The sequence below is a fragment of the Macrotis lagotis genome, chromosome 4 (genome assembly GCF_037893015.1).
Source record: "Macrotis lagotis isolate mMagLag1 chromosome 4, bilby.v1.9.chrom.fasta, whole genome shotgun sequence".
In the NCBI taxonomy this organism is placed as follows: Eukaryota; Metazoa; Chordata; class Mammalia; order Peramelemorphia; family Peramelidae; genus Macrotis; species Macrotis lagotis.
The window spans coordinates 90,696,055-90,840,233 of record NC_133661.1 but is presented as its reverse complement, the minus strand read 5'-3'; the positions used below and the strand labels follow the sequence as shown (position 1 = coordinate 90,840,233).

The 144,179-nt window shown below is 36.0% G+C and overlaps 1 long non-coding RNA gene across 1 annotated transcript; it reads left to right on the top strand.

Moving 5' to 3' along the window:
- The first annotated feature begins 49,766 nt into the window (after nt 1-49,766).
- On the top strand, nt 49,767-105,961 carry LOC141521205 (uncharacterized). Its single transcript, XR_012477866.1, has 3 exons — nt 49,767-50,160; nt 97,464-97,650; nt 101,089-105,961. It is a non-coding gene; the product is annotated as an uncharacterized LOC141521205 (long non-coding RNA).
- The last annotated feature ends 38,218 nt before the right edge of the window (nt 105,962-144,179 follow it).

Sequence of the window (144,179 nt, the reverse complement as noted above, 5' to 3'; positions counted from 1 at the left end):
TCTTCATTGGTCTTTATCTATTTCTCCAAATAGTTTATATAGAATTGGTTTTAATTGTTCCTTGAATGTTTGATAGAATTTACTTGTGAATCCATCTGGCCATGAGATTTTTTCCTTAGGGAGTTCATTAATGTCTTGTTGAAATTCTTTTTCTGAGATAGAGTTATTTAGGTATTTAATTTCCTCTTCTTTTAACCTGGGCAACTTATATTTTGTAAATATTCATCCATTTCACTTAGATTATCAAATTAATTGGCATTCAATTGGGCAAAATAATTCCTGAATTATTACTTTAATTTTCTTCTCATTGGTGGTGAGTTCACCTTTTTTTTCATTTATGATACTAGTAATTTGGTTTTCTTTTTTCTTTTTTTTTAAATCAAATTTCCCAAAGGTTTATCAATTTTATTGTTTTTTCCTAAAAGCAGCTCTTAGTTTTATTTATTAGTTCAATAATTTTCTTGCTTTTGATTTTATTAATTTCTCTTTTAATTTTCAGAATTCCTAATTTGGTATTTAAGTGAGGAATTTTAAATTGTTCTTTCTCTAACCTTTTTAGTTGCATGCTTAGTTCATTGATTTCCTCTTTCTCTATTTTATTCATGTAAACATTCAGTAATATAATATAATCCCCTAATAACTGCTTAGGCTGTATCCCATAAATTTTGGTATGTTGTCTCTTTATTGTCATTGTATCAGGTATCAGTTCAATATTGGTGTCATTTATTTGGTTGAAATAATTCTTTCTATGATTTATTTGACTAACTCATTCTTTAAAATTTGGTTATTTAGTTTCCAATTAGTTTTAGGGCTATCTCTCCATTGCACTTTATTGCATGTTATTGCATTGTGTCATGGTCTGAAAAGGATGTTTTCAATATTTCTGCCTTTCTGTACTTGATAATGATGTTTTATCATGGTCAATTTTCATGTAGGTGCCATGTACTGCAAGAAAAAGGTATATTCCTTTCTATTCCCATTCAAATTTCTCCAAAAGTCTATCATATCTAAGTTTTCTAACATTCTATTTACCTCCATAACTTCCTTCTTGTTTATTTTATGGTTAGATTTATCTAACTCTGAGAGAGGAAGGTTGGAGTCTCCTACTAGTAGACTTTTGCTATCTATGTTTTCCTTCATTGTCTATGATACTTTTTAGAAAGATATAGTTTCCTTCTTTATCAAGATCTAGTTTTGCAGCTGCTTTGTCTGAGATAAGGATTGCTACTCCTGCCTTTTTCACTTCAGATGAAATATAATATATTCTGCTCCAGCCTTTTGCCTTTACTTTGTATGTATCTCTCTGTAAACAGCATATTGTAGGATTCTCCTTTTTAATCCACTCTTCTATCCATTTATCTTTTAGGGGAGAGTTCATCCCATTCACATTCAAAATTGTAATTACTAACGCTTTATTGCCCTCCATGCTATCTTTCCTCTGCTTGTATCCCCCCCCTTTTTCACCTTATTGCTGTTCCACAATGTGTTGCTTCTGAATACCACTTCCTTCAGTGTGTTTATCCCATTCTATCCAACACCTTCCCTTTTCTTTTCCCTTTCCCTTTACCCCTTCTTCTTTCCCTTCCTCCTGTCAGTTCCACCTTTCCTCTCTCCCCTTTCTTCTCTTAATACTTGAAAGGTAAGATAAGTTTCTAAACTCAACTGAGTTTGTGTGTAAATCCCTCTATGAGCCAAATCTGATGAGAGTAAGATTCAGGTAGTTCTCACCTTCTTTCTTCCCCTCTATTGTAATAGGTCTTTTGCACTTCTTCATGGGATATAATTTACCCCATTCAATCTTTACCTTTTTCCTTTCTCTTTACTGCCTCCCTTTTTAATGAGATATTATTTTAAAATCATTCCATCAAGGTTATGAGTATGTCATGAATGTCCATTATTTCTGGTTAAGTATATTCCCTCTAATGGAGTTACAATTATCAAGAGATATGAGAATCTTCCTCCCAGGTGGGGATACCGCCAATTTCATCTTATTGGATAACAGTTTCTTTCCTTGTTTACCTTTTCATGTATCTCTTGTATTTCCCATTTGAAGATTAAATTTTCTGTTTAGGTCTGGTCTTTTCATCAGGAAAAGTTGAAAGTCTCGTATTTTGTTATTTGTTCATCTTTTCCCCTGAAAAAGAAGACTCAGTTTTGCTGAATGGTAAATTCTTCATTGTAATCTAAGCTCCCTTGCCCTCTGGAAGATTCCAGGCCATTTGATCCCTTAATATTGATGTAGCAAGGTCCTGTGTAATCATGACTGCAGTTCTTTGTATTTGAATTGTTTCTTTCTAGTCACTTGCAGGATTTTCTCTTTGATATGATAGTTCTAAAATTTGGCCATAATATTCCTTGGTGTTTTCATTTTGGGATCCCTTTCAGGAAGGTATTGACGTATTCTTTCAATGACTATCTTGTCCTTTGATTCCAGGATATCAGGGCAGTTCTTCACTATATCCTGAAGTATGGAGTCTAGGCTTTTTTTTCTTCAAGGTTTCCAAGTGGTTCTATGATTCTTAAATAGTCTCTCCTGTATCTATTTTCCAGGTCAGTTCTTTTGCCAATGACTTATTTTATATTTTCTTCTATTTTTTTCATCTTTTTGATTTTGTTTAACAGATTCTTGGTGGCTCATGAAGTCATTAGTTTCCACAGATGCCAATCTTTTTCAGAGAATAATTTCCTTCATTTTCCTTTTGCATTTCTTTTTCCAATTGGTCAACTCTATTTTTGAAGTTTTTTTTATCTTTTTTCCATTTGCCTAATTGTGTTTTCAATGGATTTCTTTTCTTGGAGTAAGATTTTAATTTTCTCTTGCATATTGTGCATTTTTTCTTCTGTTTCTTTTCCCAATTTTTCCATTTTTATATTTAATATTTATTTATTCTCATTTTGTACAAATAATGTTTTTATACATTAATAAAATATTCTTGTTTAAGAGCAAACTAAATACCCCCTCCCCCAAAAAATATAGACTCACTTGAGTGATAAAGTAAAGGGGAGAGAAAAAAATTGAAATTAAAAAGAAAAAAATAATAGTAACAATTGTAGGTATGACCAGGTGGTGCAATGGATGGAGCACCAGCCCTGGGAGCCAGAAGCACCCAAGCCCATATCGGGCACCATACACCCAACAGTCACTCAGCTGTGTGACATGCAAGCCACCCCAACCCCACTGCCCTGCAAAAACCAAAAAAAGAAAATAAAGACCCAAAATATAATAAAATAATAATAAGAGTAGGGGTGGCTGGGTGGGGGTCAGAGCATTGGCCCTTGAGCCAGGAGCACCCAGGTCCAAATCTGGCCTCAGACACCCAATGATCACCCTGTTATGTGGCCCCAGGCAGGCCACCCAGCCCCATTCGCCCTGCACCGGACCCAAAATGATAATAATAATAATAACAATAATAATAATGAAAAATGTGCTTCAGTCTTTGTTCCAACACCAACAACTCTGTTGCAGGTGGATCACATTCTTTATGATAAGTCCATCACAAAAGTTACTTCCAGATTTTTCTACTGTTGCCATTGCTGATCGCAACTCCCTCTTTTCATCTCTCTCCACTACCATGTTTTACATTTTTCTCTCCTTTCACTCTGACTCTGCTGTAGGGTAGCTGAGTGGTGCAGCAGACAGATCCCTGGCCCTGGGGCCATGAGGCCCCGAGCCCCCATACCACCCCTTAGGCCCAGCATCCACCTGGCCCTATGGTCTCATACAGGCTATCCACTCCCAGCCCCTTGAAAGAAGTAAAAATGAAAATGTGTTATATCTGACCACTCTCCCCCCGTGGTCCATCCTCTCCTCCATCACTTACATCCTACCCTTCCCCCATCCCCTCTTTTGTTCTTACTCCAGATGCCCATACCCCATTGAGTATATATGCTGTTTCCTCTCCTAGCCACCTCTGATGAGAGTGAAGATTCCCTCATCCCCCCTTGCCTTCCCCCTTCCATATCATTGCAATAGCTCATTGTAATAAAGAAAAATATTATATGAAATATCTTGGCCTACTCCCTCTCTCCTTTTTCTTTCTCCCATTACATTTCCCTTTTTTTCTATTAACTCCATTTTTACACCATATTTTATTTTCAAATTCAGCTTTCTCCTGTGCTTCAACTATAAAAGCTCCCTCTACCTGCTCTATTAACTGAGAAGGTTCATATGAGTATTATCAGTGTCATTTTTTTATGTAGGAATACATGAAGTTCATCATCATTAATTCCCTCATATTTTCCCCTTCTCCTCCAATTTCTGTGCTTCACCTGAGTCCTGTATTTGAAGATCAAACCTTCTGTTCAGCTCTGGCGATTCCAAAAGGAACATTTGAAAATCCCCTGGTTCATTGAAAGTCCTTCTTTTTTTCCCTGGAAGAGGACATTCATTTTTGCTGGGTAGTTGATTCTCAGTTGCATTCTAAGCTCTTTTGCCTTCTGGTATATTATATTCCAAGCCCTACGAACTTCCAATGTAGTTGCTGCTAAGTCCTGTGTGATCCTGACTGCAGCTCTACAATATTTTAATTGAGTCCTTCTGGCTGCTTACAATATTTTCTCTTTGATTTGGGAGTTCTGGAACTTGGCTATAATATTACTAGGGGTTGTTTTTTTTGGGATCTCTTTCTCGGAGGGATAGGTGGATTCTCTCCATTTCTATTTTGCCCTCTGCTTCTAGGATATCAGGGCAATTTTCCTGTAGTAATTCTTTGAAAATGATGTCAAGTCTCTTTTCCTGATCATGACTTTCAGGTATTCCAATAATTTTTAAATTATCTTTGCTAAATCTGTTTTCCATATCAATTGTTTTTTGAATGAGATGCTTAACAATTTCTTCTAATTTTTCATTGTTTTGGTTTTGAAGATTGATTCCTGATTTCTTGTAAATTCATCAGTTTCTCTGAGTTCTATTCTTTGTCTGAAGGATTTGTTTTACTCAGAGAGTTTTCTTATCTCTTCTTTCATCTGGCCAATTCTTCTTTTTAAAGCATTCTTCTCCTCAATAACTTTTTGAACTGTTTTATCCATTTGACTTAAGCTGGTTTTTTAGCATGCTATTTTCTTCAGCATTTTTTTTTTGTATTTCCTTGAATAAGCTTCTGACTTCATTTTCATGTTTTTCCTGCATCTCTCTCATTTCTTTTCCCAGTTTTTCTTCTTACTCCCTTATTTGATTTTCAAAGTCATTTTTTAGCTCCATCATAGCCTGAGCCCAATTTCTGTTTTTCTTGGAGTCTTTAGATGCAGGAGCTTGTGCTTCTTCATCTTCAGATTGAGTGTTTTGATCCTTCTTAGGCTCACAGGCAAAATATTTCACAATGGTGTTCCTCTTGTTTCTCTGCTTGCTCATTTTCCCAGCCTGAGCCTGGTTTTGGGGTGTTTCCTGAGCTTTTGGGACATTCCCACAAGGATCTCAGTGTGTGAGGCTCTATCCTCCCTCCTGGTTTGTGAATGACTATATTCACTCCCCTCTGCCACAGGGCTGAGGTGGGGTTGGGGCTGCTGTTCTATTGGAGGCCTAGACTGTGATCAGGATCTGAATGCGGTCAGTGCCCCAGAGTTCTCTTGCAGGGACAGAGGACAGAGCTTTGCAGTCTCTCTTCACTCCCTTCCCTAGGTTCAATGGGCTCATGCCCTGGGGGCTCCTGCTTGCTAGCTCCCCTTGCTTCTTTTTCCTGGATCTGCCCTGCTGTGTGCCCTGAGGGCTGGGCTTCATGTGCTCACTCTGGAATAGGTCCCCTACTGTTCCCCCAATTTGTGCCTGGTACTCCCAGGAGTGTAGCTCAGGAAACTGCCCTGTTGTTGTGAGCAGTGGCTCCCAGTGCCCTGGGGCTGCCTCTAGGAGGCTGAAGTTCTTTTGCTCTTGCAGGCCACCACTCTGGCAGGCAGCCCCTCCTACCCCAGTGAGCAGAGCCTTTCTTCTCTTTTCCAGGTTACCTTGAGTAGGAGAACAGCCTCACTGGGTCCCTCTGTGGGTTCTGTCTCTCAAAAATTTAGTTAGAGTCCTTTGTTTATCTCCATTTGACTTTTAAACTCCTTTCTGATCTCTTCTAAGAAAACTTTTTGGGCCAGAAACCAATTCATATTCTCCTCTGAAGCTCCATCCCTTTTTGAGCTATGATTCTTTTCTTCAAGATAGCATTCATGGACCCTGTTTTGCACTGGCCCTTCTTCATTTTGGGCCCTTTTCCCAGTGTCTCATTTTTGGGGGGGATTGAGTCACACACCCTAGTGGTTGAGGTCCCTAGAGGCTTTGCCCACTCCATGGGGTTACTCAGTGGGCTGATCTGTAAGGGATACCAGAAGCTTTCTCTAGATTGTCTATGATGTTGATTAGTGGCCCACTCCCTAGGCCTGGGGCAGGATCTGGGTTATCCTTGAACAATCTGGGCTGGACCTTCAGGCTAGAATAGTCACAGGCTCTTTCTGGGTAATCAGCTAAATCAACAATCAGCTGGGGGAGATCTACTACCCATACTCCTGCCTTGGGGCAACATAGGAACACCTTTGGGGCTGTTACTGTGTTTATTCTCAAGAAAATCAGGTCCTCTCACAGGAACAAGGGTGGGGGCCTCAGCTGAGAACATGGGTCTCTGTTGAAGACATGGGGGATTGTTGTCGGGCCTTCCAGACCAGCCAGTCTGATGGGATAGTTGTCTGACTGTCATGTTGGAGGTCTCTTGCCCACCATGTACATACCAAATGCTTCTGTCCCATTATCAGGTTAGTTCCCACCACCCCTGTTCTGGGTCTCTGGTATCTTCCCTGGGTATCCTAGACTCCCCATGATAGAACTTGTTGCCCTTGACTCTTCTTTGGGTTCTGTGGTTCTAAAATCTGTTAAGAGTCTTGGTTCATCTTAGTTCTGAGGGAAAGCCAGGAGAGTTTAAATAACAGTGCTTCATTTTTCTCCACCATCTTGGCTGAAAGTCCCATGACCAAACTCTAAGTGCTCTACAATGCCTTCTCCCTTTGCCTTCATGTCCATTGGAACAAATTATTCTCATCTGCCCTTTCCATCAGGGGAAGTCTTCACAAACGTGGTTTGATCCATCTGTCTAGACAGTTTTACCTGAATGTGACTGCTGCACATTCAACAAGTCTCTTGCAGCCACAAGTGAGATATGGTTGGCAGGTAGGCACAACAGATGGATGGGCTGCCCTGAAAAGAGCTCAATAAGTCTCATACCAAAGATGCTAGTCCTCCTTAAATACACTATTCACTTCTATGGACAAAGAATCATTTGCTTAAATGATGCTGAAATTTCTATCCACCAGCCAATATAACATCATTTGAGATATGATATCATGTTATTTTTCAGATACTTGGTTTATAAACTGAAATCTCTAGTGAATAATTGGTCATCCTACTCAGATATTTTATGAGGAGATAATTCAATCTTGCCAGTTCTCATAAAAATTCTTTGCCACAAAGTCATTATGTATAGTAAGCCCATATAGTCATTTTGTATTTTGTTATCAGAACTTTCAGTTTTCTGGATTCAGCCAGATAAACTTTAACATCATATACACACCTACAATGGTTGAAGATTTATGGTAGCAGATTCCAACATCTTGGCCCTGAGCCCATTCAAGTCATGCTACTTAGCACTATGGAATATTTCCCGGCATTACCTGCTTTTGGAGCAAGGTGTCTTGAATAATGTTGAGAAACTTCATTGTTGAAACACAAGTGGGATAAAGAGAGCTCACAAACTGTAGCTATGGTTTTGTTTCTGTATTTACTAGCATGTGAACCAAAGTGAAGAAATCTTTCTTGGCCCTGTGGAGCTCATGCCATTTTATCCTTATGAGGAGGAGAGGGACCTGGCATGCCAACCTTCAAGGAGTTGGCTTTTTAAGCTGATAAAAGCTGTATGATGAGAGGCAAAGAGTTTTGCCAGTCCTAAGGTGATATAAGGTGATATAGATTCACTGAGACATACTCTCTGTGGGACTCACAATTATCTCAGAGTGAAACCCCTTTTCTTTTTCTATATGGAAATCTTTTACTAGTCTAGATTGAAGCTGATACTCTTCCCTCTCAACCCCCATGTAAACCTGAAAAGGTTTAGCCTTGTTGATTAAACATCTGGAACTACTCAGGTGGTTTATCTTTGCTACCTTTAGGAACAGTAAAATCTAACCCCTAAATGATTCCTGGGTATTTAAACTTGTGGCATAGGCAACCCTCTTCTTGTTATAGACTCACATGAGATTTCATTTTCCCAGGCAGAGACAAAGGTAACACATGTGACTGCATATAGATGGCTAAGATAGATGTCTCCAGGAGCTGGGTACTCCCACATGATACCATTGGGAAGCAGTGGGAGATAGTCTTTACAGTTTTTGCAGTGTCTGTAAATCTCAGGACTGGCTGTGAAAATAAATACAATCCCACGAAGTTCAAAGATCTTATCTTGAGATTTTCTTTGGTTCTACTTTAAAGAACTGGGATGCAGCTGATCACCTCTTTTTATATATTTTTTCCAAAAACGGAGAGACATTAAACTGTTGCTGTGCAGACACCAATATCAGACATAATATTGTATTTGTAGATTTGTGGGGAAAGCTCTAGATTGATCCCTAAACTGGTAGCAAGTAGGTTTGGGGTTTTGTAAAAGAACACAGGATTATAGGAAGGATCTATGACTTTGGTAGGGTGGGACACTACAAGTGTGAGAACTCTTTCCACTGATTCTTTCTCCTGTGCTGCTTCTGTCCTTAACTGGTTGATCCCTCCTTAGGTAGTCTGTCAGTCCCCTGTTCTTGGAAGCTTGCTATAATGTGACTAGACTTAATGCAGGATTTTGATCAATATTAGCTCTACTGCATCTCAGAGCCTCCACAGTAGTAGGGATTAAAGGCATGTACCCCAAACTCATTTGACTAAAGTTTAAAATATTATTAGCTTCATCTAATGGTCACAGTGGATTGCACCTGACCAATTTTGCATAACTTCAAAGTAAAGTAGACAAATTTCTTATGAGTTGAAGATCTTGGTTTGTTTAACTCAGAGGGAAAAAAAGACAAGGGTAAACATAATAGGTCTCTTCATATATTTGAAGGACTGTCACTGAGAAGAGCTTAGCCTTGTTCTGTTTGGTCTCAGAGGACAGGACCAAGAACAATGAATAGAGGTTACAAAGAGGTGCATTTAGGATTGATCCCAGGAAATATTTTCAAAACTTTAAAATAATTCATAAGTAGAATGGACTACCTTAAGAGTTAGAGGATTCTCCTTCCTTAACAGGTCTTTAAACAGAACCTGGATGATCACTTGTCAGATATGTTATGTTAGGGATTTTTTTCCATTTGTGGCTTAGACAAGATGGCAAACAAAAGCAATCAATCAAACAATAAGAATTTACAAAGCGTACTTTCCTTACTAGGAGCCAAAAGACAACAGAGACAGAGAGAGACAAAGAGAAGCAGAGAGAAAAGGAGAGAGAGAAGAAAAAGAGAGAGAGAAAAAGAAGAGGGAGGATGAGAGAGAGGAAAAAAAGAGACACATGGAGACAGAGAGACAGAGAGATATTCCTTACCCTCAAGAAGTTTACATTCTAATACAGGAAAAAAGTACTTACAGAATGCATATAGAGACACTAAACAAAAATAAATATAAAGTAGTTAAGTTTAAGGTTGTTAGAAAGGGAAAATATTAGCAGCTGTTGAATGAGGATGCTGATGATGTTTCAGCTTGAATTCCACTTGAACTGAAAAATAAACTATGAAGAGGAAGTAAGGAAGGAGTTCATTTCAGACAGCCATTTCAAAGGCACTAAGATGGAATATGGAATGTTATATGAGAAGGTCGGTTATAAGTGTAGGATTGATATACAGGATAGTTGTTGGTAAAATAGATTGGGGCTAGGTTTTGAAGGTTCTGTAAATTTAAATAGAGAAGTTTACATTTTATAGTAATCACTAGAGTTTATTGAATTGGGGTAATGACATTGTCAGCTCTACACTTAAGGAAAATTACCTTAGTAGTGGTGTGGAGGACAAAGTGGAGTAGAAAGAGACTTGAGATACAGGAATATTGATAGAATACTGTAATAATCTACTTGACAGGTAATGAGTACATGAATTAAAGTCTATATGAAATGTCTATAGAAAAAAAGGATTGGTTGCAAAATATGATATGGAAATAGAAATGGCAAAATTTGGTACCTGTTGGGGGTGAGAGAGAGGAAGGTTATGAATTGGAGAGACTAGAAAAGGTGGGAACCTCAACCAAAATAGAAAAGTTAGGAAAAATTGTGAGATAATTCATTTCTAAATGGCTAATAGGATGGTACTGCAATACTAAAGCTCAGAAGAGAGAAGAAAACTCAGAGTGGTAGAAGGAGAATAACTCTGAAATTCCATAATTTGAAAGGAGGAAATGCTAGTGTTTAAAGGATGCATTGCTGAGTCTTTAAGCTTTGGGTTTGTTGACTCAGATTTTGCTGGTCATGTGACAGAAATTCAAACTAGCCTGGGACTATTTTTCTCTGCCTAAAGCCCCAGGCTGTTCAACCAAAAGTGGTCTAGATGGGTAAGACTTTAAATAGAGAGAATAGACATAAGATAAATATTCCTAGATTCCTTCTCAGCAGAGGTATATGCTATTGAGATCCAGTCAAGACACAGGAGGGCACACCTGCAAATTTCCTGATTGACCCCAGACCCATGACAATGCTGTGTTGGGGTTCCTTACTCCTTATCTCACTAGTTCCATTCACTCTTCTCCAGCAACTGCCCAATAGTAGGGGCTAGTGTTCAGATCAAAGCACCAACCGCGGAGATATGGATTGATCCTGCAGTTTAAATGTGAGAGCTGATTGCAACCATCCCTGAACAGAATTTCCCAGTATAGTCACACCTGGGACTTCGCACCTTTCTTTCTGCAAGGTTGCCTTTCTTTTCATGGAACAATTCATTAACATAAAAATTTAAGCTGCCCTTTCACAGTTCCCATCAGTAGAACAGGAGATGATTCTTGGAGAAGAGAAGATAACTCTCCATGGAATAAAACAAATCAGGAGAATGAAAACTTTTTGTAAACAACTCACATTTGTATAATTTAATTTTTTTTCTAAAATTTTGTTTAAAAATCACTTTCACCTGAAGGAGTAAAAATTATGAGGTAAAACAACTTCTTAAATGATTTACCCATTTAAAAAACTACTTGCTACAAGCAACATATATAAGGGAAGGAATGGGACATACATTGAAATTATTCCTCTTTGCAGTTTATTGTTAAATCTTCCTAAATTAGGAATTCCTACTACTTAGCACTTTTATCTCTTTATGAAGTTGCAATGGAGAGTATGCAGAAGAACATTGCTCTTGGAATTAGACTTATCCCTTATCAATTGTTAATTCATCATAAAATTTTGAAGAGGTTCTAATCTACTAATTGGCTATGGAAATGATGAGAGTCCTCTAAATATCTCTATTCTTCAAAGTCACTCACTGAATCAATCAACTGTCGGGGGTCGGCCCTGACCGCCTGGGTGGATAGGACCTCCCCGGGAGTGAGGTCAGACCAACCCAGAGAAGACACGGCTCCTTAAGGGGAGCAGTGGCTTCGCCTGGTTGGCCTGTGTCGCTTGCTCCAATCGGGTGGTAGGTTCTGCCCTCGGGGCGGATTGGGGTGGCAGCCCAGGACTAACTCCCTATATTAACCAGAGCCCTGAGCTATTGGGGGATCCCTCTGCACCTAATAAAACATATGCCTCCTGAAGACGTGTCTGCCCGAGTCCCTCCTCGCTGATCCCCAGGGGAGGGAAAAACCGGGGACGCCCGATGCAGTGCCCACTGAGGAGCTCACTCGGGGGTCCGGGGAAGAAGACCCCGGACAATCAACAAACATTAAGAGTGTCCTATGTGCCTCTGGGAAAACAGAGAAGTAATAGTTCTTGCCCTCAAGGAACCTATCTTCTAATGAGGGAGACAGTATGTAATTAATTTTTATACATATATGTATATAAATATTGTATATATATATATAAAATACACACCTATCTCTATATTTTATACATATATATATAAAATACACACACACACACACACACACACACATATATATATATATATATATTATGTATGTTTAAAGGATAGTCCAGATATTCTGAGGAGGATGGGATTTAGAATGTTTTCTTTGAGAGGAGGAAAATGATTATGAAAAAATACTGCAAAAGTCTCAGAAAGAAAATCAGAAATTGGAGTCTTAGCCTAGCCCCTTAACAATATTCAAGATGGAATGTGACTGAGGCAAAGCAAAGAACCATCACCTTCTCATTCCCTAATGCTCTTCCTCTTGCTGCTGTTTGTGGAGCTTGTGGTCCATTCTTTTAAATATTTTTCAGATTTGTCTAACCATGTCACCCCCCCGCAATAATAGTTATGGTGTTAGTTTTGTGAACCCAAGTAGATTCAATTTCATCCAAACTCTAGTTTTTTTAATCCCAACTGGGTCAAAACATTTTTGAATGTGTTAGCCACTCATCCCAGTTTTGTTTCATTTGCAAACTTTCAAAACCTACTGTCTCTGCCTCTATGGAAATCCTTGACAAAAAAAGTTAAACAGCATAAGCAGAAACATAAAATATTACTACTATAGTAGGTGTTCAATAAAAACTGTCTGATGGCTGATAGATTAAACTTACTTTAAACAGAAGTGTTTCAGGGAAAACCCACTGAACCCTGACATTCCTCAATTCAATTTACTTTGAGATGATTTTGTATAGCTAAAGTATTCCTATATGTAATATCAGATAAGCTGTTCCTGAAGAAATTTGCTTTCCTGTGAATGGTTCCTGTTTTTTAGTTATTACTAGCCTTTGGCCATTTCATTAATACATAATTTAGAACTCAAAGTTTAACTATTTTATTTTCAATGAAGGTTTTGTTTTTCTACTTTTTTTTATAGGAATATGACCAAACTATACTAGGCAGAGAACAGTATCAGGCAGGTTGATTGGATCATTCTAACAGGATTATAGGGTGAGCCTGATGAGGGGGTTGAATGTCAAACCTATTAAAGGACTCTCAAAAACCTCTATTGTTTCTAAGGTTTAAACCCCTTATTTCTAGTTTCCAGCTGCCTGAATTTGATGTAGTATTTTTAAAAATGGAAAAATTATCACAAAAGCATTCACTTCATTAAATAATTATGGGAATTGTAACTTAAGGGATAGATTAAGTCAATGCTTCAGCAGATGGCAAATAAAAGGTAATACAGAAAAGGCAGCAAAGTAAATATCTTTATAGATAATGAATGCGTGTGTACAACAGAAGAGTAGCCAAAAGTTACTATGTAGACTACAGTGGACAGTTTGCCAACTCTTTTCCACAGGCTGCACTTAAATTAACCCTTGATACTCTTGAAGGAAATTTAGAGCTCTTTTGGAAGAAAATTTCTGAAGTTTCAGACATACAATTTCAGACTCAATTGTTAATTGTATTTCATCATCTCAAAAACATTCTTGTCAACAGAATTTCAACCTTGAGACCACTGTGGGTAGACTCTAGTTAGCCAAGGAAATCAGACCTGAGCAATTAAATAATTTCCCTGACCCGGTGTTGACTAACTCCTTGCCCCCAGTCTTTGGTTTACTATATGACACTATTTCAACAACTAAGAGTTTTAATTTATGGGGTTAAAAAAGCATTGTAGTGTTTAGGGATAAAAATGAACTACCTGGTTAAACCTGGCAATGATTTTCTTCAGTGAAACATTCTTGGTGGCAGTGTTTCTAAAAATATCTTCCAGTTCCATTCTTTTCAAAGACAAGAGGGAGACAATTTCCAAAGGTTTTGGAAAGATTTCCTCTTAATTATTTTAAGAGGTTAGAAGCAAATCTTTGGTTTAGAAGTCAGAACGGTTAGAGCTGTGAAGGGGCTCTGAAATCAAGATTCTTATTTTAAAGTGAGGAAAATGACATTCAGTTTAGTTGTGACTTCTCTAAAGACACTTGGCAGAATCAGGGATAGGACCCAGATTACTTCTCTTCAGGATGTCACTTTTTTCCCTCTACACCAGGAACTCTCTGAAGTCCATGAATTTAGCTTTAAAAATGTTGTAATAATTGTATTGTCATAATTTAATCCTTTGTATCATGCATTAAAGCAGTATTCCTTTTTTTAAGGTTTTTTCAAGGCAAACAGGGTTAAGTGGCTTGCCCAAGGCCACACAGCTAGGTAATTATCAGGTATCTGAGGCTGGATTTGAATTCAGGTCCTCCTGCCTCCAGGGCTCTATCCACTGCACCACCTAGCTGTCCCTTAAAGCATTATTTTTAGAAAAGGTTCTTAGGCTTCCCCAAGATTGCCAGAGGGTTCCATGAGCTACAACAGAGAAGCTAAGAACTCCTGTTCTACATTATTATTAAGATATACTAAGAATGAGGTTCAAAAAACAGCAACAACAGCAGTAGCAAACTTTAATGGATTTGATTACAGAAACCAAAATCAATTGGATAACTATTTTACAGTTTTTGGTAGATAGAGGGAACTGGGCTAGCTTCAGATAGAGGGAACCGGGTATGTAGAAACAAACTTTATATTATATGAGGGTCAGACAAAATGTGCTCAGATAAAAGCAACAAATGTTCAATCACTTTGAAGATATCATGCATATAGCATTGAAGTCAAACTTTTGTTTAATTAGTTGAGGATGATGATCTTTGAATCAAATGGATATTTGTAGCTAAAGCTATTTTAAGAAAAAGAAAGATACCTTTTTCAAGATTTTTTTGGGAAATAGTGCAGTGGGATGAAAAATGCATAATGCTGTAAGTCATACATAGTATGCAGAACTTAAAATAAAAAGAATATCACATGAAACACCATCAAAAATTCATAAATTCAGTTGGGTTTGCCAGCTGGATTTCAGGTATTAATAATCATCCTGTTATTTTTTCCTTGAATATTCTACATTGACTCACTTTATAGTAATTTATATTCTCATCTTAAAATATCATTTATTTTAGACTTCTCTATCATTATCTATTTACCATTTATAATTATCTGTTAATTCATCATTATCATTTGTTTCTATCGTTATTTATCTTTTTAACTGTCCATCTGCAATTATGTATCTATTCACCTATCATGTCTGTATCTATCATTTCTTTCTGTCTTTTTGTCACCTACAATTATCTGCTTATTATTGTCTATCATTATTGATATATCATCTATCATTGAACTATCATTTTTCTAACTGTCCTAGCTTATATCTATATCTATATCTATCTTTCTATCTGTTCATCTATTATTATCTTTATATCAATCTGTCTGTCCATCATTATCTATTTATCTGTCTTTGTGGGTCTCTATATTCATAAGTAATATATATATATATATATATATATATATAAAAACATATATAAGCACTGTACCAAAAAGTCTGTAAAAAAATTCTACAATAAAGTGTTAATTCAAGATAAGAATGTAATCCACTGAATATTTATCAACATGCATTTGTTAAGTATATATACTTTGTTCCAGATACTCCATTTGATGATGAGAATACTTAGAATGTGACTAGAGGAAAGCAGGAAGGATGTTGAAGGCCTTTTAATTCTTGCCAGGTGATGACTTGTTGAAGTAATTAGGCATGTTTAACCTGGAGAAGTGAAGATTTCAGAGGGCATGCTAACTGCCTTTAAGTTTTTGGAGCATTTTATTTGAATGGAAGATTCAATTTATTCTTCTTGGATTCATGGGGCAGATATAGGAGCAAAGGGGAAAGTTTTGAAGAGTCATATTTAGACAATATCAGGGGAAAATTCTTAATGATAAAAGTTTTCCATTAGAGAAAGAGGTAGTGTGTTTTCTCTTTCTGGAAGTCCTAAAGTAAAGCTTAGATGACCGCATGTTGGGCATTTAATGGGAAAAAAATTCTGGTTAGCTACAAGTATGAGTCAAAGACCCTTGAGATACTTAGCAGTTAAAGTTTGTGATTCTGGTTTCTTAACTAAAACTATTCCACTGTTTGTCAATGTCAAAAGAACATTCAGATTACTTATTTATGGAGATATTATTGGAGATAATTGACCAATATGGACAAGTTGGTCCCCTTTTTGATTCTGACTTGAATTCCTATAACAATTTCTATCCGCTTTTGTGACTTTGTTGAAACACAGCTTTGATGTTTTTAAAATGTTAAAAAAATGGAAAAAATTCATTTTAATGGGTTATTTTTGAAAACTTGTTTTTCTCTTAAAAGGATTTGCTAATGACAGGGTTTATTTTTGTTTTTAAATACACTAATGTCCTATTTTATATAGAATATACAGTTTAATTCCCCTTGGCAAGTCAAAACAAATGACAATTAATGGTCAGAGAAATATTATTTAAACTACCATGGAAACCTAATGGATGGGTTGTCAGATTGATTGGGTTCCAATTCTTTGTTGTGGCACAATTTTGTTGCTTGAAGATTGTTAGCATAATTAAAAGTACATGAACACCTGGGTCCTTCTACTTTTGTCATTAGCTGTCTTAGACAAGATTTACCTCTCTGAGTCTTCATTTCTAGAATGGAAGGATTGTCTCTCTAAAATGTCTTCTCTCTCTCTCTCTCTCTCTCTCTCTCTCTCTCTCTCTCTCTCTCTCTCTCTCTCTGAAATACTTTGACTTATTACCAAAAATATTTCAATAAATTTTATTGGGAGACAATACATTAGGGAAAAATATATTTCTGGTATTCATTCAGAGTTAGCACTTTAATGGAATTAAGGCTATATTCACAATAACCATAAACAAATGCTTTGAAGTTGTGGCAACTTCTGCAACTACATTTAAGTTCAGGTTTTCTTGAATTAAAAAATTTTTATTTATTTATTTTTCTAATTATGTGTAATGATAATTTTCAATATCCATTTTGTTTTTTCCCTTCCACTTTCCCTCCCCCCACCTTAGGATGTAAGTAATTTTAGATAGGTTATACACATGTAATCATGCTGCACATATTTCTACAATAGTCACATTGTGAAAGAAGAATCAGGACAAAAGGGAAAGAATCACATGAAGGATAAAAAGATCAAATGGAAAAATTGAAAATAGTATGTTTTGATCTGTATTTAAATTCCATAATTCTTTCTCTGGATATGGATGGCATTTTCCATTGCAGGTCTTTTAGAATTTTCTTTAATTACTGTACTGCTGAGAAGAACTAGGTCTATCATAGTTGATCATCACGCAAATATAATTTGTGTGAGGTTCTGCTCACTTCACTCAGCATAAGTTCAAATAAGTCTTTCTAGGTTTTTCTGAAATTTGCCTGCTCATCATTTCTTGCAAAACAATTGCATTCATAAACCACAATTGGTTCAGCTATTGCCAATTAATGGGCATCCTCTCAATTTCAAATTTTTTTACAACCACAAAAAGAGCTATTGTGAATATTGTACTTGAGCATCTTTTTGCCTTTTTTATGATATCTTTGGGATACAGACCTAGAAATAGTATTGCTGGATCAAAGGATATGTATAGTTTTATAACCCTTTGACATAATTCCAAATTGCTTTCCAGAATAGTTGGATCAGTTCACAACTTCCACAAAGAATTTGTGTCCCAATTTTCCCACCATTTATATGCTTCTGATGGTGGAAGTAGCCCATGTAGGAATAATATTTAGGAAAGGGAGTTATGATCTGGTAGGTCCAAAGATACTGGGTAGACCATAAGGCTATCTATTAATGCACCATTTCCCTAGGCAAGTATAGTGGTGATTTGATACAGTTCTCAAAGAAGAATATAGAAAAGGAAGGGACTATGGAGACTATTGGATAACACTGAAGTGAACATGAGGAGGTATAGGTTTTGCTTCTCTAAGGCTTCCTTTGCCTCTGGTGTTATGGTTTGGAGGGTGGAACCATGCCAGATGAAATTCATCATTAAGATCTTCCTATACGTAGGAAATTGTGGACTCAATCAAAGGGATAATGATGATGATGATGATGATTATATGGATGAGAAGAATAGTTCCTCTTTTCAATTCTAATTTGAACATCAATTTCTGGAGACAACAATGGAACACTCCTGCCCACCCCTCCAAAAAAACAATAACATGAGAGAGGTTTTTTTCTCTATCATGCCTATGTTTTCAGTTACTCACTGAAGTCATTGCTTCATAAAAAAGCTTTTAGAAGGAGATAGGTCATAGAGTTAAAATTTTATGACAGTCCTTACTTCTGGAAAACATGCACAAGAAAAGGAAATGGTGGGGCTTTTACCCTTCCTTTGCCTCCTATTTGCAAAGATTAAACTTTACACTTCAGTTTGGAAATGTCCCCAGCTTAGGGTTTCCAAATGACCCATGCGGTCATTCAGATTTGCAAGAAAAACCTAGCAATATAAGTTGAAAAAGGATTGTATAATGTTCTTCCCACACTTTCTACATATAGATTTAGTGACCGGCTCAAATAAACATGTGAATCATCAAATCTGAACTATATAAGCATGCTTAGAGTGTTGGCTGACTGGAGACACCTTTTTTCTTTCTAGCAATCGTATCACACTTAGCAGGAAAACTGTCCTTGAAATTTCATTTTGCCCAGCTGTCCCAGAAGATCTACCACCTAAACCTCAAACAACAGAACAAATTTAATAAGCTCATCCTTCAGAAAATAATGGAATCTTTCTACGACTTTGCCAGGAGCACTGATCCATAGTCAATGTGTTTCTTTTTTTTTTTAAATATATAAGACAACCTTTAAAAATTGAAGGCAGTAAGCTTTGGTCTTTATTCAAACTCTACAATTCCTTCTCTGGGCATGAATAGCATTCTCCATCACGAAACTTAGAATTGTCTTTGATTATTTTGCTTCTGCAACAAACAAATTCATCATAACTGATTATCACTCCAGGTTGCTGTTGGTGTGTACAATGTTCTTCTGTTCCTGCTCATCTCACTCAGAATCAAGTCATGCAAGTCTTTCCAGGCTATTCTGAAATCCTTTACCTCATGATTTCTTATAGAAAATAGTGCTCCATCACATTCATATAACATAATTTGTTCAGTCATTCCCTAATTAATGGGTATTCCCTCAATTTCCATTTTTTGCCACTATGAAAAGAGCTGCTTTGAATAGATTTTTTTTTTAGGTTTTCACAAGGCAAATGGGGTTAAGTGGCTTGCCCAAGGCCACACAGCTAGGTAATAAGTGTCTGAGGTCAGATTTGAACTCAGGTACTCTTGACTCCAGGGCAGGTGCTCTATCCATTGCACTACCTAGCCGCCCCCTTTGAATAGATTTTTAACCCTTTTTCATGATCTCTTTGGGATACAGACCAAGTAGTGGTTCAATGTGTTTCTAAAAAAGAAAAGATAAGGGCAGAAGTCACTCCCTGTTCACATGGTGACATAGTCTCTACAATACATAGCACCTCACCTCCAAGATGGGAAAGTATTCAGCTTTGATTTACTTAAAGTAAAATGTTTTATATGTATACATGCACAAATTCACATACAGATACACACACATATATACTATACATGCACACACTTATATATAGATATAGAAATATAGAATATATATTTCTCTTAAAAATGATGGCAGGAAGAAGCATTCCAATGAGATCAGGGGTGAAACAAGGATGCCCACAATCACCAAGTACTATTCAGTTTTGTATTAGAAATGAGATTTTTAGCAGTAAGAAAAGAAAAAGAAATTAAAGGACTTAGAATAGGCAATAAGGAAACAAAACTCGCACTTTGGTGATATGATGGTATAATAATGAACTCTAGAAAATCAAGTAAAAAAACTTGAGACTAACAACTTTAGCAAGGTTGTAGAATACAAAATAAATCCACATAAATCATCAGCATTTATATATATATATATATATATATATATGTATACATATATATATATATAAAACCAACAAAGCAATGCAACAAGAAAAATTCTGTAAGTAACTGCAGACAACATAAAATGCATGAGAATTTACCTTGCAAGACAAGCACCAAAACTATATGAACACAATTACAATACACTTTTCACACAGGTAAAGTCAGATCTAAACAACTGGGGAAATGTCGATTGCTCATGGGTAGAACAAGCTAATGTAATAAAAAATTATAATTCTTCCCAAATTAAATTACTTATTTAGTGCCATACCAATAAAACTACCAAAAATTATTTTACAGAACTAGAGAACCAGTAACAAAATTCATCTGGAGAAGCAAAAGATCAAGAATATCCAGGGGAATTAATAAAAATTGCAAAGTAAGGTGGTATTGTTGTACCAGATCTAAAAATATTTTATAAAGTGGCACCCATCAAAACTACCCGGTAGGGGCAGAACCAAGATGGTGACAGAAGAGTCTCTCTTAGGTGCTCTCTCTATAATATTTCAAAAATCATAAAATTATGACTAAATTTTCAAGAGACAGAACCCACAGAAAGATCCAGTGAGGCAATTCTCCAGACCAAGGTAACCTGGAAAATTGTGGAAAGGCTCTGCTCCATGGGGTTAGAGGGGTGGCCCGCAAGAGTGAAGAAACTTCAGCTTCCCAGAGGCAGCCCCAGGACGCCTGGGAACCACGGTTCATGGCAGCAGGGGCAGTTTCCTGACCTATATCCTGGGGAGCACTGGTTACAGCTTGGAAGATCAGCAGGGGGACCTCTGCCAGAGCGAGCATAGGAAGTCCAGATCTCAGGGCACTCAGTGAGCAGTGGTGGTGGTGGTGGTGGCGGCAGCCCAGATCCAGGAAATGGAAGCAGGCAGGGCCGGTAAGCAGGAGCTCCCAGGCAACTGAGCCTTTAGTGGTCAGCCTACCAAAGGTAGGGGAGTGGAGAGAGACTTCCAAGGTCAGTTCTCTGTACCTGGAACAGGACTCTGGGGCTCTGATCACATTCAGATCCTGATGGCAGACTAGACCCCCCATAGAACAGCATGGCCACTCCCACCTCAACACTTGTGGTCATTCACAGACCAGGAGGGAAGACAGAGCTTCATACACTGAGATCCTTGTGGGGGGTGTGTCCCAATAACACTCAAAAGCTCCGGAAGCACCCCAAAACCAGACATAGGCTGGGGAAATGAATAAACAGAGAAAAAAGAGGAACACTATTGAGAAATACATTGTCTGTGATCTCAAGAAGGATCAAAATACTCAGTCTGAAGATGAAGAAGTCCAAAGACTCCATCTAAAGACTCCAAGAAAAATGGAAATTGGGCTCAGGCTATGACAGAGCTCAAAAAAGATTTTGAAAATCAAATGAGGGAGATAGAAGGAAAAATTGGGAAAAGAAATTAGAGAAATGCAGGAAAATCATGAAAAGGAAGTCAGCAGCTTAGTCAAGGAGATTCAAAAAAATGCTGAAGAAAATATTGTTAAAAGCCAGCATAAGTCAAATGGATAAAACAGTTCAAAACATTATGGAGGAGAAGAATGCTTTAAAAAGCAGAATTGGCCAGATGAGAAAGAGATAAGAAAGCTCTCTGAGGAAAACAAATCCTTCAGGAGGAGAATGGAACTAAAGGAAGCTGCTGACTTTATGAGAAGTCAAGATACAATACTTCAACACCAAATGAATGAAAAATTAGAAGAAAATGTGAAATATCTCATTGAAAAAAACAACTGATCTGGAAAACAGATTCAGGAAAGATAATTGAAAAATTATTGAAATACCTGAAAATCATGATCAGGAAAAGAGCCTTGACATCATTTTTAAAGAACTCTTACAGGAAAATTGCACAGATATCCTAGAAGCAGAGGGCAAAATAGAAACTGAGAAAATCCACCAACCTCCCTCGGAAAGAGATTCCAAAAAAAGTCCAACCCCCATGAATATTATAGCCAAGTTCCAGAACTTCCAAGTCAAAGTGAAAAATATTACAAGCAGTCAGAAGGACAAATTTCAAATATCATGGAGCTGCAGTCAGGACCACAGAAGAATTAGCAGCAACTACATTAAGGGCTCATAGGGCTTGGAATATAATATTCCAGAAGGCAACAGAGCTTGGAATGCAACTGAGAATCACCTACCCAGAAAAACTGAACATCCTCTTCCAGGGGGGAAAGATGGACTTTCAATGAACCAGGGGAATTTCAATTGTTCCTGCTGAAACAACCAGAGCTGAACAGAAAGTTTGATCTTCAAATATAGGACTCACTTGAAGCATAGAGAGTGGAGGAGAAGGGTAAAATATGAGGGACTTAATGATGATGAACTGTATGTATTCCTGCATAGAAAAATGATACTGAAAATACTGATATGAAACTTCTCATTTAATAGAGCAGGTAGAAGGATCTTTTACAGATGAAGCACAGGAGAGAGCTGAATTTGAAGATATAACATATTGTAAAAATTGAGTCAATGGCTGAAAGGGAAATGTAATGGGAGTAAGAGAAAGGAGAGGTGGAATAGGCTAAGATATTGCATATAGTAAGTTTTTTTATTGCAATGAGACATTGTAATGATATGGAAGGGAGGAAGGTGAGGGGGAATGAGGGAACTCTCATTAGAGGTGACTCGGAGAGGAAAAAGCATATATACTCAATGGGATATAGACATCTAGAGTAAAAAGGAAAGAAGGGAGGATGGGGAGGGGGGTACATGAGTGATGGAGGAGAGGGTGGAGCATGGGGGAGAGTGGTCAGATACAACACATTTTCTTTTTTACTTCTTGCAAGGGGCTGAGATTGGATGGCTTGTCTGGGACCACAGGGTCAGGTAGTATATGGGCTCGGGGCTTCTTGGCCCCAGGGCCAGTGATCAGTCTGCTGCACTTCTCAGCTACCCTACAGCACATTTAAAAGGAAGGACAGAGTGAAAGAAGTGAGAAAATATAGTATATGGTAGTGGGGAGGTATGAATGAAGGGCATTGCGATCAGCAATGACAATGGAAGTAGCTTTTGTGATGGACTTATCACAAAGAATATGATCCACTTGTGACAGAGCTGGTGGTGTTGGAACACAGACTGAAGCACATTTTTAAAATTTTTTTCCTCTTTCCTTTATTGCTCATGAAGTTCTATATTTTTTGGGGGGCAGGGGTATTATGTTTACTCTTAAGGATATTTTAGTAATATATTAAAAACATCATTTGTACAACAAAATAAACTTCAAACAACTATAAAAAAAGAAAACAAAACTAGCTGGTACTGGCTAAGAAATAGAGAAGTGAATCAATGGACTAGATTAGGTACAAAAGAAACAGCAGTAAATGACTATAGTAATCTACTAAGACTAACTTTTGGGACAAGAACTCACTATTTGACAAAAGAACTACTAGAAAAATTGGACAATAATATAGCAAAAATTAGGCATAGACTCACATCTCATACCTTACATCATGATAAGGTCAAAATGGGTACAGGACTTACACATAAAGGGAAATACTATAAGCCAATTAGGAAAAGAAAGAATAGTTTATCTGTCAGATCTATGAAATAGGGAGGAGTTTATGATCAAAGAAGAGATATAGATCATTATAAATTGCAAAATGGATGATTTCGACTTCCTTAAATTAACAAGTTTTTGCAAAGAGAGAGAAGACTGTGGGCGACAGTAACCAGAAGCAGCATACTTTTGAGGAGGGACAAAGTAAAAGAAGAGAGAGAACAAATGGGAGTGGGAGGCAATTGGATGGAGGGAAATAGAACAAGCAATAGCTACTGTGGGAAAAAAATATTGAAGTAATTTCTCTGATGGACTTATGAAAAAGAATCCTCTTCATCCCCACCCCCAAGTTTTTGCATAAATATACCAATGCAACCAAGAATAGAAGGAATGCAGAAAGCTGGGGAAACAATTTTCACAGATAGTATTTCTGATAAAGGACTCATTTCTAAAATAGTGAACTGAGTCAAATTTATAGGAATATAAAATTCCAATTGATAAATGGTCAAAGAATATGAACAGGGTGTTTTCAGAAAAAATTAAAGATCTTTATAGTCCTATAAAAATATGTTCCAAATAATTGCTGATTCAAGAAATCCAAATGAAAATAACTATGAAGTACCACCTCACACCTATCAGAATGGCTAAAATAGCAAAAAAGGAAAATGATTAATGTTGGAGGGGATGTGGGAAAACTGGTGGTGGAGTTGTGAACTGATCTAAGCATTCTGGAGAACAATTTGGAACTATGCCCGAAGAACAATAAAAGTATGTATACCCTTTGATGTAGCAATATAACTACTAGATCTAAATCCCAAAGAGATCATAATAAAGGGGGAAAGACCCGCATGTATAAAAATGTTTATAGCAGTTCTTTTTGTAATGGCAAGAATTAGACATTGAGGGGATGCCCATTAATTGGGAATGGTTAATAAGTGATGGTTTATTAATGTGATGAGTATTATTGGTCTGTAAGAAATTATGAGCAGTCAGGATTTTAGAGAAGCCAGACTTGTATGAACTGACACCAAGTGAAGTGAGCAGAACCAGGAGAACATTGGAGACTTTTTTTTTAACAGCATTGTGAGATAATCAACTATGATGGATGCAGTTCCTTTCAGCAGTTCAGTGATCAAAGACAACTCTGAGGGATCTGTTATGGAAAATGCTATCCACAACCAGAGGAAAAAAAAAACTATGAGTCTGAATGTAGAGCAAACATACTATGTTCACTTTTTAAGACCTCTTTTATATTTATTTTTTATTTCTTTCTCATGTTTTTTCTCCTTAGTTCTAATTTTTCTTTTTACAGCAAGACTAATATGAAAATATATGAAAAATGATTGTACATGCACAACCTATATTAAATTGTTCGCTGCCATGGGACTTGGGGAAGAGATGGGAGGGTGACAGAAAAATGCAGAACTCAAAAACCTGCAAAAGGATGAATGCTGAAACCTATCTTTGCAAGAAATTGGGAAAAAAATGTTAGCTAGAATTTATAGAGGGCAGCAAAGTGACATTTTGGACCTGAATTCAAAACCGGTCTCAAACACTTACTAGCTGTGTTACCCTGGGCAAGGCACTTAATTTAGATTGCTCATCTGTAAAGTGAGCTGTATGAGGAAATGACAAGCTATTACATTATTTCTGCCAAGAAAACTCCCAATGGGGGACCCTGACTAAAAATAATAAGGAACTTACATAACTCTTTAGGGTTTGCAAAGTGCTTTACAAAAATTTTACCTTATTTAATCCTTGCAACTCTTGGAGGTAGGCACTATTATTATCCCCATTGTAAAGATGATGACATTGAGGCAGAGAGAGATTAAGTGAATTACCAAGAATTATTCAGAGTCAAAAAGCTAATGAGTCTGAAATCTAGGATTTCGTTTCATCTGTAAATTGGGAATACAATAGAACCTACCTCCCAGAATCATTTGAAGGATAAAAATGGGATAATATTTTAGAAGCACTTTTCAAACTTAAAATATTTTACAAATGCTAGCTATTTGAAGGGTCTGGAAGTGCTATGGACCATGGGGTCACTGAGAGTCATACACAACTGAATGACTGAATAACTCTAATAGCAAACATTATTTTCACAGATAACTGACCAAAGATCTATGCATCTCATGGAGATACACTGGGTCCAACACTGGACAAAAAACACCAACCAAAGAGTCAGAAGCTTGGTGTTCCAGTTCCCCTTTGATGAGAACTATTTTTGTAATTGTGGCCAAATTACTTGACCTCCCTGGATCTCAATTTACTCATCTCTAAAATAAGACTGTTGAACTAGCTGTCTTCTATGGTTATTTCCAACTCTAGAGTTATTATCTTTTGAAATTCTTGCTATAGTGGAATGTAGAAAATGGTTTTGCAGGTCCCCTTCCTGCTTTCAGTTTGGAATATTCACCTCTTTCTGAGAATCTCAGCAGCAAAGTAAATAGATTCCTTTGTATAGAACTTCAGAAAAATAATTCTGTCTTCGTTGCTCTCTGTGCTATGGTAAATGAAAGTGTAATTTGTTAAAAAAAAAACAAACCCAACAAACTTCCTTTCCCAATGACATGTTCAGAGTAACAAATTGCAGAAAAGTATCCTAAGCAGATGCTACAGGTAAATGTTTTACAGTTTACCATTTTTACCTTTGTTGATTTTTCTATTCATCTACAATCACATTAAGAACAGATCTTACAAAGGTGGAAGAGAAACTTGGAAGTTCCTGGAACTTTCCCCTAACCAAAGCCTCTAAATAGACCTGAAAGCTACAGAACCTACAAAACCAAAAGTAAAATAATTTCTCAAATCAAGATATCATGAAGGAACTTCATTAAAGGTCTATATCACATGAATAAGAGGGGACATATAACTGTCCATAGATGGCTGGGAAGTCAGTGGGAGGGTCTTAGCCCAACAGTGCAGTTCAGGTGTGGTCTCAGCAAGCCAGCAAGCCAGTGCAAAGGGACAGCAACAGCAGTGAGGGTTGCAATACCAGCTTGGAAGATAGTTTGAGCCCCAGGAATGCCAGTGCAGCAGGTGGGACTGGGTTGGGCTACCCTATTGCAGGGAACAAACCACTAACTGAAACATAGATAACACCCTAGGCAAGCCATAAACCAGGGACCAAACTCTGGCCCCTCAGCACAAAAAAAACTTGGAACTATACTTCCTATGCCCCAGGAACAGAGATCAACTATCAAAATGAGCAAAGCCAGAAAACTAACCATAAAAAGCTACTATTCTGTTAGGGATCTTGGAAGAGGAGAAATATTGACAAAATGCCTTCATTTGAAGCCTCAAAGTGGTCTATAAATTGTTCTCAAATCTAAATAGACCTCTTGGTAAAACTCAAAAAGGATTTTAAAAACAAATCAAAAGATTAAGAAGAAAAAATTAAGAAAAGAAATGAGAGTCATGCAGGAGAATTAAAAAATGAAGAAAATGATACTTTTAAAAGTAAAATGAACAAATGTGAAAATAAATCAAATTTACTTTTAAATAAATTCTATTATAAATAAAATAAATTTTACTTTTAAAAGTAAAAATAGCCACCCAGGAAAACAATTAACTCATCAAAAAGAAAGCCATGATCAGAAAAAGAACTTGGGTAATATGTTGGAGGAAATTATCATGGAAAACTTCCATAATAGCTGAGAACAAGACAATAAAATAGTCCTTGAAAAAAAATCTACTGATCATCCCAGAAAGAAACTCCAAAATAAAAACTGCAAGGAATATTGTAGTCAAACTTCAGAATTCTCAACTAAAGGAGAAAATACTGCAAACAGCTAAAAGTAAAAAATTTAAATATCAGGGAATCACAATCAGGATTATGTAGGATTTATCAGTTTCAACATTAAAGGATCAGAGGGCCTAGAATAAACTGCCCGGTAAAATTCAACATATTCTTTCATGAGAAAAGATGGTCTTTCAACACAATAGAGGAATTTCAGACTTACCTGATAAAAAGACCAGAACTGAAAAGAAAATTTGATTTTCAAATACAAGGCTCAAGAAATGCATTCAAAAGTGAACTGAAAGAGGAAAAAAAGTTAGTCAATAAGACTATATTGTCTAAATTCCCACTTGGGAAGACAATACTTGTAACTCTTGAGAATTGTATTTCTCTTAGGACAGTTGAAAGGAGGATACTTAGACAGAGGATGTGGGTAGAAATTGACTGTGATATGATCAAAATTGTAACTTTAAAGGTTATATTTTTATTGAGCCATTTAAAGGGAGGAAACTTAGAAAGAAGGTATGGGTATAAATTGATTATATTTTGATGAAGTTAAGGATCTTGAGCATTGTATATCTAATAGGACAGTTGAAGAGAGGGTAGTCAGAGGATGTCAGTTTGAAATGATTATGATATGATGAAGCTTATAAATAAATCAACCAACCCCTGAGAATTGTACTTCTATCAAGACAAATTAAAGGAGAACACTTTGACAGAGACTAGGAGTACAAGATAGGTATAAAACAATTAAGTCTGATAAAAGGGGAATATACTAAGAGAAGAAGACTTTATAAGATAAATAGTATCACATAATGAGGCACAAAGGACCTATTATAATAAAATGAAAGAAGAGAAGGTGTGAGTATTGAGTAAATCTTACTCAATAGATTTGTTTCACAGAAGGAATAACATACATTCCCAGTTGGGCTTTGAAATTTATTCTAGTCTACAAGTAAGTGGAGGTGGGGGAGGGAAAAATAGGGAAAGTTGAAGCTGATAAAAGGGAAGGGAAAAGCAGAAATAAAGACAATGTTAAAGTTAAGTAAACATAAAAAAGTAAAGTAAATAGGGAAATGGAGAAGAAAAGGGAAGAGGACTAATAGAAGGATGGACAGAATGAGAGAAGCAGCAGTTAGAAGCAAAATATTGTTGAGGAGGGTTGAGGAAAAAAGGAGAAAGAAAAGTACAAAGAAAGAGAAAATAGGATGGAGAGAAATCAGAATTCATAATCTTAACTGTAAATATGAATGGGATGAACTATCCCACAAAATGGAAGCAGATAGCTGACTGGATTAAAAAACAGAATTCTATAATATGTTGTTTAAAAGAATAATAATGTTTGTCCTTCATTTTCAAAGAAGACCATGACATCAGGGAGGTGATGCCATGACAAGCATGTGAATTAGATTTGAGTGAGGGGGGTGCTGGGCTAAATCACCAACCTCATTTTTTCCTCCAGAGCCAACTGAGTCCAATGACCAGATATAAATCAAGATGACTGGAGATGGCCCTGAATGCAATGCAATAAGGGTTAAGTGACTTACCCAAGATCACACACACAGCTAGTTGGTTGTTTCTTGTCCTTTGTTATCAAAGATGACAAAAATGACATCATTATGTTTGAGACAACTTACAGTATGTCCCACTGTGACTGATCAGAACAACATGAGCCTGGAAATGCTCTTCCACAGGTCAGGCACAAATAGTCTATGTGAACACCTGAATGTGTATGCTAAATTTATGGATGTCACATGTCCTTTGATCTGCCTCAACTCTGCATTCATCATAGAGTGCAGCCCCCCTCACTGATGCGGTCATGCCATGCTAGGTGGTCCTATGCCAGTGTCTCCCAAACTGTACAATCAATTCTAAAATTATTCAATGAGTCTTCCAGAGTGCCTTGGTCTCATTTTTTTCTGATGCCTTTGTGAGCACTTGCCCTTTGTGAGTTGTCCATAAAATAGCTTTTTTGGCAGTATACATCTGGAATTCTAACAACATGACCAGTTATCATAGCTGCACTCTCTGTAGTAATCTTAGAATGCTGGGAAGTTTAGCTTGAGAAAGGACCTAAGTGCCTGGTATCTTCTGCCAGGTGATCTTCAGAATCTTTCTAAGACCATTTAAATGGAAACTATTCAGTTTTCTGACATGGCACTGGTAGACATACAGCAATGAGGTCAGCACAATAGCTTTGTAGACCCTCGTTCACTTTGTAGACCCTCACCAACTTTCTTTCAGAACCTCCCAAATACTGAGCTAGCTCTGACAATGCAACTTCATTGTCAATGTTACCTCCTTGGAAAGGACACTGCCAAGGTAAGTGGACTTGTCCACAAAACTCAAAACTTCTCCATTTGCTGTAATCAATGGTTCCACACATGGATGCTGTGATGCTGGTTGATGGAGCACTTGCATTTTCTTGCTGTTAATTGTTAAATCAAAATTAGCACAAGCAGCAGAGAATTGATCCATACTTAGTGGCATCTCAGCATCAGAGGTTGTATTGAACACATAATCATTTGTAAACAGAAGATGCTTCACTAACACTCCTTCAACTTTGGTTTTGGCTTGTAGCCTTTTCAAGTTGAAGAATTTGTCATCAGTGCAGTAGCTGACCTTGAGGCCATGTTCAACCTCATTGAAGGCATTTGAGAAGTTTCATTGTCATTAGGCTCCTTTCAAGTGTCAAACCAGGTGCTGATTCTATTCCAACTGTGATCTAGAAGATGGGGGATCTATTGCTTATCCCAAAACTGACTGAAATATTCCAGTTAATATGGCATGAAGAAGTTATCTCCCACAAAAAGACAAGGATGCCTCCATCATCAATTTCTATAAAAGTAAAGGGAATAGATTGTCCTGTGACAATTACAGGGTATTTATCTTTTAGTCATTGCTGGTAATAATCTTGCCAGAGTCCTTCTCAATAGACTGATACTTCACCTGAATTTGGTCACCTTCCTGAGATCCTGTGTGGTTTCAGAAAGAGTAGAGGAACAGTCAATATGGTGTTTGCTGACTGACTACTCCAGGAAAATGCCAGGAACAGAACAAGAGCTTTGTATACAACATTTATAGATCTGACCAAGACCTTTGATACCATCAATCATGAGGGTTTAATGGAAAACTATGTCAAATTTTGTTGCCCAGAAAAGTTCATCAGTATTGTACATCAGTCTCATGATGGCATACTTATTCAGGTTCTAGATAGTAGATGATATTCTCAAGATTTCCTAGGGACCAATGGAGTAAAACAAGAATGTATCCTTGCTCCCAACACAGTCAGTAAGAGTCAAGTGTCTGAGATCAGATTGGAATTCCTGTCTTCCTGACTCCAAGGCCATTGCTCTATTCATTGCACCACCTAGCTGCCCCTGTTTACAAGAAACACATTTGAAGCAGAGAGATCCCCTGAAGTAAAAAAAAAACAAAAAGGGGTAGCAATCCTGATCTCAGACAAAGCAAAAGCAAAAATAGATCTAATTAAAAGGAGTAATGGGGAAAAGACATTGTAAGACTAAGGCTAACTAATATATGTATATATACATATATGAAATTTTGTGAAATATTTCTTATGATGCTCATCAATAGCTAAACAAACTATGGTATATGAATGTTGTGGAGTACTATTTTTTTTATAAGAAATCATCGGTTGTCATACTTTAGAAAATCTTGGAAAGACTTGTGTGAACAGATACTGATTGAAGTGAGTAGAAGTAGAAAAATATTGAACACATTAATGACATTGTGAGTTGATTAACTATGATGGAAGCAATTTCTCCCAGCAGTTCAGTGATCAAGGTCAATCCTGAGAGACCTGTTAAGGAAAATGTCATTGATATCCAAGAAAAAAAAAACAACTATGGATTCTGAATTCAGAATAAAGCATACTATGTTTTTTTTTTCTTTCTCGTGGTTTTTCCTCCTTAGTTCTAATTCTTCTTTCACAATATGACTAATACGGAAATATGTTAAATATGATTGTACAAGTACAATCTAGATCAAATTGTTTGCTGTCATGGGGAGAGGGAAAGGAGGGAGAGTGGTAAAAAATGTGAAACGCTAAAGTTTGCGAAAGGATTAATGCTTAAAACTATCTTTGCATGTAATTGAAAAATAAAAACAGGGGGTGGAGCCAGATGGCAACAAGAAGGGATACAGTCTTAGACGCTCTCTGATAAAACTCATAAGCTAAGGACTCTAACTAAACTTTCCAGAGACAGAACCCACAGAGGGACCCAGTGAGGCAGTTCTCCTACTCAAGGTAACCTGGACAAGAGCAGAAAGGCTCTGCTCCCTGAGGTTGGAGGGGCAGCCCACCAGAAAGTGGTGGGACAGAGCCAAAGAACTTCAGCCTCCCTGAGGCAGCCCCAGGGCGCTGGGGGTCTCAGCTCACAGCAACGGGGGAGTCTCCTGAGCTGCACCCCGAGGAGCACCAAGCACAAAGTGGGGGAACAGCGGGGACCTCTGCCAGAGTGAGCATGTGGAGCCCAGCCCTCAGGGCACACAGAGAGCAGCACTGCCACCCCAGTCCAGATCTGGAAACAGAAGCTGGCTGAGCAGGAGCCTCCAGGGCATGAGCCCATTGAGCTGAGGGAGGGGAGTGAAGAGAGACTGCAGAGTTCTGTCCTCTGCCCCTGGAAGAGGACTCTGGGGCTCTGGCTACATTCAGATCCTGATCGAAGTCTAGGACCCCCCATGGAACAGCAGCACCCCCCCCCACCTCAGCCCTGTGGGAGGGGGGGTGCTTATAGTCATTCACAGACCAGGAGGGAGGACAGAGCCTCACACACTGAGACCCTTGTGGGAGTGTCCCAGAAGCTCAGGAAGCACCCCAAAACCAGGCCCAGGCTGGGAAAATGAGCAAGCAGAGAGAAGTAAGAGGAAGACTATTGATAAATATTTTGCAAATGAGCCCAAGAAGGATCAAAATACTTGGTCTGAAGATGAGGAAGCACAAGCTCCTGCATCTAAAGACTCCAAGAAAAACAGAAATTGGGCTCAGGCTATGACAGAGCTCAAAAAAGCCTTTGAAAATCAAATGAGGGAGTTGAAAGAAAAACTGGGAAAAGAAAGGAGAGAGATGCAGGAAAAACATGAAAATGAAGTCAGCAGCTTAGTCAAGGAAATCCAAAAAAATGCTGAAGAAAATAGCATGCTAAAAACCAGCTTAGGTCAAATGGATAAAACAGTTCAAAAAGTTATTGAGGAGAAGAATGCTTTAAAAAGCAAAATTGGCCAGATGGAAAAAGAGATAAGAAAACTCTCTGAGGAGAACAAATTCTTCAGACAAAGAATAGAATTCTGGGAGATTGATGAATTTACCAGAAATCAGGAATCAATACTTCAAAATCAAAAAAATGAAAAATTAAAAGAAAATGTGAAATATCTCATTGAAGAAACAACTGATATGGAAAACAGACTTAGGAAAGATAATTTAAAAATTATTGGAATACCTGAAAGTCATGATCAGGAAAAAGAGCCTTGACATCATTTTCAAAGAATTACTACAGGAAAATTGCCCTGATATTCTAGAAGCAGAGGGAAAAATAGAAATGGAGAGAATCCACCAATCCCCCCAAGAAAGAGATCCCCAAAAAACCAACCCCCTAGGAATATTATAGCCAAGTTCCAGAACACCCAAGTCAAAGAGAAAATAGTACAAGCAGCCAGGACACAGTTCAAATATCATGGAGCTACAGTCAGGATCACACAGGACTTAGCAGCAACTACATTGGAAGCTCATAGGGCTTGGAATACAATATACTGGAAGGCAAAAGAGCTTAGAATGCAGCCAAGAAGGAACTACCCAGCAAGGCTGAATGTCCTCTTCCAGGGAAAAAGATGGACTTTCAATGAACCAGGGGAATTTCAAATGTTCCTTTTGGAATGGCCAGAGCTGAACAGAAGGTTTGATCTTCAGAAACAGGACTCAGGGGAAGCATGGAGATTGGAGGAGAGGGGGGAAATATGAAGGACTTAATGAGGATGAACTGCATGTATTCCTGAAGAGAAAAATGACACTGATAATACTCATATGAACCTTCTCAGTTAATAGAGCAGGTAGAGGGAGCTTTTATAGTTGAATCACAGGAGAAAGCTGAATTGGAAGATAAAATATGGTGTAAAAATGGAGTCAATAGAAAAAAAGGGAAATGGAATGGGAGAAAGAAAAAGGAGAGGGGGAATAGGCCAAGATGTTTCACACAATAAGATTTATTTTATTACAATGAGCTATTGCAATGATATGGAAGGGGGGAGGCAAGGGGGAATGAGGGAACCTTTGCTCTCATCAGAGATGGCTAGGAGAGGAAACAGCATATATATACTCAATGGGGTTTAGGCATCTAGAGTAAGAAGGAGGGGGGAGCAGGGGGAAGGGGTGGGGTTGTAAATAAAGGAGGAGAGGATGGAGCATGGGGGGAGAGTGGTCAGATATAATACATTTTCTTTTTTACTTCTTGCAAGGGGCTGGGATTGGAAGGCTTGCCCAGGTCCATGGGGCCAGGTGGATTCTGGGCCTAAGGGGTGGTATGGGGGCTCAGGGCTTCTTGGCCACAGGACCAGGGATATGTCTTCTGTGCCACTCAGCGACCCTACAGCGGAGTCAGAGTGAAAGGAGAGAGAAAATATAGTACATGGTAGTGGAAAAATAAGAAAGGAGGGAGTTCCAATCAGCAATGGCAACGTTTGAAAAATATGGAAGTAACTTTTGTGATGGACTTATCATAAAGAATGTGATCCACCCGTGACAGAGTTGTTGGTGTTGGAACAAAGACTGAAGAACATTTTTTGTTATTATTATTTGGGGGAGGATGCAGGGCAAGTGTGGCTGGGTGGCCTGCCTGGGTCCACATAGCAGGGTGATCTTTGGGTGTCTGGGGCCAGATTTGGACCCAGGTGCTCCTGGCTCAAGGGCCAATGCTCTGTCCACCACCCAGCCACCCCTACTATTATTACTATTTTATTTTATTTTGGGTCTTTTTTATCTTTTCTTTTTTCTTCTTCTTTTTTTCTTTTTTCTTTTTTTTTTTCTTCTTCTTTTTGGTTTTTGCAGGGCAGTGGGAATCGGGTGGCTTGCATGTCACACAGCTGGGTGATTGTTGGGTCTATGAGGCTAGATATGGGCTTGGGTGCTCGTGGCTCCAGGGCTGGTGCTTCGTCCATTGCACCACCTGGCCATACCTACAATTATTACTATTATTTTTTTTAATGTTATTTTTTCTCTCCCCTTTACTTTTTTCACCCAAGCAAGTCTATCTATATTAATGGGGGGTAGGGGCATTTTGTTTACTTGTAAAGAAGATAATTTTATTAATGTAAAAAAACCATATGTACAAAATGAGAATAAAAAAATAAATTTCATCCAAAAAAAAAACATTCAAGAAAAGAATAGATGTTAAGTGAGTTATCATGAGGGAAATAGGCAGTTTGTGTTAAATTCAAATTAGCTTTAAATGAATTGTCTTAATTATCATGGACAAGAGATAAACTTCATATTGTACAAATTCTCATGGAATGGTTTGGACTTTTAATGCTTGAAAAATTTATATATTAAACATGAAATTCAATAATTAATTGTAACTAGGGTAGCATATTATGGGCTGTCTTAATAGGACACTAAAATCTAGAGATATAAACATTACTGAAACTTCAGTAACTTAGATATAACCATTCCATAGGAAGAACAATTTACAAAAATATTTTATCCCCAGATGAGTTCTTCAGGGTGTCTTTTTTGCTTCTCCTTATGTCCTTCCCAATAACTATGTCCTATTAATCAGAAACAACCTCCACAGCAGTAACCTTGTAATAATTGGTTCACTACCTTATCTTGCAACTGCATTTATCTAAAATAGTCCATTTAAGACATTATATTTTCTACCTCTTGCCCTTGGAGAGACTTTAAAAAATTTTGTTTGTTATTATGAACATGACAGACATCAACAAATATAAATGTATTCATTGAAAGAGCAGAAATAGAGGATTTTATATAGCACTAAGGAATTCTAGCTTTTTATCAAAGTATATATAAAAAGTAAGAAGATTGTTCCAATACTATCCTGTTTGTCTGTGTGTCCTTGGTATATTTTGTGAAGCCTAGTTGCTTGTCCTGGGCATCCAAACTGCTAGTAATGGCTATAATTAATTGTTAGTATGGAATATTCTTATAAGAAATTTTTAGGAGGTAGTTAAAATGGCAGCATGAGGACAGGATTTCCCAGGAGCTCTTTTCCAAAATGTTCCAAAAAACCTTAAAATTTTGACTCTAAGTAAATTTTCTAGAGGCAGAACTCACAGAAAGATCCAGTGAGTCAATTATCCAGCCCCAAGGCAACCTGGAAGATCATGGGAAGGCTCTGTTCCACAGGGTTGGAGGAGGCGGCAACACAGCCAGGATCACCATATGGGAACAAAGGAGATCCAACCTTCTGGGAACAGACTGTGGGGTGCCTGGGTCCCTGGGAGTACCAGCTTCTGGCAGCAGAAGCAGTTTCCTGACCTGCCAACCCAAGGAACACCAAGCACAACCTGGAAGTTCAGCAGGGATGTTTCTGCCACAGTGAGTGCAGGGCCAAGGCCAGCATTACCCTCAGCACAGCTCAGATCCCAGGAAACAGAAGCAGGTCTACAGAGCTGCCCGGCAGGGAGTCACCCTAGCAGCTGCTTCCAGATTGCTTAGCCCATAGACAGTAAGGGGTTAGGGGGAGACTGTCAAGGTCTCTCCTCTATCCTTGGGACAGGACTCTGGTGCTTTGTCTATATTCAGACCCTGGTTGCCATAGCTGATCATACTGCCACAGTAGAGCATACTGCCATGACAGATCAGGGACCCTCCTCACAGCTCCAGGGAAGAGGGGTGTGCTTGTTGTAATTCACAGACTAGAGCATAGGCCAAGAGAGCAGTAGAGCCTTTCATAAGACCTTGAACTAAATTCCTTGAAAGGGTGTCCCACTAACACTCAAAAGCTTGGGAAACACCTCAAAACCAGGGCACAGGCTGGGAAAATGAGTAAACAGAAAAAAAGGAACTTAACCACAGACAATTGCTTTGGTCCCATGGAGGAACAAAACACACACTCAGAAGATGAGAAAGTCCCAACTTCTGCATCCAAAATCTCCAAGAAAAATAGGAATTGGTCTCAAGTAATGGACGAACTCAAAAAAGACTTGGAAAAGCAAATAAGGAAGATAGAGGAAAATTTGGGATGAGAAATGAGAGCAATGCAGGAAAAACATGAAAAATAAGTCAATAGCTTGGTGAAAGAAATCCAAAAAATGCCAAAGAAAACAAAATGTTAAAAATCAGTTTGGGTGAAATGGAAAAAAGCAGTCCAAAAAAAGTTAATGAGGAGAAGAATGCCTTAAAAAGGAGAATTGGCCGAATGAAAAAGGAGGTAAGAAAACTCTCTGAAGAAAACAACTCCTTCAAAAGTAGAATGGAGCTAAAGGAAGCTGATGATTTTGAGGGGAATCAAGAAAAATAAAACAAAACCAAAAGAATGAAAAACTAGAAGAGAACATGAAATATCTAATTGTAAAAAACAACTGACCCAGAGAACAGATCCAGGAGAGATAATTTAAAATTATTGGGCTACCTGAAAGTCATGACCAGTAAAATAGACTTGACTTCATTTTTTAAAGAATTTCTACAGGAAAATTTCCCTGAGATCCCAGAAGCAGAGGCCAAAATAGAAATTCAAATAATTGATGGATCTCCTCTTGAAAGAGATACAAAATAACACCCAAAACTAACCTCCAGGAATATTATAGCCAAATTCCAGAACTCCCAAGTCAAAGAGAAAATTGCAAGCAGCCAGAAACAATTCAAATATTAAGGAGCTACAATCAGGATTACACAGGACTTAGCAGCATCCACATTAAGGGTGTGTAGGGCTTGGAATATGATATTCCAGAAGGCAAAAGAACTTGGAATGCAACCAAGAATCAAACACACTGAACATCCTCATCCAGGGAAAAGATGGACTTTCAATGAACTGGTAATTTCAAATGTTCCTCTTGAAACAGTCAGAGATGAACAGAAAGTCTGATCTTCAAGTACAGGACTCAGGTGAAGCATTGAGAGGCTGGATGGGAAGGGCTAATTATGAGAAATTTAATGACTGCATGTATTCCTGCACAAGAAGATGATACTCATATGAAGCTTCTCATTTAATAGAGCACTTGGGGAGGGATATTTAGACAAGGCACAGTAGAGAGCTGAATATGAAGGTATAATATATTGTAAAAATGGAGTCTGGGTGAAAAAGAAAATGTTCTAAGAGAAAGGGAAAAGAGTAGCAAAACAGGCTAAGACATCTCATGAAAAAGAGTTAAGAAAAAACTTTTGTAATAGAGTGAAAGGGGGGAAGGAAAGAGGGGGGGAAATGAGTGAGCCCTCATTCTCATCAGAAATGGCTCAGTGAAGAAATAACATACACACTCAATATGGGATAGAAATTTATCTCACCCTAGAGAAAAATGAGGGGAAAAGGATGGGATAAGTGGGAGGAGGGGAAGGAGAGTGTAGGTACCAGAGAAGAGGGTAGATTGTGGGAGAGGGTAATTAGATATAACAAATTTTTTTTTGTTCTTTGCAAGGTGGTGGAATTGGATGGCCTGTCTAGGACCACGGGGCTGGGTGGTTCCTGGGTGTCTGGGGTAGAACATGGGCTCAGGACCTCCTGTCCCCAGGGCCAATGCTCTGCCTGCTGTGCCACTCAGCTGTCCCCCAGCACATTTTTGAAGAGGGACAGAGTGAAAGGAGAGAGAAATATAATAAATTGGAGTGCAGAGGAATGGATGGAGGGAATTTCCACAACAATAACAACTGTGGAAAAAAATATGGAAATAACTTCTCTGATGGTCTTACAATAAAGATGTGACCCACCCCAAGAGAGAGAGAGAGTTCGTGGTATCTGAACACAGACTGAAGCACATTTTTTTTCTCTTTCTTTCACTTCACTTTATTTTGTGAGGTTCTTTTTTTTTGTGGGAGGGGAGTGATAATGTTAATGTTTATTCTTACAACAGTACCATTTTAGTCATGTGTAAATAAAAATGTTAATTTTCAAAAAATAAGTAAAATCCCTAAATAAAACCCCCTCAAATTAAAAAATAAAGAATATTTTAGAATATGTGTCCAAAGCCAAAAATAGAGAATAATATGGTTAACCCTACTTCCTCAATGGTACTGCTTTTCCTTGGGTTATCTTTATGATTTGCATGGATTTATTTTAAGTCATAAATTGCATATGTAATATAAAGTCAAGGATGACCAACAGAAAGGTGAATTAGAAAGGTGAGAATTTTAGTAATTCAGACAAAGAGAATATGAAAACACACTGGATGTCTGGCCTTCTTGTTGAGAACTTACCTGTTGCTTAATATATGCAAAGTTCATGGTAGCTGCTTTTGTTTATAATTAAGTGCAACATCTTTGAAGACTCTAAAGAAGGATTCTGGCTTGTAGTCATCAATTTGAAGTCATCAAATGGAAAAATATAAGAAATTTTGACTTAAAGACCTAGAATAGTCATTCTAGGTCTTTAAGTCAAAATTTCTTATATTTTGTTTGTATGTTATATTGAAAAACAAGTCACAACATAAATAAATCTCTTCTAGCTTTTTATAGCATGTCACTGGGGTTTATAGAGCTTCCACCACATCTAAATACTAACACTAATTGGGATAACATTCATGAAAAATAATAATATACTGGAATGTTCACATAAAATTAACCATTATTTTTACCAGGAAAAACCAAAAACATGGAGTAGGTAGGAGTTGGGTAGCATCATGGTGCAATGGAAAGAGTGCTGGCTCCAGAGTCAGAAGATTCAAATCTTATTTCTGATGTCTATTTCCTATGTGACCTTGGTCAATTTATAACCTCCTTGGACTTCAGTTTCTTTATCAGTGAAATGAGGGAGCTGGATTAGATATCTTCTGAGGTCTCTTCCAGGTTTGGGTTAATTATCCTGAGTAGTACCTTAAATGGATAAAATGCCTATCTCCAAGGAGAACATAGAATAAAATGCAAAAATATAAAACAATCCCTAGATCTTTGCAGTTCCTCCTTCTGTTTCCCCAGGGGTAGAAGAGAGAGTGGATGGTGGTGGAAAAGAGAGCAGATGGTACTAGGAATCACCTAATTCTGAGACCATCTATAAACATCATTGTAAATGCAAGTATTCTTGAATGTGTGATCTTTGTCAAATGGTCCACCAGTTGTCAGACTCCTGGAGCAACTGAACCACACTAAGGGATTCTCCTTAGACAACATTTATATGAAACTTGATCATCTTTCCATGACACACTCATGAAAGGTTTTAAAAAGAGATCACTGCAAAGATAATTTCAGTTGATGTACTAACATCTATGGCAGAGAATGAAGGGGAGAAAATCTTTGAAATCTTTGTCAAGATTTTCCAAAACAAGAATGCCTTGATAGTCAGTGACTTCAATGAGAAAATAAGCAGAATAGGAGAGCTTGGTTTGGCCTTTCTTTTTATCCCCAAGGCACAGTGCTTTATACATAATGAGTATCCAATAAATCCTTGTTGGTTGACTGATTGATAGCAAAAACTATTTTGAAAAATATGATCTTCAAATAGATGAAGGAATGGAATCTATTCACAAACTTTACATCTACATATTATGAATACTCTCTGTAAGAAGTCACCAGACATTGGGCTGCAAACATAATAAAAAAAGAAAGAAAAAATGACTATAGCTTAAGGGACAGGAAATGACTGGTTTCAGATGCGACAGTCTTATATGCAGCTGTCTGTGTGTAGTCAAATAATTGCTAGTTAGAGCAAAGGTCAAAGGAAATACCAAATTAGAAAAAAGGATAAAGATGAGAAGACACACTAGGTGTGATTGCAGCAGCTCCATCAGGACCTGTTTAAACAAGCCAACAGTTCAAAAATGGGAGGAGGGTGGGAAGGCTTTTTTTTTTGGCAATTCTTAGAAAAACTTGATTTATGTAAAAATAACCATCAAGCCCAAATAGGGGAAGGAAAACCATGCGGACAGCAAGTTTGGGCAGGCATCTCAGATGTTCTTAGAAAAATGACTTAGAAAAGAATATATCAAGGTGTATTGCATTGGATAAACTGCTTAGTTTTTTACGGAACCCGACTTGCCCATTGTTGTAGCAGTCCATCTCTTTAATGACAATATTCTTCCATTGATTTTGGGTCTGAAAATCATGAACTATCACAATTTCAGAAGAATCAAAATTGCAGGTAGACAAAGAATAATAAAAGACCATTGGTAAGTAGATTGAGACATATGAAAAGAAAAATTATGATGATGCATTTAATTAGCAATACAAGGGATGAAGCACCCTGGAGAAATAGTTTTAAAAAATAAGCAAACAAGTAATACCTAATTTTATCTTTTACAACAACACTGGGAAGTAGGTGCTATTATTATTTTCTTCTTTATAGTTGAGGAAATTGAGGCAAAAAGAGGTGAAGTGACTTGTCCAATGCCACAAGTTAGGAACTACCAAGTCTTCCTCACTCTAGTTTCAACACTCTGTCTACTCTATGATCTAGCTGTCACAATGATGGCTCATAATACAAGAGTGTTCTAAATGATATGATCAAAGACATATATGACATGGAAAAAGTTATTTATTAGTAGGCAGCATAAAAGCTTAATTGGTTACTGTAAAGTAATATAAGAACCAGAGGAAAACTTTACCGTATTTTGGATAATATTCTCTATGAATTTACAGAATGATAATAAGAAACATCATTTCATGGTACTTTTGTTCAACTCCATTTGTTTTTAAAAAGAGACCACCATAATGAAAATTGCACTTAATATGCCAACATCTGTTACAGAGGATGAAGAGGAAGAAAAATTTTATGAAGAACTTGATAAGATTTCCCCCTCAGAAATAAATCAATATATGCTTTAATATTCAGTGAGTTAATTTACAGGTTATCATGGGGGAAGATGGTGAAAAACATAGTTAAGGAAAGGAAATAAAGGAAATAAAAAGACCAAAGGCTTTAGAACCCTTACTCATATATCATGAATATGTTCCTCAAGAGATTTTCAAAGGCACTAATTTTCATGAGTTCAGAATAAATGTCACTAACTAGCTAGTAACATGAAGGGAACAATAAGATAATAACTAGTTATATGAAATTAATTTCTGAATTGATTGACTGTAAAGTCAGAACTTTGACTTGTTTGAGCAAAGATCAAAATTAATACCAAATTAGAATAAGGAAAAAAATGAGAAGACATAGCAAACAATTTAAACATCTCCAGCTTGTCCTATTTAAACAAGCTATTGATGTTTTCTTGATCATCTTTTCTTTGGTAACTTTATTCATATTTTCTCTCAAGAATGAACTATCTTTCTTCTTTCAGATATCTTTAGAATCAATCCTTGAATATCCTTATATGTCTCTTCCCCTACATGAAATGGTCCCCCTATTTGTATCTTCTTGGCCTAGCCCAGCTGCTTTTCCCATTTTTATCTTTTGTTAAAGCATTATACATTTCTTAATCCAGTACACATTGGAGTATGTGGTGTAACAGACCACTTTAGGTGGTTATATTGCTATTGCTATTTATTTTTATTTTTGATGATTTCTTTGTCCTGTTATTGATAGAATACTGGTTTTGTTCATCTTAACAGGCCTTTCCAATTTGTCATCTATTTATTGTTCTTCATATTCTTTATTTAAAATCTATTGGAATGATCTGACTTAATTGTCTTTCAATTCAAGGTTTTTGTGAAGTAGTTTTCCCCCTAACATTCTGCTTCTCACTTTTTTGAGACATATTATTCAAAATTGTTAACCAATTAGTTCATATTCTAAATAGGTTTTGCCTTTAGCTACCATATTTTTATACTTGCAGCAGACAATATATTTTGTAAGCCTTTCATTCAAAATTATTTAAATAAATTGTTGAAAGAAGTGTGGCACTCTGGACAGATACGGGAAAATTCAGAAGGGAGAATTTTGGGAGGAAAATGAATGGACGTGTTGAGAATCTCATGGGAAATCTGGTTGAAAATGTTCAATAGGCAGTTCATGAAGCATAAATGAAACTTAGCAGAGAGGCCAAGGCTAGGTGTATAGATCTATAAAACATCTGAATAGAAATAATACTTGAGTGCATGAGATCTAATGAGTTCAATAAGAAAGAATATAGGGGAAAAAGGTCTCAAGGTAGAACCTTGCAGTATGTCCAAGGTTGAGGGTGAATATTTGAATAATGATCCAACAAAGGATACTGAGAAAGAATGGTTAGATAGATATAAAGGAAAAAAGAGAGCAATATCTTTAAAGTCTAAAATGTAGAGCAGGGTGGTAATTGTTATAAAGAGCACTTGAAGGATGAAGAGGGATGGGACTTCAGCTGTTATTTAATTGTTACCCATGAATTTCCTAGATAAGGAAAATACTATTTCCAGATTGGTGCCTTTCTTCTTCTTTTTTAAAATTTTATTTATTAAAGTAATGGGATTAAATGACATGCCCAAGGTCATACAGCTAGGTAATTATTAAGTGTCTGAGGCAGGATTTGAACTCAGTTCCTCCTGACCACAGGGCTAGTCTCTACTATGCCACCTAGCTACCCCCACTGCACCACCCTGCTACCTCTAGCCTTTTTTTTTCAATTTAGAGCCTTAAAGAATTGCCTACAGCACTAAGAAACACAATAGCTTGCAAAAAGTCACATAAGCCAAGATGTATGAGAAGCAAAACTTAAGCCCTTATTTTTCCTGGCTTCAAAGCCAACTTTGTTTTTACTTTTGCCTCTTAATTGAAGGATGAGACGTGAGGAAAACCTTTAGATTTAGCAAGAGATCACTGGCAACTAGTAAAGAACAATTTTCATTGAGTGAGGAAGCAAGGCTCAGGGGATGAAAAAGTGAATGAAAAGAGGAATAAAAGAGAGATGGAAGATATCTTAAGGGGGTGGTAAGGACAAGTGATAGAATTTTGTAAAGATCTGGAAGACTTTATCATGTTTTTAAGTATCAGGTAAAAAACCAGCATATAAGAAAAGACTGATAATTAGAGGGAGGGGCAATTGTGAGAGCCATCTGCTGGAGAAGATAGTAAGGAACATTTCATATAAGGGCACAAGTAGAGAGGCTGTTCTAGGTAGGGGGGAACTTCCTCTTCACTTGAAACTAGAGAAAAGGAGAGGTAAATTTGTGATAATATTAAGGATTTTGAACTGCAGAAGAGAGAGAGAGAGATGTTCAAAGGGATAATCATCTATTCTCTGAATAAAGGTGAGGTCTTCTAATGAATGGGTTGATGGGGGAATGATGAAGAAAACTTGAGGAGAAAAGAGAGAAGAGAAGGTTTAGAACAGCTTTTGTGGGGAGTAAAATGAAAAATCATTTAGTAAGGGTTTGCCTTGTGGTAGTGATGACATTGTTGAGATTAGATAATTTGTTGTGAATCTAATTCAGTTCAATGTCATGAAATTCTTCAGCATATGAGAAGACTAGGAGACAGACTGGGGGAGCAATCCACGGTTGGATTTGTAAAGGGATGAGCAATAATAGGAAAAAAGGCTAAGGAATTTAACAAAACTGGATAATGTAACAAGGAGCTAATCAACCATAGCTAGTATAGCTAATTAACATTCAACTGGTATAACCACAAGTGTGACTATAATGATAGTTTCAGATTGAAAAGGGAGAGATGTAATTCCAGAGCAGGGAACTAGGTAAGCACTGGATGGACAGAGAAACTAGATATCATAGATAGGCATAAAAAAAGTCATTAGGAGGAGTGAAACACAGAAGGATGGGAAGGAATTTCACGATATTTGTTCCTAATTTTGGAATGTTTGTGAGTGAGGTCAAGGATATCAGCTTCTCTGTGTGTAGCTGAGGTGATGTCAAAGAGCAGACCTTTAGAATTAAGGAGATGAATGACCTGGGAGACCAAATTGTCCATAATCCAAGACATAATTATTTTCCTTCAGATACTATACAGTAAACCAAACTATTTTTCTTGCTATCTGTCATATAAGTTAATTTCCTGAATCTTGCTATTATTTTGGTTGTACCAACTTTGTTCTCTTCCTCACCTCTGCAACTTGGAATGCCCAGTTTCTATCAAAATTTAGTTCTAAGACCATTATTTACATGGTTTTCCTGATTTCTCAGTTGCTAGTGCCTCGCCCACTTCCAAATTGCCTTGATTTTCTTTTTATGCATTTTCTATATACATTTGTTTTGTATATACTTATATGTGCACATATTATCTCATCTGATAAAATGTTAACTCGACTTTTCCAATTTTTATCTTTCTTTCCCCAATGCCTAGGACACATGGTAGACATTAATAAATTCTTGTTGATTGATTGATAAATGCAATCTGAATTTATGTAGAGACAATATACAAGACTATTATCCATGATTGTGAAGTTTCATTATCATTTATTCCATGTATTCCACCAGTAACTTAAATTTAACAGGTCCCAGTTGAGCTCAACAATTTTTTTCATCTTTCCTCTGAATCTCTTCATTTCTGTCAAAAAATTCTGCCACCTTTCCAGTTCCATAAGATAAAGAATTATCTTGTACTCTTTTCTCTCCCTCAATCCTATACCTAATTAATGACCAATTAATTCTACTCTGCAGCATGTGCTGATGAGTATCCTTCTATCTATACAATAGGCATAATCCTAGTCCAGACTGTTTTCCACTCTTTTTCAGGTTTATCATAACCTTTTCCTAATAGGTCTTCTTTCCCTCTAGTATATTACCCATTGATTGTGTCCTCTACACGGCTGCCTGAGCAATCTTCTCAAAGCATGTCTTATTTTCTTATTCAAAGGATTTGATTAACTCTTTATTGCTTTCATGGATTTTCAGTCTGAGGTCTGAGAACTTTAAAAAACCTGATAACCATGTTTCAATGTATTTGGTTTCTTTTGCAATATTGTGTATTGTATTTGATTCATTTAAAACCATTATTTTCAGAAGCAGTCCCTAGACTTCACTAGATTATCTTCAAGGCACTAATGATATAAAAAAGATTAAGAACCCCTGCTTTAAGTTTTTAAAAAATAGACTTTCTCAGCTTAATGTTTGTCTTAGATAATCTTATTTTTTCACATTATTTCCAGCCTAGCATTGTACATTCCAGGCAAAGGGTAGTACTAACTGTTCTGTGAACACTGTATTCTATTTCCCATATCTGCCCCAAACCTGGAAGGTATATTCTCCTTATTTCTATTTCACAAACTATTTTCTTTCTAATCCAATACCAGAATCAGCTACCTAGTACTAACTTTGAACAAGGCATCGTCTTTGCTGATTGCTCAGGACAGAGATAAAAACTGAAAACATTCTGTCCTCAAGTAGCTTACATTCTACTTAACATTTTCCCCTGGAGGTTTAGTTTCACCTTGTCTGTGAAACCTTCCTTAATCCTCCACTTATCAATACATTATCTCCCATTAAATTATCTCTGATTTATTTACTGACATATAAATTCTCCCCCTCTCTTAGTAGAATGTAGGATCCTCAACAGCAGGCAAGATCTTATCTTCTTTGTATCTCTTTTGGCTAGCAGAGTTTCTTGTACAAAGTACAATTTTATAAATGCTTATTGTCTTAACTTGTAAATGGTGTCTAAGGTGCCTGCATTTTGATATACCATATCTGAGTTATTTTCTTCCACAGTCTTTGTGTGGCATCCTTCTATTGATAAATCAAAAAGTATTGAAGAAAAAGTTCCTCTGTGCCAATCATTAGTGCTATAAAGGAAAAGCACAAAACGGTCCTTACCCTCAAAGTGCTTCCATTCTGATGGGGATGACGATGTATTACATGAGTAGGTATATATAAGTTATCTGGAGAGTCTAAGGAAAGTAACCTTAGAGTAGATCTCTAACAGTTGGAAAGACCTAGAAAGGCCCCTTATAAAAGGTACTGTTTAAGATGAACTTTGTAGGAAGTCACAAAGTTAATAATAATTAAGCTAACTGATATCTATAAAGCATGTTAAGGTTTATAAAGTGCTTTAGATTCATTATTTCACTTGATAGTATCTCCAACTGGACCTTACCCAGAATACTAATCATTTTGCCTAGGAGAAGACAAGCTTCCAAGAGGGCAGAAAAAGAATTGATAATAACATGAATAAAAAAGTGAGGTGCTAAGACAATATGTGAGAGTTTGAGGAATTGAAGGGAAAAGAAGGAGCAATTTTCTAAAACCTACTTTGTGGCAGGCATTTCATATTATACACGCTTCTCACAAGAGTCCTGAAAGGCAGACTCTAATATTATTCTTTATACAGTTAAGGAAATTGAGACAGGCAGGGGTTAAATGACTTGCCCAGGATCACATAGATGGTAAGTGTCTGAGTTTGGATTTGCACTCAGGTCTTCCTGACTCTAGACCAAGCACTTTTTCTATAGCTCCCACCTAGCTGCCTCTGGGAAGCTGGAGCAGTCATGATATAATCATCAGACCATCGGTCTAGAGAGGAAAAGGTCTAGTATGAAGGAGGAAGCTATACTGGTGGCTGACACAAAACAGGTGTTTAAAAATGCTTATTCACTTATCCATTTATTCATTGACATTGGCCATTGTTGTTTCAATCAAGTAGGTCTTGAAACTCCACAACTCTGATTTTTTGATCTAGAAATCTCCCTTCTCCTCAACTATGGGTTCAGAAGTTGAATTCTCTTTTCTATCTCCCTGAAGCATGGATATGAGAAATTGTAGTGTAAGAGTCGGTGCAAGACACTACCACTGGAACCAAAAAAAGCCGTTGGCCATGCATGTGCTAATCAGAGTACTGTCTGTGCCCTGAGAAACACGGTGTATTTATTATCGCAAGGAATTTTTTAAAACATTAACTCAGCCACCCACACCCCCCCCTTTAGCAATGAACTTATTTTTCTGTTGAGTATATTAAGACACCAAGGGGAAAAAAAAGCTTTTCCAGGCCAAAGGTACTCTCATAAAAGCACTCAGATTAAACCTTGGGAACTACCATTCCTTTGTAGATATCTAGTTGTTTAAAAACAAAATGTAATTTTATAAATTCTTGTTGAGCTCCTTAAGTCTCAAAAAGTATCAAAACTAGATTTTACTTCTAATAGTCACAAGTTTTTCTAGTACTCTCCACATTTCTGCTTTGCCAGAGAATACTGTACTATTATTTTACTACTTTGATATACTTCAACTCCAGTTAGGGGAATATTGGATGCCCTGGAGTATGTGCAGCAGACATTCTTTCTATCTATCTATCTATCTATCTATCTATCTATCTATCTATCTATCTATCTATCCATCCATCCATCCATCCATCCATCCATCCATCCATCCATCCATCCATCCATCTATCTATCTATCTATCTATCTATCTATCTATCTATCTATCTATCTATCTATCTATCTATCATCTATTTATCCATCTGTTTTTTTAATCTAGACCAGATCTCACTGTCTCACTCAAGTTGAAAGCATAAAGACTCCTCAGAGGCAGTTTGATTTTCCTCATCTGAGTCAATTTACCCCTCCTTAGGCAATTTATAGACCTCCCTGATACCTGAATGTAGTGAGAAAAATCTGATTGTAGCTTAAAACTCCAGAGTTTAAAATATTACCATCCTCAGCAGATACTACAAGAATGACCATGACATCCTACTTTTTGAATGTTTCAAAGGCTCTATTGGATTTAAAATCAATTTATTTCTCCTAAACATTTCTTCTTAAATGAAGCCCCATGCCCTTTGATCCCCTTATGAACCACACAGGTTGTTCAGTCTTTCAGTTATTTCTGACTTTTTATGGCCCCATTTGAGATTTTCTTGACAAAAATATTGGAATGGTCTGCCATTTTCCTCTCCAGTTCATTTTACAGATGAGAAAACTGAGACAAACAGGGTTAAGTGACTTGCCCAGGACTGCACAGTAGGTGAGTGTCTGAGGTTAGATTTGAAGTCAGTAAGATAAGCTTCCTTGAATCCATGCCTGGTACTCTATTGACTGTGTCACGTAGCTGGTCTTTATAGGAACCATCTATTTCTTCTACAATACATTTTATTTCTGTTGACATTTATATGGATTGTAAGATATGTAAAATAATTCACATTCATTCTCTCATTTGAACATCACAACAACCCTGTGAAGCAGAAGCTACATGAATTATTATTATTATTTCTTTTTTTTTGCAAGGCAGTGGGGTTAAGTAGCTTGCCCAAGGCCACACAGCTAGGAAATTATTAAGTGTCTGAGGCCTCATTTGAACTCAGGTACTCCTGACTCCAGGGCCAGTGTATCCACTGCACCACCTAGCCACCCCACCACCACCTAGCCACCCCCCCCATGAATTATTATTATGCTTATTTTACAGATGAGAAATCTTAGGCTAAGTTGAGTTGACTTTCCCAGAAGGTCAGTGATTTGCCAATAGTAGTATATTAAAGAGTCAATATTTTAGCTTCAGTATTCCTGATTCCTGGCCCACTGCTCTATCTACAAGGCCACCAGAGAACACAAGAGATATACCAGAAATGAGGTTTCCCTGTGCTGCAGAGCTCAGTTCCAGAAGAGTGACCTCTAGACAGCAAGGGAATTTTCTGCATTTGGTTTGGCTAATGATGAGGGTTATGTTGCTTCATTCCTCAATTTACCTAGATTCTGAGATAGAATATTTTCATAAACATTTCCCCTAGATTTGCTGTCTTCTTTGTCACTGGATGATTGATTAATAATTTCCAGAAATATTAACAATTTACAATCATCCTAAACCCTCAGGCTTGAATTTGTGTATGTCAGTATTGTATTCTGCTCAGTAAAATTTGCTGAACACCTGGCTAAAACAGATATGTTGCCTCTGCAATAATTCTTCCTAACCATTAGAAGACAATAGTAATTTTCATTAGGATTTGGAAAACTTCATCTCAGTTGAATCTCATTTTGACCAATTACCCTTTAATGAAGTTTTAAACTTTGAATGAGGAAAAACATCATTATCGTTTAACTTTGATAGTGGTTGTAAGCAGAGTACTGAGCATATCATAAAAATCAACAAATACTTTATTATTATTATTATTATATTGCCTATAATATGCAAACCCCAGGTCATTGCTCAAAATGGACTCATATGAACTCATTTCAGTTGTGGGGGCTTCATACTATGTAATTATGTGTTCCAATCTAATTTCCAACTGGGGATAGCTTGGGAACATAAGATTTGGATTTCTAAAAGCCTCCACAAAAAAGGAAAGATATCCCACTTAGCCAACAGGACACCAACTATAAAATAAGCTTTACTTAATATTTTATTTAGTATGACAAAAACCTGTCACCTTACACTTGAACCCACATACAGCTAAGGCACTTCTGTATGTTGCTGCCATCTCTAGGAACCCCTATATTTCTCTAGAATTATAATATTGCCTTGGATTGTTCTTTCCAGGTCACAAAAGAGTTTCCTCTTGTCAAGCAAACCTCCCACATGGTGAACTCTACCATTCTTGGAGACTTATACCTTTGAGTGGTTTTTGTTGTTGTTCAGTCATTTTTCAATCATATATGACTCTTCCTTTCTGGTATTCTTGGCAAACATAAGAAGGTGTTTTTGCCATTTCATTCTTCAGTTCCTTTTATAGATGAGCAAAGTGAGGCAAACGGTTACCTAGGGTCATACAGCTAGGAAGTTTCTGAAGTCACATTTGAATTTTTCTTCATGACTCGATGCCCAGCCTTCTATCTGCTCTTTTGCCTTCTTGCCTACCATAGAATGGAATCATTGATCTCCGGCTTTGAAAGAGATCTTTCAAACCATCAAGCATGACCCAAACCTACGATACTTAGCAAGTAACCATCCAATATTTATCTGAAGATTTCTAAATGGAGAGGAGCTCCCAATTTTTCCAGGAAACTGGTTTTACTTCAACAGTGTTTTGTTGATTAGCAAGTTTTTCCTTATATCAAGTCTAAATTTGCTTCTTTTAAATTTTCACCATTATTTCAAGTTCTGCGCTAGAGGGTCAAACAAAGTAAGTTGAACCATCAAACTTGACTTCTACAGGTAAGGCACCCTTAGTTTTTTAATAAATCCCCCTATTGCGTAAACCCAAGGCTCTTCTCCAACTTGACTGTCTTCCTCTGGTGACTCTCAAGTTTATTAATTTCCTTCCTAAAATATGGTACCTAGCACCTAGCACAATAATACAGATGTATTTGAACCAGAGCAAGGTAATGCAGGAATCTATGCCTTTGGAAACTATGATGTATCCTTAATGTAACTCTTAATGTAACCTAAAATCACTGCTGCTTCATAATGAACTTTCTTTCTACTAAAACTCTCCAAACTTTTTTTTCAGATGAACTGTTGTCTTTCCACACCCTCTTGTTTTGTACTTGTGAAATTGATTTTTTGAGCATAAGTATAAAACTTCCAATTTGTTATTTTTAAAGAAAAGCTTTTAGTGATTACTTCTATAACTTACATTATCATATTTATCCTGAGTCATTACCCAATCTTTTCCTAGAGAATCATTGCATATAGTAATCATTTGTTTTTAGAAAAAAATCAGCATAATTGAACAATATTTTGAAAAAGCATGAAAATTTGTGCAATGTATAATACCTTTAGATCTTTCATCTCTATGAAAGAGAGATTGGGGGTAGCTTCTTATAACTCTATATTTAAGGCCAGCTTGATCTTTTTAATTTTGTTACTTTTACTTTTGGTTTTACTGTATCGTATGTTTTTCTATCTATATTGCTGTAGTCACTGCATGTATTTTTTTGCCTTGTTCCTTTCACACTGAATTAGTTCAAAAAGATCTTAATCTCTGTATTCATCACATACATAATTTCTCATAGCACATTAATATTCTATTACATTAATTTATCATAATTTGTTTGAATATTATCCAGTTGATGGGCATTTATTTTATTTCCAATTCTTAGCTATTACAAAAGTGCTTCTACAAATTTTTTGGTCTATAAAAGAACTTTTTTTTATTAATGATATTTTGTGGCATAACCCCAGTAAGGGGGTTTTTGGTTAAAAGAATATAAAAAACATTATGTATATATTTATATGTGTGTGTGTGCGTGTATGTGTATGTGTATCTATGTACAAAATTTATACAAACACATCCACATCCACATATATTATTTATATTTACTTTCATTATCCTACACCCTGGAGATAGCTGCAGCTGTTTTCTCTTTGGTGCATAATTTCCACTTTGATAAATTTGAGAGGTCATGGGGGAATCATAAAAAATGCCTAGACTGCCAACTTGTTGCTCACATCATTTGAAACTCATATTTATTCTTATTAAATTTCATTTCATTCAATTCAACTCTATTTCCAGTCTTCCCAAGATTTTTTTTTATTTTTGCTATCAATCAATATACTAATTATTCTTTCTAGTTTTATGCCATCTTCACAATTTACAAACCATGTAGGAGTATGCTAGAATCAGCTCATACCAGCTCCTAAGAACTGATAGCTAAATTTTCAATGTGAGCATTTACACTTTGGAACCCAGCAAACTCTGCAAATCAGGCTTTATTGATTTATTGACTATCTAGACTTAAAAATGTGATGGGGAAAATGTTAAAATATTGATTAGGATGGAGAGCCAATTATTGAAAATTTCCCAACATACTTCTACATCTATGTCTTTATTCAAGTCAATAACAAATTATTAAATAAGACAAGGTTTAATGTAGATCTCTGGAACATTCACTCCAATTAGTAACCCCTTCCAAATTAACATTAAACAATTTAATTCACTAAATCTAAGATTTGGAAGGGACTTCAGTTCTAATCTAACGCTTATCTGAAATGACTACTCTTTTCCCATTCAACTGGTTTCAAATATAACTAATATTCTTATCATCTAACCTATATCTGCCTTATTTTCCACATAGTAGGGGACAGGAGAGGGTAAGGCATTGCCTTTTTTTTAATATTTTATTTTTTCCAACTACATGCAATAGTATTTTTCAACAGTCAGTTTTTGTGAGTTTTTTTTAATTTAATATTTGTTTATTCACATTGTGTACAAATAATGTGTTTTTATACATTAATAAAATATTCTGATTTAAGAGTAAACAAAATTCCCCCTCCCCCCAAAAAATATAGACTTGCTTGAGTGATGAAGTAAAAGGGAGAGAAAAAATTAAAATTAAAATTAAAAAAATAATAGTAATAATTGTAGGTATGGCCAGGTGGTGCAGTGGACAGAGCACCAACCCTGGAGCCAGGAGCACCTGAGCCCATATCTGGCCCTGTACACCCAACAATCATCCAGCTGTGTGACATACAAGCCACCCCATTTCCACTGCCCTGCAAAAAAAAAAAATAAGGGAAAAAAGACCCAAAATAAAATAAAATAGTAATAATAGTGAGTGTGACTGGATGGCGGACAGAGCACTGGCCCTTGAGCCAGGAGCACCTGGGTCCAAATCCAGCCTCAGACACCCAATGATAACCCTGCTATGTGGCCCCAGGCAGGCCACCCAACCCTATTTGCCCTGCACCCCCCAAATAATAATAATGATAATAATAATAATAATAATAATAATAATAATAATAATAATGATAATGATAATAATAATGATAAATAATAAATGTGCTATAGTCTATGTTCCAACACCGCCAACTCTCTCATGGGTGGATCACATTCTTTATGGTAAGTCCATCCCAAAAACTTTCATATTTTTCCACCATTGCCATTACTACTCGCAACTCCCTCCTTTTGTTTTTCTCCACTACCACGTACTATATTTTCTCTCTCCTTTCACTCTAACTCTGCTGTAGGGTAGATGAGTAGTGCAGCAGACAGATCTCCGGCCCTGGGGCCAAGAGGACCTGAGCCCTCATACCACTGCTTAGGCCCAGCATCCACCTGACCCTATGGTCCTGGATAGGCTGTCCAATCCCAGCCCCTTGCAAGAAGTAAAAAAAAGAATGTATTATATCTGACCACTCTCCCCCCCATGGTCCATCCTCTCCTCCATCACTCAAATCGCCCCCTTCCCCCCTGTACCCCTTCTCTCCTTCCTACTACCGATGTCTATACTCCATTGAGTATATATGCCGTTTCCTCTCCTAGCCACCTCTGGTGAGAGCAAAGATTCCCTCATTCCCCCTTGCTTTCCCCCTTCCATATCATTGCAATAGATCATTGTAATAAAGAAAAGTCTTATTATATGAAATATCTTGGCCTATTCCCCCTCTCCTTTTTCTTTCTCCCATTACATTTCCCTTTTGTCTATTGACTCCATTTTTACACCATATTTTATCTTCCAATTCAGCTTTCTCCTGTGATTCATCTATAAAACCTCCTTCTACCTGCTCTGTTAATTGAGAAGGTTCATATGAGTATTATAAGTGTCATTTTTCTATACAAGAATACATGCAGTTCATCATCATTAAGTCCCTCATATTTTTCCGCTCTCCTCCAATTTCCATGCTTCACCTGAGTCTTGTATCTGAAGATCAAACCTTCTGTTCAGCTCTGGCCATTCCAAAAAGGAACATTTGAAATTCCCCTGTTTCATTGAAAGTCCATCTTTTTCCCTGGAAGAGGACATTCAACCTTGCTGGGTAGTTCATTCTTGGCTGCATTCTAAGCTCTTTTGCCTTCCGGTATATTATATTCCAAGCCCTATGAGCTTTTAATGTAGTTGCTGCTAAGTCCTGTGAGATCCTGATTGCAGCTCCAGGTATTTGAATTGTGGTCTTCTGGCTCCTTGTAATATTTTCTCTTTGACTTCGGAGTTCTGGAACTTGGCTATATTATACCTGGGGGTTGGTTTTTTTGGATCTCTTTCTCAGGGGGCTCGGTGGATTCTCTCCATTTCTATTTTGCCCTCTGCTTCTAGGATATCAGGGCAATTTTCCTGTAGTAATTCTTTGAAAATGATGTCAAGTCTCTTTTCCTGATCATGACTTTCAGGTATTCCAATAATTTTTAAATTATCTTTCCTCAATCTGTTTTCCATATCAGTTGTTTTTTCAATGAGATAGTTCACATTTTCTTCTAATTTTTCTTTCTTTTGGTGTTGAAGTATTGTGTCTTGCCTTCTCATAAAGTCAGTAGCTTCATTTCCATTCTACACCTGAAGAATTTGTTTTCATCAGAGAGATTTTTAATCTCTTTTTCTATCTGGCCAATTCTGCTTTTTAAAGCATTCTTCTCCTCCATAACTTTTTGAACTGTTTTATCCATTTGATCCAGGCTGGTTTTTAGCATGCTATTTTCTTCAGCATTTTTTTGGATTTCCTTGACTAAGCTGCTGACTTCATTTTCATGTTTTTCCTGCATCTCTCTCTTTTCTTTTCCCATTTTTTTCTTCTAACTCCCTCATTTGATTTTCAAAGTCTTTTTTGAGCTCTGTCGTAGCCTGAACTCAATTTCTCTTTTTCTTGGAGCCTTTAGATGCAGGAGCTTGTGCTTCTTCATCTTCAGACTGAGTGTTTTGATCCTTCTTGGGCTCATTTGCAAAATATTTCTCAATGGTGTCCCTCTTATTTCTCTGCTTGCTCATTTTCCCAGCCTGGGCCTGGTTTGGGGGTGCTTCCTGAGCTTTTGGGACACTCCCACAAGGGTCTTAGTGTGTGAGTCTCTTACCTCCCTCCTGGTCTGTGAATAACCATATGAGCCCCCCTCTACCACGGGTCTGAGGGTGTGGGGGGCCCTGCTCTTCTATGGGGGGCCTAGACTGGGATCAGGATCTGAATGTGGTCAGAGCCCCAGAGTCCTGTTCCGGGGCAGAGGACAGAGCTTGGTAGTCTCTCTTCACTCCCCATCCTGGGCTCAGCACTCACCCCTGGGGGCTCCTGTTTATTGGCTCTGGCTCCGCCTGCTTCTGTTTCCTGGATCTGGACTGCCTTGGCCATGATGCTGGCTGTGTGCCCTGGGGGCTGGGCTTCAGGTGCTTTATCTGGCAGAGGTCCCCCTCTGTTCCCCCCAGTGGAGCATGGTGCTCCCTGGGGTGTAGCTCAGGAAACTGCCCCCCTGCTGTGATCCAGGGCTCCCAGCGCCCTGGGGCTGCCTCTGGGAGGCTGAAGTTCTTTCACTCTGTCAGGCCACCCCTCTGGTGGGCAGCCCCTCTAACCCCGGGGAGCAGAGCCTTTCTGCTCTTTTCCAGGTTACCTTGAGTAGGAGAACTGCCTCACTGGGTCCCTCTGTGGGTTCTGTCTCTCGAAAATTTAGTTAGAGTCCTTAGTTTGTAAGTTTTATAAGAGAGTGCATAAGACACAATCCTCTCTTGTCACCATCTTGGCTCCGCCCTCAGGTAAGGCATTGTCAGATCTTTAGCTGACATCTAGACCTAGCATATTTACAGCCTGCCTTAAAATCCCAGGTTAAATACCATGTCCCTATCAAAAATTGAAATAAAGTAATCAAACTATTACTTATTCTTGATGAAACAAGGACAACTCTTTGAAACCATCACTTTCTTTTTAAACATTTTTTACTAATATATTCTAGAATTTTTTTCCACAAGAAAACCTCTCAAACTCAGTAGCCTATTATAGTGCACAAAAGGGACAATATTTGCCCTTCTCTGATCTAATTACACTTCTGTTCTCTATGATCCTCCATAGATTGTTCACAAGGTTTCAGCTGCACATTTTTGATTTCTTTTAGGGGGCCAGAGGATATTATAGTTCTACTGAGTCAGATGAATAGAACTCATCGAGGGAAGCTTGGAGCTGTCTGATGATACCTTTGTTTGTCTTGGGTACCAACTCCTTAGGCATATTTGCTTTATCCTTTCCAGTCCAAAGATCATTCTACTTGGCAGAGAAAATAGAAATAAAAATAACACATAGCAGCAATGCCTTCTCTGTCTGCTTAGCAGTCTATCATCAGAACTTCCTGCCACAGTAGTAGTCCTGTTGTCATTGATTCCTCCCTTTATCTGCCTTTTCTTCAGGATTACTTCAAGTCAAATGAATATGCCCTTTTCTTTGATCATCAGTAGTTTTCCTTAACATCCTCAGCTATTTTGATCTTTATCAGGTCTTATACTATTCTTACAAGACCATGCCATAGTTTATATTCTTTCCTAATAAATGCTTCTTCCTCATCCTTTTGTTCCCTTTTAGACTGGCTCTCTACCTGTTCAGACACATTGCCTCTTGGGTCTTTGAAACCCATTGTATTCCTTTGCTTATGAGGTAAAAACTACTTACAAGATCTAAATACAAATAACTGACCCAGGAGGACTTTTGGACTGGTCTCCAAAAAAGGCGTGTCAACACACACACCTGCCATGATCCATGGATCAGCATAATTGTGCCAGCTTTTAGGAGTTCTTTGTCTCCTGATTCCCTGGCTTGGCTTTTTACCCTTTAGAATGATGTCTCACATTTGCTCCTCGAGGAAGAAATGAGGGCAATAATTCAAAAGGGTGCTCTTGTATGAAAAGAACCTTGACATACCTGTCATCAAGGTATGGGCAAACTCAGCCTGGTAAATAATGAGCTTTATCCCTACAGCAAATCCCCAGTCACAACATCCTGGGTGCTGCCCGGACATTTCCAATACAAGAACAAATTCTGAAAAAAAAGTCAAAGTAAATATTGTAAAAATAAGTTAAAGAACCTAGCAACCAAACCCAAAGAAAAGTTGAAGGAGTGCAGTTATAGCATGAAAGGTCACTGTGTGTGCTTTACACTAAAGATTTTCCCGGAATGAAAAATGCATGCTCAAGTGTGAAATACATAAATAGCTTCTGGGAGACTGAGGCTGAGACCTAGGAGAGAGCATTGTATAGTCAAGAAGAACCATGACAGAAGACATCAAGGTCAAAGAATTAAGTTACAAACTGAATTCGTCCAAACTTTTTTGAGACTCCAAGTGACACAGTAACTGAAAATCCTGAACTTGGGATCAGCAAGACTTCAGTTCATATTTTGCTACAGACAGGATCCTTTGTGACCACAGGAAAGTTACTTAACATCCCCAATTTCCTCATCAATATAATAGTGATAATAAATAGTACCAAAATAGGTCATTTTAAAATATTTTATATATTTGTTTTTCCAACTACATGCAAAAGTAGTTTTTACAATCACTTTTTTTGACAAGGTTTTGGGTTTTCCATTTTTTTCCCTTTCCTCTCCCCCAACAGAAAGCAGTCTGAATTAGATGCTACATTTACAACCATACTAAACATAGATCCACAGCATAGTTTATTGTGGAAATTAAATGAGAAGATAGCTAAAGTACTTTTGCGAACCTAAGCTATATATACTCTAAATATCACTATTCCTTCTGATATCCAATAATAAGCAATTGGAACTACCTTCATTACATAACTAAGCTCTATGTTATATGGGTATAAGAGACGTTTTTGTCAGTTTTAAGAGATGGCATAAGTAAAGGCATTTTCAGTGGTCTGCCATAAGTAGTCAAATCCTCAGTAATCTCTGGATTTGCCTAACTTACTTTTGTGAGGCTTCTTTGACCTTCATTGGAGATTGTATGTGTATAACTTACAACAGATTGCTTACTGTCTCAGAGAGAGAGGGATAGAATTTGGGACTCAAAACTTAAAAAAAACAACCCCAAAAATTTTTTAAAAAATTGTTTTAACATGTAATTGAGGAAAAAGGTAAAATATATTAAATAAATAAATAATTCTCTATCAAAAATGAACTGTACTAGTAGGGATTCCCTGAGAGAGAAGTGAGATGCTGCAGAGATCAAAATCAAAATCAAAATAAAATCCTGGAGTTACAAGAACTACTGAAGACTTCATTTGGCTAAACACTCATTTGAAATGAATCTTGAAGGGTTTTTTTGAGGAGCTTCTTTTGAAATTAATAAACGGATGGTTTGAAGAGAAAAGTGAAGAAAGGAAAGTGCAAATCCAACTGGGCCAGACAGTTTTAGAAAATTCAATTAAGATTAAAAAAATCATGAAGAAGGAAAGGGAAGAAATCAAAGATTTATAAGGTCTAAGCAATTCTCTAATAACTACTTGGCATAGGCATATTAACTGGATGGGCTGAAGCCAAAAATGTCACTGGACAAAACCTGGCTTCTGTTTTCTGTAAGAGCATACTTAAGAATATGATTTTACTATTTTATTTTTTGTTTGGCTTTTGATAGTATGTGAATAAATCAGGACATTGAGAAAGAGATATAAACAAAATGTTATTAAAAGGATGCTCAATCATATAACAACCTTGAATCAAGGTGCACACATGTCCAGGGTATTTTAAGTGCTTGAATAAGGAGTTTTGCAAGGAAAAAAATGCTGACAAAGATGGGTTGCATTCAAGTCAGAACTACCTTCTCTGCATGACTTGAAAAGAAAAATGTCCAGTTTTACAATGGTAAGTACCAGTCAGCGGGCAAAGTTTAAAAAGCCAGGATCCTTTCAGGGGAAAAATATACTCCACATCTATAAAAATGACTGATTGCATTGTCAACTATGGAAACAATGCTATCCCAGTGTGTTGTGGAGGTCTGGACTGGCTGTATTTGCAATGGCAAATTCTTCCTGGCAGTAAAAAGGAAAAGGTCCCGAGAGTCTTTCCTCATTTCTTTTGCCTTTAATACTTTTCAAATAGAGAGCAAAATGATGATACATGACAGAAACCAGTACTGGCATTTCAGATTGCTGCATAACAACTCAAGATTCAGTTATCTTAGAGAGTACATTAGCCTATAATTCTCATCCAGCTAAATCTCAATTAATTAGAGAGGGACGGAGATACCCTGTGAATGTTCAAGTTCTTTGATTTTCTTTCTTTTCCCTTTGGTTTCTTGTCTTTGGCCATTTAGCATTTAATAGAATATCTTGCACTTAGGAGGTGATTAATATAAAATTTTAGAGTAGTCTAAAAGCTATTTAACTACTGGAAAAGGTTTGTGAGGGGAGAAATTCAATTTAATTCAATAAAATTCTATTTATAAACATTTATAAGAAATGCTTATTTTTCTAGCCAAGTAGAGAGGTCAAATATGCAAATAGCTAGAGGAGGAGGAGGAGGAGGAGGAGGAGGAGGAGGAGGAGGAGAGAGAGAGAGAGAGAGAGAGAGAGAGAGAGAGAGAGAGAGAGAGAGAAGCATTCTTTAAGAGCAGAATCTGAGGCTTATTGACAAAAGGACCATGCTAACATGTAATTGGAGAAATGAAATAAAATATCAATCAAAGAAAAAAAAAGAGAAGAAAATCCTGGCTATGGAATCAGAGGACCTCCTTCAAATTCTTCCTTTGATGCTTACTATCAATATGATTGTGGGTCAAACACTTGAAAAATGCTAGTAGTTAGTATTTAGAGAAAACATTAAAGGTTGCAAAATACTTGTGCATCTTTTATTTCATTGAATCTTTATAATAATCCTTGTGAAGTAAGTTATTATACCCATTTTTCAAATGGAGAAACTTAACATTTAAGGTTAAGTGACTTATCAGAGGTCATCTAGTTAGTGTATGTCTGAGGGAAGATTCAAACTCAGGTCTTCTGAGGTCCTTTCTATCTATAAATCTATCCTACTAAGTCTTAGTAGAGGTACAAATAAACTGTTCTGAGAGGCAAGCAAAGACTATGTTGTTATTGCAGAAATCAGGGAGAACTTCTTGGAAAAGATTGTGTTGACTCTGGCAATGGAAGAATTTCCACAATTAAACATGGGGATAAGGAGAGCGGGGATATGATAAGATGTTATTGTTATTTCCTAAAATAGAACTTTGAAATTGACTCTGAATTTCAATTATTCATAATTTAATTTCCATTTATCCTATTCACATCTCTCAGGTAAAAGGGTTGGGTCAGAAATCAGTTCTCAATTTTAGGGGAAATTCAAAGTCAGGGAGACTCAAGGTAATGTGATCAATTGTAACTGGAGTTTCTTGATTTCTAGTCCATGATTATTCTTTGGATGACCTTTCCTTCCCCATTTAAACCTGAGATTTCAATTCCCCAAAATCAGGGCTCTTGTTTGAGATGTTGATCTTAAAACCAGAGAAAAGCCAAAAAACAAGGCTGTATGAAGTGCTAATAGGCCTGTTCACTTGGAAGGAGGCCTGTTCCAACAGGTTGAATAACCTAGATTCCAGAGAGTACCAACTTCTATGAGATCATTCTAAAGAGAAAGGAATAATTCAGAAAGCTCCCCTATCCCTCTAAGTCAATTCAGGTGTACTGGCTTCTGAAATTCAGAATCCTTTTAAGTTTCTTCCTATTCCCATAATAGATGTGTGGGATCCCTCCCTCTCTCAATCTCTTTTTCCATTAGTTTTAACAACACTTTGGCAAATCACTGAAGACAAATTAAGAACAGAACAGACATAGATTCTCATCCAAAACAAAAGTTAACATTTCTTCAACATCCAAAATGCATTAGGAAAGTTGCTTCTGCTCATCAATTTTCATTTTCTGTCCTGGCTTCTGTATTTCAGAATAGAGCAAGTCAGTAACAAATATCTCCCAATGTTCAAACAACAAAATTAAAAAAAAAGCAAGCCAGAGTGGAGAAGTGATTTTACCTTGTTACCCATCTTGATAATATATAGCTTCTATCTCGTACCATCCTCCTCCACCTATGGACTACTCTGTGAGAAGAAAGGGAGAAATGTGATGTTTTGGCATCTATTTATAAAAGTGATCAAATAAAATTCTGATTTCTGCTAATGTTGATTATGTGCTTGAACTCCTAGAAGGCAAAGTCTTATTTAATATCTGTGCTATAGCCAAACAGAAAGTCTTATAGGAGGAAGAACTCTGCTAATATCAAATTGACTTGAATAAATTATCTACTATTCTTCTATATCCCCTAAACAAGTTGTTGGGTCATTTTTTAGTCATGTCCAACTCCTCTTGATGCCCTTTGAAATTTTCTTGGCTTTGGTATTGAAGTGATTTGTCATTTCCTTCTCTAGCTCATTTTACAGATGAGGAAACTGAGTCAAGGAAGATTAAGTGACTTGCCCAGGATCACACAACTAGGAAACATTTTAGGCCAGATTTGAACTATTGAAGCAGAATCTTTCTGACTCTGGCATTCTATCCATTGCTGCCCAATCCTCCCTACATGCTGAAAATAAACAAAAACAAACCTAGAATCCTGTTTCAAGCATTATTAATTTTTTTAAAAAGGCCATAGTTTTGTCAGTTAAGAATGATTTATTAACCGTATACCAAAAAGAAAGGCAAAAGTACATTTCCTAAACTTGATGAGCTCACATTTTGTTCATTTTGTTTAGGAGGAATATTTAATGGTCCAGAAACGCAAATCCATATTAAATCAGATCCATGACTGCCCCTGACTGGTGTGGCAGTCTGTCTTTGACAGATGCACCAGTAGAAAGTAAGTAGGATAGCCTGAATAACCTTAATGATATTAATTTAAAATGTCTAGACATGTTTTCTTAAATCTCATTTCTCTTGACAAAGTTATGACTAAATCCATGAATTTGTTAGAACCTTTGTATAATGAAAAAAAAATGATATCATGATTGCATCTTAGGAGGGAGCTCTCAAGAAAGAACTTTCTCTACCAAAAGGAGCATGTTGAGATTATCTTAGAACAGAGGTTCTTAACTTTAGGCCCATGGACTGATTTTAAATTACTTTTAGGAACTCAAAACTTAAAACAAAAAGAACAAATATTAAAAATGCTTTCCATGCAGTTGGAAAAAATAAAATATTATTTAAAAAAGAAATATTTATCTATATAGCTTTTTATTATTCATATATTTTTCACTATGCATTTACAAACATTATTCTGAGAAGTATATTGCCTTCATCAGACTGACTGCCCTGACATCAAAAAGGTTAAATTTCTGTTTAGTTGTGGGGATGAGGAGAGAGATTCAGTGATTCTTCTGACTCCTAGAGACAATATAGCATGTACCTAATGATTTTGGCACATTATAAACACTTAATCTGCATCAGTTGGAATGTTTTCTCCATTTGAAGCCCTCTCCAAGTTAAGCCTCAGTAACGGTGAACTCTAAGCTGTGTTCCTGGCCACCTTGAGTAATGAAAAGAACCTTGAACCTCAAACACACAGAGAGGACCCAAGTTAAAATACCTCATCCAATGATCTGGTAATGAATCTTTGCATCTGTCTTTGTGGGGTCTTGTGAGGAAGGCCGTTTGTAAACTGTCAAGTGTCTGACTAATGTGAGCTATTTATTATTTTAAAAGTTCACTGTATTGGTTTTCAGCTTTTATTGCATCTATTGTCTGCATCCTACTCATTACTATATTGTTATATATGCCCTTTAATTACTTTGTGAGAGGAAGTCTGGTCATGGAGAGTGGATAGGCAGCTGGGCTTAGAGTCTGGAAGACCTGTCTAGCTCTAACCTTTGCCTCTGACATATATTACTCTATGTGGCCATGTTCCCCCAGCAACTCAAAGACAGTAAGTCATAGAACTAGGCAAGTGGAAAGAGTTTCCATACTGGGAATTTTCCATTTAGGTTAAAACATAAGTCAAGACTGTTTACATAAAAGTCTTGCCTTCCCAACAAGATTTTAAGTTTCTCAGAAATATTTTGTAGGTTGACTGAATAGTTAGGAAGCTTGTCTAGACAAAGGCTAGATAGTTTCTTGTGTGGCATATTATAGAGATTTTTCCTGTTAAATTGCAGATTGAACTAAATGACCTCTAGATTTCCAATTCTGAAATTCAAGGATTCTGGGACAGAAATTTTCTCATGTTTCTTTTATTTTTCCCTCTCATAACTTCTAGTATAAACTTGCTCATGGAAGTATCTCTTAAATACCTGCTGATTGATGTTTTATGTGTAATTCCTTTAAAGTGAGAAAAGATTCAGTATTCTCATATCTGAAGAATTCATTCACACCTTTTACAATTTTATATTTGTGAACTAGCTGCTTTTCATCCTCCATTTTCTAGGTTCAAGAATCTTAATATTTTCAGTTTGTAAATATTAAAATAGTATCTTTAATTCTTGTTCATTTTTGTTTTATTTTCTCTGGAGAGTTCATATCCACTATACTTTTATTGAATTGTAGTGACTAAAATTCTAGACAATATTCCAGATATATACACATATCATTTGGTATGAGAGAATAATAATGTCTTTCTGATGGTGGCTGATGCTTTAATGTACTTTTTAGTTGTTTATAGAAAAACACTGTGCTTGTTTTTTAGTTGTTTTCAGTTATGTTTGAATCTTCATGATCCCATTTGGGGTTTTCTTGGCAAAAATACTGGAATAGTTTGCTATTTCCTTCCCCAACTCATTTTATAGATGAAGAAACTGAGGTAACCAAGGATGAATGACTTTCCCAGAGTCACACTGGTTGGCAAGTATTGGTGGTATAGTAGAAAGAATACTACTCACTGACTCTTGGGTTGGAAAACCTGAATTGAAATCCCAGCTCTAACAATAGCTTAACTATGTGAATTTGGAAAAGTTACTTAATCTCTAGTAGCCTCAGTTTCCTCTTGTATAAAATGAGGGGAATGGATAAGATAGCATCTGAGGTTTCTTCCAGTTCTCATCCTTGAAAGCATAAGCCTTAAGAATCAAGAATCCATTTCCATGTTTCCATGCTCCAGTTTGAAGTTATGGTTTGAACCTCTAAATTTTTTCAAATATAGAAGTCTGAAATCTGCCAATATATGGATATTTCTTGTAAATTATCCAATACAGTTTAATTGCACTCTCAACTTAAATACAGGGGAAAAAACTTCTTAAAAGTTTTTCAGCTTTTAAAAATGGCCCCCAACAAGATCCATAATCTTTAAGAATAAATTTCTAGCATTTACTCTGGATAAGTACTTGGAGTGAAGACACTTTGAAGAATTTGAAAATTTTAACCTATCATGGTCATGAAGAATTAATAAGTTGATCCAGCAAGAAAACAAGAATTTCTTATAGCTTAATAAATATCCTTCTCCTTATAAATCCTACACTCTGAAATCATAGGCAAGTGGATGGTACAGACATCAATGGATTATAATTTTAGAATAAAAAGAGAATTTCAAGGCCATATATTCCATCTCTCATTTCTTATAACCTTAATGAGACAACTGACACTTAGGGAGATTGTGACTTTCCCAAGCTCACAATGACATAAGTTCATAGATTGAGAAGGACCCTAAACTAGCATTTCTATTTGCAGTCATTTAGGCTCTCTCATTTGATTTCCATAGCAATGCTGGGAGGTAGGCATTATTATTTTTATTTATTCTTATTATTCTTATTATTTCTATTTAACAGATGAAGTAACTAGACTAAATGACATTAAGTGACTTGTTCAAGACTTGAACTCGGGTTCTCTACCTCCAAATTCAGTATTCTTCCTACCATGCTTTAATGCCTTCTGAAGCATCTTGCAACAAACATGTTGATGTTTTCCATCAGTTGTGTTTCAGTTTAATTAATGACATCACTTTTAAGAATGTACCATCTAGGGGCGGCTAGGGCACAGTGGATAGAGTACTGGTCCTGGAGTCAGGAGTACCTGAGTTCAAATCTGGCCTCAGACACTTAATAACTACCTAGCTGTGTGGTCTTGGGCAAGCCACTTAATTCCATTTTCCTTGCAAAAACCTAAAAACAAAAGAATGTACCATCTATCCCCAAAATGCAATTTGAGATGAAACACATTTCTTCAACTTCATAGAAACTCATTTGATCAGCTTTTCTTCCCAAGAGATAAAATATATCACAAGCATTAGGTAGCATGACTAAGTGTAAATAGAGGTGACAGAAGAGATGTGGCAACCTGAAACAGTGTGAGACTTGTTTGTTCGAAGATGGTGACTTGGAAAAGGAAGGCGAAGGAGTAATTTACTCCTAACTCCTAGGGGATATTCTGGAGAAGTCAAAGTGTCCTCACTAGTACAGCCTAACAGATTGTAGCCAAGGATGCAGCCAGACTGTTTTTCACATTATGAGAGATAATAAAGCAATAAAATAGTGAGAGGCTGCTGATTGCCAGTCCTACTCTCCAGGTGTGCTTTATGGGTACCGCACTCTGGACCAACTCCAGGTTACAACCATGGAAGCCATTCCTAGAGGAGCCAGGTCAACCACAATGGAACAAATATGGACAAAGAAACCCTTTGCTCAGTTATACGTTGTGTGTGGCTAGAATCTCAGTTTTCTGAAAGTTATTTGGCCCATCATGTTGCTGGACATCACATATGGTAGAATCATTACATTCTTGGAAACACTGAATGACAAATCACAGAAATGGCAGATGGAAAAGACCCACCAGGTTCAGTCAACTTGCTGATTCTTTTACTTGGAGAATATCCTTGCTGCCTGCAACTACTTTGAAGAATAATAAGTCAAAATAGGGATCAGTGTTGTTCATCAAATCAGATGTATGCTCTGAAAAATATTCCTGAGATAGCCACAGGTAAAGAGATTGACATACGCAGGGAGATGACATTCTAGAAAGTATAATCTGGGAAAAAACTTGCTTCCCCAAAGAGACAACAGGAAGCTTAGAAATGGAAATTGCTTCCTTAAAAACTAGACTAGAAACTCCAAGTAGGCAAGGCACATCTAAAGTTGTTATCTTTTTCAGCCAAGTCTGGAAATGTTATTCTTAGAAAGGACTTCATTAAATGGTTGATGAATTAAATAAACTATTATTTTAGAGGTAAATACAGTCCATTTAAGACAAGGCAGGGAAACGAAATAAGAGTGAAGAGACATAATGTGGAAAAGTTTCTGCCCTTCTCAATTTCAATAAATGCTAAACCTAGTAAGTCAAAGTAATATATTTGTCTTTCAACTGTGGATTTTACAGGCAAATGTATCAATAACCTGGATAGTGGAAACTTTAGACCCTGTGACAATAAGAAATTGCATTAATTTTTCTTTTTTCCCTGTTTTTAATTGATATTTCATTTTTTCCAAATACATGCTATGACAGTTTTTTAAACATTCATTCATATATGAATATGTTTAGTTTTTAAATTACCAAATTTCCTTCCACCCTCCCTTCCCATCCCCTTTCCCTCAGCAGTGAATAGTCAGGTTAATATTATACACAAATATTTAAATGTTAAACATATTTACAGATTAGTCAGTTTTGGTATGAGGTGTTAGGCTTAAGGGAAAGAAATACATAAGAGATAGTTTTTATAAAGTTTTCATCAGAATGTGAAGGGGTTTTTTTAAATTTGTTTTGTTTTTCTTCTTCTGGATGGGGTTAACATAGCCCATAGTCAGTCTAACAGGGTTGTCCTAACTCTCTGAACTGCTGATAGGAACTGATTCCATCAAGGTTGATCACCTCACAATGTTGTGGTTAATGAATACCTTGTTCTGTTGGTTCTGCTCCCTCATTCGGCATCAGATCCTGTAAGTCATTCCATTCTTCTCTAGAGTCTGACCATTTATGATTTTTAAAGAACAACAGTATTCCATAATATTCATGTGTCATAACTTGTGTAGACATTCCCCAATTAATGATCATTCCCTTAATTTCCAATTCTTTGCTACTACAAAAAGAGCTGCTATGAATATTCTGTAATTTTTGTGATTTCTTTTGGATATAGACCTAGAATCAGAATTGCTATATCAAAGTATGTAAAAAGTTTTATTGCTTTTTGGACATAGTTTCATATTGTTCTCCTGAATGGTTGGATTTGTTCACAAGTCTACCAGCAATGCCTCAATGTCCCAATCCTCTCACAACCTCTCCAACATTGATCATTTTCCCTTTTGGCCATCTTAGTCAATCTAAATGGTGTGAAGTGATACCTCATAGTTGTTTAAATTTGCATCTCTCTAATCAATAATGATTTGGAGCATTTTTTAATATAATTATATAATATAAATTAAAGCTACATATATATGTAGTTTTAATTTCTTCATTTCAAAACTGCCTATTCATGCCCTATGACCATTTACCAATTGGGGAATGACTTGTAACCATATAAATTTGATGCAATTCTCTATGTTTCAGAAATGAGACCTTAATCAGAACTCCAGGTGTGAAGATTATTTCCCAGCTTTCTGCTTTCCTTCTAATTTGGCAGCATTGATTTTATTAGTGCAAATTTTTAAAATTTAATATAGTCAAAATCATTCTTGTTGCCATATATAATGTACTCTGTTTCTTGTTTGGACAGAAATTTGTCTACTTTCCATAGATCTGATAGAATTTTTCTTGGTCTATTAATTTACCTATGGTTTCACCTTTAAGTCTAAATCCTGTACTCATTTTGACTTTATTTTGTTATAGGGTGTGAAATGTGGGGCTATGCCTAGTTTTTGAATACTATTTTTCCAGTTTTGCCAATAATTTTTGTCAAATAGTGAGTTCTTATCTGAGAAACTAATGTTTTGGGGTTGGTCAAACAGTGATTATTGTAGACATTTACTGGTGTTTCCTTTGAACCTATCATAATCCTCTGATCCATTTCTCTACTTCCTAACCATTATCAGGCAGTTTTGATGACTGCCATTTTATAGTATATTTTAGATCTGGAAAAGCTAGGCCACCTTCATTTATATTTTTTTTCCATCAGTTCCCTTGATATTATTGACCTTTTTTTGCTCCAGATGAATTTTGTTATCATTTTTTCTAGTTCAGTAAAATATTTATTTGGTAGTTTGATTGGTATGTCACTGGAATAAGTAATTTAATTTGGGTAGAGTTGTCATTTTTTTATTATACTAACCATAAACAATTGATATTTTTCCAATTATTTATATCTGACTTTATATGGGTGAGAAGTGCTTTTTAATTGTATCCATGCAGTTTCTGGGTTTGTCTTGGGAAACAGATCCCTGATTATTTAATGCTATCTATAGTTCTATAAATGGGATTTCTCTTTCTATATTTTGCTCTCGGGGTTTGTGGCTCATACATAGAAATGCTGATGATTTTATGTGGGTTTATTTTATATCCTGCTACTTTGCTGAATTTGTTAATTGTTTCAAGGAATTTTTAGATAATTTTCTCAAGTTGTTTAAGTATTCCATCATATCATCTGCAAAGAGAGAAAGCTTTGCTTCCTCATTGCCAATTCTGTTCCCTTCAATTTCTTTTTCTTCTTTTACTGCTACAGCTAGCATTTCTAATACTATATTGAATATTAATGGTCATAATGGGCATCCTTGTTCCAACTCTGTTATTTCTTCTTCTGTTAATCTGAGTAATTTGTATTTTCATAAATATTCATCCATTTCATTTAGGTTATCAAATTTATTGGTATTCAGTTCATCAAAGTAGCTCTGAATTATCTCTTTCATTTCCTCTTCATTGGTGGTTAGTTCACTTTTTTTAGTTTTGATACTGGTAATTTAGAAATCTTTCTATTTTTTTAATCAGATTAACCAAAGATTCATATATTTCATTGGTTTTTTCATAAAATCAACTCTTAATTTTATTTAATAGATTATTAGTTTTATTGCTTTCAGTTTTATTACTCTCTGCCTTAATTTTCAGAATTTCTTATTTAGTATTTAATTTGAGATATTTAATTTGTTCTTTTTTTCCCTAGCTTTTTTTAGTTGCATACCAAATTAATTGATTTCCTCTTTCTGTTTTATTCATATGAGCTTTTAGAGAAATAAAATTTCCCCTCAAAACTGCCTTGGCTGCATCCCATAAATTTTGGTATGATGTCTCATCATTATCATTTTCTTGGATACGATCACTGATTATTTCTATGATTTACTGTTTGGGCCACTCTTAAATTATTTAGTCTCTAGTTAGTTTTTGGTTTATCTTTCTGTGACCTTTATTAGTTGTAATTTTTATTGCATCATGGGCTGAGAAGTATGCATTTATTATTTCTGCCTTTCTGTATTGATTATAAGATTTTTTATGCCCTACCACATGGCCAATTTTTGTATAGGTATCATATACTGCCTAGAAAAAGATATATTTCTTTCTATCCCCCTTTAAGTTTTCTCCAGAAGTCTATCATATCTAAGTTTTCAAGTATTTCATTCACCTTCTTAACTTCCTTGTTTATTTTGTGGTTAGATTTATCTAGTCCTGAAAGAGGGAGTTTGAGGTACCCCATCATTAAAATTTTGCTGTCTATGTTTCCTTGTAATTCCCTCAGCATTTCCTCTAGGAATTTGGATGCTATAGCACTAGGTGCATACATATTTAATAATGATATAACTTCATTATCTATGGTTCTTTTTAAGATGTAGCTTCCTTCCTTATTCCTTTTAATGTGATAGATTTTTGCTTTATCTGAGGTCCAGGTCTCTACCCCTGATATTGTTACTTCAGGTGAAGCATAATATATTTTTCCATCCTTTTACTTTTACCCAGTGTGTAATTCTCTGCTTCAAATGTGTTTCTTGCAAACAATATATTGAAGATTCTGGCTTTTAATTCTTTTGCTATCTACTTATATTGTCAAGCTACAGTAATCTTTAAAGTTAAGATTACTAATTCTGCATTTTCCTCCATGCTATCTTTCCCAATTTCTATTTTTTTCTTTCCTTTACTCTTATTTCTCCTCACCAAAGTTTTTACTCCCTTTCCTCTTTAACATTTCTATTGAAATTTAGCTTTCAGTTTATTTTCACTTATACCTTTGCCTTCCCTTTTATCAGTCCCTTCTTCCATTATTTTTCCTTTCCCCCCTCCCTCCTTCCCTGTAGAGTAAAATAGATTTTTAAAACCAAGTGGGAATGCATTTTATTCCCTCTCTGGACCAAATCTATTGAATAGAATTTACTCAGTATTCACACCCTCCATTCTTTCCCCCTAAAATTATAAATCTTTGTGTCTCTTCACCTGGTGCTATTTATCACTCAGCTACTATTATTCAGGTATCATCAATCACAGCTTGATTAATTGGTTACTTTATAAGCTCAAAGTGTTATTGTAGTATTTCAGAGATTGATTGATGGATTGCTTGATTGTTTGATAAACAGTATTGACTCAAAGTCACTAAGTACCCTCCCCTCTTCTGTCAAATAAGTAGTACACTTTTAAAGAGTCTTGAATTACATCAAATTATAAACATTTTTTACCTTCCCCCCTTTTCAAGTCCCCTCCTTCCAAAGACACACAATCCACATGAGCCAAAGTATCACCCAAAACTAAATCATTTCATGAGTTATTTGTACCCCTCCCCCAAAGCTTACTTTCTCCCCCACTTCCCCCACCCCCCATTCAGGGTACATCCTCCACTCCTTGTTAAGTAAAGTATGGATTAAGCCCAACCCTGATTTAATCAACTATAAGTATCTCAAAGTGCTCTAAGTACTGGGAGCTCTGAAGGTCTCACTTAATAACTTTACAATTGATTATAAGTTATGGGAGACACTGGCTCAGTACTCAGTTTTGAGCTCAGCAGAATTAAAGTAGGTCAAAAGAAATTGAGACACTTAAGTTTAGAGTTAACACCCCTGCTTTTCATCAGGATTTTTTTTTTTGTCTCAAACACAGTGATGTCATCTTGGACCTCATCAGTGGAGAGATAAGACTCAATTATACTCATATTACCTATGCACAACAGTACATAGCACTCTAAGTGCAATGTCTTCAATTATATATGAACCTTTAATTCTCTTAAGAGAAGTACAATTCTCAGGAGTTATAAGTATTATATCTTCCCTTTTAGGCCTTTATACAATTTGATGGTCTTGACATTTGTTTTGTTTTTTCCTTCACTTTTCATATTACCTTTTAATGCAACTCTTGAGTCATGTGTTTTGCGACTGAATTCTTTGTTCAGTTCTAGTCTTTCTGTCAGGAAATTTTGGAAGTTCTCTATATTGTTGAACATCTATCTTTTTCCCTGACAGTATATGCTGAATTTTGCAGGGAAGTAAATTCTTGGTTGTAATCCCAGGTCTTGTGCCCTCTGAAATATAGGTCCTCCAGGCCTTCAGTCCTGAGGATGATAGGTCCTATGTGAGTTTGATTGTGTTTCCTTTGTATTTAAATTGCTTCCTTTTTGCTGCTTGAAGTATTTTCTCCTTTATTTGAGTGTTCTGGAATTTGAGTGTAACAGTCCTTGGAGTTTTTATCCTGAGATTTCTTTCTGGAGGGGTTTTGTGTATTCTTTAAATAGCTGTATTGTCTTCTTGTTCTAGCAAATTTGGACAATTTTCTCTGATAATTTCCTGCATGATGTTTTCCACTTTCTTTTCTTTTTTTTGATCTAGGCTTTCTAATAGTCCAATGACTCATAGATTATCTCTCCCGGAGCTACTTCCAAGTTTGTATGTTTTCTTAATTTTTTAAACCTTTTTATTTTGTTTGATGGAATCTTGTAGTCTTGTAGATTCATTGGTTTCTATTTGTTCAATTCTAATTTTTAGGGTTTTATTTTCTTCAATTAACTTTTGTATTTCCTTTTCCAGGTGTTTATTTTTACTTTTAGAGGAACTGAATTGTTTGGTCAATTTTTCATATTTTTCCTGCATGACTGTCATTTCTTTATTTTTCATTTTTCTTCTTCCTCTCTTCTTTGGATTTTAAATTCTTTTTTTAAGCTCTTCTTTGAACTTTTGGATTTGAGTCCAATTCATAGACTCTATTGAGGCTTCCCTTGTGAGTAATTTTTCACTGATTTCTTCTTCCAACATGCATTGTTATCATTATCTGCAAAGTAGTTTTCTATAGTGAGTGTTCTTACAGCTTTTGTGTTCATTTCATCATTTGAGTGCTGCTCCTGGGATATAGGGAATACATCCAAGCTTTTTATTTGGGGACTGGGGTCTGATCCCTGACTTGTCATTGGCTGAGATGTTGCCTATGCAGTCCAAACCTTGCCTTTACAAATGTTTATTTCCTCCTTTGTGACCAGGTTATGACTAAGCATTGGTTTGTTCTCAACCTGGTCCTGTATTTTTCCCAGTGTTTTCCAGGGTTCAGACTTTGTTTGTTGGGACCCTCCCTGTTAGCTTGCTATCTAGATGCTGGGATCTATACTATCATCAAACAATAGAGACCTGGACTGAACTGTGGTTAAAAGTCTCCTACTGACTTTTCCACTTTCCCATCTTGCTGGACTTTACTTTCCCTTCTCCCTCCTCCCCTACAAAGAGACAGACTTGTCTCTTTGATATCTACTGTTGAAAACTTCTTTGGATCTTTTCTTTCTCTTGGTGGGATCTGTAGCATTAATGTCAGTGCAGAGGCTTCATTTTCTTTGGTAGGGAAAAGCTCCAGGAGCATGTTAGCTTCAAGCTGCCATCTTGGCTCCACCCCAGAAGTCCCAATAATTTTTTTTTTAGGTTTTTTGTGAGGCAAATGGGGTTAAGTGGCTTGCCCAAAGCCACACAGCTAGGTAATTAATAAGTGTCTGAGACCGGATTTGAACCCAGGTACTCCTGACTCCAAGGCTGGTGCTTTATCCACTAAGCCACCTAGCTGCCCCAATAATTTTTCTTGAGAAAAATATGTGAACTGGATCCAATATATATTTTGTCCCAAAAGTCTTAGTGCAGTTTCTATGCTTTAACAATTTCAGAAGAATAAATGCTTCAAACTTATAGAAAAACCATTTTGAAAGTTAATTATTTGCAATTTTAAAGTATTGATGTTTCTTGTTAAAATTCAATATAATTCCATCTTGTGCTATTTGTTTCTCTAGTTAACTTTTGAATTTTAGGAAAGCTTTTCCTCAATTGCTAAAAGGACTGCATTTTTAATCAAAACCTCAAGATCATTCTGATGTGGAATTTTGTCCATATTAGTAATTTTAATGTGATCTGACCAAAAAAAAAAGTCTAATGGGGGTAGAACAAGCGACCAAGCTGGAGAAACTAGAGGATGTCTTTAATTCGTCTTGTCTGAGAAAGTTATCTAGAAACTGTCACTCATACAATGTGTGATGATAGGATGCCCTATCTTGTTCAAACTAAAGCCAAAAATTTAACATATGAAATTCACAAAACTAAATAAATATAAAATAAATTTAAATAATTATATGTGAAGCATATGTAATTTTGAAATTAATAAGTTTAAATAAGCTTTAACAATTTTGACAGGCTTTGGGGACACTTGTGTAGATGTGATAATAATAATTATAGTAATAATAACTAGCATTTTTATACTACTTTAAGATTTGCAAAGCACTTATATGCATTATCTCATCTGTTCCTCACATTAAAGCTGTAAAATAGATATTATTATTATACCCGTCTGCTTATAGATGAGAAAATTGAGGTCTATTAGCTATTCACATAGCTAATAAATGTCTAAGGCAGGATTTAGTCTCAGTTATTTTCTGACTCCTATAATCTTTTCACTGTTATTTGCTAGATATTTGCTACATGCCCATTTTCTTGTTGTTTTTAGTTGTTTTATTCATGTCTTACTCTTTATGATTCCATTTGGGCTTTTCTTGGCAAATATATGGAGTCATTTTCCATTTCCTTTTCTAACTCATTTTCTTAGATGAGGAAACTGAGGAAAATGGGATGACTTGTTTAGGGTTACATGTTAGAAAGTGTCTGAGACCAGATTTACCTCAGGTCTTCCTGATTCCAGATCCAATGCTCTATCCACTGTACCAATTCATTGTGAAATAATAAGAATTTTTAAAATGATAACCAGTTCTGGTGGGATGTATTTCCTTGAAAGATATTCAGGTATAGAATGTCAAATTCAGTTACATAATATAATGGAATTCCAGGAAAGCTTCCCTCTCATTTCCTTCCTCATCATTCATTTTACAACCATTGTAGATGTGTAAAACTCTGTATTATGAACTTGTGGGGGTACAAAAATAATTAAGATATGACATGACCTCTTAAAACTGGCAATCCAATAGTTGGTCAGTAGGCATTTATTAATTACATTCTAAGTAACATGTACCATGTTAAGCATGGAGGAAATAAAGGAAACAATTGTCCCTATCCTCAAAGAACTCAGACTCTAAAGAAGGGTAAAAGCAACTAGGTACATATAAGATAGATGGATATATACACATTTATAGCTATACATGTATACATGGATATACACACATGTCACATACACACAGAAAAATGAGCATGCATGTGTGTCTCATGCACAGATCCAACACAAGTGCCTAATACACATGTGTGCCACATACATGCATGATACAGGCATATACATACACATATACTTGCATGCATACCTACATAGTCATTGAAAGGTAAACTTAGAAAAGGTACTAGCAGCTGGGGGGCCTCAGGAAAAACTTCACCCAGAAGGTAGGATTTAAGCTCTGGCTTGAAGGAAGACAGAAAACAGATATGAAGGGGAACTCTCTGAGAATGTGGGGTAGGAGATGTAAAGATTGGGGAAGCACTATCTCATATGAGGAATAACAAGTAGTCAGGTAGGAAGGAGGGACAGATTGTGAAAGGCTTTAAATTCCAAAAGGAGGATTTTATGTTTCATCCTGAAGGTGAGAGCCAGTCACTGGAATTTATTGCATAGTGAAATAATACAGCAAGACCTATGCTTTAGGTAAATCATTTTAGCAGTTGAGTGGAGGATGGGTTTAAATGGCAAAAGGCTTGCTGGGGAGATCAATCAACAAGCTATTGCAGTAGTCCAGACAAGAGGTGATGTGACCTGAGCTTGGTTTTGGTACTGAAGAAAAGGGCATCTATAGGAAAAATAGGAAGCCTACATACCCACACAGCTTCAATGCAGTTTAAATCAACAGAAGTTTGTCAATCATCTCTCTCAGCTTGTTAGCTCATCTGTAAAATCAGCACTTATTTTAAGGAGTTATTAGTAGGGGCTAAATGAGATGCCATATTGTAAAGTACATTGTCAACCATAAATGTTCCATATTAATATTAGCTCTTACAAGTATACTGAGTAATGTTAGCCAGAAATGTAAAAAAAAAGAAATAATTTCTATTTCAAGTGCCTTCCCTCTGCAACTATATAATGTATAAACACCATTCCTAATATCAAATTAAATAAATAGACAATACAAAATGGCGTAGAACAAGAGAGTAGAAGTAGGAAAATGTTAAGTGCTAGGCCAGGTCACATAGAATAGAGACAGAGACAGAGACAGAGAGAGACAGAGACAGAGACAGAGACAGAGACAGAGACAGAGACAGAGATATATGATGTTTTTCCCCAATGTTGTTATGCATAAAGATCACAGAGATCCTCAAGAAAGTCTCCATGAAAAAGAGAAAAACCAAATCTCTAAAAATCATAAGTCTTACTAAAATCAAAAACTCTTTGGTCCCTTAGAATATGCGGCATCTACTTGGCATGAGAGCAGAGAAATTAATAAGCGACCAGGGGTTGGAGCTGTTTTCACTCCTGGCAGGCATTTCTAGTGTTCAGCCTTTGATACCAAAAAGAGGAGGGGAAGAAGTTCTCATATTTGCATGACTTCGTGAAAATTCCCTTCCCTCCTATGCCCATATCTGAACATTGATCTACATTCCTGTTTGGGCATAGCAGGGTAATCTGAGGATAGACTCTTATGGAGCCTTTGCTCTGAATTGTGCTACTTTTGTGACTAAAGTCAGAAGCTCATTTATCATCATGCTGAGTCTCTTCCTCTCTCTGTCTCTGTCTCTCTGTCTCTCCCCCTCCCCCCAGAAAAAATTTACATTCCAATTTGCCTGTGGCTATAAAAACTCCAATTTCAACCTCTTTCTCTCTCTCTCTCTCTCCTCTCTCTCTCTCTCTCTCTCTCTCTCTCTCTCTCTCTCACACACACACACACACACACACACACACACACACGTTGATCTTTACTATGACCTCTTTTGGAAAACTATCCATCTTCAACCTTCAACCTTAATTATGGCCTCATGCACTGATACCCAGATGACAGTGGGCTTGGAACTGCTAGGCTGTCTTTACCCATTACCCATAAGCAGGCTGCTGAAATCATTCTGGGCAAGGTTAAAGGAAGTCTCCTCAGAGCAAAGGTTTCGATTAAAACAAACACTGTTTGCTTTCTGAACCTGGCAGAAAAATTAGATAGAAATCCAAGATGTTATAGGCTTCGGTCACTGTATCCAGGCAACCAGATACCTGGCCCAGGGAGAGGAGAGTTGCTTTATTTTGGTGCCAGACGTGTTGATAGACAGTGGTCTGCTTTCCTGAGTATAGACCATGGAGAAAAATATGGGAAAGTTATATTTGTCTCATTACCTGAATCATCCCTGGAGCTGCTGTTCTATTAGGCAATAGAACTGGTTATATCCAGTAAAAGCAAATGAGAGGGAAAAGTCATCTTTTCTACATTTTTAAGAGGGGAAAAATAAGTTTTCCTCTGCACTCCTCATCTTGGGAGGTAAAGAAGGATATTCTTTAGTCAAATAGGGTAAAAGAAATATTACAATTGTGCTGTTATTGTAGATATAGATGCCTACTGATTTCAAACAATAATACAGGCAAGATCAAACATGAGGAAAATAACAAAAATACTGATTTGTCTTTGACTGTCCTTTCATCTCCTGTTTTTCAGATCCCTTCCCCTACTCCTTGGACTATATGCATAGTCAATATTTTCATCTTTGGACTGATATACAAAATAGATCTCATAGATATGTGCTATTGTTGTGGCATTCAGATATGTCCAACTTTTGTTATCACAACAATATGTCCATGAAGTTGTCTTGGCAAAGGTACCAGAGAAATTTGCTGTTTCTTTCTCTGGTAGGTCATCTTTTGTAAGTTCTCCACTCTGATCTCTCTGTCTCAGGTAGACCTGCACAGCAAAGTTCATGGTTTCTTTGACCTATGTAAGCCCCTCCTCCACTAAAGACAGTAACTCAAGAAATATCTCTCTCTCTCTCTCTCTCTCTCTCTCTCTCTCTCTCTCTCTCTCTCTCTCTCTCTCTCTCTCTCTCTCTCTCTCTCTCTCTCTCTCTCTCTCTCTCTCTCTCTCTCTCTCTCTCTCTCTCTCTCTCTTGTTCTCCCCTCTCGCTCTCTCACTCTCTCCATATATATATATATATATATATATATATATATATATAAATATATATACATATATATGTGTATTGAAGATTACATATACATTCTTCAGTATATAAATAGTACTGGGTACTATTTATATGAATTTATATATAATATATGTAAATATATATATATTTATATAAATATGAATTTATATGAATTTGAATTTCCTAAGCATACACAAACTAATGGGAGAAACATTGGACATGAAAAAAGATATTAGGTTGAGATTTTTAAAAAATTGTTTCAAAAAAATAAGCAGTGCGGTGTCATGAAATGACATCAGAGACCTGGACTTGAATATCAACTTTTCTTTCTTTTTCTTCTTCTTTCTCCTCTTTCTCCTCTTTCTCCTCCTCCTCCTCTTCCTCCTTTTTATCTCCTCCATTTTCTCCTCCTCTTCCTTCTTAGTCTAAATTTTCTTCTCCTTCTTTTCCTCCTTTTTCATCTTTTTATCTCCTCTTTTTCCTCCTCCCTCCTCCTCCTCCTTTTCATCTTCTACTTTACTGCCTCCTCTTCCTTCATTCTTTGCTGTTGTCATTTTCTTTATCTTCTCCTTTTTCATTTCCCCCTCCTACTTTTCCTCTTCCTTGATCTTTGTCATTGTCTTCTTTTTCTTCTCCTTTTTTATGCCCCTTCATCATCCTCCTCTTCCTTCGCCTTTGTCATTGTCTTCTTCTTTCTTCCCCTCCCTCTCCTCTACCTCCTCCACCTCCTTCTACAGCTTCTACTACTATCTTGGACAAATCACTTGAACTCTTTTTCATCTATAAAGTGAAATGGTTCAACTTAACACTCTCTCTTGGTAATCCTATACAACTCACTAGCTCAAATTAGTTGACTCTATAATTCTATCATATATTGCTAGTCAGCCTGTGTTTGGGTGTGTTTGTGCATGTATAAAAATAATGTAAAGGTCTATAGAGCAGGGATATACTATTTTTGTAATATACTATATTGTATATTTGTAATATACTATTTTTGTATACTATTGCTAATCTATTGTTTTTGTATAACCTTCATTTCCAAATATCATTCCCCTTCATAAAACCATTCTCTGTCATTAAAGAAAAAGAAATGGGGAAAAGTAATTTGGCTAGATTAAACTATTCCAAAGTCCCTTAACTTAAAAAAAAACAGAAGGAGGCACAGTGATCTCCTCTTTTCTTTGATGCCAAGTTCGATCATCATATTTACAATTTTCTCTTTCATTTTCATTGGTATTATTTTTGTTGCTCTTTCCATGAACAATGTTGGAACCATTGTTATCTACTATTTTCCTAATTCTGCTGACTTCATTTTGTATTAGTTCACATATTTGGTCCCCTGATTCTCTCTATTGTTATTCATTTTTGTTATGGCAAAAGGATATTTTTTATATTTTATTTGGCCATTTCCTAGTTATTGGGAATCTATTTTGTTTTAAGTTCTTTGTTACCACAAAAGAGTAGATTCTCTTTTGTATCCTTTCATCCCTTTCTCTTGGAAGATTTCTAGACATATAGGAAGCATTATTGATCTCTGAAATCACAGACCCTGAGTTCAAATCCTACCCTGATATTTATTTATACATTTTTCAACCTTAAAAAATATGCATAGCATTTAAAGTTGTCCTTTCCAATGCTCAAGCTATGATCCTTTAATAAATATTTACTGTTGCATGATCTGTACCTATGTTAAAAAAGGGAAGATCCTAGGCATCTTGATCTTTTGTTTCTATACAGATTCATACTTTTGGTGCCAAAAGAAGTTAAAATTGGATTTGTTCTCTTAATGAAGAAACTTGGAGCCTTGGAGAACATGTGACTCCCTTAAGGTCATCCTATCAGCTAGGTAGCAGTACTAGGATTTAGGCCAACTGAGACCCAGTTTTGAGGTTAGTTTTGAGAGTTTTATAACATGTGTCATTATTACATGGTACTTTCTAAGTAGTCAGAATGCAGAAGGACAATACTATCTTTACATTCCCCAAATATCAAGTTCTTTGAACTTGTTGTTCTTAGACTACCTAGATCTGAGTATGTGGTGATAAAAACCCTAATTAAGGACTGGGAAGCCTAGAAAATATGCAGGTCACAGGAGACTGGATCATCCTTGTTCTTCTATGCATGTACTGACATATAATTGGAGCTTCCAGTTAAATCAAAATATCAATATCTCTAAGTTGAACAGGTGAAACTAGAGATGAGTTAATTACCCAAGTTGTCATCACTTGCTCAGTGCTCCTTATTCCCAGCAATTCATCTGCTGTCTACATGAAGTTGCTTGGCATTCCATTTCCTTTGCCAGCCTGGGATTCTCATTGTTACTTTTTTTTATGAATGTGAGGGCACGCAGTTGCTTTCTAGTGTCACTTGCTGCAACTAATTGGGAATAATGTAAGCAACAGTCACTGGAAGTGTAGACATTCAGTGAATCCATGTAGAAGAGAATTGAAAGGAGAGTGATACTATTTCTAACATCATACGGATTCTTGCAAATTCCATTATAAACAAACAGGAAGCTACAATCAACAAAATGCAAGGAGAAATGTAAGCTAAAGGGAGTTCTGCACTAAATCCATTATTACTTTCATTCATTTATGTAATATTGATTAATCACTATGGTAAAGGTACTGTGCTAGGTAATAGAGGTACAATAGTAAAAAAAAATTATCTTTAAGGATTTTATAGTATATTGGAATGGGTCATAGTTAGGATTGAACCTGGAGTCAAAAAGATCTGAGTTCAAATACAACTTCAGATATTTACCAACTGTATGACCTTGGGTAAATATATCACTTAACCTTTTTTGCCTCAATTTCCTTATATGTAAAATGGTGATGATAATGGCTCCTACCTCCCAGAGTCATTGAGAGGATCAATGGAATAATAATTATAATTCAATAAGCATGCTGTCTGGCACATAGTGAATGCTATATAAATGTTAGGTATTATTGTGATAATGTAGCAAATATATATATATATATATATATATATATATATATATATAATATGTGTGTGTGTGTGTGTGGGTGTGGATGTGTATAAAATTACATGTAATAGATACAAAATAAATACATATTATTTCCAATAGAAAAAGTCTAATAGTTGATGGGGAGAGTAGTTAGGAATAATATTATCTAGGAGGTTGTGACTTGAAGGGAGCTATGGGTTCTAAGATGGAAAGGTGGGAAGAGAGGGCCTTATAGGAATGAGGAATGATGATAGACAACCCATGAAAAGATAGTTTGAATAATCAGGTAACTTGGTGACTAAATTGGAACTTCTGGTACCTTGTTCTGGGATACCAAACTTAGAGGTGCTGACAGCACCCTTGGACTTTTAGAGGTAGAATGGCATATTCCAACTCTGCAATTTGTGACCTGTGAGACCTTGAGAAAATCATTTTATTTCCCTGAGTTTCTGTTTCCTTGCTTATTGATTGAACAAATTGGTCTAGATGATTTCTAAGGTTTCTTTCAGCTCTAAATTTATGATCGTCTTTGATTTTTCTTTCTCATCTTAACTAGCTCCTTCTCCACTCTCATCTCCAGTGGTCTCATAATGGTTCATCTAGCTAGGTTTCTCTATAGAACAGTTAGAACAGCTAATTCCATCCCTCCTCCACTCAAAAATGAAGACATTTTTCATGCAAGTGGCTTCAAACACAAACATTTCTAGTTCTAATTATGTTAGAAAACTTAGTGAAGCATTCTCAGTTCTGATGAGATCTTTGAGAATTTCTATCAGAAACATATGTGATTCAGTCATTAGCTGATATGAGCAAAGAATAGAGGATTATCAGCAATGAGATTCAAGAATGGAACTTGCCACTTCTAGGATTTCTGGTAGAAATGATATTCTTTGGAACTCTGTTTTATAAATTAGGATATGCATTGGTATATGGAACACAACAAAGTTTCATCAGAACATCTTGAAGCAACCTCATCTTGAAAAATAAAGGAACACCACTTACATATATGTGTGTATATATTTACATTTGGTAGGTTGGTTGGTTCTTGTCCTTTATTATCAAAGAAGATAAAAATGACACAACTATATTTGAAACAAATTATAATGTGACCGATACTGATCAGACCAATATGAACTTGGAATGCTCTACCACAGCTTGGGTACAAATAGTCCATGTGAACACCTGGGGTGGGTACTGTAAACTTATGTATGTCACATTGCCTTTGAGCCACTTCAATTCTGCCTTCCTGTATCGACAAAAAGAAAATCATAGTTAATTTTGATTGTATAGTTTTGTCTCTTTTCACCATTCTAAATAGATAGTCATATATTTGTATAACTTCCTTATTACCTTCTTCAAATTTTCCTACTTCACATTCATTTGAAAAAATAAGATTTCTATCTAATACTTAAAAGGGTACAGGAAATACCTAGGGTAAGAATTTTCATAATTCCATCTGGAATTATCCAAACTGCCAAAGTAAGTGAACTTATCTATAGAATTCAAAATTTCTCCATTTGCTGTAACAATCTTAAACTAGATTCCCAGTTTCACACTCAATATGTTTAAAGCTGAACTTATTTTCGTCCCCTTCCCCAGAGCACTCCCTCTTCCAAAGTTCACTGTTCTTTTAAAGGTATCACCAATCCCTACATTCTGCCAGATCAACCTCATTAACCTTAACTCCTCCCTCTACCTCACTTGACAGACTCATTCAGTTGTCCTATCTTGTTGTACTTTCATTGCATCTTTTACGTCTTAGCCCTTTCTCTCTATTTGCACATATTTAACCTTAATTCACACCCTTATTGCTTCCCACTAGATTTTTGCAATGGACTCCTATATGTTTTCCTTGACTCATATCTCTTTCCTCTTGAGTTCATCTTTGATTCTGTTACCAAAATGTCAATCTTAATATGTCACTTTCCTACTTAATAAAATCCAGAGGTTTCCTATTGCCTTTAGAGTCAAACTAACCTCTCCAGTTAGCTTTAAAATCCCCTTCAAAAATTTGCCTCATTGTATATCATTCCTCCAGAACTCCATGCTCCAGGTAAACTAACTTTCTCTCTGTTCATCTTACATAATCTCCAACTCCTACTTCTCAGCTCTTACACTGAATGTCCCTCATGACTGCAATATACTTTGGTGTCACTTCTTGCTCTTTAAGACAAAACTGAAGCACCATCTTCTTTATGAACACTTCTCAGTCTCAGCTACTAGTGCCCAGACTATATTATCTATTGAATAAGTGGAAAATTTAAAAATATCTATTTTGCCACTGTGACCAAAGGCAAATTGATTTCAACTAGGTTTGAATTGATAGCACAAACTGAGCACTGTCAATTTGAATCTCCTCCTATCATTTAGGAATGTATTTTGAATAGTGTTTTATTTTATTTTTTAAAAGACTATGCATGTATGTATGTTTCTAAAATCTCCTTGTGTTTTCCTTCCATATCCATTGTCCTTGTGTATAGCCAGGTAGCACAGTGGATAGAGTACTGGCCTTGGAGTCAGGAGGAGTCAGGCTCAAATCCAGCCTCAAACACTTGCTGTGTGACCTTGGGCAAGTCACTCAACCCTGACTGCCTCACATCTAGGGTCATCTCCAGTTGTCCTGATTCATATCTGACCACTAGATCTAGGTGACTTTGGAGGAGAAAATGAGGTTGGTGACTTAGAACAACCTCCTCACTGAAATTCAATTCATGTGCTTGTCATGGCATCAACTCCCTCATGTCATGGTCTTCTTCAAGAATGAAAGACAAATATCATGACCTTATATGTAAGAATTGTCCATTCATTATATTTGTACCCCTAATGCCTGGAAGATTTCCTTTAGACACTCACTAATACTTTTTAGATTTTAGAAATGATAATGAGTATGAAAACACACTCATTACAAATGGATGAATCAACCCCCATTATTCACGTGGGAACCTTCCCTCATAACAATGTCAGTTAATGACAGTGTCAGTTCTCTGTTCTCTAGCAATGATTTTATAAAAGTTTCTAGTATTATTTTCTAAAGTGATACACATAGCAGCATCTAATGTCAAATTGGTTATTAAATTCCATATTAGGGATGGAACTGGAGGGGCATGGCAGAGAACTTTATCTATTGGCATCCTACTGTACCACACATTTGAAACAAAAGGTTTGGTTATCTGAATAGGCAGCAAAGTATCTTTCATCTAAGTTCTTGTGGAAATATTATGAAGAAAAAGGAGGAGGAGGAGGAGAAGAGTAAGATGAAGAGAGGAAAAAAGGAAGGGAAGAAAAAAGAAAAAGAGAGGAAGGAAAGAAGGAATATAAAGGAGGAAAGATAGAAGGAAAAGGAGAAAAGGTGAAAAGGGAAGGGAGAAGGAGGAATAGTCAGTGCATTGCTCAAATTCATAAATTGTTGATAAAAACAAAAAGAAAAAGAAATAAGAGGCAGAGGAGAGGAAGGGGAAAAGGAAGAAATAAAGAAGGAAGGCAAAAAGGAAGAAGGGAAGGAGTGAGGGAGGGAGGAAGAAATGAAAAGAAAAGAAAAAAGGGAAGGAAGATAAGAGGTAGGGGAAAAAAGAAAGGAATAGGGAGAGGGGTTGGTTTTTAGATTGGGTTCATTTCTGATCTCACTTTACTTTTTTGACTTGAAACAATCAAATGCCAGAAAAGGTATCACATTTATGATTTTGAGTCCTCCCCATGATGTTTTGATAAGAAACACTGGATTTGCATGCTGAATTAGGAGATGAAGAATGACTTTATGGCATGCCCCTTCCCCCAGAGTAGCTTGCACACACCTGCCACTGGTTAATCTCTCTGTAAGTAACTGAGACCAGAGATGGGCTAGCTTTTCTTTCTGCTATCTCAGGAGTGGTTGGTGCAAAGTGAGCAATCCTGAACAGTAGCCATGGGTATTTTCTATCACTGCAGAGAATGATATAGGCAGCAAGAGATCAAAAGGACAGACACAGTTCCTGGGGCCCATTATAGGAAATAAAGAAGTCAAAGTCCTTTTAGGAAAACTATCAAGAGAAAAGAAAGGGGCATAACTACCCAATGTACCTAAGACGTATGGAGGAGGGATGCGACATATTCCTTCATTAAAGGACTAAGTTCACAGCCAAAACAGCCCTAACTAGGTCACTTTTACAGTTCTTTCTTTATCTGTCAATTTATGAATCTAGATTTTCAAGCTATTCATTTGTAAATATGATTTTTTTTTTTTGCTCTGTAGTTAGCTTTCTTTGGTATACTTTTGCTCCCCTCAAAAGTTAACTTTCCTTAGGACACAATTTTAGTGTGATCTTATCTGAAGACAGTGGCATGGATGTAATATTTATGTAGGGTTTTCTTGTTTGAAAGACATTTTAAATTTACATCAACACCGGAAGATAGGAGTCATATGTGTTATTATTCCCATTTTGCATATGAGAAAAGTCAGTTTCAAAGAAGTTAAATGATTCATTTATTAAGCAAAGCCATTTCTCTGATATGTGAGAATTAGATTTTTCCAAGGGTCCTTGACATCTAATTTCATGACTGTCTTCACCAAAAGACTTCCTTTTTGTCTTCACTTCCCTTCTTCCCTTGTGTTCTTACCTGAAGGAATCTGAAAGAGGCTAAGACCAGGCATTCAGAAGCAAGGATTTTGAGTGGACAATTAGTAACGATAAGGACTTCAGTTATTAAAGATGAAGAACTTTTAGGCTTGGAGTAAAGTCAAATCCACAAGTCCAAAAGAACCATCCAAATAGTGGGAAAACTTGGGGAGAAGTCTCCAAAGACACTCCAAGGTCATTTCCAAGTCTTCTCCATATTATTCAGATTTAATTCATCCTCCCACACTTTTACAACCTTGGACCCCAATGTTTATGATATCAATCTTTGATAATGGAGTATTTCTTTTTTAATCTTGTCAGGAATCAGGCCTCTTTACCACTTACCACTCATTTATACACTATGTCCCCCACCCCCTTTTAAAATCCTTTTCTGAGGATATGAACAGACAATTTTCAAATGAAGAAATTAAAGCTATATGTTATCATATGAAAAATGCTCCAAATTGTTATTGATTAGAGAAATTCAAATTAAAACAACTATGAAGCACAACCTCATACCTATCAGATTGACTAAGATGACAAAAAGGGAAAACGATCAGTGTTGGAGAGATTGTGGGAGAATTGGGACATTAATGCATTGTTAGTGCTGTTGTGAACTAATCTAACCATACTGGAGAGCAATATAGAACTATTCCCAAAGAATAATAAAACTGATCATACCCTTTGACCCAGCAATATCAATACCAGGCCTATATCCAGAAGAAATCCTATAAAATGGAAAAAGTCCCAAATGCTCTAAAATATTCTTAGCAACTCTTTTTTGTAGTGGTAAAGAATTGAAATTGAAGGGGTGCCCATCGATTGGGGAATGGTCAAACAAGTTATTGTACATGAATGCTATGGAATACTATTGATCTATAAGAAACCATGACTGGCCAGATTCTAGATAGCATGGAACGAATTATAGGATCTGATGCTGAGCAAAGGGAGCAGGCCCAAGAGAATAGTGTACATGAACAACAACATGTTAAACACAAATGTGTACGTACAATATTTGTCAGACTGTTTGCCACTGAAAGGAGGGGAATAGGAAGGCAGAGAGGCAGGAAATTATGTAACTTAAAATATGCAAATGCATTTGGATGAATGTTGGAAAACTTTCATAACATGTAATTGGAAAAATAAAATAAAATATCAATTAAAAAATTAAAAAATAAAATTTTACTTTGAGAGCCAGAATTGTCTTACTTGTTTCTATTTATATTTCCAGTTTCTAACACACTGTATTTAATAAATTCTCTCTCCCTTCTCCCCCACCTCTCCTTCCCCATCTCCTCCTCCTCCTCCTCCTCCCCCATCTCTCCTTCCTTCCCCCCCTCCTTCTCCTTCCATCTCTCTGTGTCTCTGTCTCTATATCCCTCTGCATGTGTCTGTTTGTTTCTCATTCTCTCTCTGGCTTTAGACTTGTTCCATTGATTCAGAAGAGTCAGACAGGGCTAAACATCCTTCACAAAGGCAGAGATGGTTTAGCATTCAATATTACAGAACAAACTGGAGAGAAAGGTTACGAATAGTTAGAGAGAACAGACATCTCAGAGTCTGACTTCCAACAGGTAGGTACACAGAACTAGCACAAGAGGAATATAAACACCCACTGCTAGGCAGAAGCAATTTGCTCAGGTCATCTCTACTATGCTTTGTGTGGGCAGATCGGGGCTGGAAAGTACCTTCTGCCAGTCAGGGTCTCTGGATCTATAGCTTATGACTTTGGGAGAGTCAATGTAAAGGAATGCAAACCACACAGAGCTTCTTCATGACCTTAGGTCTAGACACCTCACCTTATCCCAATATATGCATTTGAAATCAATGAGATCTGGGTTGGAATCTCAGTTCTGACACCTTTCATCAAGGTGTGGCTCGTGGCAAAACACTTAATCCTTTAGACATTTATTTTCCTCATCTTTCAAAAGGAAATAATATTTCTACCATGTATTTCATAGAGCTATTGTAAGAAAAATGTTTTATAACTATGATAACAGATAGAGCTGTATAGAAATATGTCGTAGATTTTAGAAAAGCTTGGAAAGACTTACATGAACAGATGCTGAGTAGAGTGAGCAAAATCAGGAGGAAATTGTACACCTTAACAGCAACATTGTGCAGTGTTCAACTATGATAGACTTAGCTCCTCTCAGCAATAAAGTGATCAAAGATAATTCTAAAAGATCTGTGATGGAAAATACCATCCACATCCAGAGAAAGAACTATGGAATCTCAATGTAGATCAAAGCATACCATTTTTACCTTTTTAAATTTTGCTCTTTGTTGTTTCCTTCTTTTGTTTTTCTCCCCGTTTTTGTTCGGATTCTTCATTCATGCTTAACTATTGTATAAATATAAGTAACATGATTATACATTTATAACCTATATCAAATTACTTGTTATCCTAGCATGGGAGGAGGAAAGGATGAGAGGCAAAAAAATTACAAAAATGAATTTTGAAAATGACCTTTATATTAATTGAAAAAAATAAATGCCAAATAAAATAAAACAAATTATCTTTTAAAAAAAGGAATGTAAACCAGACTAATAAGAGGAAGGGAAGGATGTATTCAGTGCAATTGTGATTACTGAGTAATTCAAATAAAATAAAGCAAAATAAAAATATCTGTAACAATGTAAGGCTTTACATAATTTTGAGAATAAAATGCTTCCTTCCTAAGAATGAGAGATCAAAATTCCCATGACACATATGTATGTGGTAGATAATTAAGGATCCTATTTTCCATTTAGGGAAACTGAGTTTCAAAGACAAAATAACTTCTACAGATTCTGGTACCTCAGGGATTTTGGACAATTTGTGGTTCAGTATTCCAGTTTATGGAACATGCTCTCATTTAGTTAAAGGGGAATGACAATTAAATTCAGCATGCTTATAAAAAAGAAAGAAATATACAGAGATAATTAATTAATAAGGGAATCTTTTGTTCACCCTCAAGTTTTCCTTTAATTTTCTGATAGCAAGTGTAGCAGACAGCCGTCCATGTCTTCATTACCTTGACAATGTTGTTACAATTGAGCAATGATCTTTCACAATCCACATTGCAAACCAACATTTTCTGAATTAAATGCCTCTCTACACTGTCTCTGCGTGTTCTGAAAGTTCTCATTCTGCATATACTATTTTCTAAAATGAGAAAGGGATCCTTAAGTCATTTTGGAATGGAAATAAATAAGTTACATGATTTGGGGCTGAATACCATTTTGCTCAACTTTAATGAATAAGCTAGTTTTTTTTAAAAATCATTTTATTAACATCCCAGATTCATTCTCAGTTTGGAATTATGCCTCTGGCTATGGTAGATGATAGCGAAAAGCAAGTTACCCCAAAGTTCATGGATAGTAATTGCTTTTTCATGGGTTTAAAAAGGAAAAATATAATTTCCCCCCTCTCCCAAATTTCCTTCAATTACTTGTGATGGTGAAAAAAACCAGTTGGAAATGAATAAGTTTCATCAGCTTCATATTTCTTTAGAAATTGGGTTGAGTTTATGAGCAATTTAATCCCTTTGTTTTCAGTGAGTATTTATGAGAACCAATCCTGAGGTTATGAAACATGTCACTAATTAGTCTTTCTCGTTCTTTTATTAACATGGATTATAGAATTGATCTAATCACTAAACCAGCCCAAAGCAACAATTTAAATTCATGGGACCACAATGACAGCAATATATGTTATTTCTGGAGCTGTAACTAACATAAGGTGAATGGAACTTTTCAACAGGGAACCAACATCTGTGAGGTGCATGGTTTCTTCCTGTAGTAACTGTTATTTCACCATACCCTATCTTGTGGCTCAGTTCTACTGCTGATATCCTACAATTGCTCCAGATTATAGCAATAGTATCACTTCCTTACAAGATGCATTATTTTGGGACCAGTCTTACAGATTTCACCTTCCACTGTCACTTTCCATTGAACTTGCCATATTCCCCCACACACACACACATACACATACACACACACACACACACAAGCAAGCATGCACGCATGCATGCATACAAACACAGATGCACACACACAAACACATTCACACATTTTTGATTTAGAAGAAAGTATTTCTATTACTGGTCACATCTTACCATTAGGTGGTAGTGATTCATAGGTTAATGAACAGGCAATAGGATCAGAATTTGTGAAATTTTCTCATTAGATCAGTGATCAGAAGCAAAATGGAAGCTATAAGCACTGAACACATAAGAAATACCAGAGTCAGGCTGAGCACCACCATAAGCTGACAAATTTGGGAAACTATAAGAATTTATGACAAAAGCTCAAGAGGAACCAACACGGCAGGTAATGGAGTAATCCTTTGCTATACTTGGCTTCATCCAGCATGTCATCCTTGGGATGGTAGAATTGTAAGTAGTATGTCACAGGCTTTGTCACATAGTAATACATCATTAAAAAAACATATTTAGACACAAAACTGCCCTAGAGTAGTTTGTAACTGACCAGCACCTTTTGAAAATTTACATAGCTTTTGGAAAACTGGCAAAAGAGGAGGAAACTTTTTTAAAAGTTTCATTAATATTCATTTTTACATCACAGTGATTTCTAAAAATAAATACTTCCTGTACAAACCCCCCAAAATAAACTTTTCTTTATAACAAACAAAAATAGTGAAGTAAAAAGCAAATACCTAATACAATGATTGTATCTGATAATGCATACAATATTCTGTACCAGTAGACCTTCACTTTTAGCCAAGAGAAAAAAGGATTACTTCTTTATCTCTTTTCTAGGATAATCGTTATGTTTTTAATCATTTCCTTAGAGTTCCAACTTTCTCATAGTAATCTTTTAATTTACATTGTTGAAGTCATTGTTGAAGGTTCTGTTTATTTCTTTCTATATCAGTTCATATAAATCTTCCCATGCTTCTTTGAATTCTACATTTTTCTTTCATTTATTTTTGATTTTTTGTTTATGGTAGATCTTTCTATATATACTGAGCAGTCATTGTGTTTATTGTTGTCTTGGCTCTGTTTATTTCACACTATGTCAGTTTATATAGTTCCTTCCATACTTCTCTGCATTCATTATATACATCATTTCTTAACAGCACATTAATATTCCATTACAACAATGTACCACAATTATATAACCTTGAAAGACTTGCATGAATTGATGCTAAGTGAGATGAGTGGAACCAGAGGAACATTATATATTAATAGAAGCATTGTGTGATGATCAGCTATGATGGACTTGCTCTTCTCAGCAGTATAATAATCAAAGACAATTCTAAAATATTTGTAATGGAAAATATCATCCACATTCAGAGAAGGAAGTGTGGAATCCAAATGCAGACCAACTATACTATTTTCAGTTTTTAAAATTTGTTTTATGATTTATGTTTTTCTCCCTCTCATTATTTCCTTTATGTTCTGATTCTTCTTATACAACTATTAATATGAAAATATGTTTAACATATAAAGTAAAACTTATATAAAATTATTCTCTATCTAGGGGAGGGAAAGAGAAAAATATAGGACTCAAAAGCTTACCAAAAATAATTATTGAAAACAATTTTACATGTAGTTTGAAAAATAAATACATTTATTTTAAAAAAGTCTGAAAAAATAGTCTAGTATTTTCTTTGTCTTTTGCTCAAACTATAATACCTCCTTCACCCCCACCCCTCAACTGATTTCTTATATGCCTTCATTAATATGAATAAAAACAAAATATTCCTGGGTCCTGGCTACCCTATCATAGTATTCCAGAACTTGATAAAACTGATTATTTGAATTTTTTATTTTTGATTTGCTATCATTGTTTAAAGCCCCATGTCATTTTAAGAAGTTCTATGCAGTGTTAATTTTAAAAAGCAACTTATACTGACAAGACTGTAATGGCATTATCTGCTTGAAGGAGTAATAACTGTTTTCCTCAAGCTGGTTTTAAATCAAGAGCATTAAGTAAAGTTTAAGCTCCATGTAATTTCAAATGCCAAACATTATAGCCATGAAAAATGGGCTTTATAATAGAAATGACAACTGATCTTCATCTGTAACAGATACGGCAGACTAACTTTCTGTGCTTGTAGAATTCACTACAATCTGTTGAGTAAGATAAAGCTTGAGGGACTCTAGAAAAGAAGCATTTCAATCAATCTACCCCAAAATATTAGCTGTCTACTGGGGGTCTTCATGTACACTATGCTGATTTCCAACCTCTGTGCTTTTGTTTCCATGGGTTCTCTCCTCCCTTTCCCTTACATAAATTGACTTCCATCATCCTCTCTGCTTATGGAAATCCAGGCTCTCTGATCAGCAGATATTCAACTTTTTGCCTTATAGTACTTTTTTAAGATGGGGAAAAGTAGCTAGAGTGCCATGCCAGGAGTCAGGAAGACTCATCCTTCTGAGTTCATATCTGGATTCAGACACTTGCTTACTACTCTTTGACACTGGACTAATCACTTAGCCCTGTTTGACTCAGTTTCCTCATCTTTTAAATGAACTAGAGAAAGAAATGACAAACTACTTTAGTATCTTTGCCAAGAAAACCCCATATGGGTTCATGAAGAGTCAGACATAACTGAACAACTGAACAACAAAAAATTCATGAAGATGTTTTATTTTAGCTCCATGTGGCTACCCCACTAGAACCAACATGTCCTTTAACCACAGAAAGAACTCTACATGTTTGTTGAATAAATTAGGCAAGTTGCAGACTGCTATAATCCACTTTCTTAGAATTTTTAACCATTCGGTCAACAAGCATTTATGAGACTCTTACTCAGACAAGACCTAAGAAAGAGAGGGGGATACAGGAAAGAGGGGATTAAAAAGAAAGGTTTAAAACAGCCCTTATCCTGAAGGAGCTTCCATGTCTTTGGGGTGGGGGAAGAGAGGTGATACCAGGCAAATAACTATGTACATGTAAGATAATGGATGATAATTAGAAGGGGTTTGGCTAAAGTCTGGGAAAGCCCTCCCGCAGAGGTGGAATTTGAATTGTCTTAAAAAAAACTGTGAAGGTAGGAATTGGAAGTGACCAGAAAGAGACTTCCAGAAATGGACTGAGATTACCAAAACAATGAAATTAAGTGGTTTGCCCCTTAGTGACCCAGAAGGTGTTAGATGGAGGATTCAAACCATGGACTCCAGATTTTAAATCTAACTAAAAGTCTGACTTGTTGTTCTAAGACTAGGTCATAAAAATCACATATTCAGAACATTTTTTCAAAAGAAAAGAAAAATCTAATTCATATAGATCCACTCACTTGAGGAACTCCAGTAAACAAATGGGTGTGCTTTACAAAAAAAAAAAAATCTGGAAAATTAGAGAGGGAATGAGAAAGTGAGAAAGACAGAGACAGAAGAGCCAGAGACAAAGGTTTTGCTATGAAATAAATGTAATGAGAAAAAAACCATATGGGAGAGGGTAAGTATAATGAAGGGAGATAATCATGAGAAAAATGGTTAGAATACCAACTCAATTTAAAGGACAGTTAGCTTGAAGACATGATAACATGATGCAAATAATAAACAGAACAATCTTCTTGTATAGTGTCACCTCATTAGGCAGAACATTAAATAACTTGGTAAATTTGGGATTATCTAAATTGTGCAAAGGCATTCTTTTCCTTAAAAGGGATCTGCATGACTTCCCCTAATTACATGCAAGTATAGAGCAGAACCCAAGGGACCAGGAAGGTCAAATCTGTACAGCAGAGAGGTCAGGTCTTAGAGTTTCAACTACAAACTTCATGAAACTAGTATTTCCTCCAGAAAACAGTATGTGTGTGAGGGGGAAGGAATTGTTATTTAAAGACCTTATGGAGAGGTCAATGGTGAGGGACCAGCAGGAGATAAGGCGCAAGACAATTTGAAGCATGATCCCTTTGATCTACCAGCTCTTTTGGCACCCAGAGAAGCCAAGGGATGTATGTGTGTCTCTCTCTCTGGAAGCTGTCTTCAGAGGGGTTAAAGGAGTCTTTCTCCAGGGTGCTGCCTCAAGGAATGTGTGAACCTCTGTGCTTGGATTCCAGAGCCTTGCAAGATAAAATGTGAAGAACACCAGTCCTGTGAGGCCATGGCCACCTGGAAGTGCGTTATGAAAGGACTCATGAATATATCCCTCTAATAGGTAGCATCATCTTTTCAATGCTTCCCCCCCCCATGCTATTTTTAGAGACTACCTTTGGATGGTCTGTAGAAAAGTCAGAGATATCAAAGAGAATAGTGAAATCCTCCTGTATAATAAGAAACCAGAAAGTTACTTTCAGTGAAAATCCAAGAGGATTGGAATAGAAAGATAATTTATATTCTTTTATAAATGAGATGTCAAAATGTGATGGTCTTTAATTCCAAGCTGTTGGGTTTTTTTAATCTTTTGGGTAAGACAGATTATTTCATATTATTACTACAGTATTGTAAATGAAAACACTCTGACACTCAGGCTGATTGAAATGACCGATCCTGGTCTGAGATAAGAGGAAGAAACTTATCCTGCTCCTCTCAGCAGAGATGTAGGAGAATACTGGTATGAAAGTCTAGCTATCCTGTCAGATTGAATGGCTTTGTCAGTAGGAATCTGTGTGTTAGAAAGGATGATTCCATGTGGGAAGTTTATTTGAAAATGATTCTAATGTTTAATTGTGTAAATAAGTTATGAATCGGAACATGTTTTAAAAAAGGAAAAGAAATCCACAACTGTGTGATGCTAAAGTCAAAATGAGATAGAATTCACGAGACAGTTCCTTCTTTTAATATTTTAGTTAGATTAATAAGACATATGAAAATAGCTCTAATTTTAAAATAGAACATAGTAAATACCTGGAAGAGTTAGAAACCATACACTATGACTTCTTTCAATTGTTTTAAGGAACTTTATGTAAAAAAGAATATAGCAATTTTCAATGTTTTATAAAGAGGTAAAATAAAAGATCTGATCTGGTGACTCATTAAAGAAAATTTTTAGGGGTTAGTATTAGTATTATTAATATAGGAAGCAATAAAGTGCTATAGTGGATTGAATACTGGACCTGCAGTCAGGAAGACTTAAGTTCAAATCCTGCCTCAGACATTTACTAACTGTGTGGCCCTGGGAAGGTCTCCTTGTTCAGAACATTTTTTCAAAAGAAAAAAAAACAAAAGAAAAATTCAACTCAAATATATCCACCAACTTGAGGAGCTCCTGCAAATAAATTATGTTGTTTTTTTGATCTTTTGAGTAGGACAGATTATTTCATATTACTACTACAGTATTGTAAATGAAAACACTGTGATACTCAGACTGATTGAAATGACTGATCCTGATCTGAGATAAGAGGAAGAAACTTATCTGCTTTCAGCAAATATGTGGAAGAATACAGATGTTGAACCCTATTTGCCTTTATTTCCTCATCTGTAAAGTGAGCTGACAGAAGTCACAAACCATTTCATATCTTTTCCAAGAAAACCCCATACAGGGTTACAAAGATTCAGACGAGACTGAATAACAACAGTATTACAGTACTTAGGAATCTAGTACTCTTGCCATCTCATGGAACTCCTTAGTTTCATGAAAATGTTCACATTTTTCATATTTGTCTTCTAACTACTTTCTCCAAAAAAATCTGAAGTTCAGCAAAAATCTCATGTTTATGAGGAAAGAGGAGACATCTACCAAGTTGAAGAAGTATCATGATGACACTACAGCTCCCTTGGAATGTTCATTTTGTAATATTTGTTATTTCAATGATTTTGTAAGGACACTAAGGTGATCTAGACCAATCTCCTGTCCCTTATAGGAATCCCTTCTAGAACATTCCTAATAGATGGTTATCGAGCCTCTGTTCAAATAGAGGAACAGATTGCATTGTTTAGTGAAGCACCTTGATGAACAACTGTCTCATTGTGATAATTCTCTCAGGGTCTGAACCCTTCTCATCTTAGAATATCTAACCAGCCCCTGACTCTCTCAATCTGGAACATTTTTCTGTCAGGCCCATCCTCTTCTCCCACTGGTAGCTTCCTTCTGGAGTCTCCATTTTGTGGGAAATCCCAAACTGAACTTCATTGCCCTCCCAGCCATGATTCTGTACTTAAAAATCATGTAATTCTTCCTCCCTCCAAACCAGAACTGGCTAAAATAATTCAAATGTAGTCTGACCAACTTTAGTGTTTTTTTTACCCAAAACATAGGTGACTATTCTGTATACAATCTCTAAGAGACTCTATTTCCTCTCCATTCCCAGCTATTATCACCATCATCACTCCCTTCATTGTCCTTTTCCCAACACACACACACACACACACACATTTACACCTAAATTGGGGGGAGACCAGTGCCTCTGTGGTGCTCATAACATCATAGTGAACTGGGAATACTTACCCTGACCCTAAGATTCCATCAATACTTCAAGGAAGATTAGAATCCTGTTCTATTAGAATTGCTTTTCTGTATTTCCTTCTTTTATAGCAAAACTCTCAATAGAAAGGACCCAGAGAACAGGTAGCATCACTACAGAATAGATGGTCAACAAATCAGAGGATAAGAAGGTGGGTTGCATGTTTTTCCACCTCTCAATAATCTATCATTGGACCTGTTTCCAATAAAACCACACCTATTCTTCATCCTTTATAGCTCAATGCTCTCTCACTTCCACTTTGCAGCTGTGTAAACCTCCCACCTTTTGCTTTATGAGCAAGTATTAGCAACTCAATGAAGTTATAAAATATCCCAACCTTAGCAATTGTGGTAAGTGCAATTACAAAACACCTCCTCAACTCTCACCAGCTAAACTGCCATGATCAAAAAAGTCTGGAAATCTGTGATCTAGAGAAATAATGATTGACATGCATTGGTTAGTCATGGAATTCTTGGAAGAGCTCTCTCTCTCTCTCTCTCTCTCTCTCTCTCTCTCTCTCTCTCCATATATATATATATATATATATATATATATATATATAAATATATATATACGTATATATATATGTGTGTGTATATATAATATATGTATAATATATACAATTATATACACATATACATAGATATCTTACTTGCTTATGACAAGCTAGGAAAGAGAAAAAAAAGTACTAGAAATTCTTCTTAAATCAAACTTAACCACTCTCCTTTCTCACCCACATCACCTTCACACAAATAGTGGGGACATGAGGAAAACTGATCTAAAAAACAAGTAAGAAGAAAAGGAGGAAAGAAGAAGGAAAGAAGTTGTAGAGGGCATCCCAGAATAGAGTTTTAATTCTCAAAAATGGTGCAATGATCTTCAAGTTCTCCTTTTTCCTCCCCTCAAAGGGTGCTAATATCATTTCCCTTCCACCCATCCCATATCAAATTCTGGCACACATCTATGAAAATCCTGGAAATTAGAATAAAAGAGACATATCAGATATTTTGAAGCATTTGAAATCACTGGAAGATATTGCAGCTAGCTATTTTAATACTATTTATCTCCAAACTGTGACTCATTAACATAAATAAGATTCTTTCCCCAAGGGGGAAAAACTAGTTAATTGCACCGCTCACCCCCAGCATAGTTTTAAAATGTTTACTTGTATTTCTTTGTATAAGCATGAAAGTAAGTGTGTGGGGGCATGTTTATAAGTTTAGCAATGCATAAGTAAACTCTGGTTTGACACTGATAAAGGTCATATGAAAATAATCACTGAAACTGTGGCCTAAATAACAAACAGGATCTTTTTACTGCTGTTCTTCTTTTTTCTCCTTCCTCAAAAAATGCCTCACTGAATTTACAAAAAAGAAAAAAAACAAAGCAAACCAAACCAAAAAACCCTATGTAACAGAAAGATGTACAAAATATTCAGAAATCTTGAATGAAGTAGTATGTCATTGTTCTATATGACTCACAATCTATGAAGATGAAGTGTTATAAGGCAGCAGACCTGGGTTCTGGTCTGGTTGATAAACATTTTATCATAGGAAAGTTATAATGAGCTTGCTCAGTGTTCAGAAGCAAAGTAAACTTCCTTGGTCCTTATTATCAAAGGTAATGTCTTGACTTGTACATGGATTAAAGTGAGGCAGGACTGTACAACATCATCATCATTCTCCTGAGTCTCAAATTCTATTGGCAAGACAAATGTCAAGATGACTGACAATTCTCTAGTGGGTGACTTTGGCCTTTCTAAATTGAGGTCTTTGCCAGGTCTTAATTTATCTGAGGCAGCTCATTCAATGATTAAGGGCTAGGTCAGAATTAAATAAAAAAAATGACTACTTACCATTCCCCAAAATATCAATCTGGGAAGGGAAGAGCCTCAGTGTTTCTATATGGAACAGAAATAAATTGTTGTTTATATTAATCTTAAGTTATTAAAACCTAAACAATGAGTAATAGAGCTTGGGTTGGAAGTTTATTGTCCATTCATTAAAAAGTCAAGGTGATTTGGGTTTCAAAGCTTAATCAATTAGCTCTATTTGAGTCAAATTGACTTTTAAAAAAACTGTTTATTCAGAGCTATAGTTCAAGAAACCATGAATGAAAACTACTCAGGACAACAAATTTGAAAACAGAATAATTAAAAAAATAAGTAAAGTAGCAATTTTTAAATCTAAAGTTCCCAAACTCCAAAATATTTTACAAAATATAAGCAATAAGCAATTAAAAATTATATTCCTATGGACAGAGTATCCACATGTAAGTGTATGTCAAGAGAGAGAGAGAGAGAGCAACCATGTATGGTAAGGGAAGGAGATGTAAGGGGAAGATTAGCAGAATTCTCCAATTAAAATTCGCAAGTTGACTCCTCAGAGGGTAGCATAGATAGAATGATAAAGATAGGTAATACAAAAATGTTCTCCTAAAAACCTGGTTCACTCATTCACATATACAGTATTCATGGGAGGAGTAAATTTAAACTTAGAGCATAATAGAAGTGAAATACTTGTGAAAGAAATGTGTGACAAAGGTTTAACCCATAATACCTACTCTGAAATCCTTCTCTCTCTGTAGGGTACAAGTCAAGACATCACTCCTGAGATAGCATCTTTCCTCTTTGAGAACAAAGGATAAACAATGATAAACTCATTGATGGTGCATTTCTAGAGTGAGACACTATCTTCTAGTGGTTAGAACAAGGAGCAGAATGCAAATTTCCTGAGTTCATCCATACTGAAACTCAGATTTTAACCTTTGACAGGTAAGTCACCTTACCCTGCCTGAGCCTTAGTTTCTTTATCTGTAAAATGAAAGTGTCAAATTATAAAATATCTAAGATCTCTTCCAATTCAAAGAGTCTATGGTAACATTTGGGCTATTGTGTATAATTCTGAATGTTGCATTTTAGGAAAGCCATTGACAAACCAAAACAGTGACAAAAAATTGACAAACCAAATTACTTCCCACCAGAATGGTGAGAAGATTGTAGTCTATTTCATATGATGATCAGTGGAAGGAACTAAGCATTTATAATCTGGAGGAAGGAAGACATAGTAGTGACAGTTTATTCATCTTCACGCATTTGAAAGTAGAATTTGTAGCTGGCCCTGGGACACAAAATTAGATGATATGGGTGAACACGAAAGATAGGTTGTTAATTCCATATACTTGATGGATGCCGAACCCTTCCCTCCACCTCCATAGCAGACTCAGCTACCATGTCTGTTGACTACATGAGAACATTAGAGGTCAATTTATAGCCACATATGACTCATGTACATATCTAGTGAAATTATACTAATAGGCTGCTGAGCCAAAAGAACTTGACCCAAGGAACCTTTTGAGAAAAGAGGAGGCAGGTTCTGCTTGGTTTCTCCCTAGCTCCAAGACAACAAGACGTAATACCAGTAAAGGAAGAGAAAAGGTAATACAAATAGGTAATGCAAACTGTTCTCCTAAAAACCTGGTTCACTCATTCACACACACAGACATACACACACAATATTTCTCTAAAATCTGGGTATCTGAAAATTTTTATCCATATTACACTTAAGGATAAAGAACTTAGATAGTTGAATCTGGACCAGGGTCTTTCTCTTTGAGTTTTCTGATTTTTAGAATGTCTGAGGTTTCAGCAAAGGAAAGAACTGGCTTGTAACTTGGATAGCACAACTGGAATGATTGCAATTACAACAGCTGTAGCAATTGTAGGATTGAGCTTTTGACAAGAAAATCATTGGGATTGGAAAGTTCCAGAAAAATCAGACTGACTTGATTGATCAGGACAATGTCCAGGGTGGAGATAAAAATGTGAAAATGGCTAAACAGCAGCCTTGCAGGAATTATTTGGTATTCTAATAAAGCTTGAATGCTGTTCTCCTAGCTGATTGCTAGTAGTAACAAATAAGCTACCACAATCTGTTTTGATCATTCTGTTAATCATGCCATGATTCTTTTATGCCAGTCTTTGTGTAGGAATAAATCACCTGTCCTATCTCTATTTCTTGTTTTCACTTATTGCCTCTTTAAATTTTTTTCCCTTTTGTGGGAAAACCCAAGGTTAAACCCCAGACTAGAATTGTTAGAATAGCCAGGTTGAAGGTCTTGTACTGATGAATATGAGAATGAAAAATCTACTTCTCCCAATTGGGAGTCAATTAATAGTTGAATCCAGGCAAACTGAAATGATTAGATAGCTTCTATGCTAGATGAGGTAAAAACTTCCTAGTAATTAGAGCTATCCCAAAGTAGAATGAGCTGTTTCCAGAGGTAGTAAATGTGCCAGCACTGGGGATCTTCAAATGGAGGCTAGATAGACACTTCCAAGGTTTGCTGTAATGGAATTCCTCTTCACATATGAACTGAATTAGCTGACCTCTGAGGGCCCTATAGACCCAAACTCTATAGACTCCTGAGTCAAACTTTTTCTGTAAGCTCTTTCTATATTGGTACAGGGCATGGTCATGCTGATAAGACTCTATTCAATGCATCAACTTGAGGGGCTCATAAGGACTTCATCTTCTAGGAGTGATGGGGGAAAAATAGCCACATCTTTCCCGAGTAGTTTAAACAGCAATGGGCTAGCTTCCAAAGATTTTGAACCTCACTCTATTTAGGTGTCCAGAAGGTTGTGAGATTTTCTCCTGAGATACAAAGATGTTGTCTTTGAGATCCAGCTGCCTAAAGGAGTAATGACTATAGATTCAGAAGATCTACTTTTTTGACTTCACATTTTCCTTTATTAGGGTTGAGATAATTTTCATCTGAAAAGTGAGGAGGGTAGTTTAGATGAACTATTCAATTTCTAAATACTAGGATTTTATTCTGATAAAAAGCATGCATATGAAGGTACAACTCTTGGAGTAATGATTTTTTGCCCTCAAGAAGTTGGCATCTGCACATGACTATTTGAACAGCTCCTTGTTTATTCCATGATAATTACATACAAATGCTTTGTTGTGTGATATTGCTCAGGGCCTGTGATTTGTATAGTGTTAACAGAATTGAAACGCACTGTGTGGCCCTTATATGTGGGTGGTATTTCAGTCCAAAATGTTAAGAGGGCAAGTAAGTGACTGGCACTTCAAGGGCAGGGCCAAACACCAAACAGGGCATCCTTTTAATAGAACATCTTTATGAATTCATTTTGTCTTTGTTTTTGACACTAATGAGCAGAGCACAAAGCAAAGTGAATACTGCTTCAGAATCAAAACATAAAAGCAAGATTAATATTTGAACTCCTTTTATGAGGAACTCTGAGAAGAAAAGGAGAGATTGAATTGCTCCTGTTGATATGTGGAAGTTAAAAATAACCCTCAGACTTTTGGCAAATTTAGAAGGAATTCTATCCTATTTTCAAATGGTGTTAGGCAAGAATTAACACTGAGACTGATGACTATCAGGAAACACATTGCCCAGATTTTTCTACTGGGAAATAATATCAGAGACATGATGGACATATGCCAGTTCCCCTTTCCAATTACAAGGGCTAGGAAGTTGGGTAAAGGATACAGAAATGTAGAAAACAAATCATCAGGTCAGTTGAGGTTCTAACTGGAGAGTCAAGTAGTGAGGTTTATGATGCTAATGGATACAGAAGAAGAATTAAACACAACATAGAAGTAGTCAGACAGGGATGGAAGAGGAGATGGGGACAAAACCACCAGAACAGAGACTTTTATTCTTTTCTAACTAGTCTAGTGCAGTATTTCGCACCTTGAAGACAATAAATAGATGTTTATTGATCGATCAGATAGCTGATGATGATTTTTTAAAAATAATTTAGTTATTTATTTTTCCAGCTATATGCAATAGTAGTTTTTAACCACTCCTTTGAATTTTAAATATTTGCTCCCTCCCTCCCTTCCCTTCCCCCTCCCCCTTACAGAAATCATCTAACTTTGCTAGACATAGATCAATATTAAACATGCTGTGAGAGAAGAATCAGATCCAAATAGAAGAAAGAAAACATTAGAGACAACTTTTAAAAATTGAAAATAATAAGTTTGGTCTTCATTTAAACTCCATTTTTTCAACTGTGGATATGGATGGTATTGTCCATAAGTCTTTTTGGATTATTGTACTGCTGAAATGAAGAAATTCATCATGATTAATCATTATGCCATGCTGTTGTTAATGTGTATAGTGTTCTGGTTTTGCTCATTTCACTCCATATATTAATGTTTTGTCCTTTCATCAGGGAGGTGATGCCATTATAAGCTCATGAATTGGATTTGAGTGAATGCTGTGCTACTTCACCAGCCTTCTTTCTTCTCTGGAGTCATCTGGGTCCAGTGACCAGATATGAATCAAGATGAATGGAGATGGCCCTGAATGTGAGGCAATCAGGGTTAATGACTTGTCCAAAATCACACAGTTAGTGTCAAGTATCGAAGGCTAGATTTGAACTCCTGTCCTCCTAACTCAAAGACCAGTGTCACCTAGCTGTACGATCAATGAGCTAGCATCAAGGAAATCAAAAGCTATATTACAACAAGGCTTGGAAATAAATGAGTCATTATACAAAAGTATAACTCATTGGAGATAATTTCATTTCTGTTCAAGGCAAAAAAATTTGATCCCTGCTGCAGTTCTTGAGATAGAAGGATGAATAAAGCTCTTCTGTTTTATCTCATGTTTTGTCTCATCTGATAGGCACCAACCAGAAAGTCATTCTCTTAGAGTAACAGTATGTTTTTGTGAAATTCATTACTTCTGTTTTAAAAATCAGTTTTCTTATCCATAAAATAAGGAACTTAGTATAGATGATTTTTTAGTTTCTTAATTCTTAGCTAATGAGGTCAAAGACCGATTCCTGAGGTCACCCAAAGAGTAGTGGCATCCTAGGATTTGAAATTGGGCTAACTGCAAATCCAGACTTCTGATCCTCTATTGCAACTTGCTGTGTGTGTGGACAGTCCTCCAAGTTTTCTTGTTTGTATTGATGCCCTGGAACACTGAAGAGCCTCCCAGAAGAGATAAATAATGCAAGGAGTGTAATCTGACCATTCACATAGAAAAGACCAAGAAGATGAACAATATCTATTGTCTAGATTTCAACAGAAATTTAGATGAATAATCTACAGAGTCTATCCATCAGTATATTCAGGACAGATTATACAGATAGACAAATAATTGGGAATATCATTAAAGATATTATTTGAGTTTTACAATTCCCCCCCATCTTCCTTTCCTCCCCCCACACACAGAAAGCAATCCGTCAGTCTTAACTTTATTTCCATGTTGTACATTGATCCAAATTGTGAGACTAGCATTAAACAGGAAGAGATCAGGATGAACTCCTTTGGAGAAATTGTCTAACTCCTTTAATGATCGACCCCATGCTTGTCATGAAAACAAAGTACCATATTTTTTATTATTTTCATATTAATATTCTTCCTTTGATGCCAAAAGCTATGAAGAATTAAATATAAATATAATGGTGCAATGGAGAAGCACATTGTGGGTGTAAGGAAAGTGTGTCACATAACTAAAAAGAAAATTTAAGGTAAGCAGACAAAAATTATGATATCAAGGTGTTATATAATAAAAAGACAAAATTGTAGAGGACATGCTGGGATGAAAGAACACAGATAGACAACCAGAATGATCCAATGATATGCTTATAATGTCAGAAAAATCCAGAGAAGACTTTCAGGATGTTGGGTAGACCCACCATACTGACTTTATGGGAGGACAAAGATAAGAGTTGCACAGGACAGGCATGTTGCAATCTGCATCATTAAAAGGAATTTTTGAATTGAGCGTATTATATCATAGGAAGCTAGATAGCATAAGGAATAGAACTGTGGACTTGGATTTGGAATGTCCTGCTTTGACATCTTTATACTTATTAGCTATATGACCTTGGGCAAGTCCCATTACTTCTTTTAGTCCAAGTTTTCCTGTTTGAATATGTGCTTTGCATCCTTACTGAAGAACATGACCCTTACTAATATGACACAAAGAATTCTAGAGACTGGGGGTTAATGTCAAATATGACTGGCGAATGAGCAAGAGGATGGACAAACACTTGTAAAGGAATTTTCTCCTTCCCTGATCTAGAAGAAATGACTCTACTTTCCCCTTTTAGACTCCTGTCTTTTCTCATGGTCTCTCTGCCTGTCTCTCTGTCTCTGTCTCTGTCTCTCTCTCTGTCCCTCTGTCTCTGTCTGTCTGTCTCTCTCTCTCTCTCTGAATTTCTCTGTGTCTCTATGTTTGTCTCTATTTCTCTCTCCTCTGTCACACACATACTCACAAAACAAACACACAATCAAGCAAAAAGAAGATAGTTAGGGAAGCTCTATCTTCTCTCTTACATTGGCATTGGCAGCTTTCAAAGATGTGTATTCCTAGGAAAGCCTGAGTCCCAAGCTACCTTCTTTGACCTTTCTATTGCTTTTCCAGGCACAGTTTAGTAACTATTGATTCTGAAACAGCCTTGGTAGTTACTTTGTTAGTTCCAGAATTCGTAAGTTAAACATTTCCTTGAAAGCATGCTTCTCAGAGGAGATGACCTTTACCAATATAATCCTGTGATTGAGAAACTAAAGAAGTCTAGGGTTTGGTCAGCCAGGAGACCAGGACTTTGAAATTGTTCAGACAGTCCAAGTATGAGGTGACTGAAATAATATCTATTCAGCAGCTCTACAAAATTGCTCTTTTGGGGGTGGGAGTGGAGAAGGAGGGCAAAATGAGCATAATAAGCCATTTAGAAGTCTTACATTTCTTATATTTGTTGTTTGAGTCTTTTGTATCTAATGTAGACTTTTTTGAGTAGGAAATAACCACACTCTATAAATGACACAGCTATCATAATTTAGTACCTTTCCTAGAAGGGATGCAGTCATCTACTATTGGGAAAAATGCAATCATGAACCATAAGATGAATGAACCAAGATGAATGGAGATGGCCCTGATTTTTTGTTTTAGAGATTTCCCCAGAATTTTATTCCAGGGCAGGATCAAAGCCCTGGTGCTAGGGTGTGATAGTTAATGTTTAACAACCAGATTACTGGGTCGGGGGGAATAGTAAGACAACACATTTTTAAATGTAATCTGCATCTTAAACATTTTTTCAGATCTCTTTAAGACTAGTTAATCAAGAGAATAATTAACAATTAAATTAAACCCTGATATTTAGTATTGGTAGAAATGTCCACACTGAAAATTGAAGTTAGTGCCAGCATATCTGTACCCCACCTTGGGATCAGCCCCTCAAAGACTGAACCATCATGTGAGTGAGTCCAGAGTCTCTTTTTGTAAAACCTGTAAAGTCATATGGTACATTATAGAGCTAGTAGATCCTGGATAGATGTCTGAGAATATTTTTTTTGTCTTAGCATATGAGCTCACTGAGGCTCAAAATGAGGTCTTTTATGTACAGTACTTAGCAATGTACTACTTATGTTGCCCAGTGGGGAGACAATCAGCTTAGAGAGGAATTTTGAGACTGAATGGATATTCGTATGTGTCCTAGGTTTCCAAGGATAGCTATCTATATTTGAGAGGACTGCCATTCTTTGACCTAATTTCAGGAGCCAGAATTTTCAATTGTATTCATGCTGTTGCATTAATTACATGGTTCCTAAGTGAAATGCTCGCATAAACTATCATTACCCTCAGGATTATACTCTGGCAGTTACACAATGGAGCTCCTCCTTCAGGCTTGGGGAAGCCACACCAGCCCAGAACGAAGCCTCTTTGCTACAAATGAATGGAGCCTCTCCACAAAACGAACCATTGTTCATGATTTTCGAACACCATTTGGATATTTCTGAAACCTCACAATCCTTCATTGCCAACTGAGAGACAATTGGACCCTGAGTTGATCTCATGTGAGCTGAGACAAAAAACTAGACAGACTTAGGACAGAGCACTGCATGTTCAGGATGGCACCACATGATAAGCTTCGGGTTTGGGCCAATTGCTATTTTCTGGAACTCTGATGGCAGGGAATTGCCTCACTCTGGAAGCCAGAGATAACTTGTATTCATTGAGATGAGATGGAGAAGAAAAAATTATTTAAAGTCACCCGCTTCCTTGTTATAGCTAAAGAAACATTTAAGTGATTTTCTTTGGAAAAAGACAAAGGAAATGAAAATGGCAAAAACAAGGAGAGAATTAGAGAATGCAAGCTACTGTAGGAGGAAATGAAAGTTGCCATCTTCTGGCAGATTACCTTGATTCTGACGTGGCAGCCTTTTGGCTCTTGTTTGCACAATAAGTGTTGGAATGGATTATACCTTGCCAGAGAACATATGCATTTGATAGAAGCCCATGTCTCCACTTCTTTGTAATCACTACAGTTCACACCCTTGTAATTTTCTTTGTGTTCCAGCATTAGATGCCAAGAAATGTTTTGTTCTCCCCAGGAGCCAAACCTAACTTGGGGGAGGGCAGGCAGACAGAGAGAATGGCTTCTTCCAAACTCTGATGAGCATTAGGGTCGAAGGGCCAGGCAACCATTTTTTGTGCTCCAACAGTAAAACTCTAGTCATTCTTGATCAGTCAGGTAGTTTAGTTGAAACATGAAAAACAATTGGATAGCATTGTGAAGAGTGTTAAGGACTTAAATGAATAAGGTCACTCCCAGACAACTGTGGTACAAAAGAGACATTCCTTAATTTGAGATCAGGAAATATGGGTTTCAATCTTAGCTCTCTGACTTATTAGTTGTGTGACCCTGGACCAGGCAATTAACCTTTCTGTAACCAGTTTTCCTGAATACAAAATAGGGAGAAGACTTCTCAAGCTGTTGACCTGCCAGGGTTATTAGGAGGATCATATGTCTTAGTAGAAGGGAAGTGATTCCTAAGTTGGAAAGTGTTATTTCCTAGGAATTGTGATTCAATCTCTTCTTATCCTGCCATCCCCATGGCCCAACCCTACAGTATCAGATAAGCATGACGTTTTTGTGTAGACCACACAAATATATTGAATGTGTCAGATGTACCCTGTCTAATATGGGCTTGGTTCCATGACTTTTGGGTTAAATAGTATTATAGGAAGAATGAGTTTCATAAGAACAAATCTGGACCCCTGCCCAGGGAGGAACCAGGAAACCATTCAAACTCCACAAATGAAGATATGTATAAATAATAAATAGTAAAACATAATGTCTCATTCTTTATGAAGTGCCTTTTCTTATAGGGAGATTTCACAGCATTTATTACTACAGTGTTTTTTCCTCTTACAATCTTGTTAGAAGACATTCCATAATCATCAAGACTCCAGTTTTATATATGGGAGAACTGAGACACAGAACTTTGCTCAGATAACTTGTCTAAATGTATTCTTATGTCTGATTCTCAAGCAACCAAGATTGTTTTGATATTTTAGGCACATCTCAGAAATACTTCAAATAGTATGACCCACTTACCTGATTAATTAAAATACACCACAACTCATTCTCAGCTTATAATAAATGTAGAATCCAGAGTGAAGTTCCTTCTCTTTTTTTAGCCCAAGCCCTTTCTATTTCCAATTAGAAGAGCACAAAGGGGAGGCTTTAGCCATAGACTACATGGCTTTGTTCTACTGAGCCTTTTGCTCAGGATTGGCCCTAAAGTTTCACTCATTTTTAGTAATCAGCATCCCTGAACAAATGAGTCAAAAAATGAGCTCTCTTACAAAGCTGAAGAATTACAAAGTGCCACCAAAATATGCTGAGAATAATTACATAGTAAATCTCTACATCTTAAGAATGGAAAACAGATCCTGTCTTGGAGTTTGAGGACCATTGTTTGAATTGGTTGTATCCTGAGACAGTATATACTCAAGTAATTATGTGTCAGTTCCTCCAGCCAGGCTGAAATGAAATGAGGCCATGAAGTAGGAGTTAAGTAATTTGTGATTGAGTGAGGTTATTTTACCTTTCCCAGTGGAAAAATCAAGGTAACTCTAAAGCTTGTCCAATGTAATTATAATAGTACACAACACTTTGGTTTCGAATTTTTTTTTTTACTTAGGAATTAAACAAAACAAAGCAACAGTCTGAACATTCACAATGATTGAACCAAAAGCGCTATAAATTGAAACACTTGTTTTATGACTAGTAGCATTATCCTCTCAGGAGAACATGAAGCATTGAGTTTACCTTCATTGTCTTTTATTTTATGAATCAGTCATAGTAGGTGACTCAGCCATGGAGCATTCTTCAAAATTTGCTACTCTTATTAACAGGACTGGGTGGGGTATAGTGTATCGTCAATCAAGAAATATCTATTGATCACCTACTAGCATTTAAATAAGTGAGTTAATTCTTATTTTCAATGACACAATTGATACTCTGTAAACTTGGAAAGATTGGACTACCAAGAGTTCATTTTGGACTACCATGAATTCATTTCTTCAAATTAGTTTCTTTCACTGGTAAAGAAATTCTGATAGAGCTGTAACTAGGGTGAAGACAGCAGAGCTTTGACCCAACAATTAAGGAAAGCTTAGTGTACTGATGTCATCTAAAGGTATACTTCCAATCTCAAGATTCTTTCTGGGAGTAACAGAAGTAACTTTGCTCCATGGCATCCTTCTTCCCCTAGTTACTCAATTTTTAGAGGGCAAAAGCACCATCATTTGATGCTCAGCATTCCTACTTCCTATCCTGCTTAGCCCAGACCACAGGTGGTAGCAGGTTCATCCTAGATTATATCCTCCCTTATGGTCAAAGCATGCCCACCCACCCCCAAAAAGAAGCAGCCAGTCTTTAGCAGTATCAAAACTTCTCAATGTCGTGGGACACCTTCCTATCTGAGCAGCTACAACCCAGGTGATGTTCCTCCTCACTAACCTTGCTACTTACCTTATTACAGCTTTGAGCCTTATTGATTTCAATGGGATTTCTGAAACAGGAACAATAGGGTCTTTTTTCTAGGAGTTATTCAATATACCCAAGTATTTTAATCTAAATTAATAGATCAAACAGCAGCAAAATTAATTTCAAATTGTGCTTCCAACCAAAAAATAAGCTTAAGAGAAAAAAATAGCATTTAATTTATTCATCCTTTTTTCTTTCTCTTTTTTCCCCAAAGCACCTAAAACAAGGATTTTCTCTTAAATTTAAGACTCTAATCATAACATATCCTATTATAACCATAGAGGGTAATGGGAATGTCTACTTTTTTCAATCTGTAATTATTTCTTAATGGCACTATTATTCTTTTCATTTGAGGCATACAATTGATGCAGAGATTGGCCAGAGAGAATGAGAAGGCAAGTCATCAAAATTTGACCAATAACAGAAGCATGCGTTTTTCTTAGTCACTGATACCAAAATGAAAGGGGATAATAGAAACCAGGAAACAAAATAAATGACAACTATTAATTTAGCGGTAGTGTGATTTGCATAGTAATGCAGGAAATCTGGGGCTGATTATTATACTCAGTCTATCATTAGGAACATAAGATATGTTAAAAACTCACTTGGTTTTTCTTCAGTAGTAATATCCTTTGATGTCTTTTGATAACTGAGCCATCTTCTGGCTATGTGTATTATGTCATGAGAGTAAACTTAAAAATTTCAAATGGAAAAATCATACTTCACATTCTGTTGCAAATACCTAATTGGTACCTCACAGTTAATTTGAGGTCAGGGCTTGTTTCATTTTTCTCTTTTGTACTTCTAGTGGCTAGGTGCCTCATTGTGCTAGATGATTGATTTATTTATGGCACCTCTGCAAGGTTATAATTTGACTAGATACTCACAGTTCAATACCAAACTATATTTTGAGGGCAGTAGCACTAGAATACAGTAGCTGAAATTGGAGAAATGCACAGAAACAACTGGCCAAACTCATGAAAGTTATGAGCAGTATCGTATGATTGAGTCACTTGTCCAATAAAAGCAATCCTATTATGCTAGCAGGGTGCCTGTTGGTAGGTTGAACAAAAATGTATCCAAAGTATAAGGGGAAATCAAAGAAAACTTATTCCATACTATGTGGCTATCTCTTTTAAGTGTTTTGGGGAGAAAAAAAGAAAGAGAAATAATGAATACATTAGATGCTATTTTTTTCTCTTAAGCTTATTTTTTAGTTGGAAGTATAATTTGAAATTAATTTCACTGTTGTTTCATCTATTAATTCAGGTAAAAAGACATGGATAGGATATGTGGAATAATTCCTAGAATCAACAAAGATCTTCTTGAATTGATATTGGATGTCATTAATTGTGTGACCTTGGGCAAGTCACTTAATCTTTGTCAGCCTATGTTTTTTCAACTGTAAAATGGAGAAAATAATGGTACATAATGGTACCTACAGTACAGAGTTTCTATGAAGAGAAAAAGAGTTAATTAGGCACATACAAGTACCTAATAACCATTTGTTTCCTTGTTTCCTACCTTTTACCCAATGTGACAGGTGCTTTCTCTCTTTTCTCATACTTATACCAATAGAATACTCAGGCTATTGATTTTGATTTTGCAGTGTCACTACATAGCCAGCTTTTGTTTCATTCTAATCCTGTGATCTTCTAATTTGTTAAGCATCTTTAAGCCACTTGGCTTAATTCAAGCAATTAATAAATAGTATGGGCAAGCACAGTTCAGTGATGACCTGCATCACTGGAGAGAATACTGAAATTGATAAGCACATGGAGTCATTAAATTATTGGAGCAAATTCTCTCTCTCTTCTATTTATCATATTTTTTTCTGAATTACCCCAGAGAGTTAAGAATCTAAGGGAGAGGCAAGATGCAAACACATAAATGCCCAAAGAACTACATACAAAATAAATAGAAAATACTTAATAGAAGGAAGGTACCAGGTCTAAGAGAGATTGGAGAAGTCTACCTGGAGAAGGTTGAGTTTTATCTGGGATTGAAAGGAAGCCAGGGAGGTCAATAGTAGTCATAGAAGAGGAGAGAGAACATTCCAGGCAAGGAGAACAGTCAGGTAGAATTCATAATTCTCTACATCCTACTTACACCCACCATTTGTCTTTTCATTACCTTTGAAATGCATTATTTCCTAGGAAAAAAAAATCTACGCCTCTCTCCTTTTTCTGATTGATTCTGGACTAGCTAATGATACACTTGCAAGTCCAAGAGACCCCCACCAATAAAGTCTTTGGGTTATCTAGTTGATTCTCATAGATTCCTTGGTTGTTTGGTCATGAACCTTAACTCCAATTTTTTTTCAGAAAATATATGATCAGAAGAAGAAAATTGTTATTAAAAAGATGGATCTTTTGTTATGAAATAACGCAGGGTCATTAAAACAATCATGCAATTTCCCAAAGGTATTTCAGAGAAAATATATTAAATAGAAGAGGGGATGCTTTTGTAAAGTATAACATTAGGAAGGCATAGAGTGGGTGGTAAGAAGCAGAAACATCAATGTGAAGAGGGAATTTGGAAAAACAGACTACTTTTTGACTCTTGTATTTGGCCTGTGGATTATTTTTCCTAATTATATTACATTGTTTGTTCAACTTGCCATTCCTGGAATATTCCCCATGCTTTCCTACTTCTTATCTTTGCTCAAGCAGTCCCCCTGACTTGGAATGTTTTCCTTTTCTTCTCTTCTCTCTATCTATCCAAATCTTATCTTTCACAGACAATTTCAAATCTCATGTCATTTGTGGAGGCTTCTTTGTGGAGTCTTCTTTGATCAACATTTTTTCATTTATTTCTGACTCTTTGTGACCCCTTTGGGTGTTTTCTTGGCAAAGATACTGGAGTTGTTTGTTATTTCTTTCTCCAGCTCATTTTACAGATGAGAAAACTGAGACAAACAGGGTTAAGTGAGTTGCCCAAGAATCACACAGTCATAAGTGTCTGTGGCCTGATTCCAAATGCCAGCCAATTGTTTTCTTTAATACCGCCTAAATCCGTGTCACCTTCTTTGAATGGACTATAGAACTTACAATTAAGAAGGGTTCAAAATCCTACTTCTAACCTTTAATAAATGAATTGCCATGAGCAAGCAATTTAATCTCTTTAAGTCTCAGTTTCATCATCCATAAAATGGGTAGTATTATAATAATATGTGGGATTACCTCCCTAATAATCTACCTAAGAATTTGTGTGAAAATGGAATGAGATAACCTATTTAATATTTTGCAAACTTTTGCACAATGTGAATGTCAAATAACTGTTATTATTAGAATCATTTTAACTATTGTAATTATTTCCCATGCAACTCAATAATTATTATACATTGCTTAATATGAAGCTTGTCTTTTTATGTTAATAGTTTACTTTCTGACTATATGGAAACTCTGAGTGACCAGGGATTGTGTTTTACACTTTTTTCTCTTCTAACACTAAGAATAGATTCATATCCAAAATAGGCACTCAACAAATATTTGTTGCTAGTGTATATACACACAAATAAACAATTTATTAAGAGAATAGAAAAAGTAATACCACTTTACCAAGTCAGGAAGGGTTTGAGTCCTACCTCTGACACATACTAGCTCTAAATCAATTTACCTCTCGGTCTTCCAGAGTTTCTAACAGTTTGGGGTATATAGAATGAATCCCACTGGAAGTCTGTTAATACCTATGTTTTTAGAATAATGATTTTTGATGCATATGATCCAGTGGCACATTGCAGCCAATTCCTGCCACTGAGGAAACTGTTCCTGGTGGATCCCTAGTGTTTGGGTTACTGAGCTGCAAGAGAGCTTCAGGCAATCAGGTCTTTGTACTAGATATGGAACCAATATGGTAGGCTCTTGAGCAATAGTCCGTTGATCCTAGATTAAGAACTACTGCTTTAAAATTGCAAATTGTAGAGAAGATATTGATCTTCATTAGTAAAGGAAGTTATTATCATAGGTCTGGTCCTGATATAGAGATAGATAACAGGCAAATAGAATTAGAATGTGATTTTATTCATTCAGTTTTAGACAGATGATAGATATATAGATAGATAGAAAGAAAAATAGATAGATAGATAGTTAGATAGATAGATAGATAGATAGATAGATAGATAGATATAGATAGATAGATAGATAGATAGATAGATAGATAGATAGATAGATATAGATGAATGGATAGATGGAGCAATAGCTATTAATATATATTTGTGTGTATTTATTATTACTGTTATTGACTGAAGCATCTGAAAACCTAGGTAAGTATCTGTAGTAGACCTCACAATGTCTCATATGAAGCTTCAGAATACTCTGAATGTTCAACAACTCAGAAGGATGATTTTGCAAGGGGAAAAGGGGACTTGTTTGGAATTCCCTTTCCAGAAGTTTGCCAAACTCCTCCTCTTATTCCCACCCCCTCCTTTCACAAAGGGCTCTTTAAATAAGAGGAGGTCCAAATATCTTACTTGACAGGAATGTTTTACCAACTGAAACAAGGTCAATCTATTCCCCAAGGATCCTTGATCTGTTAAGAATGTCATAGTAAAAAGTGAGTTTGTTACTCAGTAGTAGTTACTCAGTTTATTATGGTTTTCACTCAGCTTACTTTTTCATCAACTTTTGAAACTGTATTTTGTACACTATTACCAGAGAAGAAGCAAAAACAACTGACTTCTCCCAATTCATATAAATTTATAACTGCAACCTTGACTAGAATAAACTGAGATCAGAGGAGGGAAGAAGATATGATGCATGAGTTAAACATCATGTAATAATAATTAACATATTAAATAATGACGTCTACATATCAACATCTAAAGAATTTGCCCTGAGAATTTATTAGAAAAATAACTAAGTGATGAAATATTATTTTACTTAGGAGGGGGAGAGAGAGAGAGAGAGAGAGAGAGAGAGAGAGAGAGAGAGAGAGAACTGGAGGGACAGAGGGAAGGAGGAAAGGAGAAAGGAAGAAAATACCAAACCTGAAATCCTTTATCTGAAGATTTTCAACATATATGCCACTTCTTAAAGCCAGAAATAAAGTCCATTTAAATGGAATCTTCCCAGAGTGTTTTTGTTCAGCCACCTGAAGTAGGTTGGCCGCTTCCATCTAAGTCTCTGCCCTCAAACAGCATGTACACAGATAAGTAAATGGAAAAATACATTCACTCTGATAGAAAATAATTTTAAAAGAGAGAGGATCAAGAAAAATCTGGATAGGAAACAAGATCTGGACTGTCCTTTGAAGAAATCTGAATATTCTAAGAAAAAGAGAGCTGCAGAATATATGCATTATAGGCCTCGATATGGTGATGGAGTTTCATGCACTGGGAAGAGCTAGAAGACCAGTTTAATTGGAGCAGAGAAATAAAATTGTAACAGAAAATGGGAAGGTAGTAAAAGACTTTAAAAGAAAAGCCAAGGAATATTTATTTTATCCTAAGGCAATAGTGAGCCATTGAAGATTTTTGAGTAGAAGGATGATATGTTCAAATCTATGCTGAATTAAAATATTAATTTGGCATTTGAGTAGAAGAATAGATTGGAAACTGGAAAGCCTGGAGGCAGAGAGATCATTAAGCTACCATCTGTAAAAGTTCTGGTGGTAAGTAATAAATATCTGAATAATTATAGAAAATAAAGCATAAATTATCTCCTTATATCCATTATAAGATCAATTTTCTTAAATAACATTAAAAGAAAAATTCTAAGTCTAAAAGAGAAAACAATTCTTATATGGGAGCTTGAGTGCTAGAAACCAAAATATCTTGCAATAAATCAATCATTTCTATTAATACAACTATTACTACTACTACTACTACTACTACTACTACTACTACTACTATTACTACTATTACTACTAATACCACTACATACACCAATGTAACCGTATCCACACTTACATGCATATATGTATATTTATACACACACACACACACACATATATATATATATACATACATACATATATATATATATATGTATATTCCAAATAATACAATTGTAGGTGTGGTCTTCAAAATTCAACTTTTCATAACTTAATTCCCCTCTGTACTATCTGACTAAAATGAATAACAAAAGAGGGTATTTTGTATATTTATTGAATTCCTTTCTTAAAATTCTTTTTTTTCAACTCAAGTAAAATGTATCCCATATGTGTGATAATATGATCATTATATAGGAGACATATTTTCCTCTAATGCTGTTTACCCATGTATAAATTCTTGAAAGAAGATTTTTTTCTAAGATTTCTATCAGACACTGCAGCACCACAAGGCTGCGGCCACCCATATTGGCAATCTTCACCAACCCTGTTCTTTACATACCCTCAATGTTTGCCTTGAGTTCATTGCTGAGAAGTTATTTGTCTTCTCAGTAGGGGAACTGGGTTCCCAATGCTTCAATTCCACCCCCATCTCAGATTCTTGAGGCATAATTCTATTTTTGGCCCTAGTGGAGGGTAGAGGGGTGTCAGAACAACATACCCAGAGTATATCCAGTTTGAAATAAGCAGTTTTATTCCCATAAGGAAAAGGAATGCCAAACAACTAAAAACTTTTTGAATGATTACAATCAGATAAGAGGTTAAGCTTTGATGAGATATTTCTAAATGTATTTTTTCTGCTTCTTAACTATTTTCTATTTCATATCCAAAGTAGATCCAAATCAACACAAATGGGTTCCAGAAGCTGATACTCCATTTCTATGGAGTACTACCTTTTAAAAAATGTGCTTATTTCATTTTTAATTTATGGAATAAAACAAGTGTTTCCATAAACCATATTGTAAATGAAACTACAAATCTATTATGTACAAACTGCTATTTCTTTTAAATATATCAATACATTCTATGAGAATATGTTGATATAAATATATAACAAAACTATTGTGTAATTTTTTTCCTTCTTTTATCTTCTCTTTCCAACCACCTTAGAGATGGCTATTATTAGACACAAATCTGTATATACATACATACATATATATATATATATATATATATATATATATATATGAAACTCATTCTATATAACTTCTCTTTTCAGTTCTTTCCCTGGATGTAGATAGCATTTTTCCTCATATGACCTTTGTAGTCACTCTTCATATTTAAAATAGTCCAAATGACTTATTCACTCAAAGTTGGTCTTAAAGCAAGGAGGAAGATCCTTCCTAGAAACATACTTACCTAAGAGGTCAAAACCCCATAAGGTTGATCAGTGGAAGGAAGGATGTTTCAATCTCTCTGAATTCAGAGATTGTTCTTTTCTCATAAGGCTGGCAGGAAGAAGAGACCTGAGTTACCAGTTAATATAGCCACTGAGTTCCATCCCAGAAGCCCATTAAAAGTGCCATCATGGCCAATAAGACCCACTCAATGGACAGCTGCTTCTGGGTTTGTGTCCTCCAAGCATTATACTATTCTTGACACATAGTAAGCCTGTACTCCTTTTCTCATTCATTCATTCATTCCTTCATTCTAAGTAGAGTGTTTAAACTGTTAAAGTTCAGAATGAGCCAATACTGAAGACAAAGGACAAAAAGAAGCATTTTTTAAGAATCTATATAGGGGACAGGAATATGATTACTGCTTGGAGTGAATAAGATGATATCAACTGACAATAGAAATAAAGCAGAACTGACTTTTTCTTATGCTCCTCTTGTGTTCTTTAAAAAGTACAATGATCTTTGGTCTAAAAAAGCTCAAAATAAAAATGATTGGTAGGGAAACAATACTCAAGACAGCTACCCTAAAACAGTTCCATACAAACAGAACTACATCATTACATACTAAAATACTATTGGATGGTATTATCAGAAGTATTTTCAAGTTCCCAGAGAACAGGAGTAATACTCTAGGATTGGAGAAGGGAATGAGCTGCACCAATTTAAAAAAAAGGTTCAGAGAAGAGAATCTGTAAACTACAACCTGGTAAGCTTAACTTTTATTCTTCACAGAATTCTAGAACATATTGGATTGTTAAAGAAAAATTTAAAAGAGAACCAATGGTCAAATAGAACTGGAATGACTACATCAAAAATAGGTCATGGCCAACATTGTGGTATCTACCTGTAATTTCTTCTGGGGGACATTGAAACCAATAGATCAATTGATTTTGGGAGTCTTGAACTGCAGAAGTACTAAAACAGAGATGTCGGCCTTAAATCTAGCACCCAAGGTGGGAGGTCCCTGAGAGTAGGGATGACCAAGATGCTCAAGGAGGGATGAACTGGTCAAGATCAGAAATAAAGCCCATCAAAGTTTCATGATGGTGGAAAGGAGCTTCTATGCTTTCATCCTGGGCAAGATGGTCAGTTGATCAATAAATATTTATTAAATTCCTATAATTTGCTAAGATAAATACATACTGATAATTCAGAGAAAAGCAAAGGATAGTTTCTGCTCTCCAATAGCTCACAGTTTTATAGAGACCACAAAAAACCAATTTTGTACAACTAAGCTATATACAGGATACATTTAGAGAGACTAAACGGAGGAGAGGCACTAGCATTAAGGAGTATTCGGGAAGAGCCAGTCTCAAAAACAAACAGAGTGAACTATCTTATTTCCCCTCCTTAATAGTACAACTAAACTGGAGTTTATATTTATGCACACACACACACACACACACACACACACACACACACACACACACACACAAATATGTATGTATATATACCTGAATGTTTTATGTAGGTGAACTCAGGATGGCAAAATAAAAAGCACTGGATCTAGAGGTTAGGTTCTTAATCTGTTGCCTTTTAATTTATTTATTTTGATTTTTTAATACTTTGATCGATCACTATATTTCATTAAAATTGATCTCCTTTGTAATCCATTGCACAGCAAGAGCCTGAATTGTATAGTATAGAATCCCTGAAGTGGTTGCATATATTTAAATGCAGGTGGCCATTTTGATCTTAAATGGACAATTAGTGACAGAACTGGTTTTTGAACCCAAATCTATTTGTAGATATATAATTATGTAAAATATGACCATTCATTCCAGTCCAATGCAAATATGTAATGGGAATTTAAAGGGGACTATTTCACAGAATCATAATTTGAACTAAGTAGGGTATAACAGTATTTTATTTGACTCACCATTCTTAGAAAGGATTCATTAGTTTCACCAGATTGGTAAAAGGGTTTATTACAGAAGTTAAAAATTTCTTCTTTAAAGTCAAAGGATCGCAGTTCAAATCATACTTATGAAACTAATGTCCTCTGGCTGTAGGAAAGTCATAATTTCCTTTACTTTAGTTTCTTCATTGAGGGAGGGCTTTGGACAAGATAATCCCAGAATTCCCTGCCACTTCTAGATATAAGTTTCTGTTTTTCTCTAGTATAATTATTGGAATAAATGTGTTATCTTCCCAAAAGTTTCTTAAGACCAAAAAACATCATTTTTATTTCTGTATCCCCCATATTTTGCCATTGTCTTGCTATTGTTAGGTATGTAAGAAATGTTTATCAAATTGAATTGGGACAGCTATAATTGAGGCCCATAGTATGGTCAGTTAGTAACACAAATGGGAATCCAAATCTCCTTATGTAATAATAATAATGATGATGGCAATAATAATAATAGTAATAAATAAACCTTTACAAAATAAATCCCCTGATTTATTTTCCTTTGACAATTGATATTAAAGCTATACTCTATGAGGCATTCAAGTATGATATTCCTGGAACTATAGGGATTTTTTGTTCAGTGACAGATTGAAGGATGAGAACAAAAACCTAAAGAAATTGAATGCAACTTTTAGAAAGGAATCTTTAAAAAAAGGAAAAAAAAACAATGAATAGTTCTCTATTTTGTCTTTGTTTCCTTGGCCTACATATTAGTTGGCAGTCACTAACTGTGCTTATTAGAAACCTTGCTTATCAGAAGGGCATTAATGTGGAAAAAAATTCTAACTTTACAAATATAATAAAAATGATGGGAGAAAATATATGTTAAGTTATTGGTTAACATTGAAATGGGAGTTTTTATAAATAACCTCAATAAAATGAAACTCCAAAGAATAAAATCTTCAGGATAAAACCTCAAAAACATTCTAAGTATCTAGAGTCATGTTCAAACTCCTGACAAATGTTGTACCTAAGAATGGGATGTTTTCTTGGAGATCCTAAAATGCCATTGTTTATTTTATTCTGAGAAACTTTAGATTTCTTTCTATATTGCCATATGGAACATTTTTATATCAAGTGCATAAGGATAAATATTTAGAGGAGACTTCGTGAGAATTCCATGACTTTCATTGAGATAATCAATGAGATAATACCCCAATCTGTTGCCAAACCAGGGTTAGGCTCTCACAAGACTAGACCATAGAAGCAATACTTGTGCCCATCACCATTCCGTCATTAAAGTGATTTTCTAACAAATGTCATCTAAGGGCTAAATTCCTAGTTAAGGAATTCTCAAGAAAATTCTGTGGAACTCAGTTTTATCATTTATAAAATGATTGCATTCTACAATCAATCCTTAAGAATTCTTGAAGGCTTAAAAAAAATCTATGATTTCAAGTGGCAGATATATTAGTCCCTCAATATACATTGCTATGACCACCAAATTCAGCAATTCAGTGCAATCCCATGTTGAAGTGCAAAAGGACAATAAATTTGATTTGTCATGTTCTTCCTGAAGTCCATTATCCTTAACTTAATCACTACACCTCCTGTTTTCAAGGTCAGTTGCTTTGTATTACATAAAGTATGAGCTTCATTTTAATGCTATTGCCTTTTACTTCTATTTTGCTAAATTTTCTTCAAATTCAGTATTTTTGTGTTCCCAATATGTTATGTTTTCTCTTATTTTATTGGAGAGATTTTGGAGAGATTCTTCATGAAATATTCAATTTTTAGTTTATTATTATTTTTTAATTCTACATTGAGTTCTGATTTTTATCCTATATCTATTTCTAATTTCTTCTTTTAAGAATTTTATTTTTCTTTTGATAAATAGCATAGCACAGTAGTTAGAAAACCAATCTTAGAGACAGGAAGTTCTGAGTTCAAGTTCCATCTCCAACATATATTGGTCATATGATCATGGGTAAGTCATTTATTTTCTCAGTTCTTCAGGCTACGTTCTAAATCTTTGAGAGAGAGTATTTCCTCATTCAAGATTTCCCTATATTTCTAAAATTAGAGTCCATTCATGATCCTGATTTCCCTTTCAACCTTTCTCTCTGCTAAGAATTTGCAAGGGGCAGCTAGGTGGTACAGTGAATAAAGCACTGACCTTGGAGTCAGGGATACTGCAGGTCAGATCTGGCTTCAGACACTTACCAGTTGTCATTTAACCTTGGGTAAATTAGTAATTAAGTAAGTAACCCTATTGCCTTTAAATCAGGGACATCTCTATCTGTCCTGATTCATATCTGACCACTGGATCCAGATGGCTCTAGAGGAGAAAGGGAGGTCAGTGACTAAGCACAGCACCACCTCAATCAAATTCAATTCATGTGCTTGTCATGGCATCACCTCCATGATTTATGGTCTTCTTTGGGAATGAAAGACAAACATCATCATTATCATCATTAGAATTTACAAGATTCTCTTGAGTAACATTGGTTCATTTTCCTCCACATGAATATCCTTACAGGTATTTTGGTTTCCTTTTGAGGTTTGCTTATTCTTCCTTCAGGTTGTATGATTTTCTTTAGGATTTTATTTGTTTGGAAGCTAGATTTTCCTTCAGGCTTTGTCTCTTTCAATATATTGGTCTTCAGCTTTTCTATTCCCTTTTATTGCCTTTAAGAATCTGTAAAACTCAGGGCGGCTAGGTGGCATAGTGGATAAAGCACCGGCCTTGGAGTCAGGAGTACCTGGGTTCAAATCGGGTCTCAGACACTTAATAATTACCTAGCTGTGTGGCCTTGGGCAAGCCACTTAACCCCATTTGCCTTGCAAAAACCTAAAAAAAAAGAATCTGTAAAACTCTTTGAATCCTCCTAAATAATATGGCTTTAAAGTTTATGAAAAATAAGTCAGGTTTACTGGTCTATAATTTTTAGACTCATCATCTCACTTTTTTTGAGGGAAAATTACTCATTTGCCTTTCTACAGTATTGCAGAACTTCTCTACTTTCAATGGTTTTCAAGAGACTTCTGGGATGCCATCTTTCTGGAGTAGGTAAATTCAATTCATTGAAAATAGGTCGGTACTTGCATTTATTTCTTTTTCAATCCCCTTTTTAACCATGTTCCATCCTTCCATAGATGAAAAACATTCTCCTTGTCAGAGAAAACAGATCCAAAATAATGGTTGATTAGTTTTTTGTTCCCTAACCCAAGCAACAATCCTCTCTTGGATTCTCTCCTCTTGCCCCTCAAATAGCTAAAATACCCTTTCTTAGTCCTTGCTATTCATTACTAGACTTTTGGCTTACACTTTTATTACAAGATCAGATTTAGATATTCCAGGATCGGGAATTTATACTTTGTTTTAAAGAAAATGAGGAAAGTGTGATTGTTTTTAAGTAAAAGAGTGATATAGTCAGAGTGGTCCATTAGGATTATAGTAGGCAGAAGTATGAAGAATCGTTAGAAGGTGGACTGAAATTAAGAATTTTATCTAGGTGCCTATTGGCTCTCTACCTGTGGAAGCAAAAAAAGTCATAAAATTTCCTAATATAGTTTGAGCAATTGCATTTTCTGATTTTAAGAGTAAACTTGTGAAATAAACCTGTGCCTGCCTCCAAAGAAAAACATACTTAATGTTTCTTTAAAACTGAGGCATATTTTGAAATACCACTTGGAATGTAGTACTGGAAAATATGTAACATTTTGTTGTCACTTAAATTAAGTGATGATATAGTATTTTTCTGTTTTGTGACTTTTGGAACACTTCCTGTTGCAGGAAGAGACACAGACCTTGAATGAACCTAAGTGCCATCATTGTAGAGACATCTTTAAGTGCCTCACACTATTTGCCTCTCTTTGGATTCAGGCTCCTATCTGAAAGAATACAAATTTAATTAACCCCAAATTTCCTCGGTGGTATGGAAGATAGTGTGTTAGATTTGGAATCAGGAAGACCTGAGTTCAATTCTCACCTTAGACATTGACTAGCTCTGGAACCCAGGTAAGTTACTGAAAGTGTTATTTAGACTTAATCTCCCAGCCCCCTTCTTACTTCCCAATCTTCTTTCACCTATGGCATACTATTCTATCTATTGTCAGGGAACTCCTTGCTGTTCCACAAATAAGAAAATCTTTCCTCTTCTTTGACTCTTTCCCCATGCCTAGAATTTTCTCCCTCCTCAGCTTTACTTACTGGTTTCTTTGGCTTCTTAAAGAACCAATTAAAATTCCATCTTCTACAGAAAAGCCCTTTTTTCTAATCCTTCTTAAACCTAGTGTCTTTTTTTCTAGGAATTATTTCCTACTTATCCTATATTTGTTGGTACAAATTTTATTTGTTGTTTCCTCTTTTAGATTGTGACTCTTTGAAGGTAATGTCTTTTGCGTCTTTTAGCATCTCTTCCACACGGTAGGCACGTAATCAATGTTTATCAAGTATTGTACCTCAGTTTCTCTTTTGTGAAATCATAAGGTAAATTTGATGACTTTAAAGGTCTCTTCTACCACTTAATCTATGATCCTACTATTTTACGATGATATCACAATGATCATAAATGCTGGTCTGTTGCTTGACATATAATGTGGCTGCTGGTATAAGACATAGAAAATTGCATTTTCTAATTTTTAAATGCGTCTATATTTTTAAAAAATGTTTTTTGAATTTTACATTTTTCCCCAATCTTGATTCCCTCCCCCACCCCCACAGAAGGCAGTCTGATAGTCTTTACATTGTTTCCATCCTAGACACGGATCAAAGTTGAATGTGTTAAGACAGAAATCATATCCTTAAGAAAAAATATGAGAGAGAAAAATTACATAAGATACCTTTTTTAAATTTAAAAATAAAGGTAATAATTTTTGGTTTTTGTTTAAACTCCACAGGTCTTTCTCTGGATACAGATGGTATTCTCCATCACAGATACATTAAAATTGGTCCCGCTTATTACACTGATGAACTGGGCAAATCAATTAAAGTTGATCATCACCCCCATGTAGCTGTTAGGGTGTACACTGTTCTTCTGTTTCTGCTCATTTTGCTCAGCATCAGTTCATGAAAATTCTGCCAGGCTTCCCTGAATTCCCATCTCTCCTGGTTTCTAATAGAACAATAGTGTTCCATAACATACATATCCCACAATTCAGCCATTCCTCATTGATGGACATTCACTCAGTTTCCAATTTTTTGCCACCACAAACAGGGAGGGCTGCTATGAATATTCTTATAAGAGTGATATTTTTACCCTTTTTCATGATCTCTTCAGGGTATAGATCCAGTAGTAGTATTGCTGAATCAAAGGGTACACACATTTTTTTTTTGCCCTTTGGGCACAATTCCAAATTGCTCTCTAGAAAGACTGGATGAGTTTACAGTTCCACCAACAATGTATTAGTGTCCCAGATTTCCCACATCCCTTCCAACATTGATCACTGTCCTTTCTGGTCATATTGGTCAGTCTGAGAGGTGTGTGGTGATACCTTAGAGATACTTTAATTTTCATTTTTCTAATCAATAATGATTTAGAGCAATCTTTCATATGACTATTGATAGCTTTGATTTCCTCATCTGTAAACTGCCTCGGCATATCCTTTGACCATTTGTCAGTTGTGGAATGGCTTGTTTTTTGTTTTTTGGGTTTTTTTTGCAAATTTGACTCAGTTCTCTATATACTTAGAAATGAGTCCTTTGTCAGAAACACTAGTTGTTTTTGGTTAGAGAGGTTTTGTTTGTGCAAAGGATTTTTAATTTAATGTAATCAAAATTATCTAGCTTGTTTTTAATGACGTTCTTCATCTCTTGCTTGGTCATAAACTGCTTTCCTTTCCATAGATATGACAGGATCTCTCGATTTGTTTATAATATTGTCTTTTATGTCTAAATCCTGTATCCATTTTGATCTTATCTTGGTATATGGTGTGAGTTGTTGGTCTAATCTAAGTATCTGCCATACTAACTTCTATTTTTCCTAACAGTTTTTGTCAAAGAGAGGGTTTTTATCCCCCAAACTGGACTCTTTGGATTTATCATACAGCAGATTATTATAATCATTTTCTGCTATGTCTTTTGCACCTAATCTATTCCACTGATCCACCACTATTTCTTAGCCAATACCAGACAGTTTTTATTACTGAATCTTTATAATATAATTTTAGATCTGGTAGGACTAAGTCACCTTCTTTTGCACTTCTTTTCCATTAAATCTCTGGAAATTCTTGTCTTTTTATTTCTCCATATGAATTTACAATTTTTCTAACTCATTAAAGTAACTTTTTGGAATTTTGATCAGTAGAGCACTAAATAAGTACTTTAATTCAGGTAGAACTGTCATTTTTATTACATTAGCTTGGCCTACACATGAGCAGTTGATATTTTCCAAGTTATCTGATTTTATTTGTGTGAGAAGTGTTTTATAACTGTTTTCATAGAATTTCTGAGTGTGCCTTGGAAGGTAGACTCCCAAGTATTTTATGTTGTCTGAAATTACTTTAAATAGGATTTCTCTTTCTAGCTCTTGCTTCTGTGTCTTTCTAGTAATATATGGAAATGCTGAAGATTTATGAGGGTTTATTTTAATAACCTGCAACTTAGCTAAAGTTGCTAATTGTTTCTAGTTGTTTTTTGGATGATTCTTTTTAGGATTCTCTAGGTATACTATTATGTCATCTGCAAAGAGTGAGAGTTTTGTTTCTTCCTTCCCAATTCTAATTCTTTAATTTCTTTTTATTCTTTTATTCCTGAAGCTAACATTTCTAGCCCAATATTAAATAATAGTAGTGATAATGGGCATCCTTGTTTCACCCCTGATCTTTTTGGAATTGCTTCTAGCTTACCCCTATTGGATATAATGCTTGTTGATGGTTTCATATAGATTCTTCCTATTATTCTAAGGAAAAATCCATTTATTCCTATGCTCTCTAGTGTTTTTAGCAGGAATGGGTGCTGTATTTTGTCAAAGGCTTTTTCAAAAGATATTGATATAATCATATGATTTTTAACAGGTTTGTTATTGGTATGATTAGTTAAACTGACAGTTTTCCTAACCCTGTATTCCTGGGATAAATGCTGCTTGGTCATAATGTATTACCCTAGTGATAGCCATCTGTAATCACTTTGCTATGATTTTATTTAAGATTTTTGCATCTATATTCATTAGTGAGATAGGTCTATAATTTTCTTTCTCTGTTTTGAAACTTCCTGACTTAGGTATTAGCATCATATTAGTGTCAAAGAAAGAGTCAGGTAGAGTTCCATCCTCACCTATTTTGCCAAAGAGTTTATATATAATTGGAACCAATTTAAATGTTTGATAGAATTCACTAGTGAATCCATCTGGCCCTGGAGATTTTTTTTCTTAGGGAGTTCAATAATGGCTTGTTGAATTTCTTTTTCTAAGATAGGGTTGTTTAGTATTTAATGTCCTTTTCATTTAACCTGGGGAACTTATATTTTTGTAAATATTCATCCATTTCATTTAGATTATCAAATTTATTGGCATATATTTGGGCAAAATAATTCTGCATTTTTACATCAATTTCCTCCTCATTCAACTTTTTCATTTATGATACTGGTAATTTGGTTTTCTACTCTCTTTTTTTTAATTTAACCAGAGTTTTTTCAATTTTATTGTTTTTTTCATAAAACAAACTCTTGCTTTTATTTATTAATTCAATAGTTTTCATGCTTTTGATTTAATTTCTCCTTTAATTTTTAGAATTTAATATTTGGTATTTAATTGGGTTTTTTAAATTTGTTCTTTCTCTAATTTTTAGTTGCATATTTAATTCATTGATTTCCTCTTTCTCTAATTTATTCATGTAAGCATTTGGAAATATAATATATCCTCTGACAGCTACCTTGAGTGTGTCTCATAGATTTTGGTATGTTGTTTCATTATTGTCATTATCTAGGATGAAATAATTAATTCTTTCTATAATTTGTTGCTTGATCCATTCATTCTTTAAAATGAGATGATTTAGTTTCCTATTAGTTCTGGGTCTATATCTCCCTGGCCCAATATTGTATATGATTTTTTAATTGCCTTATGATCTGAGAAAGAAGAATTCATTATTTCTGCCATTCTGCAATTGATCATAAGGTTTTTATTCCCTAGTACATGGTCAATTTTTGTGTAAGTGCCACGTACTGCAGAAAAAAAGTATATTCCTTTCTATACCCATTCAGTTTCCTCCATAAGTCTATCCTACCTAGATTTCCTAACTATCTATTTACCTCCTTAACTTCCTTCTTGTTTATTTTATAGTTAGATTTATCTAAATCTGAGAGCAGGAGGTTGAGGTCTCCCACTAGTAGAGTTTTGCTGTCTTTGTCTTCCTGTAGCTCTTTCAACTTCTCCTCTAAGAGTTTGGATGCTACACCATTGGGTGCATGCATATTTAGTATTGAAATTATTTTATTGCCTATGGTACCTTTTTGGAGAATATAGTTTCCTTCTTTAACTCTTTTAAGGATATTTATGTTTGCAGCTGTTTTGTATGAGATAAGGATTGCTACCCCAGCTTCTTTTTTACTTCAGCTGAAGCAAAATATATTTTTCTCCAACCTTTTACCTTTACTCTATATGTATCTCTCTGCTTCAAATGAGTTTCTTGTAAACAGCATATTGTAGGATTCTGATTTTTAATCCAGTCTGCTATTTGCATGTGTTTTAAGGGAAAGTTCATCCCATTCACATTCAAAGTTATAATTACTAACTCGTTAATGCCCTCCATGTCCATGTGATCTTCCCTGTTTATATTTTCCCCCTTTTTTTGCTTTATCCATATCACCCAGTTTTTTGTTTCCGGATACCACCACCTTCAGAGTGTTTGCCCTCCTATATCAACTCCCTCCCCTTTCTTTCCTTTTTCCCTTTTCCCCTTCTTCCTTCCCTTCCTTCTGTTAGTTTCCCTTTTTTTCTCCCCCTCCCTATCCCCCTCCCCTTTCCCCTTTTAAAACTTGAAAGGTAAGATAAATTTCTTAATTTAACTGAGTGTGTGTAAATTAACTTTAAGCCAAGTCTGATGAGATGAAGATTCTGGTGTTTCTTACTTCCTCCCTTCTTCCCCTCTATTACAATAAGTCTTTTGTACCTCTTGATGTAATGAGATTTAACTCCATTCAATCTCCTCCATCCTCCTATCTCCTTATTGTCCCCTTTTTATGGAGGTATTGTTTTTAAATCATTCTATCTGGGTCACAGAAAAGTCATCAGTGTCCATCACTTCTGGCTAAGTATATTCTCTCAGAGTTAGAATTCTTGAGTTATTAGAGTCTTTTTTCCCATGTAGGGATATAGAAAGTTTCATCTTATTGGATAACAGTCTCTTGGATAACTCATGAGTGTCCATTACTTCTCCCTAATAGATTTACAGGTTTTGAGTTATGAGTATCTTTCTCCCAGGTGGAGATATAGCCAGTTTCATCTTTTTCTTTACCTTTCTTTAACCTTTTCATGGGTGTCTTGAGTCTCCTGATTGATGTCCATATTTTCTATTTAACTCTAGTCTTTTCATCAGGAAAAATTGGTAGTCTTCTATTTTGTGAAATGTCCATCTTTTCCTCCCCTGGAAGTTTTGCCAGATAGTGGATTCTTGGCTGTATTCCAAGCTCCCTTACTCTTCAAAATATCTCATTCCAGGCCCTTCAAACCCTTAATGTTGATGTAGCCAGGTCCTGTTTAATCCTTACTGTGGCTCCTTGGTATCTAAATTGTTTCTTTCTAGCTGCTTGCTGGATTTCCTCTTTTATCTGATAGTACTGGAATTTGGCCACAATATGCCTTGGTGTTTTCATTTTGGGATCCCTTTCTGGAGGGGATCAATGTATCCTTTCAATAATTATTTTTCCCTCTGTTTCCATAGCAGGGCAGTTTTCCATCATTAAATTCTGTAATATTAAGTACAGGCTTTTTAATCTCTTCAATGTTTTCAGGAAGCTCAATGATTCTTAGGTTGTCTCTCCTGGTTTTATTCCTGAGGTCAGTGATTTTGCTAGTGAGGTATTTTACAGTTTTTTCTATTTTTTATTTTTTGGTTTTGTTTAACAGATTCTTATTTTCTCATGAAGTCTTTAGTTTCCACACACTACATTCTTTTTTTAGTGAAAAATTTTCTTCATTTAAATTTTGTAACTCCTTTTCCAATTGTCCTATTCTATTTTTGAATGACTTTTCGATTTGGTGAGTTGTCCTTTAGAGAGAATTATTTTTCATTTTGCATTTTCCCAGTACGGGATTTAAGAGAATTATTGTCTTTTTGTATTTGTCCAATCATATTTTCTCTTGAGTTTCTTTTCCCAATTTTTCAAATTAATTTTTAAATTCCATCCTGATGTTTTCTAGGAAGTCTTTCTGGGCTGGAGACCATTTCATATTCTCCTCAGAACCTCCAGATATTTCTGGATTAGGATCTGTATTTTCAAAGTAGTTTTCTTTTTTCTTTTTTTTTGTTTTTGCAAGGCAAATGGGATTAAGTGGCTTGCCCAAGGCCACACAGATAGGTAATTATTAAGTGTCTGAGACCAATTTGAACCCAGGTACTACTGATTCCAGGGCTGGTGCTTTATCCACTGTGTCACCTAGCTGCCCCTTTCAAAGTAGTTTTCAATGCCCCCCCCCTTTCTTTCTTCATTTTCCTAGGATCTTGAGTTTGGGGGAATGAGTTGGCTCACAGACCTATTGTTTTGAAGTCCCTAAAGGCTTTGTTCACTGGGCTTAGTAACTCCCAGTGGGTCAGTATATAGAGGATGCTGGCTGCTTTTTCTGGAGTTTCTGTGACCTTGATTTGAGGCCCTCTCCCTACGTCTGGAGGGGGTGGATTGTGCTGCTAGATGCTATTAACCTTGAACAATGTGGGCTTCACTCTGGGGCAAGGTAGTTAATCGCCCTATTCAACTGAGGGAGTTGTTTCCCATGCCTGAGCCTTGGGGGGGGGGGGGGAAGCTGTTACTGTGTTCTGGGAAAAGGGCTCTGCTGGAAGTATGGAGCTCATGTCCCAAGCTGAGTGGATCGATGTCCAGCAACTCTGTTCTGGAACTTACCCTCCAGTCCTGCTGGAATTCCCCAGACCTTCAGTTCCATAGGCAAAGACTCCATAGCTAAGGCCAGACCTCTGGACTGGCTCTCTGCTCTCTGCTCCCAGTTCACTCATGATCCCCTGAGATAAATATTGTTGGTAGATGTTCTTCTCCTAGCTTCTTTTTCTGGGTTTTGTCAGTCAAATTCCTGTTAAGAGGCTTCTTTCTTATTATTTCTTAGGTGAAACCAGGAGACCTTAACACAGTACCTGTCTTCTCTCAGTTATCTTGGCTGTAAATCCACATTTTCTAATAGTGACATGATCAGCTACACTTGTTTCCTACTGATTGTTTTGTTGTTGAAATAGAATTGGTAGTAACTGAAATTAATCCCCCAGATTATGGGAATTAATTAGTTATGAGTTAATTGCTTTTTCAGTCATTTCTGACTCTCCATGACCTCATTTTGTTTTTTTGATTTTATTTTGGCAGAGATACTGAAGTGGTTTGTTATTTCTTTCTCCAGTTCATTTTGTAGATGAAGAAACTGATGCAAATAGAATTATATCACACAGCTAATGAGTGTCATAAGTCCAGATTTGAACTCACAAAGATGAGTTTTCCTGACTTCTAGTTCTAACACTCTATTCACTGTACCACCAATTAATTGTTACTGCCTCACAACAAAAACACAGCTAGTAAATGTCGGATACCAATATATATGCCAATATATATACATACATACATATATATATATATATACAGAAAGTTGATGTAGGAATAAGCAAATAAGGCAGAATTATTTTGAGAACCAAAAATCATTGTTTGCAAACTTGAAATTACTGAATAAATGTTAGCCAATATTAATGACTATTGTTAATGTTGCTTCTTTTGGCAAAAATCCAACAAGGAAAATTCAAGGAATAAGATGTTGAGAAAACATGACTGTTAGATTGTTCTAAAACCAAAGTAATAGAATGAATGAAATGCAATGATATACTTTTTGTTCTAAAATAAATTAAGGATTACACAGATGAAGGAACACAGACCACCAACTCTGTTGTTGTGTTGTATTGTGTTGTGTTTTATTTTCTAAAATGGGTTTGTACTATGGCAGAACAATTTTTGACAAGGCCTCTATTGTTCATGACCAGGGAGTGCTAATGAAATAGGAGGAATGAACAACATAAAAATGGAACAGAAGAATGGGCCTTTGTTTATAGGACTAATCTTTACATTGAATCTTTCCTTCCAAGGAGCGGATGTAGCATCAATTTCAGCCCTATCAGAAGAGCCTTACATTTTTGTGACAGGGCCAAGGAATATGTGATTTATGAAACTGCCAACAACTCTCTTATCACAGATAACAGGTAGCCTACCACCTGATCTCTTTCGATAGCATGGCCTACTGCCCTATCCTGCCCTTACAAGCCCCTAAGAACTGTTAAATAAGCTCAACATTTTTCTTTTTCAGACTTAGAGCTACAAAACACAGTGGCTCACTTCAAAAATATAGGGACAATGTGACCATGTTGTTGTGGAGGGTTAGAGCTGGAATGGACTGACCTTTCAATCTTTAAATTCCTTTTTTTTTGGAGGGAAGGGGGAAATCAGGGTTAGATGACTTGTCATGGGTCACACAGCTCAAACTTGAAATTCTGAATAAGAAAAAAATTTCTTCTATGTTACTCCCAAGGAAGAAGTATCCTGTAGATATAAACAAACCTCAGGTCACCATTTCCTTTTCCAGAAAATCATTAGATGCCAATACCAAGAGATCAACAAGGTAGCACTGAGACTGGATTGGAAAACACAGGTTAATTGTGTAGTCCCTACAACTAGTACAAACTTTAGAGCCATGTAAAACTATAGTATTCAGTTTAAAAAATTACCCACAAGATCTGGTGTTGGAGGTGAGAAGTGTGGTGGTGGAATTTTTCTATTCTTTTTTCTTCTATCTTTTTGAAATTGTGAGGCAGTCATTGGTTTTTCTTTTTTTAAATTTCTGTGTTGTTTGACTTGGAGAAATCAGAGAAAGGAGAGAGAAATCAGTTCAGTTCAACAAAGTCACTACCTCTTAATGCAACCCATCTCATTTTAGGAAAGTTTTGTAAAAGAGGAAGAGTTCCATACAAATAAAGATATTCACATATGAAACTTATTTTCAACCATCTAGAGCATGAGGTTCTTCATTCAATGGGCTAACCAGAACTATTATCATTTTGTTTGAAATAATTTTTTTATAATTTATTGTCTTTGCTTTCTAGCATAGAATAAATACATTGAATCAGATATTCCAACTTGCTACTTTATGATATTCTTAAATTCCAGCCCTCTTGATGTTAACCTTTATTAAGGTTATTAACCTTTATTTTGCAGACTAAGAATCCCTTCTCAGACTGGCATTTTTAAGTGCATAAAATAAAATTCAAAGAATTGCCAAGGAAACCAATTTTATTGAAATAGACATGTAATGTTCCCCCATTGAAGTTCACAGACCTCCTGAATTATAACCACAGAGTCATAGGGTTCTTGAACAATAGATTAATGAGTTTTGCTCACTGTGTAATAGTCTTCATTCTTACTTTTGCCCCTACTCTTAATCCCAGGAATTTGGGGGCTGGTGGTGGATAGAAAATGACAAGACAACTGTAGGAACAGAAATGTCCACATGAAGGTCTGAAACAGTAATGGCAAGCATCACAAATTCAGATTCTTGTAGCACTTGCTACTGGCTCACTTCATCTTTCTCTGAATGGGTACAAAGTTATCAGAACTGCCTGCCCATGACTAGTAAAAGTAAGATTTTTATGAGGGCCATTTGACACCAGTACCTGTGGTCCATGCTTGCGTTGAACTGAAATCCTGAGTCCAAAGTTCCTTCAGATGCCCTGCTTGTTGTGTAAGTCAAACATTGAGTAGATGTTCTTTTGCCTGCTCACTGGGGAGTCAACCATGGAGAGAGATATAAACAAACTCAAACTGAATTTCCTGTAATTCCTGAGTCAGAACAACTTCTGTTTTTTCCTGAAGAATTTTTCTAAGGCACAGGAGAGTGATGAACTTCTATTTGCTTGATAGATGTGTTGTTATTTCTTCTTTTATTGTTATTAAATACTGCCTATTTGCTTGTTGATTGCCCATACTAAGAATAAAACCAAGTGTATGCCTACTTCTTTGGGCAACCAAAATCCTAAAACTCACTAAACTGTATGTAACTTGTTCAGGAAGGAAATAAGGTCTGTATATTGAAAGAGACATGAGAGATGCTTCCTAATTGGATACTCCCACAAAACCACTCACCTCTGACTAAGAATCGATGTTATCCTGTAGAGAGAGGGAGAGCAAAGGGAACAAAGGCTGATGATTCTTAAAGAGTCATGAAAGAAAGAAAGAAAGAAAGAAAGAAAGAAAGAAAGAAAGAAAGAAAGAGAGAGAGAGAGAGAGAGAGAGAGAGAGGGAGGGAGGAAGGAAGGAAGGAAGGAAGGAAGGAAGGAAGGAAGGAAGGAAGGAAGGAAGGAAGGAAGGAAGGAAGGAAGGAAGGAATGGAAGGGAAGGAAAGAAAGAATGGGAATGTTGGTGAATGAATAAGCCAGTTATGACACACAAATATGATAGAATTGTGATTGAATAATGATCAACTATAATTCCAAAGAACTAATGATGAAGCATGCTATCCACCTTCTGATAGAGAGGTGAAGTCCTCAGAGTATAGAATTAAACAAATATGTATTTCAATATGGTTAATGTGAAATTTTGTTTTGACTGATGATATAGGAATGTAACAGGTTTTGTTTTTCCTGTGTTTCCAATTTGAGGATAGGGAACTTGGATTGAGAGAGAGAGAGAGAGTAGGAAGGCAGATTTTGGTTAATTAAAAAAAAATGATTTCTTAAAAAAGTAAAGCTTATGCCTTTACTCCTAACAAACCTTGAAAAGGATTGGAAATTGATTGGAAATGAGGGAAAAGAGTATGAATGGTTCACTGAAAATTCATCAGAAAAATCCTGCAAAAGCCAAATTCTATGCCCTGCTGATAGGTCAGAATCGTCTTCAACCCAAGAATATAACTACAGTCATAGTTGTCATTTATAGGACCCTTTAGGGCTTGAAAAAAGTTTTACATTCAATATCTCATTTAATTGTCACAATTCTGACATATTACAGATGAGGAAACTGAGATTTAAAAAGTTAAGTTGCTAAAGTGAATTGGGTAACTTTAAAAATTTAAGAAGGGTAAAAATGTTTCCATTATACAAGTATATATATATCTTTGACTTTGACTGGATAACTTCTTAAAATGTCCATACTGCTCCCTTCTTTCTCCAATTCATCCTTCATATCCACTCCCTCTCCTCCTATTCATGTCACTTCTCTGACTTTGTAGTATCTGTACACATCTGGATACTTTTACTAACTGTAAGATCTTGGACAAGTCATTTTACTTTTCTATGCCTCATTTGCTTTTTCTAGAAAAAGAAGAGGTTAATCTAGTGATATGTTGGGCCCATTCTGACTTTAAACCTGTGATACTTGTCTTTTTTTCCTAGACCTCTAAAGTGAATCTATTCAACTCACTGGAGCCTTTCTTAAACAGGCATTTGTAAAGTGACCCTTTTAAAAACACTCTTTTCCCTTCCTTAATAATGATAATGACCTGGATTTTTCTAGGCAGGGGGACTCAGCAGGAGAGGGGATGTGGAATGCAAAAAAATACATTTCAGAGTTTTTGTCTCTGCACCAATTTAATCACTGGCTTCAAAATAGCAGTGCCTCTGTCCAGGTTAGCTGATAGGAAAGGTTATTACGGCTTTTGTTTCCAGTACTCTGTTCCCTAAAATAGGATTGAGGAGTTAATTCAGCACATGCATAACCCAAAGTAGTTAAACTCCACATATAAGAAAAGTGTACAAGAGGTCTAAATAAACAGGCCTCGTGAAAAACCGACATTCCCTGAAATGGGACCTGCTTGAAATGGGCCAGTTGGTAGCTGGCTGTGGAGTGCATTCTTCTGAGTGTAAGGAAAACAATACAAGCGCCCCAGATCACACATGTGCTCAATGTTCTCAAACCCTGAGAGAAAAGGAGACAAAATATAACTTGGAATGTTGGAGCCCGTTAGGAAAAGACATTTTGGGCACATGGCTTTTAAGCTCAGGCTGAACAAAAAGCTTCTCTGTTTCTCTAGCTAATGGAAGAGCCAAGTTTGAAGAAACTCAGTCACACTTTTGGCTGAAATAGAGAGATTTTTCCAAACAGGGCTTTGGAACATGTATATATGGGTGGTCTGGACTACCTACTACAAGATTTCTGATGTCAGCAATTTTTGTTTGTCATTATAAGTATAATAACAAAATGTGTATGCCAATCAAGAATTGAATTTTCAGAGCTTTTTAGGGGGAAGGATGGGGTGGGAGTGGAGTGGGAAAGAAATCAGAGAAGAATGAGGTAGAACACAAAAGAAAGTTAAATATTTTCATTTCTGAAGAAATGGATTCTTTTTAAAGATGTGTAAACTGGTTTAACCAGATCCATTTATATTTTCCTGTGAAAATATAACTGAACTACTATTCTGTCTACATCAATAAAACACCAATCCATTTCCATAGAGTTGATTAAAATGCTAATATTTTAATTGGACAGACTAGAAATGCATAAATTTGTTAGTACCCCACCCCCATTAAGTGTGATCCTATCCTCCAGCCTCATCCTCTGAGGTGAACATTTCAAAACCAAGAAACCAAGGTGATTCTTGTATGACTTCCTTTCATTTAGATCTCACAGTGAATCTATTATTCCTTATCAAAAAGGAAAAATCCTAGCCAGGATCTTTGAGCCTGGATCTTTTATTTTGGAGCTGATCTTTTTCAATTTAAAATGAAGTCTTTCAGAAGCTCATGGCCTCAGAGATATGGACCTTATCCAGCTGCAAGGTCCATAACTCCAAGGAGGAATCATTCTGTTTTACCTGATCTGACTAATTTGAGAGAAATGTGTTTTTTAGCTAGAAATTAGCTTTTTTAGTTACTCCAAGGAAATTTAAAGAAAACGACTTTCCTAGATGGAGCAATTCCATTCTTTGGTCCAGATGACACAGTTGGACGAATCACTTCAGTTACCTTTTTCAATAGTCAAGTATTTGAGTAGATGAGACCTAAAGTCAATCAATCAATCAATAATGCCTATGTTAAGTGCCAGGAATATAAAAAGAGGGAAAAGATATTACTTATCTTCATGGAGTTTGCTATCTAATGGCACCAGCAGGACTTGAGTTTAACATGTTTTTCTCAAACAAGGTCAAAAAGATATTAAATGTGACAAATTTTGACTATTACATTATATTATAGTAATTAATATGGTGTAGTAGTTCAGTAAATATGTATTAAGTGAACAGGTAAATATATTTAGCAATATTAAATAATTAGAATAAGACCTAACCATTATATTGTTCTTTAAATGCTTTACATGTATTTAACTCATTTAATTTTTACAATAATCCTTGTGAGATGGATGTTGTTTTGATCCCCCCCCCCATTTCTTTAGATTGGGAAACAGAATCTGAGAGCTTAAGGGAAATAACCAGATTCCCAACAATTGTCTGAGGCAAGTCTCAAAGTCAGGTCTTCTTGACTCCAAGACATCATGAAAACTCAACTCTAAATTCAAGATCAATGACAAACTAAGAAGAATTCTTTTGATCTATAATTATTTGGAACAAAAATATGACGAAAAGATTTGGACACATAAAAAAAATTCATATATCATTTCTGATTAAGTATCTGATTCCCCTCCTCCTTGCCTTTTCCACAGGATGAAGAATAAATTTTGAGAAAGTGATTTCACAGCACTTGTATCTATCATCTAAATGATTTTGGTGGATCTCCTACATCAGAAAATGACCTCAAATTAACACATAGGTATCTACCTTTGTGCAGGAGAGAAGAATAGAAAGGACCAAAAAATATGTTTACTGGCAATCTTCTTTATATTGAAATAAGAAGAGGATGTTGCCTTTGCAAAAATATTCAGGACAATTACCCTAAAATTCTACTAAATGAGGCAGAGGACAATCTTGGAGAACCTTTGCATCTATTCTTAGCAGGGCACAATCAAATTAAGAAATTTCTTCTTCTGATTCTCCTGTCAGCCTCTGCATATATGTATGTTTGTTTGTGTATGTGTTTCTAGTTTCAAGGTAGAATTTTTTGGTTGATATTTTATTTTTCCAATTAGATGTTATGAAACTTTTTCAACATTCATCCACTTGCATATTTCTGTCACACATTTTCTACCACCCTTCCTTCCCACCCCCCTCCCCTAAGAGGCAAACACTATTGTAAAAGTTGTACATGTTCATTTGTGTTTAACATGTTTACATGTTAGTCATTTTGCATGTGAGGAATTAGGACTACGGGTAAAGAAAAAAAACCATGGGATTGGAAGGAAAAACATAAGAGAAGTTTTTAAAAAGTGAGCATAGTATCTATTCAGATTTTGTGGCTTGTTCTTTGTCTTGTTTTGTTTTCCTCTAGATGTGGATGTCCATAACAGACCTCCCAGGGTTGTCCAAGAGTTCTGAACTACCAAGAGGAGCTGCTTCCACCATAGTTGATCAATTCACAGTGTTGTTGCTAATTTGTACAATGTTCTCTTGGTTTTCTGCTCCCTTCTCTAAGCAGCAGTTCCTCTAATTCTTTCCATACTTCTGTAGAGTCTGACCATTCTTGGTTTCTTATGGAACAATAAAATTCCCTAACATTCATATATCATAACTTCTATAGCCATTTTCCAATACATAAATATCCCCTCCATTTCCAGATTTTTGCCACTACAAAGAGAGCTACTATAAATATTTTTGAACATGTGGAACTTTTCCCATTTTTATGATTTCTTTTGTATATAAGCCTACAATTAGTACAGCTGGGTCAAAGAGCATGCTCTCCAAATTGCTCCCCAGAATTGTTCGATAAGTTCACAACTCCACCAACAGTGCATTAATGTCCCAATCCTCTCACAATCTCTTCGACAGTGATCATTTTCTCATTCTGTCCTTTTAGCTAAGCCAATAGGTCTGAACTGGTATTTCATAGTTGTTTCAATTTGTATTTCACTAATAATGATTTTGAGCATTTTTTCATATATGTGTGTGTATATGTATACATATGTGTATGTATATAACTTTTATTTCTTCATTTGAAAAACTGTTCATATCATTTGCCCATCTTTCAATTGAGGAATAACTTATAACCTAATAAATTTGATTCAATTCTCTAAATAAATGAGACCTCCCTATTTAGAAATGAAACCTTTATCAGAACTCCTAGCTGTGAAATTGTTTCCCGGACTTCTGTTTTCCTTCTAATCTTGACTGTATTAGTTATATTCCTGCAAAAACTGTTCAATTTAATATAGTCAAAGTCATTCATATTACATTTTATAATGTATTCTGTTTTGTATTTGTTCATAAATTTCCTCCCCTTTCCATATATTTGACAGATAATTTCTTCATTTGTTAATTGGTCTATGGCATCACCTTTTATATCTAAATTTTGTAGCCATTTTGACTTTATTTTGGTAAAGGGTATCAGATGTAGATTTATTCCTAATTTTTGCCATACTATTTTTCAGTTTATCCAATAATTTTTGCCAAATAGTAAGTTCTTATCTCAGAAGCTAATGCCTTTAGATTTGGCTATTTCTTGGCCAATATCAGGCAGTTGTGATGACTGCCACTTTATAGTATAGTTTTAGTTCTGGTACAGCTAGGCTACAAGGTAGGATTTCTTTAACCCCATTTTGAAAATCCTTGAAATGGTCACTCTACATTCTGGTGACATGTCAGATAGAGTTAGTTTAGTCACAATTCAGCAGATGCTTCCAAAAGAGGAAAAGAAAAAAAAAGGACACAACAAACCCTAACCCAGTTTCCCAAGGGCTTTTAAAGACCTAGGTTTGTGGTTTGGGTAACTTTATAAAATATCAGCTAAATATTGGGCAAGTTGGTTGTGTATGCAAATTTTCCATGGAGATTATTGGAAATTGCTTCAGTGTCCCTATGTTTTGTTTCAGACTCTCTATGACCCCATTTGGAGTGTTTTGGCAAGATAATGGAATGGTTTGCAATTTCTTTCTTCAGCTCATTTGGTAGATAAGGAACTGAGGCAAGTAGGGTTAAATGACTTGTCCAGGGTCACACAGTAAAGTTCTGAGATCAGATTTAGAACTTAGGTCCTCCTCACTACATGTCTAGCATTCAATCCACTGTATCCACCACTGACCTGTCACTAAAGCTCTTTATCTGTAATAAAAAACAATGGCATTTTTATGATCTCCACCATCACCCAGTATCTTACTCAGATAAGTCTAGATTCCAGGAAAAGCAATTCAGTGGTACCAGAACTTCATCAGAGGTTCCTGTACCAGGCAGTTGGAGGCCTTATATATTTTACTAGATTATGAGGAATTTATAAGAAGAACTAAAAGAATTACAGGCTCTCTACAGTCTTGGAATGAGCTTATCCCTGCAACATACTATGGTCATTTCTCCCTTTGTTGTTCTGACCTGGCATGGTTTTCCTTCCACTTTCTTTCTAACCTAATCCTACCCATCTTTTAAAGTCTAGCTTAAGTAGTATCTCTCCCTGAAGCCTCTCCTGATCTCTCCAATCCACGTTAGCTCTTCCTTCTCTTAATCCATGGTATTTACAGTAGACTCTTCTCATTTATCAGTTCACATAAAACTTTGTTTCCTCCTGTTTTGTACTTTTACATTGTGATTTGCCTTCAAGATTGTAAATTGGGTTGTTGTAAGGATAAATTAATTTACTTGAGGCACTTTTAAAACTTTAGAGCACCAGACAAATTTTAGCTAGCTTTGTTATTTTTAAATTTTCATGAAGTCCTATCTTTGCAGCTAGACTGCAACATTCTTGTGGGCAAACACCATTTTATGAAACTTCTCAGTTTTACCTCAATATCAACAGAGTGCTATTTACTTGTGTAATCATATGAGGTTAGACTTGGAAGGGACCATAGAAACCACCTCCTTCAACTGTTAAATTGAGGAAACTAAATCTCCTAGAGATTAAGCAATTTGTTAAACCTAATTAGTGGTGAAACCTGTCCTGGAACTCAGATCTCCTGATTCCTGAAGCTATACTTGACATTTTCATCTATGATGATTATTTTGAGATGATTTCTTGAGGAAATGGGGAAGTGGGTTCAAGTGCAGATGTTCAGACACATTTCTTGGACTAAATCCAAGAGATAGGTTATCCTTACTTAGGTTATATGTATGAAGTACTGGTTATAGGAAGTTCAGAATCTAGGTTCTAGAGAAGCAGAGAATCTAACTATACAGGAGAATCTATAAAAGTGAAAAAGCATCTAGACATACAAGGAAACAAAGATAGGCAGAATTGACTCTTAACTTTCTTCCCCTAGATTCACACCAAATAAACTGAGGGAAGTGAGAAGAAAACCAGAGATATCCACAACTGCATCACTGCAAGTTTTCTGAAACCTTTCCTGACTGTTCCCTCCTATATTCTTCACAGACATTTATTTATGTACCATTTACAATCAATGCTATATGCAGGGAAATCTAATTTAAATGTGTTCTGCCTGGACCCAGATATCGAAGGAATATATAAAGCTTATTATTAATGTTTTTCATCAGTGTGTTCTCCATCAGTGTGTTCTCATCTTTAACTATGCCCAACTTTATATTCATTGGATGGATGGATGGATGGATGAATGAATGGATGGATGGATAGCTGAATGAGAACAACAACAAAACATTATATTTACAATAATCTAATCAGTTCAGATAAATATGAAAGTTTACAGGCAGATCCCAGTATTTATAATCTTTGAGGTTCCTTCCAATTCTAATATCCTATGCACAAATATTTATAAGTCAAATCTCGAGTGCCTTGCAAAATACTTTGACACACAGGATGTGTGGTGACCACTGTGGGCTCAGGGTTATCAGTTTTAAGCCTGGATTTGATCTGGGCAGTCTCACTGGGAAAATGCTACAGGCCGAGAAGAATGATTCTTGCAACAGTACAGTCTGAGAGATGTTAAAATAAATAGTGACTGAGGCCCATCTTGACTAAAAGTCTGCACAGTGTCCAAAGCAACCAAATGCTCAGCCACTTCAAAAAGAGAGTAATTGCCAGATATCTGTGAAGGAGGCAAAGGCTTCAAGGCCTCTTGCTTCAAGAGCATGAGATGTAAAGCAGGGCACCCAATTGATCTGGCCATGAGGTGCTCTAACCAGATGTTTTACAACATCATCTTTGCAGTCCTAGTAAGAAACCCATCTGTGTAAGGCTAAAGTGAACAACACTAAACTACACATTGCATGATTTTCAAAAAGGGCAGATAACATTCCAGATGTTCATTTATGTATCTCCAAACTAATTAGCATTGTCAGTGACTCTTTGTGGGGGAACGTCCTGTTTATTTTTAACTTTGCTTTCTTGTTAGTATTGGTGGGAGGACTATTTATAAGTGTTAGTCTCTTTTCTCCTCCTTCCCTTCTCCTGGATTGCATCATTCTGGATGTTGAAAGTCCCATTTTCTCATACTATGGAGAGAGAAGTCTATAAAACATGCCTGCCTGTTCATCCATCCCATATTCTTTAAAAAACACTTATTGAGGAGCATCTAGGTGATGCAGTGGATAGAGCACCAGCTCTGGAGTCAGGAGTACCTGAGTTCAAATCTGACCTCAGACACTCAATAATTACCTAGCTGTGTGGCCTTGGGCGAGCCACTTAACCCCATTGCCTTGCAAAAACCTAAAAAAAAAAAACCCAAAACAAAAAAAATTCTTATTGAATTCTTACTGTATGGTAAGTGCTGTGTGATATACCAAAAAAACCATGAGACATGATAAGCATAAATAATTCTATAATAACATAGAATGTTGAAGGACAATAAGAGAGGAACCAAGTTCCATGGGTGCTGCTATGGCAGGGAGGAAGTGGCAGGATGGGCATCATGGCAAGAAACAGGGTTACAGTGGAAAAAACATTAAAAAGGGATAGATGAGGATTCTGATTTTGGCTCTTCTACTTACTAGCTACCTGAACTTAAGGAAATCATAATCTCTCTTGGCTTCATTTTCAAATCTGTAAAATGAAGACTTTTGACAACATTCAAACAACCAATACCTTTTCTGTACCAATCACTGTGCTAAGTACTAAGGACAGAGAGACAAAAATGAAACCATTCCTGCCCTCTTGGTGTTTATAATCAACCAGTAAGGTCCCTTCCAACTCCAAACTTTTATGACTTTATGAGATGAATTTTTAAAAATTAGTCACTTTAGGACAAGGGTTCTTAACCAAGGGTTTATAAACTTTTTTGTTTAAAAAAATGATAAGCATTTCAGTATAATTGCCTATCTTTACAATCCTATCTATTTTATATTATACATTTTTAAAATACTATTCTGAGAAAGGGATTCACAGGATTCATCAAACTGCCAGACAAGGAAGGTTTATACTAAACTGTCAAAAAAAAGGAACAGTGGAATACTTAAAAACTAAATAGTTTTTATCAAAATTGATAGGGATGCAATTATCCTTTGCAAGCCAGTTCAAAGAAAGTGTGAGACATCTTAGAATTCATTCAGTAGGTTGAAGCAATGGTTAGAAAGTAGTGTTTTTGCCTCCTTGTGTATCATCAAAGAAAGATGAGTGGCAAATTGAAATATCAATCCTTTACCAATTTATTCTGCCAGTAGTTCCAAAGACATTCATGAACCAAAAAACTCCCTGCTTTAGGTAATGTAGTTTGTATGATGAATTGTTACTCTCACTCTTTGCATTTATGTCAACATTTTACCTTGCTGCTCTTCATTACACAAATCCAGATATAGAGAGCTTGCTTCACTGCATTTAGATCTCAATTGACAGCCTTCTAAAAAAACCTTTGAGACTTAAAAGTAAATAGCATCCAACATAGGATCCAACATATAACCCCCACTCCTCACTCCCCAAAAAAGAATTCTATCCTTAATTATCCAAGATGGATAATATAACATATTATCTCCAACCATACTTTTTAAACTAAAAGGTAATAGAAGTTGAGTAAGAAAGTTCCCTTTTAAATATTTATTTCCTGATATAGTCAAATAAAGACTCTTAAATACATTGAGTACAGTTCAGAAGCTCATCAAAACCAGACAAGATATTTAGAAGGAGCCAGGAACAGAGAAATTTAGTAAATAATATAAGTGAGATTCAATGACTCTATTTACTTTGTTAAGCTGTCATAATAGAAGGGAAACTAAACAATGGGAGAGTGTTAAAAGTTCTTTGCTATCTCTTGGTCCTCTTTTTGCCTCGTGAATGTTTGTCTTAGTTAGCCTTTAAAATTTTTGGAATAGCGAGGAACAGTGAGATATTTGCAAATAAACATTTTTACCAAAATTGATAGGGATGCAATTTCCCTTTGCAAACTACTTCAAAGAAAATGTTAGACATCTTAGAGTTCATTCATTGGGTTGAGGAAATGGTCAGATAGTAATGTTTTTGCCTCCATGTATATCATCATAGAGAGAGGAAAGACAAGTTGAAACACAGATCCTTTACTAATTTGCCATACTAGATGAGGTTATTACCAAAGTTAGTCATTCATTTTTGACTTCTGACCTAACTCTTTTACACTTCTCCAGGGAGTAGGAATAAGCTTCAGAGAGAAGCAGTGCAAAATCATAGAGAATTGATCTTGGAATTAGAAAGACTTGGATTTAAGCCTTACTTCCAATTGCTATTGCCTTTGTGAATCTGGAGATGTCTCTTAACCTCCCAAGCAATCCATTCAGATTGCAAATTACAGAACAATTGTTAATTTGCATTGGTAGAAGGAATGTCCTTATCTAAGTTTCTGAGCCCAGTGAAATCACAATATAGACAAAGTTAATTAACAGTCAATAATAGAGTTTAGAAATTGCTCAATGGCCAAAGATTATGTGAATTTACAAGTAGTGAGGTGCATAATAATGGTATGGCTGCCATTTGTTTTTACCATGCCATGGGGGCATAGAATCATTCCAATTGAAGAATTTATACAATTTCTCTCTTTTTGACTTATCAAAAGTTATGATTTATATATTAATTAATATGATAGATGTATTGCATTTAATGATAATTTAGTTTCTAGATAGTCTTTTCATAGGTGGTCTGTGGGCTTGGAAAACAGTGATAACATCCCTCAATCATGGCATCACTTAATGCATTTTTTTCTGGGACCTGCACTTACCTATGTTAAGTGAAATGAATCAGTACTGTACTACAGCCCAACAGAATAATGAGGTACCCCCAAGACTATACAATCAACTTAGCTGTTTCCACAGGACTCAAGAGCTTCTGTGTGGTTGGAAGGTCGCAAGTGATTTAACTGGTGTATTGTCCTGCTTGGAGGACTTATTCTAGAAAGATATTCAATCTCCCAAACTGATTGTTCCATGATCCACCTTCCCCTTCTTTTCTGCCTTATGATCATGTAAAAGAACTGAGCTACAACAGAGCTCCAAGGAAGGAGTAATCCCATGATTTGCAAATACATTTCTTGCAAAATATGCCTGATTACTGGCATATTCTGTCATGTCCAAATTAGCAACTGACTCAGTAAAAAATGGTTAACAGGCTTGATTGGCTAAACTTGAACCCAGACAGAATGTGACATCTTCTTAGTTCTCCTATAAGCTTCTTCCTTTCTTCAATTTAATTCAACAGCCATGGATTGCCTACTATGTACAAGGTACCAGGGATACAAAGACAAGATAAAGATGTAATTGTTTTTGCCCTCAGCAAACCTACTTAACACTTTCATGGCAGTATTTGTATCTTTAAAGGGAGATGCTCAAATCCAAAAAATACTTTCCAATGTGAAAGGAATAAAACTGATATTTTATCGTCAGGTAGATTCTCAAAGCATAACATATTAGCAATTATCTATTTTATCTGCAATGATTTTGCTGTTCTGTCACAACAACTTTTTTTCACCCTGTGGACCATATGGTCCATGGGGTTTTCTTGGCAAAAAGATATTGGAATGTTTTGCCATTTCCTTCTCCAATGGATTAAGGCAAACAGAAATGAACTGACTTACTTAGGATCTCATAGCTAGTTAAGTGTCTGAGGTTGGATTTGAAATCAGGTCTTTCTGATTCCTGGCTCAGCATTCTATAGACAGTGACCCGTTCAGCAGCCCCTAGCTACAGTGATACTAGGCTGCATTAAATGAGGAAGAGAATCCAGAGATCAGGAGAAGGTTGTCTCACTGGCTTTGGTTAGAACTTATATGAAAGATGATTTTCACTTCTGGGAGGTACTTTTTAGGAGGGTTATCAACAAATTTTTATTTGAGAAGTGCCATTGAGATATTAAGAACCTTTAGGATGGGGTGGCTAGGTGGTATAGTTGATAGAGCACTGGCCCTGGAGTCAGGAGTACCTGAGTTCAAATTTGACCTCAGACACTTAATAATTACCTAGCTGTGTGGTCTTGGGCAAGTCACTTAATCCCATTTGCCTTGCAAAAAAATTTAAAAAAAAGAACCTTCAGGAGCATGCTATGTCCTATCATAAGAGATGAGCTCAGAAGAGGCCTACCTATGAGTGATTTAGATTAAAATAATTTGTTAGAAGGAAAACATATTCCTGGGCACAAAAGCACATGATTTTCAGGATAAAAAGAGGGAGTGAGTTTGCTGAAATATATGTGCACTTCAAGTAACAGTGAAAGGATAATTTTTAGATAGTTTAAAATTTTGAAGATTAAAGCTTAAATTAAAATTATAATAATATTATCTATAAAATTGAATTTTTGATTAAAACATTTTAAACTAAAGGGATTTCTACAATAGTCATAGAGAGTGGGCTGGATACAGTGGTTTACTAGGTCTGTACAAGCCTTTTGTATATAGTAAATATATATATATATATATATATATATATATATATAAAGCTTATACAAAGTAATTGAAAGTAATTTCAAGAATGAGAGTACTGACAATTGGAAGGGGAGGCAGAGGATGGGAAAGGTTACATGTAGAAGAAGCTGACTCTTGAGAAGAGTTGTTTTCTTTGGGTATTTAAAGCTTTGAGGTAGAAGAGACTATGTTTATTCTGGTTGACTCCAAGGATTGAAATGACCAGCAACAGATTAAAAAAAAAATTACAAAGACAGAGCTTTAGGGAAAACTTCTTGTCATTTAGAGCTGCCCCCAAATTGAATGTGTGTTAATAGGGTATCTATCAGAGATTTTTAAACAAAGGAGACAGTCATACAATAGGAGGAAGGTAGTTACTATACTAATATTGAATGAGGTCACATAGCCCCTGAAA